A 144,179-nucleotide genomic window follows, 5' to 3' on the forward strand; every position below is an offset into this window, starting at 1 on the left:
ATGGCATGCAAGGTTTAAAGTACCCACACAGGGAACAGAAATGTGACAGAAGGCTCTTCAATCTAGCAGACACAGGTATAAACAAGATCCCATGGGTGGCAGTTGAAACTAGACAAATACAGACAAGTTAAGCACACTTTTCTCTTTTTAAAAAGCAGTAAGGGTAATTAACCACCGGAACAATATACCATGGATTTTAGTGGATTCTCCATCACTGGAAATTTTTCAATCATAACTGGACATTTTTCTAAAAGATATGCTCTAGTTCAACCATTGCTATTGGACTTGAAACAAAATTAATTTGGGAAGTCGTATGGCTTGATCACCATATTTGGGGTCAGAAAGGAATTTCCCCACGGTCAAATTGGCAGGGATACGGGGTTGTTGGATTTTTTTTTGTTTTTGCCTTCCTCTGCAGCATGGGGAACAGAGCACTTGCAGGTTTAAACTAGCGTAAATGGTGAATTCTATGTAACTTGAAGTCTTTAAACCATGATTTGAGGAGTTCAATAACTCAGCAAGAGGTTATGGGTCAATTGTAGGAGTGGGAGGCTGAGAGTCTGTGGCCTGCGAGGTGCAGGAGGTCAGATTAGATAACCATGCTGGTTCTTTCTGATCTTGAAGTCTATAGGAGAGGTGACCACAATGGCCTCTTCTGGCCCTATACTCTATTAATCTGAGAGCAAATTATCTACAGCCTGAAGCTTACAAACATTTACACATATGCTTACCTCTAAGCATGAGTAATCCAGTGATTTCAGTGGGACTACTCATGTGCTTAAAGTTAAGTATATGCTTAAATATTTGAAGTGCGATTTAGCTGCTTGTACCATGCCAATTTCCATGGTATCCAAATTAAAAGAGCAAACTGTATCTAGTTTTAGCTTGTGCAGCAACATAATTATCAACTAAATTCCAACTGCAAGTCCAAGTTCTGCCCTCAGTTACGCCCATACAGCTCCCTTTGAAGTCAATGAGTTTGCACAGGTGTAACTGATGGCAGTATGTGCCTGCAGAATTTTCAATACCAGGGAGTGGTGGGTGAAGGGGTGAGTCACAAGATGGAGGGGAAAGAAGAAAGCTATTCTCAGATCCTAAATTTGTATTTACAGTTCTGACATTTAGGGAATCACAAGTATTTTTGTTGGTTTTACTTGCTGTATCCAAGTAAATGTGTAACAACCCCACAGTGACATTGTTAGAGAGTCACTTTTAGGTCACCATACTCAATTCTAACCAAGATTGAGAATGGACAAAGAAATTGGCCCACATTTTTTTAGAAAAGCTTTTATAAAAAATTCTAAAACCAACAGACCATGTTCCTGCAATTAAAGAGATTCCAATCGCCACGCCCTCACAACCAAAAAAAAAAAAAAGCCACAGATTTTAAATAAAAGAACATACCCCTGCAGTGTTCGAAACTCAAATACCTCAGCACTAAGAACTGGAAATTAAAGCGTATTTCTTCCAAAATTTAACACACATCTATAGGTGCCCCTCCTGTAATTCTGGGCTCCTATCCTATATATTAAAAATTACAAAGAACTGGTAATAAAGATATCCTCCTGAACAGCCAGCCTTCAGAAAGACATTAATTTCCATTATCCAAGGCTGGGTCTTGACCCTGCAATCTGAACTCATACACATGGATTCCCATTTACGTCAACAGGCCCACACACAGATGTAAAGTCCTTGTGTGGATCAGATTGCATATTTGCATCTTACAATTTGAGTGTGTCCCCTTTACATGAGTTTTAATCACTTGGTAAGTGATGTGTGCTGGTACAGAAAAACCATTCTGAAAAACCTTCACTTTAAAAACAAACATCTTTATTTTGGATTCATGGTTACAATTTTAAGTCCACAGATACTTACAGTTAAATGGTTCTCAATTAGTAAATCTCATCTTGTCATGTAAACAGTGCATTCTCTATCAAACTGCTGTACAAGAACTTTATAAAATACAGATTAAGTGACATTTTAATCTGCACAATATTCTTGATTAGTGCACTATCATATCAATTAGAAAGGCAAATAGATCACCTTTCTAATTATGGATCAGTACAAAATGGCACAAAAAGGAAAAACATTGGAAAGCTGTAAGCCAAGCTTCTGAGCAAGTTGAGTCAGTTCAGCTGATTGGCATTTGGAAATAGAGATCTTAATCAGTCATGAACACCAAATTTAAATATAATCCTTCTCTCTGATTGTGTAAGAAACAAATACATTTTTTACAAACTGGGGTCTGTACTGTTCAAAGTATTTGTACCACAACAGCAGGTTCAGATCACTGGAGTTCAAGTGCAATTAGGAAACTACAAATTTTCTACTGTTCCCAATATCATACTTAAGAGTCCACAACTAAAATTAGACCCAGATGTTCAGTCAAACATGTTCCATTGTGCATAATCATTTTCAACACTTATTTTACGCATGAAAGTACGAGATTTGTATACATAAATTAGGTGCACGAATACCGACTAAAAATATGGCCCAAAGTCTCATTTCTAAATTTAAGAGCTTAATCAAAAAGCCTATATTAATAATTTATTGCCATCCATTCTACCTATAAAATAGGCTTTGCCTGGCACACAGATACCTACTGCCAGATAAAGACAAATGAAATCTATGAAAGATTTCCTAGTCAAACAGAAACTGAACACCTAATCCAAAGGCTTCAATAGTGAAGGATAGCTTTCTTACATCGTGATCTTTTATGTTATAATCTTGAATAATGCATAGGAGACAGCGAGTAGGAAGACCTATTCACCAGCTTAAAAATAATTTGTGACCATAAGTGTGTTGTCCCAATGAGAATAAGTTCAGGAAAGTCTGTTTTCATTTGGCAACACTTAGAAATATCAAAGCAGATTATGCCTCACTTTATCAAAAATTCTGATTAGCCCAAAATATTTAGAGGTGTTTATTTATTAAATTTACCATGAAAACTAAGTTTATAAAGCCGACTGATTGGCTATACTGGCAAGACAGCATTCTCAAATCCAAGAATGAAAGGAAGTTACACCAACTAGTGGTACAAACAGTCATTTTTCAGGTTTTTTTTTTTTTTTTTTTTTTAAAAGCAACAGTGATAAAGTACAGAACCATCATTTACTGAACAGCTTCAGAAGCAGACAAAAATGATTGTAGGAGTTTTCTTGCAGAATTTAAATAATGCTCTTTCCACAGTTTTATCTCGTAGATGCCCATATGATGAGTCCAAGAACCACTGCTCCAATGACAAGCACAAGAATGATGATGCACATTTTCTTTCGGGACTTGCGCTGTGAATACAAAAATATAATTGTTGTGCAGCGTTAAGAACTACTTAGCAACTGCTTCTGTGGTTCTGCTATTTACACAATCTAAATGAGCAGTGTACTTAAAAAGAAAGGACAATGAAGACAGTGAATGGTTAACAGGCAGAAGTCGTTCAGGAAACAAATAAAAATTATAACTTGACTCAGATTTCAAGGGTATTTGGAATTCACATTGGAAAAATTCATTACATTTCTTGTGAGATGCCAGGGAGAATGTATATATAGATTTTTTGTCAGTAAGGGGTGGAGGGGGAGGGACAGTGGAAAGAGTAGACTGGGACAGAGGCAGAGAGTATGGGTGGAGATAGGGGCTGTGAGCTGGTTGGGTGCAGGAGCCTGGGACAAGGAACCAAGGTGTGTTTTGGGAGGTGGGGAATTAGGACGAGGAGCCCAGGGAGGAAGACAGACTGGGACTGGAACCTGGACAAAGAAGCGGGGAGGGGAAAACTGGGATGAAGAACCAGGAGGTAGGTATCTCCTCCAAGTTCTAGTCTTCCACCCCTCCCCTCAGTAAAAAGTCAGTGTTCTCCCTGACACGCAGCCAGCTCCCAGACCCCCACCGCCAGTAACACACTTTCACTCAGTCTCCCAAGCTAACTCCCAGTCTCCTTGCCCAACCATTCTCTCCCATCTCCAGCTTCCAGTCTACTTACTGAGCCAGCCCGAGTTTCTCCCCCTGCACCCTTCCAATCGCAGTCTTGTTGGACTCCTTGTCCCAATCTACTCCTTTCCCATATGGCAATCTGGTTCCCTCCTCCCTCACTCCCTGCAGATGAATCTGATGGCTTCCTCCTCCATGCTGCCTGGGTAGCAGCAGGGAAGTCATTGTGAATGCAGGAGAGACAGGCTCTACATTCCAGGGCCTGAGTCCCAGAATAGCTGGGATCAGCCATTACAGGGAAGGTCTGGCTTCACCCTCACAGCCCTGAACTGGAGGAAGCATACTCCGTTGCTCTGTGGGGATGGCACATATGCAATATGCTCAGCACTAGGAGCTGCGAGAGGTTTGAGCATGCTCAGTGAGGACTGAATAATTATATTTTAGCTGCTAGATATCAAGTAAGTCTTTACTGAGTATGTATGAACTCTGTTTTTTTCCAAAGGCTTATAACTTGGCCAAATTTGGATGGATTTTCACAGGGATGTCAAAAGGCCCATCCTGACACAAAGGCCATTCCTCAGCCAAATTTCAAGTCCCTCTCCAAAATCCATGGGATGCTAAAACTTTTCAAATAAAAAGGTCACCAGAATTTTTTAGCGTGGACAAAAGTTGTGAATGTTCCGCTAGCCTCGTTCTTTGAAACAGATGAATCATTTAAGATACATTTTCCATTCCAGCGTCTGCCTGGCTGAAGTGTTCTGGAAAACTTCAGCCAAAATGATTAAAGTGTGGAAACTTATAAGCAACTGAAAACAGGGTCTTATAACGGGAACTGTTGGGCAATCTTAATAAGTGGTGCTACCAGCCCTGCCTATATTTTAGAAAAAAGCTGGCCACCTTATTTTGTCCCTTACAAGCCAGCAGACAAATACAGATTTAATAAAATTTTCCCCATTGATCTGTTTGCCTGGCTATAACTGCAACATGTGTAAGACTTTAAAATGAGAAGGCCAACTTGAGCAGAGAAGTGTTCAAGGAAAAGAATGTATTACTAATAAGATTATCTTTAACACAGGCCAAAATTTAAGGATCTCTAAACAGACTTAAAAAAAAAAAAGAAGCCTTTTACAGGTTTCTAAAACTTTTCTCTTTCATTTTATTTTTAAAGTCCGTGAACACTGCAAAAACTGGAAAGCAAAGTCTTCTATGTGCAGAAGAGATTTATGCAGCCTGACCAGCAGCAGCACAAAACCTCCCTACACTGCCCTACCAATGAACCCCGATCCTGACTTACGGAAATTACCAAGTAAAGGATAGGTTCATTCTCCAAGCACATTCAATCCTTCCCTCACTGTACTGGAAAGGAGAAGGTCAGTTATGATGGTTTTTTAGACTTTCAGAGGGCACTGACTTTTTGTTACTATCAGCCTGGGCTGAATTTGGAACAGTCACCCAGAGATCCTATCCTATGCCAGTCTTGGGCCTTTGAGTAAGTCTCCAAACCGTTAAAACAATTAACGAGGAAGAACTAATTTTTATTATAGAAGTTGTGGTTTAAGACAAACAACTGAAAGGGACAATTATTGATAGATGACTGGCAGTTTGCACAGATATTACCTGGTAGTCTGCTGCTCTTGACAGCTGCTGGTTTCCCTGCTGGACATGTACCTCAGCATTTTCTACATTGGCTTCTATGCTGTCTTTTAAAAAGAAAGAAAAAGTCAAATTTTCAATTAAAGCCTGATGCAGTAAAAGCCTCATGTGTTTGCCACCTGTTACTAATTCAATTACAGCTGCTGCAGTTCCGATCTTCCATATTCCCAGAGCAGACATTTACTCTCACAAAATTAAATCCCAACAAGCCTACCCCTAGAATTTCTATGTACAATTGCATCAGGTAAAGTACTTACTGCAAGACAAAACCACCACCCTCTGAATGATTAATGGCTAAAAAATCAACAACATGGTATAAACAGGACCTATAGGTAGTAGTTTACCATCACCTCATGGTATTTATTTTCATTTTAATCTCCTGAATAAAAAGTTAATAAGTTTGTATCCCTAAATAAATCAATCCCTAAAAAGCATTACAACTAACTTTGATAAACACAGTAAATAAAACACTCAAATACACATAGAGCAAAGTGCAAGAACAATCACTTTTGACTTGCATTTACCTTCACTAACACACAAACTTTATCCTACTGCATTACGGAACTTTCCTCATTTGTCATTTTTCCTGTGTGTACTGTAACAATGACCAGGCTAACTTCTGAAGCGCCCAGAGTATTTCAAGGTTGACTTCAGATGTAAGAACTTCCAAGTTCAGGTATTCTAGAAGCGGAGGGTTGGCTTGGGATGTGGACCAATAAGGATAGTTTCTCAGAAAGCTGGTGTTTGAGAACTGAAGAGTGCCTACAGCTCAGAGAAAGGTGTAGATATGAGAAGAAAGTGGTGACAGATGAAATGAGTGACCCAGAACTTCTTAAGAATACCACTTGGTATGAAATCCAATTGATGGAAGTTTTGTTTGAAAGATTTGGTGGATCAGTAATTATTGAGAAGGTTTTGTGGTCGTGCACGCATCTGTGCGCACACCCCATAGCCAGTCTGTGAATATTGCTTAGAAGAGTGTTATTTAGTTGTACTCTGACAAAATGGTGTGCATTTAAATTTGCATTTACTGAACTAACTAAGGGCTTACTCAAGGTAAATTTACTGGCATTATCAAACCAACATAATGACAACAGTGTAACTCCCTGTGTGGATGATCTTTTTTTGGAACAACAGTGTCTGTTGTGGGTTTAGCTTAGGGCAGGTCTACGCTACGGGGTTCAGTCGACCTAAGTTACGCGACTCCAGCTACATGAATAATGTAACCAGAGTCAATGTAATTTACGTCGACCTTTTGTGATGTCTCCACCATGCTGGGTTGATGAAAGAGTTTCTCCTGTCAACTTACCTTATGCTTCTTGTTCTGGTGGAGTATTGGAGAGCAATCAGCAGTCTATTTAGCAGATCTTCACTAGACCTGCTAAATCAACCCCCGGTGGATCAATCACCACACCCAGTAAGTGGAGACAAACCCTTAATTTGCTTTGCCCAACATAAAGAACCAAGGAAATAAACGTTGCTTTTTTTCCCCCTGAAGTTTCTTTATACTTTGCATTTTTTCCCCATTTTAGGTTGGTCATTCACTCAGAAATGGGGAGAAAGACATTTCACAAAAATAAGTGCAATTAAAACCTCACAAAAATTGGAAGCAAAACTCAAAACAAAGGAGTAGGACCTGAAACTACAGTTAAAGCCATTTTTCCAAGTGTACTGGATTTCCTGACTACTTTAAACAGATCACCCAACAATCTCTGCCAATATAGAACTCAAAAAAAGCTGCATCAAAAACATCAAATTTCATTTTGCTAGTTTCGGGAAAATCATGATTTTGTGGTTTAAAAATAAGATCCAAGCATTATTCATCATGATGAATAATTACATAAACCAGTGGGAAATTATCCTCTTTTCTCCCCCAATTTCTAAATTTCATGTAAATTTTCTAAAATATTTTATGATCTGTGCTTACCTATCACATCACCCTGTTCATGAATCATCATTCCTAAATCTTTAAATATTTCATTGATGTCCATAATATCTGCCTGCAAGAGAAATTTAAAAAAAAAAAACAAACAAACAAACAATTAGCAAATACCATGGGACACTCCTGTAGTTGGCTAAGCATTGCGCATTATTTCAGACAAGGCAGCTACGGTTTCCTGCGCCAAGAAGCTAATATAAATTCTTTTTCAAGCTCAAGTTTTAATTTGGATTAAAAGAATACTATCATGTTCATCTAAATACGCAAAATCAGTTGCACTGTGCATCCTATTAGTGCAAGAGGCCAATTTCTAAGGTCTTGTCGACACAGAAACTTGCAATGGCTTAACTAAAAGTGTTCTTAAACTAGCTTAGGGCTTGTCTATGCAGAGAATTAATGCGCAGCAAGTTGGGGTGGAAATCTAGTGCTTACTCTCTGCATAAACATGACCTTAGTTAAACTAGTGCAAAATTCAACGTAAACACACTTCTGTCAGTTTAAGTCTAGCTTATGTCAATATGCCTTAAATAATTTCTTTAGTGACTTAAACCAAACGGAAATAAGTCTTCCCATAAGGTTTTCCAGCAATTTAACTTTGTCTGTTAACTCAAACTTGTACAACTCTTATTGACCAGCCCTTAGTTACCAAAAATAGTTTAATCCAGTAGAGGGCAGTAACACATACACAATATTAACTATTACAATGTGGTTATGATAAAGTGACATGTCACCTTGTTGTTTTGCTTACATTTCCTATTTATCTAATTACCCATATCTCTTTGGTTTTTCACAAAAATAAGTTCTTAAACAATCAGTATTGCAAAGCCTATGAAGAAAAAGAGGACTGGATTTTATTTGTCTCATGCGTCACCAAAATTGCCTGTTTAAGGTCAAATTCCAGACTCTTAATTGTTGGTGGAGTTTGTTGGAGCTCAATATAATATCAGTCAGTCTGGAATCCATCATTCATTTCCACTGGTGTTTTAAAAGGGAGTTACTTTTTCAAAACCCACAACAGCCACAATGCCATTAATCCTTAAACTATATTTCCATTTCTGAGTCATTTAATATATTCATTAGTACTTATTTTGATTTAAAATATTGGAATTTCCCCTGCCTCTCCCATCCAAGTTTTTTGTTTTGCTATTGGTAGATGAATGCACAGACAGATGGATTGTCCTCAAGCATTTCTGTTCAGTCCCAGAAAAATTCAGTCATTACTGGAGTCAATATTTCCTGTGCCAAACTATTGGTACTTTATATGCATATATAGTATAAATAGGAGTTAAACATATTAAATGTAATAAAAATGGGTATCCTGCATTTCCAGACAATGATATTAAAGGCAATGGATACCAGGAAGAACTGAAAAATACCTACACCTGGAAAATTCTGTAGAGGGGACATTTTGCATCTTATTTAAAATTTGCCTTTGAAAAAAGATGGACTTAATGGAGGAACAAGCCATGGACAAGAACGAATGGCAATACTGGGCTACACTGCATGTCTGTAAAGATGCTTTAGGATGAGGAGAAGTCTTTGGGGGAAAAACAAAACAAAAACAAAAAAACACCACCCCATAGTTCTAGAGATATCTTCATGAAAACCCAAGTTCTATCTTATTGGTAGACATATGGGTGACTACTTATTCCTCAAGTGAAGTCAAGAGAGCTTAGTAGACCATGGCACTGCTTAATAGAACAGCGAAAAGTTGTTTTTGCGTAGGGAATTCCGTGTGCCGTTCTTTACTTACTGCGTAAAAGCAATTTCTGCATTAAAAAAATAATTTTCTAATTTTTAATGATGGATTCCTCCCAATAACGTTAATACCTGCTACATTAGGAAGTATTCTCAAGTTTGTTCTAATGCTGCACATAGCAGCGCTGCTTACCTCAAGCTGCCTGATGGAGGACTCTCTCTCCTCAATAAGACGGAGATCACCTTCTGTAATGTCTTCATCTTGCACTTGTGCTTGAGGTTGACTGTACAAAACCACAAAACAACCCCCAAAAAACCCCCGAAGAATATTCAGACCGGCTGAACTGCTCTTATACACAAAGTTGAAATACACTTCATGTTAAAAAGATTGAAGTACAGAGAATACACATTAAATTCACTATTAACGAGACATGATGTTTTTACCTTTGCAAAATCTAAGTACAGTTGATGTGAAAGGCCTGAATCCTCAGGCCCTCAATAAAGAAAGTTATACAAGCAAGCTATTAAACAGCTTTGACATATGAAACTCCTTAGAACAGGGGTGGGCATTTGTGGCCCAAGGTATAAAAACTGTATGGTGGGCCATGAATGCTCATGAAATCGGAGACTGGGGTACAGGAGGGGGTAAGGGCTCTGGCTGGGGGTGCAGGCTCTGAGATGGGGCCAGAAATGAGAAGTTCAGGGTGTGGGAGCGGGCTTTGGGCTGGGGGATGAGGGGTTTGAGGTGCAGGAGGGTGCTCTGAGCTGGGACTGAGGGGTGCGGGGGGGGAATCAGGGCTGGGGCACAGAGGTGCAGGGGGTGGCTCAGGAGTGGAGGCAGTGCTTATCTCAAGCACCTCACAGAAGCAGCAGCATGCCCCCCTATGGCTCCTATGCAGAGGTGCTGCCCCTGCAGCTCCCATTGGCTGCGGTTCCTGGGAAATGGGAGCTGCGGGGGGCAGGGGCAGGGGCAGCGTGCAGAGAGCCCCCTGGCTGCCCCTACACATAGGAGCTGGAGTGGGGAGATGCCGCGTGGCTCCTGGAAGCAGCGGTAAGCCGCCGAACCCGCTCCCCGGCTGGAGCGGGGCAAGCCCCTGATCCTGCTCCCCAGCTGGAGCTTGAGGGCCGGATTAAAAGGCCTGACAGGCTGGATGTGGCCCGTGGGCCACAGTTTGCCCACCATTGCCTTAAAACCTAGTGTTTTGGCTCAGCATTTTCTAACTAAGCATGCAGATATTAAACGCATCTTTTGCTTTGGATTCTGAAAGGAGTGTCATTTGGAGGCTGTACTCCATTTTGCCTTTCCTTGTTAGTGGAGTCTGATTTAGAAGCCACTTCAAGAAAATGCAGGTATTAATCCATAAAACTGAATAGTTAAACATCTTGATCCAAGTTTTAGAGGCCCAGCTGTCCTAATCTGGAAGGATAAAAGACAAAAGGCTGAACTGTTTTTATGTTGTCCTCTATAGGCATAGTTGGATGAAAGCTCCTTATCACATCTCCTTTCTTCAGAAGATCCTCACAAACTAGAGGAAGCACATTCCATTTTAATGTTTGTTAATTCATACAAATTTTAAAAAGGCTTTTGAAAATTTTTCTTATGCTTGTACATTTTTACTTAAGGTTATTAAACATTCATATGTCCACCCACTAGCCTGTTCCTCCCCCTTATCTTGCAGTTGGTGGTTTAGTCTCTGAAAATAATCAGGAACGCAGCAGGGTTAGCTAAATCTAACCTGAATGACTCAAACACGTAAAATCCTTAGCTCTGAGTCCATTACACATGGAGATAAAGATTCATTTGATGGCAGCAACTCTGGTGTGGTTTTTTTTCTTTTTTTTTTTTGGGGGGGGGGAGGGGAAGGGGTTAGGAGGAAGGAGAGTTTGGTACAATGCCTATCACAATTAGGCCCTTATCTTTGTTGAAGCTTCTGGGCTCTATTGTAATAGAACTGTATTACATTTTTCAGCAACTAATTTTAGTTTTCTATTTCCTTCTGCAGGGAGAGGGAGAGATCAAATTCCATTGTTTCAGTTAACAAACAGAACACATTAAAAGCCAGAAGACCCAGAAACTGAGTCTGACAGTGTTAAAGCAATAACTTTAAAAAAAAAATTAAAAAATAGAAAAAAGAATAAAGAAGATATTATTGAAATTGATATTTTCAGTTCTAATTTCAACTTCTGTAGAATACTAGCAGCTTGTGATCATTAGCTTTTAGAGGGGTACAAAAAAAAACAAAACAAAAGAAACATAGCATGCCTTAACAAATAGGTTATTTAAATGCACTGGATAAGTGATCTTAATGTTGTTTCACCACACAAGTTCTCTTAAAACCGGGGACTACAGTACACAGTGTATCTCAAGTAAGTCCCCATTATTGGAGTTAACCAATCAATTTACAAGACAAGTTATAAGGTTTATGCACAGCCATCCTACCTGTCCCAAGAGACAAGTGTTCCTTCTTTGTAACCATCTTCTGAAGGACCAGCCTGTAGGAAAAGCAAAAATTACCATTTTATTTGAGTGATAGGCACATAGTGAAGTGTTTGTCGACATTCCCATAATGAAACAAGATTAAAGGGGCTTTAACTTCGGTTAGCTCTAAAACAAAATGCCACTTATGTTCTCAGCGTGGGGCTAGTGTGTGCGCGCAAGAGAGAAAATTGAGCTTGGTAGCAGCCTGCAATATATTTTATGCCAATACACAGTGCTGTTGTATTAATGGAGTCAAAGGTCAGGATTGAGCCTATACTACAAAAAAATAAAATAAAATAAATAAATAAATAAAAATAAAAATCAGAGCATAATTTTGCATTCCCAAATGTCAAAAGTTTAGTTTTCTAAAATTAACTAAAGTTCAATTTAAAGACGGACATAAGTAAAGACACTATCATAGAATATCAGGGTTGGAAGGGACCTCAGGAGGTCATCTAGTCCAACCCCCTGCTCAAAGCAGGACCAATCCCCGATTAAATCATCCCAGCCAGGGCTTTGTCAAGCCTGACCTTACAAACTTCTAAGGAAGGAGATTCTACCACCTCCCTAGGTAACCCATTCCAGTGTTTCACCACCCTCCTAGTGAAAAAGTTTTTCCTAATATCCAATCTAAACCTCCCCCACTGCAACTTGAGACCATTACTCCTTGTCCTGTCATCTTCTACCACTGAGAATAGTCTAGAACCATCCTCTTTGAAACCACCTCTCAGGTAGTTGAAAGCAGCTATCAAATCCCCCCTCATTCTTCTCTTCTGCAGACTAAACAATCCCAGTTCCCTCAGCCTCTCCTCATAAGTCATGTGTTCCAGACCCCTAATCATTTTTGTTGCCCTTCGCTGGACTCTCTCCAATTTATCCACATCCTTCTTGTAGTGTGGGGCCCAAAAAACTGGACACAGTACTCCAGATGAGGCCTCACCAATGTCGAATAGAGGGGAACGATCACGTCCCTCGATCTGCTCGCTATGCCCCTACTTATACATCCCAAAATGCCATTGGCCTTCTTGGCAACAAGGGCACACTGCTGACTCATATCCAGCTTCTCGTCCACTGTAACCCCTAGGTCCTTTTCCGCAGAACTGCTGCCTAGCCATTCGGTCCCTAGTCTGTAGCTGTGCATTGGGTTCTTCCGTCCTAAGTGCAGGACTCTGCATTTATCCTTATTGAACCTCATCAGGTTTCTTTTGGCCCAATCCTCCAATTTGTCCAGGTCCCTCTGTATCCTATCTCTGCCCTCCAACGTATCTACCACTCCTCCCAGTTTAGTATCATCCGCAAATTTGCTAAGAGTGCAATCCACACCATCCTCCAGATCATTTATGAAGATATTGAACAAAACCGGCCCCAGGACCGACCCCTGGGGCACTCCACTTGATACCGGCTGCCAACTAGACATGGAGCCATTGATCACTACCCGTTGAGCCCAACAATCTAGCCAACTTTCTACCCACCTTATAGTACATTCATCCAGCCCGTACTACTTTAACTTGCTGACAAGAATACTGTGGGAGACAGTGTCAAAAGCTTTGCTAAAGTCAAGAAACAATACATCCACTGCTTTCCCTTTATCCACAGAATCAGTAATCTCATCATAGAAGGCGATTAGATTAGTCAGGCATGACCTTCCCTTGGTGAATCCATGCTGACTGTTCCTGATCACTTGACTCTCGTCTAAGTGCTTCAGGATTGATTCCTTGAGGACCTGCTCCATGATTTTTCCGGGGACTGAGGTGAGGCTGACCGGCCTGTAGTTCCCAAGATCCTCCTCCTTCCCTTTTTTTAAAGATTGGCACTACATTAGCCTTTTTCCAGTCATCCGGGACTTCCCCCGTTCGCCACGAGTTTTCAAAGATAATGGCCAATGGCTCTGCAATCACAGCCGCCAATTCCTTTAGCACTCTCGGATGCAACTTGTCCGGCCCCATGGACTTGTGCACGTCCAGCTTTTCTAAATAGTCCCTAACCACCTCTTCCTCCACAGAGGGCTGGCCATCTACTCCCCATGTTGCGATGCCCAGCGCAACAGTCTGGGAGCTGTCCTTGTTAGTGAAGACAGAGGCAAAAAAAGCATTGAGCACATTAGCTTTATCCACATCCTCTGTCACTAGGTTGCCTCCCTCATTCAGTAAGGGGCCCACGCTTTCCTTGGCTTTCTTCTTGTTGCCAACATACCTGAAGAAACCCTTCTTGTTACTCTTGACATCTCTTGCTAGCTGCAGCTCCAGGTGCGATTTGGCCCTCCTGATTTCATTCCTACATGCCCGAGCAATATTTTTATACTCTTCCCTGGTCATATGTCCAACCTTCCACTTCTTGTAAGCTTCTTTTTTATGTTTAAGATCCGCTAGGATTTCACCATTAAGCCAAGCTGGTCGCCTGCCATATTTACTATTCTTTTGACTCATCAGGATGGTTTGTCCCTGTAACCTCAACAGGGATTCCTTGAAATACAGCCAGCTCTCCTGGACTCCTTTCCCCTTCATGTTAGTCCCCCAGGGGATCTTACCCATCTGCTCCCTGAGGGAGTCAAAGTCTGCTTTCCTGAAGTCCAGGGTCCGTATCCTGCTGCTTACCTTTCTTCCCTGTGTCAGGATCCTGAACTCGACCATCTCATGGTCACTGCCTCCCAGATTCCCATCCACTCTAAATGAAAGCTACTACTTTACTCAATGTTTCCTGCTCCATAGCCCATTACAGCCTCAATCCTGCAAAGGGGTCTAGCAGATGGATCCTTATATCCAAAAAGAATCCCTATTGCTTTAGGGGACACTACAGACATACAAAGATCTACCTATATGATTCCCACAGCAAGATCAGGGAATATGCACTATGCAGAGCACCTATGAACACCTTTGTAAAACCATACGTAGGCACAAGGACAAAGTAAATCTTTTAAATCAGGAATTATTATGAAGCTATATTTTCCTTAATCAAACCATTAAACTGAAATGCAAGTTTTAAATTTAATATCTTGTGTTCAGAGGCAAAGTAAAAAAAACCCCACCACACAACTATGCAGGCATTGTGTGCACATTCTACATCTCCTGCAATACTGACAATTCCTGTAAGAATGCTGCTCTCAAGCTAATAAAGAGGCAGGTTTTATGTAAATAATGTTTGAGTATAATAATATATTTCTGGATACTTACAGATACCCTAGAGCTGGCTCTTACTCTGGCTACAAGATCTTTTTCTTTCTCAGCAGCTTGCCTTTGGACCCTCTGGAAGTTGGCTAGTGCAGTACTGAACTCCCCCACAAGACGATCTTTCTGTATTTTTCTTTGACGCTATTGGAGGAAATAGACAGATTTTTACAACAACATAAAACAAGCTGGCTCTTGTTCAAGGCTTTACAAATAAGTTATTTCAAGGGTCCCCCCCGCCGCCTTCTTCCTGTTAGTATGGGCCTCACACTTTAAATAGAGGGTATCATGGGCATGTTCCCTCCCATTTGAGACTGTATGGACTACCTCCCATTTGGGTTCACATAACAACCCTATCACTATTACAGCAGTTGTGAAAAAGTAGTATTAGGAATGCAATGTATTTTCAACTGTCTTATTGGTATTTAACAGCTGGAATTAAGGAGGATCCAGCATCAGATATCCAGACAGCTTTCAGTAAACCACTAGTGAGAACTTCTGTCTTATTTATTAACTATTAAGTAGGTGCACTGTACAATTGCTGAATATTTTGATATTGTAAAATTTAAACTGTGTAAACAACAGCCCAGAGCATCAGTGGGAGGAGGGGAAACTCACTGATTTATTTATAAGACAGAAGTGCTGAATGTATGCCCTGAACTGTACCTGAGAGGAGAAACGACCTTGTAATCATGTGTCACAAAAATATCAATTTCCAATATCTACTCCTATTGAGAGTGGACACTGGGAGGGCATGAGAGAATTTCCTCGAGATTTCCCCATCCACATAGATCACATTGCAAATTCAAAGGGAGGGTCAAAGAGCTACAACTTGCCCTTAGTCAATCACCTCCACTTTTCCATCTTGGAGTCAGGAGCAAGGGTGGGAGGGAACAGTCTGGTCAAACAACATGGTTGAGTTTCTTACCACAAACTTTCAGACTCCAGGGACAAGCAAAAGAGGCACTTCAATTTTTTTTTTGGGGGGGGGGGGGGGGGAAGGGGAAGGGGAGGTCCAGAGGTATTTATGTACCATGTGCAAAGTTTAAGCAGCAAACATGAATGAGAGAAGTGATTAAATAATTATAATCTGTTGACCATATTCACTCATTTTAAATCTCTTAATCCTACAGGTCACACCACCACACCATCAGCAGCAATAGTAATTACCCTGTGTGGTAGCAATTCTTGTCATAGTGCTTTAGTTCTGATACATGGTAGGAGCAATTGCTTACAGAAAGCTGTTGTGCATTTTACTGCAGTTGAGGCCTATTACGGGACTTCTACATAGCACTGAACATTCATTTTAAACACAGACCTCACTTGGATGTTGTCAACGTCTAGTATTCATATTATTGCTCTCATTACATAACTAAAGCCATTCAGATACTTTACATCAGCCAACATTATGTTCAAATGATCCATGTTCTTCATTTTTATACCTGTTCGCTTGTCGCAGGCAGAGCCCCAAACTCTTTAATGTTCTTGTCAGTTTCTTTGGCAAGCTGGTTTGCATGCTGCTGCTTCTGCTGCCTAAACCAAACACAGTCTATATTATAGCCACTGGATTATTTTGCTGGAACAATTTCACTGATGCTCAGGAGCAGTATTTTTAGAAGAAAGTTACCAAGTGTCTTACTAAAGATTTATTTATTGGCATTTCTATTAGTCACTATACTATCTGTGAACTGATCACTCAAAAGGGTGTTGGATGAGACACAGACCCTGAAAGAAATGATGTTAAATTAATGATCTAGCAGTGGAATCGGCCACAAGAGGGCCACTGGCTATTGTACAGAAAAAGTTACAAATACCAGAGCAATTTTGGGAAATATCTATAGGCAAAATTATTTGTAGAAAAATAAAAAGTAAGTTGCAACCTCAATGAAATGAATCAAGATGGTTTTGCGGTGGCCCCTGAACAATGAAGTATACATATAGCAGAGTTCAGACACGCTAAAAAAGAGAAGATCCGGAAAACCTGATTTATCTAAAAAGGAAACTTAGCAGTCAAACTTTCATTTTTTAAATTGTGGTCTTTGGCTCAGGTGTAAATTTAGGATCATGCCACCCACTCAATCTATAGCAAATTTCTTCCTGATGTCAATTGGAGATTTGTACCAATATAAGGGGAGGATGTGTTTTATGTGGTAACTAAACTTGTATTATTTGTTCAGTATCTTTTAGTGGAGAAACATACTCAGTGTTAGGAGCACAGCTATTTATGCCCTTTGTTACTCTGCCTTCCTCATCCTCCTTTCCTTCACTGCATTTTCCATGCCTCTGACGCTCCTTACTTTCCCTTTCTATTTCCTTCCCTTCCTCACCCCCAGGGGTTTAACTTCAATCACCTCCCCCATTTCATCTGCAAAATGATCAGCAATGAAAGGGTTAATTTGTGTGTGTTTGTTTTAATAAAAAAAACACACCAAAGTGTCCTCATTAAGCTTTAGAGGCAAAACATTTCAATGAGGTAATAGAGGCCAGGAGTTCCCACCTCTCAGGGTATGTCTTCACTGGCAATGTTAAAGTGCTGGCTGTGTAGTTGTGGCACCAGTGCCGGGAGAGAGCTCTCCCAGCACTGTAAAAAAACCACCCCCCGCGAGAGGAGCGGCTCCCAGCGCTGGTGCACTGCCTATACATTACAGCGCTGAAACTTGCATCGCTCAGGGATGGGTTTTTTCCACACTCCTGAGCAAGGAAGTTGCAGTGCTGTAAAATGGCAGCATAGACTGAAATTGTGACAGAGGCGTTGTCTATCTGGAGACTGAGGCAAACAGCACTGCTTAAGTCAACCATTCAAAAGTGACTGGAAAGTGACCTTCACAGTCTCAATTGTTTTTTTGTTTTTTTGTTTTTAAAGAAAGCTTAGATTCTGCAGAATGACTCAAACAGAAAAACATGAAGCATGCCAGACCCATCCCAAAGAACAGATATTTTAAACATCATTTTCCTGGACATTTAGAAGCAGCCAGGGACATAAATGTATTCCCAGATTGCAAATTTGTACAACAAAAGGCGCATGGCTTCCCCAGTTTCAGGGAGCAGAGCATCACTCCTCTGGTATACGTTCAATTTTCCCCCACACTGTACCAGAATAACTTTGGTTTTGTAGATGTAGTTGTAGCCAGTTTACCCTCAATCCAAAGAAAACATTACATAAGTCAGAGGTCCCCAAAGTGCGGGACATCCCACAGAGGAGTGTGGACGAATGTTCAGGGGAAGGGGGCACAGCTGGGGCCCAGGCCAGCTCTCACAGCCCCGCCTCCAGCTGGGGCCCCAGCCTCCGCCACCTAACTTCCCCTCCCTCCCAGGGATGCATCCCTGCTCCCGGCCCTGGCTCACGGGGCACGTACCGGAGGAGAGGGGGGCACGCGAGGTAAAGAGTTTGGGGACTACTGGCATATTCTGATCAAACCATACTAGCCAAGATCAGATTTTCAACTAATGTAGGTATGCAATTATGTCCTTAATTTTCAATATATAATCACTGCAATCATATGTGCAAATGGCTAAAAAACCAGGAAGCAGCACTAGAATGCCCAGCAGCATCCCCTCCCGCCCCCCATTTCCCGCTCCATGCTGAATGATGCCAAGTGCAACAGGAACTTTAGTAAACTCAAAGATTAGTTACTGTGTTAGAGTTTACTGCCAATCACTGTCATCAGTAGGAAATCCATTGTGGATCCAGGGTTGTATGTCACCAATTTTGTACTCCTAGCTCAGAGTAATTAGATGTCCTGCCCAGAATGAATGTATGTAACAGGCCTGGTCTAATGTACACGTCCCTCCTGCCATTCAATGGCTACCATGCTATATTAACAGCCACAGAGAAGTCTGCCAACTTTCTCACTCAAGGAGTTTGCACATGCAGCCCGTGCATGTGTGTGTTAGGATTAAAGAGTAAAAGTAGTAGAGTTTGGTCCAAGTCGAATGAGCCTCTGTATTGAGAAACAGAGCGGCTAGTAGTCTCCTTCAATGATACATGAATGAAAGCCCACATTCAGAGGCTGAACTGCAGTGTAACTTCTGACAACTGGCCTTATTTCACTTCTGCTTTTTCTAGTATTTTCGGCATATGTTCACCTTGTAATTTCACTAGATACTGTGGTTAGCATTGTTTAACAGTCTCACTTTGCCTTCTTTCAGTACCCCACAAAAGCATCCCCCTCTCCAGACTATGCCACACTGAGTGCTCTACAAAAAGAATGTTCTGGGGGTTTTTAAATCCCTAGAGCCAAATCAGTACCTTCCAGTGCTGTCAGTTTGTCTGTTTACATTTAAACACACATATGTTCAGCAGAAGTACTGAGAACTGCCAGTTAGGTAGGTTAGCATGGCAAGATCCTATAGGTTACAAGAATACCTCAGATTAATACTTCTGTTCTACTTCCACCATCCCACTCCCAACAAGGCTGGGCACTTTGCTAAAATCACTGTCACCTACTGAGGCAGTATTTACAATACAGTGAAATGAGAGATCTTCATGTAAAGTACTTACAGCTGTTGCCGCAATTCAGGCGTGTCTTGTGGTGTTCCAAGTTGATGCAGTATTCTTTGTATTTCTGCAGCTGTTGGTGAAGAGGAAGAGAGATTTTAATGATCCAATTAGATATATTTCCCACGTTAGTTTTATGCATTTTTGCTTGACAACTCTAAAACCATACACATTTTTGTCAACAAGCGTATGTACACCTGTGATGGGCCAAACAAAATGTGATTTTAATAAGCCTAAATTAAATCCTAGACTATATTACCAAGGAACACAACATGCTGAAATATCTAAGCAGCAAGTGGTGATGCAAGGATGAAGTTAGTTTAAGCCAGACTCCTTAACTCAAATTTATCTACAGTTATTTTAAGAGGCAATACAAACTGTGTACTGGTTTATTCATCCTGTGTGCGCCAGATCAGACAAACATCTGAAAGCCTGACAAAATACTGACGTGTATAAATATTCATAACTAGTACGTTAGTGAAACAGCAGCTCACAAAACATGCCTAAGCTTAAAAGTAGTACTGATACAAAATTAATATTGAGGGTTACATTTGAAGTTTGATTTATACATTTGGTTCAAATGCTTTAAAGAGTCATTTTCTTATGGGATACAATGAGAAAAAGACAGTTACCTTTTCCGTAACTGGTGTTCTTCGAGATGTGTTGCTCAGGTCTATTCCACAATAGGTATGCGTGCTCGCCACATGCACCGGAGCCGGAATTTTTTCCCCTAGCAGTACCTGTAGGGGGGAGTGCCCCTGCCCACCCTATGACCCCTGGAGCGGCACCTGCCTGGCATGGTATAAGGAGGGCTGCACTCCCCCCACCCTCAGTTCCTTCTTGCCAGACAACTCCAACAAAGGGGAAGGAGGGTGGGATGTGGAATAGACATGAACACCACATCTCGAAGAACACCAGTTACGGAAAAGACAATTGCCTTTTTTTCTTCGAGTGATTGCTCATGTGTATTCCACAATAGGTGATTCCAAGCTATATCTGTTGGAGGTGGGTAGGAGTTCACAAGTTCCCAGGACAGAGGACAGCCCTGCCGAAGTCGGTGTCATCCCTGGCCTGGGAGACTATTGCATAGTGCGAGGTGAACCGAAGACCACGTGGCGGCCCTACAAGCGTCCTGGATGGGGATGTGGGCCACGAAGGCAGCCGACGAGGCCTGTGCCCAAGTTGAGTGTGCCCTCACAATGGGTGGCAGGTGAACCCCCGCCAGCTCATAACAGGAACAGATGCATGAAGTGATCCACTTAGAAAGCCACTGAGTGGAAATCGACTGACCCTTCGCACACTCAGCCGAGGCAACGAACAGTTGTCAAGACTTTCTGAATGGCTTGGTCCGCTTGAGGTAGAAAGCCAGAGCTCGCCTAACGTCAAGCATGTGGAGATGGCGTTCCCCACTAGTCGCGTGAGGCTTGGGGCAGAGGACTGGCAGAAAAGCGTCCTGACCCATGTGGTAGGTGGAGACCACCTTCCGGAGGAATGTGGGCGGAGCGGGACCTTGTCCTTATGAAAAAACGTTGATGGCAGTTCGGAGGTTAAGGCCCTGAGCTCTGAGAGCTGCCTGGCTGACATGATAGCTACCAGGAAGGCCACCTTCCACAAGAGGTGAGACCAGGCATGTGGCCAGTGGTTCAAACAGGGCCCCTGTGAGATGAGCCAGCACCAGGTTTAGGTCCCACTGTAGAACCAGGGGCTTGGAATATGGGTAGATGCGGTCCAAACCCTTAAGGAACTTGCCGGTCATAGCATGGGAAAACACCGTGTGCCCTTGCACTGGGGGATGAAAGGCTGATATGGCCACCAAGTGTACCCTGACTGACGAGGGCGTCAGTCCCTGGGCCCTCAGGTGGAGGAGGTAATCAAGGATAAGCTGGATTGGGGCAGCCGTTGGGGAAACACCCTGGCCCGCCACCCACCTTGAAAACCAAGACCACTTTACCACATAGGAGCGGCGAGTGGAGGGCAGTCTACTTTCGAGTAGGACACGCTGAACCTGTTCTGAGCACATCCTTTCCTCGCCACCTAGCAGCCACACGATGAGGTGAAGTGTTGCTGGGTTGGGATGGAGGAGGCAGCCCTGGTCCTGAGAGTGCCACTGCCATGTGGAGCTACTGCCAGCCCTGAGAGGGTCCCGTACCAGTGCTGCCTGGGCCACACTGGGGCAATGAGGAGGACCCTGGCCTTGTCCGTCTTTATTTTCTCCAGGGCCCTGCTGATCAGAGACAATGGGGGAAAGGTATAGAGGAGGTGGCCTGACCAGGACAGGGTAAAGGCATCGGAGACAGTGCCCCTCCGTAGGCCCCCCAGGAGCAGAACAGGGGGCATCGTTGGTTCTGCCAGCTTGCAAATAGGTCCACCTGGAGAGTACCCCACCTTCGGAAGAGTTGGTGAGCCACTTCTGGGTGAAGAGACCACTCGTGCGGAGAGGAAAAATCCCTGTGCAAGTGATCCGCCCTCACATTCTGGGCGCCCGGCAGGTAGAAGGCTTTTAGATAATATTGTGGGCTACACAGAAGTCTCACAGACTGAGGGCTTCGTGGCAGAGGGCAGAGGATTGGGCCCCACCTTTCCTGTTGGTATAGAACATGGTGGCCCTGTTGTCTGTGAGGACATGGACTACCTTGCCCTCCAGGTGCAAGCAGAAGGCATACACGCCAGTTGCACCACCCCGAATTCCTTGATGTTTATATGAAGGGGTAGGTCTTGCAGAGACCACAGGCCTTCGGTCTGAAAGTTCCCCACATGGGCCCCCCAACCCAGGTCCGACACGTCAGACACCAGCTCTGATGACAGGGCCCTGTCCCTGAACGGGATCCCTTGGAGCATGTTGTTTGGGGCGGACCACCACCGCAGGGAAGTGATCACTGCGTTTGGCACTGTGAGGACTTTGTCCATTCTGTCCATGGCCTGGGAGAACTGCGAGGCCAGCCAGAGCTGGAAGGGCCTCATTCTGAGTCTGGCGTGATGGACCACATATGTGCACGCAGACATGTTACCCAGCAGTTGCAAGTAAGCCCTGGCTGTCATCACCGGGACCTTGAGACCGAGTCGATGAGCCCTTTCAGGGTCTCAAACCTGTCTGGTGGGAGAGAGGCCCTGGCCGACATTGCGTCCAGTAGCATCCCGATAAACTCTATGTGTTGGACTGGGACGAACGTGGACTTAACGTTGTTTATCAACAGGCCCAGTGCAGTACATGTGGAAAGGAGGAGCACCACATGATCCCTCACCTGCGACCGGGAGGTGTCTTTGGCTAGCCAGTCGTCCAGATATGGGAATATTTGGACCCCCTGGCATCTGAGGTAGGCCGCTACCACCGCCATACACTTTGTAAAGACCCTGGAGGCAGTGGACAAACCAAACGGTAGGACCATGAATTGATAGTGACTCTGTCCCACCACGAAACGGAGGAAGTGTCTGTGCCCCTCGAATATGTGGATGTGGAAGTACATGTACTGTAGATAGAGGGCAGTGTACCAGTCCCCGGGATCCAGGGAGGGGATGATGGAGGCCAGGGAAACCATGCAGAACTTGAGTTTCAGCATGTAGTGGTTCAGGCCTCACAGGCCCATGATGGACCTGAGCCCCTCTTTGGCCTTCGGGATAAGGAAATACCAGGAGTAATACCCCTTGCCCAGGAGCTCCTTGGGCACCACCTCGATAGCTCCTAGGTCCAGGAGCCAGCCCACCTCCTGCTTGAGCAGAGCCTCGTGAGAGGGGTTCCCCAGGAGGGACGGGGACGGGAGGGCAGGGAGGAGGTAAACTGAAGGGTATAACCTTGGGAGATGGTATTGAGGACCCTTCAGTCCGAGGTGTGCCGCGACCATTCCGGAAGGAAAGCACACACACACACACCCCTCTCTAACTGATTGGAGGAGTTTTATTGGGGGTAGGTCCCTGCTGAGTACTGGCGTGGTACCCCGAGTGTCCTGTCAAAAATGCTTTTTGCCTGCCTGCTTCACCTTAGAAGACCCAGACTCGGGGGCAGGCTGGGATTGCCGTTGCGGGCGCTTTCTATAGTCCTGCTGCTTTTTGTGGGTGGCCTCATACTTCGGGAGGGCGGCCTGGGTGGGAGCCTGCTGCAGCTTGAACTTGGGTTTTGCCAGAGGAGGGACATAGAGGCCCAAGGTCTGGAGGGTCGTGCGGGAGTCTTTCATGCCATGCAGCCTTGTGTCTGTTTCCTCAGCAAACAGCCTTCCCGTCGAAAGAGATCCTGTATTGACGACTGCGCTTCGCTGGAGAGCCCACAGAGCAGAAGCCATGACGCCTGTCTCATGGACACCGCTGAGGCCATGGGACCGTGCGGCCGTGTCCATTGCATCTGAAGCAGTCTGCAGGGATGCCCTTGCAGCCGCTGCCCCTTCCCCCACGAGCACCTTAAACTCCTTATGCTCCCAGAGTCAGTCCTCAAACTTGGGGAGGGACTCCCAGAGGTTAAACTTGTAGTGACCCAGGAGAGCCTGATGGTTTGCTACTCGTAGCTGAAAGCTTGACAACGAATAAACTTTTCTCCCAAAAGCATCTAGCCTCCGAGAGTCTTTGTCCTTGGGGGTCGGGGCTGATTGCCCTGCTGCTCCCTGTGGTTGACTGACTTGACCACCAAAGAGATGGGCGGTGGGTGGGTATACAGATATTCGTGTCCCTTCGTGGGTACAAAGTACTTGCGTGGTGCCTTTTTAGAGATGGGAGCCAACGAGGCTGGAGTTTGCCACAGAACATTCAAAATTCTTGCCACCATGGAGTGGCAAGGCCACCCAGCCCAGTGCTGAAGGGGACAGCACGTTGAACAGGGAGTTTGAGGGCTCTTCCATCTCCTCAGCCTGGAGGCAGAGGCTCGCTGCCACCCTTTTTAGGAGGAGGTCTTGGTGGGCCCTGTAGTCCTCCTGCGGGATGGAGGGGGGCAGGGCCACAATCAGCTCCTCCGGACGGGGCAAGGCCAGTGCGGTGCTTTGGGTGTCATTCAGCACCGCAGGATTCACCACCTGGTCGGACTCCGGGCACGATACAGAGGACACAGGTCCCACCGACCTTTTTTCTGGTGGTCTAAAGATGGAAGCACCAGCGATATCTAAGGCCCCAGCCACCGAGAGAGCCCCGATGGGGGATGCGCTGGAGGCCATGGTGCCCACTGGTGCCATTGCGCTTGCTGAGGCACTGGCAGAGCCAGCTGTTCGGGCTGGCTAGCTTGGCTCTTAGACTGGAGGCTGTGAGGGGAAGCCGGGCTGGCATATGATCTGCTGCCGCCTCTGGACTGGGAGCATCGGCAGTGCCGGGATATATGTTGGCCACAGGACCGCGATCTCGACGTGGAGGAGCGGCACCGACAGTACTAGCTGCTCCATGAATGTCCTCGATGGGCAGACCCGCGTCGGCAATCAACACCCGGGGCTACGATGCCTTGGAGGAGACTTGGAACAGGAGTCCTAGTGGGAATGGTGTCAACGATTGTGCCGCGACTGACTGAGGTATCTCCAGCGAGACGAGGACCATTGGCGACATCCACCACGGTCCTGTCAATATTCGTTACACGAAGATGAGCGGTGCCGGGAGTCCCAGTTGGACGGCACCCATCCAGACAGTCCGGCCGGCGTCGAGGGCGATCCACATTGACTGAGCCCTGAACGGTCGCTGGGTGGTGAGCGGTGTCAGGAACATTCCCTCGACTGAGGCCGGTACCGGGCTAGTGGCGACTGTGGTGATCCCAGCGGTGGCTTGCCTCTGGAGTGTGGGGCCGAAATGGGTGGAGCTCCGGGTACTGGCACGGACATGAGGTCCCTGGCTGCCTGGAGAGCTTCAGGCGTAGATGGCACCCGGGACATCTGGAGAGGCCTGCTCCGAAGGGGCCAGGCTACTCCGCTCAATGTGAGTCAGAGGCCTAGGGCCTGATGGGGATCGAGGACTACCTGACATGGGCCTAGCCTCTGTCCCAGTCTTCCCTCGGTGCCCTTGTGAAGAGGGAATCTTTCTGGTCTTCTTGGTGTGCCCTTGGTGTGCGGGGAGCAGTGCTGACTGGACGATGGTACCAGAGGGTCTCTGCGTACCTGTGCCACGGTGCTGGTATGCAGGAGTCAGGGCCAGCATGCAGGAGTCGGGGCCAGCACCAACTCCTTCAGGATGGCCCAGAGCCTAACGTCCCTTTCTTTTTTAGTCCGGGGCTTGAAAGACTTGCAGATCTTGCACTTTTTGCTGATATGGGTTTCTCCCAAGCAGCGCAGACAATCCGCATGCGGGTCGCTCCTTGGCACAGAACGCCTACAAGAGCCGCACGACTTAAAGGCTTGGGCGCAGGGCATGCCCCAGCCTGGGCTCAATGACTAAACTCAACTAAAACTAAAAACTGAATAAGCTCACTGACTACAGGTTACTACTGAACAAACGAAGAGTTCTGGGGACGAGCTGCAGCAAAGCTGGAGCAGAGCAGTTGCGATGCACCTTCACTGGTGGCAAGGAGGATCTGAGGGTGGGGGGAGCTTAGCCCCCCTTATATCGTGCCAGGCAGGTGCTGCTCCAGGGGTTGCGCTTCCCCCTGCAGGTACTGCTAGGGGAAAAACTTCTGGCACCGGTGCACATGGCGAAACCCCCCCCCCCATTGTGGAATATGAGCAATCACTCGAAGAAGAACGCAAAGCCCCATGCCAAGTTTTAAGCTTGTTACATAAAATGTATCTCAGCTCTGATTTAGCAAAATGAAGAGGCACCTAAACCCTCCTTTTAAGTTAATGTGTTTGGGGGAGGGGGAGAGAAGAGGAGGGATGAAATGTTACAATAGCATTTGCAACGTGATCACTAGTCTGATTCCAGTGGCACATTTTCAGAAGGCCAAGACAGGGAGAATATTTAATGGGGAGAATCTATATTTGCATACCCTCAGTCAGTTACTTGTCTCCCCAAAACATATTTATCCCCGTGCAGTCTGGGACAGCCATCTAGGCAGCAGAAAATATGATGAAGTCATCAAATCCAGACCTCTTCCTACATGATACATAATTTAGTGTGTTTTGAGGAACTAAAGAAAAATTGCAAAAAATTTAGCTAAAGTGAGTTTAAGAAAGATGCCTTCTTTTATGTTTCTTTTATTAGTGATTAAGAACTGGAAAAAATAAAGATTCAGGGCATTATACACTGAGTCTACCAGGCATTATGTAAACTAAACTAAACATTATAGCAAGGTGTTTATCTAATCACAAAAATATTTAAAAAAAATCACTCAACTGCTAATGCTTTTTAAAAATGTTTCAATAAGGGATTCTCACTTTAAGAGTCCTCAATTACTGAATCATTATATTGCATTTTATATGTTTAGTTTTGAATATATACATTCCAATATTCAGTATTGTTAAAGTGACTGATTTCTTTCTACCATCATAATATAGAAAGTAAATTCTTAAATGTTTTGGGAAAAACTGATTGTGCAAAGTTTTCTTATAAAAAAATCAAACTTTCTAACACACAAATAAGCTTTTGAGAAGTTTGAAAGTGAATTTAAACTACACAAAAATTTAAGTATATAAACTACTGATCTAAAAAAAGGACTTAATGGTTTTAAATCAAGTTAAACAGAACTTTCTCTACATCTGTTCAAAGAAAAAAAATCCTGAACCAACAGCATAATTTGTTAACAAATGCCACCTGCTGGCAAGTTTGAGAGAGACAGCTTTGGGGCTCAAAGTCACATTAAATATCCCCTTGAGAACATGGTGTCCTAAAACATATTAGACAAGGTTTATTGAAAATGAATGTTAACTCAAGAGTTGAATAATGAACTACTAAGCTGAAATATACTGTACTAGAAATCCTCTTTATTGGTAGTTAACCACAATAGTTATTTCTGAAGTCTTTTTGGGGGGGAGTGGGGGGGGGTCCTAATACACCTAAGTATTAAGTAATTACTTTAAACGTAAAATATCATTTAAATTGGTAACTCTTGCAAGTGACCCTGTGAAATTAATCAAGATGTTGGTTGATTGGCTGTTATAGACTATTTATAAGGTTTTACTGGGTACTAAACTCTCAAAGCAAACCAATTTCTGATATTCTACCTATAGAAAGATATCTTGGACATAAGAACCAAGGTGCTCATACATTTACTGATAATTTCATCTCCAGAGTGAAACACTTCTGCATGTATTTTGGACATATTAGCTTTTAAGCACTCTACTATACTACATCTATTTGACAGATGTTTGAAAGTTTACAAGTTTGGATTACCTTACTGCCATCTGGAGGATGAATTTTCTAACTGCAATATGACAGGTTTCAGAGTAGCAGTTGTGTTACTCTATATCCGCCAAAAGAAAAAGGAGTACCATCCGATGAAGTGAGCTGTAGCTCACGAAAGCTTATGACCAAATAAATTTGTTAGTCTAAGGTGCCACAATTACTCCTTTTCTTGTAACTGCAACAGAAGATTAAAAGTGAATGAAGGTTTAAGCAGAGGCCATCATATGTAAGTTACTCTGAACAAAGTCGGCACTTTCACTATATTTAGTTCCAAATGCCACAGGCATGACTTTCAAAGATATATATATTGTACCATAGTTTTAAAGCTTCCTCCTGAATATTTTGGTGATTGGAAGGGGGATAGAGAACATGAGGGGGCCGGGGAGGGAAAACTTAGTCTCTATAAAACAAGGGCTGTAGGTAAAAATTCCAGACAACCCCCATCTAGGGTCAAAATGGTTTGTTGCTCACAATTAGGAGCATGCACACACAAAAGAAAAAAACAAACAAAAAAAAAACAAAAAAGACCACACAATTAAAAAAAAAAAATCCATCTAGTCCATTATCGCAGTTCTGAAACTGATCACTACTGTACAATTCAGGGGATGTTTAAAAACCCTACCAGGCAACTGGTCAATAGTGTTACACTAAGTTAGAGAGGTAAATTTATTCTAGCTCTATCCTTAGCTAGCAGGATTTTTGTAAGTTACAATACACATGAACCCTGGATGGGTCAAGAGATTGGTATAGAAGTTCTTCTTGTAGTGTTCAGTCCAGTTTTCATAAATACAGCCAGAAGGTACCACTGTGATCATTTAGTCTGATATCCAAAGATTGAAATCTTTTTAGAAGCCTTTGGGAAGCAAGTTTAATTTCAGTCTAGTTTCCAGTGGGCAGATATTGACACCACAAACAATACTCTATTGAAAGGCAAGCGTGGAGTGGACATGTTTAGGCCCAACAAACAAAAACCTCTCTCCCAAGAACCGTGTTTTGACACAGTAAAGCAGAAAGGTGTTAATGCAGTGTGAAAAACTTCATTAAAAAAATGAACCCAAGGAAAAAAAAAAAAAACCCAAGAACTGAATGAATTACAGCTCTTTAGTACGCAGCCGGGGAAAGGTTTTACTACTACTGTCTTCATTATGTACGCTTTATGAAAAGAACACTTCAGTACCCAGAGCTGCCAATCCAGCAACATTATATGAGAGCAGGGTGGGCATGGAAAAGCATCCAACCCCCAAGTACATACGCAGGAAAAAACAAAGAATGGGTACATCTAATTGTAGGCCTACTATCTTGGCAGCATCCCTTTCAATACAATATGCCTATGTATAAGCCAAGAGCTCATATTTTTTATGTAAGATGAGAAAGTCAGCATACCAGGAAAGCCCACAAGATTCCATGCAATACAAAAAGGCCAAATGCTTCCTTGAGTTGTAATGGCAATGCCTGGGGTATAAGTTGTGTAAAATTTTCCTTTTAGCACTAACGAGGTTGACTATACACCATGTATCTGAAGATTTCTTGATTTAAATATAAGTTAATCAGGGATTTAACCCACAGTTAGTGAGGCAACTGCCCCCAGACTTTTTAAATCTTAACAGGTTTGTCAAGCTGCAGTGGTTTATAGCGGGTTTGGCACATACAGGAAAAAGTGTGATGAAATAAAATAAACTTATTTTCATTAGGGGAGTGGGAAGGTAACTACCCACACACTTCAGAGTAACATCCAATGAAGTGAGCTGTAGCTCACGAAAGCTCATGCTCAAATAAATTGGTTAGTCTCTAAGGTGCCACAAGTACTCCTTTTCTTTTTACCCACACACTGACACCTTAAAAAAAAAAAAAAAAAAAAAAGACTGAACTGGTTTTAAAACAAGAACTAGTTTAAATTTGTTAAACTACTCAAGATAAAGACAAACAAAACAATTCCCAATGGAACTTTAAGATGGTCTATTTCCTGGGAGAAGATGGACCTTAGCTTCTCTTCCCCAGGGGAACTGGTAGGAAAGCTACACAGAAACACCTGGTTTTGCTACTTACCACCTGCCTAGTTCAGGGGGAACTGGTGGTGAAAGACACAGGACAGCAACATCTTGGAAGTGTGCAAGGAGAAGAAGGAAGATAACAGCATTGGAAAGTCTGGGACCAGTTTTCGGGGGTGGGGTGGGGGGCACAAAGCTTCCTGATTTACAGCAGTTGTAATACTGCTGCCTTGGGCTGTTCTATAACATCTCCTCATCCCCCTCCGTCTCCCTGCCATGAATATTACGGGACAGTGAATAAAGTCATTTGGTGCTTTACTTAGGTATATTCAAGAAATCCAACACAGTCCTAGTAATTTCATCAATACGCTACATCCTGAATACGCTGATAATAAAAGCCAGAGGCCAATTAACACAGCATGATTTAGAGTGGTTTCTAGGTTGCCTCCAAATTTTTTCTGTCCTATATGTCAACTGAGGTTGGTACCCCCTTGCCCCCACCTAGTCAGGCTATGAAGAGAGACATTAATTCCAGCACTTTCATACCCATAAAATAAACCTTGCAGAAGCAAAGTCTCAGTCAGTCAATTTTAAAGACAAGAATACACACTTTTTATAATGAAAGTCATTTCCATGAACTCAGGGAGCAGGGCACTGTTTAGTGATGACAGGAAACAGGACAAGCTTGTCTGGTTTACAAAATGCATTTTTCCTAGTAATTGACATCTCGTGCAAAAAATTACCCAAGCCTCACCCTTTTTCCACCCCCAGTCATGAGTGCTGCATTAAGACAACCTAATGCAATTTTAGCAGTCGATTTCGGTTTCCCTTCCCAGCATCCATAGCCCTCAGTATCTTGCAGCACAAAGCTACTGGCTGATTAAAGCTACTCTCCATTAAAGATGTAACTGAAAACTAGTCTGACTTGTTTAACAGAATATGTGAGCCAAAAAGAGAATTGCAGAATTCAGTCTGGAATTTTGCTGATAAAGTTGGGAGAAAGTCTCCCCATAATTACATGGCCAAATACTGGTTCAGCTACAGTCAAACCAGGAGTTCCACCGCTGATGGCAAAGGGGATCAGAATGTGGCCCAACAGCTATGTGGATTTAGTCTACCATTATGGCTCACATCTACACAAAGTGCAACTGTTAGGAAGGCATCAAGCTCTACTCTGAATTTACTGTTCTCCAACTAATCCCATCATTCACCCTTCTTACTAAAATGGGCAGTGAGTATCTAGGTGAGAATGAGACATCAATATAGTTCCAGCCCCACCCGAAGCACAGATTATCTTGTGGGTCAGAAAGGTTTTAAATTCTAAATCACAGACTCTCCTGGTCATACAGCACATTATTTTGCATGGACTAGGAAAAAGTTTTAAAATATATTTTTGTAACAATTGCACAAATCTGCAGCACCAGTTAGAATACCACATTAAAACTATGCTGACGTAGTTGATAATAGTGCTTCTTGAACAAGGAAGGAAGTATTTAAAACTGCTTATGGAAACAGAAGTTTTACAGAATTAAAGAAAGGATCCAAGAAATCAACCAGGAGATAGTTTTCTGCCTTTAGAACAGAGGAATCTCCAGTTCAGACTTCAAGCAAGCATGACTGCTCTGCACAATCTGCAATGCAATAAGACATCTTGGATCAGATCCTGACCTGTGGCAGAGAAACACTTGGCAAAACTAAGACTATGGAGTGCAAAAGGTGACTTAAGCCACCTTTGTTCTCTGCCAAGACTGAGGATATCCATGCACTGCACTGATCCCCAGCAGAACAGTGGTCACCAACCCGTAGATGGCAATTGACTAGTCGATCCTGAAGCCTCCGACAGTCAATTGCAATCTCCGGTCACTAAAAGTCCGGTGGTGCAGCAGAACTAAGGCAGGCTCCCTACCTGCCCATGTCCTGTACTGCAACCCAGAAACCGTCAGCATGCCCCTGCAAGCTGGAGGGAGGGGGGGGGGGTGTCCATGCACTGCCCCTCCCTGCAAGCACCACCCCCGCAGCTCCCATTGGCTGAGAACGGGGAACTGTGGCCAATGGGAACTGCGGGGCATTGCCTGCAGGGAGGGGCAGCGCGCGGAGCCATGTATCCCCCCAGGGGCAGGATAGCTGCTTCTGGGAGCGAAGTAGGCAGGGAGCCTGCCTTAGCCTCACTGCACTGCTGCCCGGGAGACACAAGAGGTAAGTGCTGTATGGCAGGAGCTAGCACCCCATACCTCCTCCCGCACCCCAACCCCCTGCCCCAGGCTCAGCCCGGAGCCCCCACCCACACTCTGAACCACTTGGCCCCAGCCCAGAGCCTGCACCCCAACCCCTGCCCCAGCCCAGTGAAAGTGAGTGAGGATGGGGGAGAGTAAGTGACAGAGGCGGGGGGAATGGAGTGAGCGGGGCAGGGCCGTGGGGTAGATCCTGGGTTGCATGTAAATTCAAGAAGCGATCTTGTGCATAAAAAAGGTTGGAGACCACTGAGTTAAAAGAACCTGAGTGAATCTAAATTTATGCCAGCTGCCAATGGTCCAGCAGCGAAAGATCAGCTGGCTGTAAGAAAGTCTGGCCATACCTTTTCCTCCAGCTCTACCCCTCATGCCTGAGGCCGGCAATGGAGTGGAGTCAAATCATACTGGCTCTACGCCATCTGAGAGACTTCAGCACAGCTTTGCACATGGAGAATGATGGGAAACAGCCCAAATAAACCAGAGAATCTTTAAAAAGGCCCACAACATGTAAGTACATAAAAACAATGTGAGACCTTATTTCGGAGGACCATATTTATGACACATAGCTCATCTGTTATAATAATTACAACTATGTTTCTGTAGCCAGATGACTATGCTCAGCTGACACAGTTACAGAGTTCTGTCCGCAGATCAGCAGTTTCTACTTTGATTTTTTATAACATCACAAGCACACATCAGCCATGTTCTGAAAACCACACCAACCACATTGCCTAACTGCATCTATCCTACAATGCCTCAATGGGGAGACCGTGCCTAGTGGACATGCACACAACACCAGCAGTAGACGGAGCAACAAACACTGGGATGTCGTACTGCACAAAGACAGAGCAAAACAGGCAAAGGTGGGGATGGGGAGGTGGAGAGAAAAGAGATGTGTTGATATTACAAAACTACAGTGTTACGACCAAGTTACAGGAAGATAGCCCTATTGCAGCCTAGGCCACCGGCAAGGGTGACATGATTAGCGGTCACCATTACTAGTTGAGTATTAACCATGTTGAGTAGGGACCTAAGCCATGCTTGGCGCTAAGCATTTCCGTAACTGGTTCAAACGCAGTTAAAAATTAAAGTGTGTAGACAAGGCACTGATGCAAGTCCAAGATTTGCCATTCTAAACACAGCATAGGGCCAGTGAAATTAGTGTTAGAGATTTAAAATTGTCAATTTCAGTCACACTTTAGATCTTCAGCCCAAGAAGATTAAGTAGAAACTACAAAAATACTATAATTTTCCCTTTCATCTGCTTTAAGCAGGGTTTTCCCAAGACAAATCAGCAGTATATAAAATGCCACTGCATGTATCTTTCACAAATATTTAGACATTTTACTGGCACTGGTTGGGTAACAGTGTGTGAAAATACTTAACTTGTTCAACTGGAAGTAAGAATTTGAATAAATGGAATATCCAACTACAGATGAAGTTGAAATCTAATAATTTAGATTATTTAGAAGTCACTCGGGAGCAGTCTACTGAAAATACAGAATGATTCCTCAAGTTTCTCCCCTCCCCCACCACCACCTCCCAGGTTTATTTATTTGAATGGGGAAGGGGAGGGTGTTGGTTTGCTTTATTTGTATAAGATTCAAAACATTTTCCTCTATTCCCTAGACCAGAATACTTTATTAAATAGACAGCTAGATACAAGAATATATGCAAATCTACTGGATTAGTTTACAAGTCTCTCTTTAAACTGACAGGTTTCTTCTAGCCCCCGAAAGCTTATGCCCAAATAAATTTGTTAGTCTAAGGTGCCACAAGGACTCCTCCTCATTTTTTTAAACCGAGATATTTAGAGAAAGTTACATACCCGCAAAATTTAGTTAAATAGTGAATTTACATTAGAACATTCCCCTGAAGGATTTCAAAGCATCTCACACATGTTAAAGATTAGTTAAGCTCAACACTGCTGTGAGGTAGGTAGGCAGGCATCATTTCTGTTTTTAAGGTGGTGAAACTAAGACACAGAGGTTAAACAAATTGCTCAAGGTCACAGCGTGTCTGACAGAATTCAGATTTCCTCCTTTCTTCAGCTAAAATACCCTGGTAGATACCATGCATTTCTTGAAGAAACTGAGGTTGAGGAATAGGAAGAACTTGAAGTGAGAATAATATGGTTATACTAGCATGGGGGAAGAGAAGAAATGGGGGAAGAGAAGACAGGGAGGAAAAAAAAATTTGTACCTTACTCACGACCTTTTAAATTATTTCTTAATTCAGTATACTAGAAGCTTTAAATAAAAGAAAGCTATGTCCCAGTGTAATCAGCAAGATAGTTAGAAATATTAATTTTATTATAGCTAAGGATTTACATTTACGTAATTAAGCTTTTCAACAATTAATAAGACTTGAAAGCAAATTGCATTAATAATTTTATTAATTCCCCCAAATCCAGGACTTTCTGCACATTAATATCTTTAATTTACCATTAGTATTTAGTACTTTTATTATGTAGTGTACAAAACAGTTATACCCACACACGATAAGTGACGATGAAATAAGGCAACAGTTGCCTAGACTTCATAACAGCCAACCAAAGTAAGGGATGGCACAATCTCTCAGTCAATATGCCAATGCAGTAGACCTGTAAGTTTAAGGTCTGTGACTGAGGTAAGATATTTCTAAATATCCCTGGTAAGAGGGTAGTGGGCCCCTTAAATGGAATTGGGCCCAGCTCTCCTGTTCCAGTCCAGCTTCACCCTAGTTTGGTGTAACGTGGAGGATGGGGCTGCCTCTGGGAGTTACACAGGAGAGATCAGAACACAGAGTTTGGAGAGAGAATGACAGAGTTTGAAGAGCAGAGCTTCAAGGAAGTGATGCCCATGACAGAGGGGGCAGAAAGAGTTCCCTGGTAAGCAGTGGAGCAAGATCAGGCTGGTGAAAGCAGAAGGCAGTCTGGTGGAGGGAGGCCAGAGAGCCAAAGGCTGAGAGCAGCAGAGGGAGACGCCTACTGCCTCTTGAGCTGGAGAGCAGAAGCTGAGGAACGATGGAGGGGTGAGCCCACAGATGCTTCCAGGCAGGAGCAGGAACCATTTCTGGGAAGAAAATGGGGAAGAAAAGCATGCCAGCTAAAGGGTCTGGGACAAGAGATGCTGGAGTTGTACTGGAGTGCCAGACTGCAGAGACACGTTCAAGTTGTACTGGTGTGTACTGGACTGTCAGAATTTGAATGAATGTACTGTTTGGTTTGTGCTGCGGAATTCTAGATAATGGTTGTGGGACTTTTGTAACAAATTAACCCTGAAAAAAGAGTTATTTATACTTGGAAAGCTAGCATGGAGTTATTAGGGACTCCAGAACAAAAGGGGAAACAGACACATGCACTGGTAGTGCCATGGCCTGCTGCAGCACGGCAACCCAGGAAGGGGCCACCATATCGCACACCTCTTAAGGCTGTCAACAAAGATAAGTAACAATGATTTAATGTCACTTGAGTCTAGTTTCTGACCTGGATTCGTTCTGGGCCACCATAAAAAAGTTGACAGTCGGCAGAAAAAAAAAAGTCAGTAATAGAAGAACTGCAGCTACCAAGAAGATTTTATCTTCTCAGGTGAGACTTTGTAAAGATGCACTGACCCTCACAGCCAGGCACTTTTGTAAGGTAAGGCCTGATGCCCCCAGCAGGCTGTACATACAAAAAGAGTTTGCAGGACAGAAACTGGCTGCTTTTCAGCTTTGTTACAGAATGCCCCCAAATCTCATCCTACTTCCTGTTCTGTTGTAGATTTGCTTTACCAATACATGACACCCTTAGCTCATCAGGACTCTGAACTCTTGTTTTGCCTTGCTGTAGGATTTTTTTTTTTTTTTTTTTTTTGGACAGTGAACCATATGGGTCTGCTCAATCTCACTTGGCTTTGCTGGTCTGAAATGTTGCAAATGGAGTTACCTAAAGACACGCCGACTTTACACCTCTGTATAAGTATTCAGGAGCAGGCCATGGTGGTTTTTCAAAGGATCACAACTTTGGGCAGTAGGTCTTGGCAACTGGGACATAGACTCCTCCTCCACCACCACCCCATCCCACCTCTTCTTTAGGGCTTGGAAGGATTAGCTATTTTTATCATGAAATGTCAGTAAACTCCATTTCACCATACATGCACAAACTCACAAAAACATATTTCCATCAATAATGAAAGTTTACAGCTAGGCTGAAAAATTATATTTAAGAACAGAGTTAGATTTAAAGATATTTACTTTATATATTTTGACACGTGATGTTGACAATTGGTGTTTTAAGAATTATAAAGCTAACTTTTTGAATCTTGTCGTCATCTATAAGCACTAAATAATTGTCTGACCACCTCAATTTCCTGAAACTTGAAATTAAAAAGTGAAAAAAAAAAAGCCTAAAAATAGACAATGATATCCATCAAAATTACAAATAAATAAATAAATAAATCAATCAAAATCCAGTTTTGCCAAGCCTCGTTATGTGATGCTTATGGTAGGGTCCAAGGGTAATGCTCAGCACTTGCCTATGAATTAGAATTAGAATCAGCCCTCCCTCAAAGGCGGACAGGGCTGATCTGCAGAGATTCCCAGGCACTTCTGAGACTTGGTGGTGTTCTCCGAGTAGTAGTGTAACCAGTTTTTTTGAGCAAATAAAGGCCCTGGAATAAGGTGGGCTCTCAGGAGCTTTGGTTTAAATGGGTCAGTTATATCTTAGAAAAAATCTGAGCCTTTGGCAGTGGTGGGAGGACTGCGAGGACCCAGGATAGGCATAGCTATCTTCCTCCTCCTTTAATGCTATAGGACAAGCTGCCCCGCAGAATTTTCCTGTTTAGGTTACTCCATTTACATTTGCTCAATCCATAAAATTAGCAATGTTTGTCTGCTCTCATTGGTCCCCTTACTATTCACAGACAATACGGTGGCTCCATGTATATCACCTCAACAAATTTCCAAACCCAAAGGGCTCAGTTTACAAGTAACAGATGCTTTTTTCTGACTTGAGAGTAATGCTAAGCATGAAGGGCTGAAAAGTCAGACCAGGATTTCTTCTTCTTTCAGGCACCACCACCACCAAATCAGGAGCTATGTAGGTCAAATTAGGATCTCATTTACACCTATGAAATTATGCCTTTTGTGAATAAGATTTCCACAAATGCACTGGCATTTGTGTTTGTGATGCACATGATGGAATAGCATTCTCAGATCACTACCACAAAGCCAAAACACTGTTAAAAAGAAACAGGAATAAAAAGCAGAAGAGGTACATTTTTGCCACTAATGTGAACAGATAAGACTTTGAATTCACACAAGAAAAACATCCGTTACATATAGAGGTGTCATTTTTACACAGACACTTTTCAGAGCAGAACCACACTTTAAGAACAGTATGTAAATAATCTGTCACAGAAAAGCTGGGCTTTTCTCTAAGTCTAATTTTAAACACAGTTGTACAAAACTATAGATAAGATGGGGACAAAAGACAAGTAAACTGTTTTTTGTACAGGCTTGGACTTCAAAACATCAGTGAACTAAAGTACTTTTCACACGCATATTTGTATGCCCCTTAGCTAAGAGCAATTCTGCCTATATCACATGGACATCCCCAATTATATCATTGACCTTATTTATAGGATGGCAAAAGATGTTTCATAAGAAGCAGTCACTGCACCATTTAAAAACAACTAAAAAGACATCAGAAGTTTTCCATCTTCCAAGAACCAATCCATTTTTGTAACTTTACACTTGCCAGGACTGAAGTCATGTGGCAAATATAGTCCTGATTCAGCTCATTTTAATAACACTTAGCAAAAAAGCTTACTCCCAGCACACATGGAGTATAATAAAAATATCTGACAGACCTGACTTCACAGGACAGAAAAATTTAACATGCTAAAATTTACCTTCATGTGCATGCAATCTGTACTGATGGTTGTATTGCCTCAAAATCAACAGTAAGTGACTGGGGTAGGAGAACTCCTCCTTATGGGAAAAATTCAGTAATGCTTGTGAGACATCAGGGATTGACAGTCGTTTTTTCTTTTTACCCAGGTGAGGATTATGCCTGATTTTAATCAATTTTACAGTATCCAAAATGCATATGCTCCCCCAGCTACATTTCCTTTCGTAATGTATGCAACAAGGTCAAATACTGTATCAGTCACCTTGTGAGTACTGAACAAATTTAGTTGCAAAGACAAGTCAATAAGAACCATATGATTCATAATCTGCTATGGGTCAGAAGCATGACACAATCTTTTTAAATGGAAAAAAATACTGTTACACTCACAAGAATCAAGAAGTTAAAGTTACAGCTTCCACACCAACTCCAACTTAGCCACACCACAGATATTTTCTATTATTTTATAGTGCTACAAAGGGCTTTGCCCTGCACCTACAAGCTTTGGGCAGTATGTTATTGCCCTGCCCCTAAATCAAACCAGAAGGCTGAAGACTTAAGCCTGATCTACACTGAAAAAATTACATTGGCATAGTTGCGTCTCTCAATGGTGTGAAAAATCCACACTAAGAGATGTAGCTAACCTAACCCTCAGTGTAGCCAGCATTAGGTTGATGGAAGAATTCTTCCATCGACCTAGCTGTTGCCTCTTGGGGAGATGGATTAACTACAGTGACGTGAGGATCCTTCCCTTTGCTGTAGTGTCTACAGTGAAGTGCCAAAGCAGCATACCTGCAGTGCTGCAGCTGTGCTGGGGTACCCTGTGCAAATCCTCTACATGGTACAGTTTACTTCTCCCAGCACATCAACGTCGCTACACTAACCAGAGCTTTTCAGTTGGGTGATGGCAGCTCCACTCCCATTCTACCCTGTCCTGCCCTCTCCCACAAGGGTGGAAATACCCACCTCCCAACGAAGGCTGCTGTCCTTTCCGTGAGTTTACCACCATGCAAATTAGGCCACAGTCTGGCCATATGGTATTAGTGTTAATATTTTATAAAAGGAAACTAATGGAATGTAGTGGTCACACAGAAGAAAGCATCACTTAAAAGTTTAAACACAATATTTTAAAATAAAATGAAATAGTATACTTATAAAAAACAACAATATATTTAATGTCCAAAATGCTAGGTGCTTTACAGACATGTAAGAAGAATGGCCAAAAAGAGCTTGCAACTTAAATTAACAAAAATGTGGAACAGGGACAAGGGTAGTACAATGAGGAAGGGATGCTACACAGAACATTTTTAAAAGCTTTTCCCCTTTTGTGTGTGCATGCACGTACATACTCACAAGTTTGTTTTTTCAATCAGGGCATATTTAATAAGTGTCCATCTAGTTGCAGCCAAATTACAGCATTTTTCTATAATACTTTATACATCTGGAAGAGTTACAGTCGCTGTGAGAGGCAACACTATCAATTTGCATATAAGTGTCACTTATTTTGAAACCAAGAAAATAGAAGGATTGTATGGCACAGGGTTTGGTAATGAATATAAAACCTTTCCACTCTACATCATTGTTTGTTCATAACTAGCTATGTTGGTAGTTTACAAATAATAATGATTTTTAGGTGACAACTAATGGAGAGGCCAAGAGGTAAGCAAGCATGCAGACTGCATTACTTCCTCAAGCCTAGAGGTGGTTGCTGCAGGAGATGGGCAAAGTACAGTGGTGTCTCAGGGTGGTGAAGGCTTTCACTGCTGTTGGCTAGGATTACCAGTTCTGTGCTCAGACTGAACACTGGAGCACCCTGCACTGTCAATCCAACACCTGGCACTACCACTAATTTGTTATCATATGAGGTATCTGATTAAAAAAAAAAAAAAAAAGGTACCGGGTACTATGTATGTAACTTTTCTGCTTCTGTATACACCACCCCCTCCATAAAGGCCCGGATATTTTTTAACCTAAACGTTTTAAAACTATTTTCCTAGGGGTTGTTTTGGCTGGAGACTCCAGAAATGGAGTGGGAACTTTTTTCAGCCGCAACTGAAGAGACAGGGGTGTTATTTCTTTAACAGAAAATCTTTGATTTTATCTTGTTCTCACATTTGTCAGAAGTTTGAATTCAACAGATAAACAAGCAAGGAGTTTTAAACAGACAGACACTCTCAATTGCTCAGGTTTCAGTTTCTTGTGGTGTCATAATCCCTTTATTTCTTTAGTCCATCATAGAGGGTTCTTCTGCAAGAGTGAGAAAGTGAAGACCTAATATTCTTCTCTCAATGGACATACTGTACTTCTAATGTACAAAATGACCTTAGTGAAAATAAATACAAAATTAGAGAGACTCAAGCCCTTGTATGTGATAAAGCAGCAGACAGGTGAAGAATTTTTGCACATCTTGCTTTTGTGATTTATAATTCAGTTCTGTAAGAAAAATTCTCCCCACTCCTTTCAGTTACAATGTTATTTTTATAACTATTCTCCAAGTATTGAATTTTCCATATGACTAAATAGTGCCAAAGCCTCCCCTTCTAGCACCCAAAATAAGTCCACATGCACCCACACACAACACATTCAGGCTTACTCCCTATCCCGTCTGCTGCTCCCTATCTATTCCAACATCCCAAAATTTGGCTGAGGATAGTTTTGTGAAATGGTTCTTTAAATATGAGGCAAGGTGTTTTACAGTACAACAAAACGATTTTTGTTGCTCTCCAAACATATACAAGGAGGAATGAATAAGAAAGCTCATCATAATCAAAGAAGTTAATAAGAAAAACTTAAATCAACAGGGGATATTTTCTATCTTTGTATTCTGAATGCATTAAGAGATTTCAGTCTAGATTCATTAAAGCGGTCGTTCAATTAGCATGTAATTGAGCATGTGATCTCTGAAGCCACTGGTGTTTTAAAATGGCTGTTCCTTCAGTAAACACTGATTAATTAAAGTATCTTGATGCTGTGGACTTCTTTTGTTAGGCCGGTAAGCTAAAGACCTACATGTGGTTTGAGCGATTTAATTCACATAACTTTTTTTTTTTCTTTTTCTTTTAAAGAGAGTAGGAACAAATCTCAAACACTTTGGATTTAAAATTACCCAGCAGCATACTCACATACAAACAAAAGAGTCAAACAAAAAATGTTCCTCTGTCCAGAACTGGGCCATATACTACCATCCTTACTCATGGTGACTAGTATACGTAACCTCACTGAGATAGAGGTAAAATTCTGGCCCCACTGAAGTTAATGGAAAAAACTCCCATTGACTTCACTGGGGCCAGGATTTCACCCAGTGTCTCGACTCACAGTAAAGAGCTATTCAGTGTGAAGAGGAGCAGCAGAACCTGGTCTTGTGCACTTTCAGAAATATCTTGCCTATACAATTATTTGCATCAGACTGAACTATTCTTCTCCCTACACACCCAGAACTTCCCTCAAACACAATACTGAGGGAAGTTTGTGCTGGTATGGAAGAACAAATGGATTCCTCATAGCTACTTCCGCACAGATAGTTACTCCAGCACCAAAGCTGTTCTCACTTTTATTATTTTCCCACTCTCACTCTGACCACCAGGAATTTTAACTTACCATCAAATTCCTAGTTACAAGGCTAACCAAAAAACCAGGGCTTCATTTCCCTCGCATCCTCCCCACCCCCACAATGCAGGACACAATTCCCTGAAGTCACAATGAGAACCATAGGTGTATAGCACCTCAGGAAACAAACAAATCAAGCCACCTTTATTTAGGTGGTTAAGTATATCCCTAGGCAACTATAGTTGCAAGTTTTGGTCAGTGCTGCTAGTGCTTTAATTTCAACCATCAGCAGCAGCTTCACCAAGAGGGTTACTCTACAATAATATTTTTTGCTTTACAGAGGCTCTGAAGTGTTGGTTGCTGTGTGAGGAAGCACCTGAAAAACTGCTTGAGTTATTTATGGGAGTAAAACATGTTTTACAGATCTGTGGTTTATGAACAAAAGGAAGAATTTAATTTTTATATAAACAAGAAAAAGGAAGAAAGTCATCCGTATTAGATCATTGTCTGTATTACAATCTCACTCGTTACTGAAATTACAGTTACAACCCTTTAAGAATCTGTGAGCTAGAAACTGTTTCTAGGGGGATTATTTTATTCTGTTATAAAAAAATTAATTAAGTAAATAAATAAATGCAAGTTATAAGAGGGGAAGATAGCAATACAGAATTCTAATAGTAACTCAAAAGGCTACATTCACATAATTTTATGTTTAATATAAACTAGGCTGTTTACAAGAAAAAAAGCAAGGACAGAGGTGCTAATGATTTAAAGTTTTGTAACAATAATAGAGAGTGGGTGAAAAAGATCACTCCTCCTTTCTCTGCCACTTTTAGGTTGCCTGACACTCTAGAGTAGTTAAAAGGGGATGACCTACATGAAATGAGTTGGTGACCCTAGTGAGCGGCAGTGCTTATCACAAAAGCCACTATCACAAGCTAGTACTTTTGTTGGTCTCTTTCCCGAGACAAAAACTGAAACAGCAGACTCTTATTGAGTCAATATCAAGAGTTAGCGCATAAAGGCATTTTAAGAAGTGTGACACATACATCGCATGTGTGGTTTAATACCATTAGAAGAACCATGTCAGGTTAATTTTTTTTAATCCAAATACGGAGAGTACCCTTTAAATAGTATGCCCTCAACTTTTAAAATATGTAGCATCTTTCTTTTCCCCTGATGATACTTAGAGATCTTTCAGGAAGGGAGAAACAATGTACAATGAATTGCTCTCAGTATACACACAAAAAAAAGGGAACAAATGCCAATAATTTTAATAAGTGTTATGTACAAGCACAGAAGGTACAAAAAGTTATACAGAAATGGGATTCTCAAACTGACAGAAAAGGAGTACTTGTGACACCTTAGATAAATTTGTTAGTCTCTAAGGTGCCACAAGTCCTCCTTTTCTTTTTGCGGATACAGACTAACACGGCTGCTACTCTGAAACCTGTCAAACTGATAGCATTTCTTTAACATCAGCACAATTTTGTTGCATAGCTACAGGCCTGGAAGTATTTTCAATAGATTAGTTTAAAAGAACATGTATTAATTCATTCAACTTACTGCACTGGGTGATCTTCCGGATATTAGAAGTTATATGTTGAGCTAGCTGGGTTGGATCCCCATCAATGCCTGTACTGTTCGACATGGCTGAATAGACTGTCCACTAAGAAGATCAAAGGTGTGAGAAGGTCAGAATTTCATCAAGTGAAGGCACCTAAAAATAAAAAGGAAGTAGTTATACACTGGTAATTCTGCAAGTCCATAATGCATTTTATCAGGTTAGAGCACACACAGACTGAAAAACTCCACCATACAATCCTATTTGGCCTTTACCAAGTAAGTCTGTTTTGAAAAGGGCATTTTAGAGAATGATTTCTCAAACTAAAGTAAGGATGTGAAACCATTTCAGAGCCTGTTACATGATATAGGCCTGAGATTTTGTGACTATGACTGTCAATTAGAAGATCAGACTAGATGATCACAATGGTCATATCTGGGCTTGTAATCTATGAATCAGCAAATCACAGAAACAGCTTCCTATGAGAACAATTAGGTCAAATATGTCAAGTTTAATATAAGGTTTTTCCTACCCATACAAATAAGGAAACCCTCAAATTGGGAAAAAAAAAAAAACAAACAAACAAAAACCAGAAACTCTATCCAGAAAAACTACATTAGAAATTCAAGAAAATGAATACATTAGAAATATTCACACTTTACTCCCCGGGAAAACTGAAGTCTCTGTTGCAACTTTAACTATGGTCTTCTGACTACTTGTCCATAACATGCTTATTAAGGCGATGAACATTATTTTTTAGGCTTTTCTCTCAAGAGATTCTAATTCTTGTAGTCTTATCTGATTTTCCTTTTAGTGCTCGGACAGGCCATTTTACCCAGTGTAAATGACACTACTGCTCAAAATGGAGATGTTTTTGTGCAACCTAGGGATACTACTTGAATTTTTAGTTACAATAATTTTGAAAAAGTATCTCATCAAAACAAGCCTTACATGAATCTTTTACAAGACAATCTTCGCTACACAGCATAAACATACATAAAATCTTCTACGAGTGTAAACTGCTTTCCCTAGTGGCCTGATAACCTAGGTGACTGTACAGTGGCTTGTACAACAGGGTCCTAATTGCTGTTTGGAGCCCTTAAAGCATAACTGAAACTACAGAGAAACATTATATAGAGCACAGGTCCCTAAACTGTGGGATACACTCCCCTCTGCTCCTGGGCCCCCCCACAACATGCCTCCACACCACCCAGTTTGGGGACCTCAAGGAAATACTCAACAATTCAGTTTGTAAGACTACAAATACAGGTGAATTTTTCATTAGTGACAAGTAGGTTACTGAATGATAGGCTAAATGCATTTCTCACAGTGTACATACACACAATCATTCTGTTTTAAGAGCTTTTGGTCTCAGTTTTCAGAAATGGATGCCCAGTTGGAGACACATTGAAAATCAGATCTTTAAAAGTGGTGGCCCTGCTCAAACTTTGAGAGCAATGTCAGATGCTGGTAAGAACAGCTAATGAAAGTTTCTTCATCTTTACTCAATTTTGTAAGGCAGCAAGAGAAGCCTGATTACATTAGTATAAATAAAGGATACAGGTCAGCACAATGTGAGAACAGGTTAAATGGTTATTTTATTACAATGCACTTTTCATACAGACTGGCTCCCCATACACTTGTACATACGTTAAGAGAGATTAGCAGTGAAGGCAAGGAAGAAAAGCTAGGTTTCCAATCAAGATTGGAAATGTAATCGTAAATAAATGAGGTGGCAATATATGGGAATGACATCTTAGCTAAGTACGTGTGACTGAGAAGATTCTCACACCACCACCACTTAGATTGTGTAAGCTATTTGGGGCAGGCACCAGCTTTTGTGTGTGTTTACATTGTGCCTAGCACAATGATTGTGCTATCATAGCACCTAGTAGCCCCAAACACACACAACAGTGAGCATGCTTTTGATGGACAATTTAGAGGCGATATAAACAATATTTACCACATTGGGGAAGCATCTTAAATACAGTAATGCCCCAACTGCGTTAAGACCAACTGTTGCAAAAGTATTCTCCTCAGTAGACAAAGCTAGTAGATTCTGGCAGTTCTGCTCTAGACTGTCAGCTGAAACTGACAACCTTCAGAGGGCCATTCAAAAACTACCACCTCTCAGTCAATATCACAAATTCCTCAAGAAATACCCCAAAGGAGCATACGACAGAAACTGCAAGGCTGGATGAAAATGGAAGCTTTATGGCCTGTGCTTTAGTTTATAAGAAGCAAGAGAAAACAAAATGCTCTCCAGCCTTGTCTGAAAAGGAGGCTGCTGGACTATAATTAAATATAGACAAATACATTCCCCAGCAAACCCAAGTCTAATTCTTAGAGCTTGTGACTGATAAACAAGGACGAGAATAGATCCAGAAAAAGCCAACACCACAACCACCACCTCTAAGTGCTTCTCCATTCAGTACCATCTCAACTTGTTTAATCTGGGTTGCTCAAGTCTGCCTGCGAACACAATGCGTGAAATCCTGGCCCCACTAAAGTCAATGGGAATTTTGCTATTGACTTTGAGGCCAGTATTTCACCCGCTAACAAGAAGTCAAGAAATGTACCGGTTTAAAGTAACATTTACATACGTTCAAGTTGAAGTCTTATACCTTACCACTTTAATATCACAATACCAATACTCATTCAGATACCTCATCTCTACAGCAAACACCCTTTCACTTCCAATGTATGACCATCCACAATACTCCCCTCCCCGCAAAACTCTCTCTCACACACGTCCCTTAAATACAACTTCAGCAAGATCAAGCTGAAACTAAATATGTTTTGAACTTGTTGCCTGCATAACTTTTTGAAGTGAATAAAGAAAAGGAGTACTTGTGGGACCTTAGAGACTAACCAATTTATTTGAGCATAAGCTTTTGTGAGCTGCAGCTCATTTCATCAGATGCATACTGTGGAAAGTGTAGAGATCTTTTTATACACACAAAGCATGAAAAAAATACCTCCCCCCACCCCACTCTCCTGCTGGTAATAGCTTATCTAAAATGATCACTCTCGTTATAATGTGTATGATAATCAAGTTGGGCCATTCTCACCCCCCCCACACACACACACACAAACACACTCTCTATTACCAGCAGGAGAGTGGGTTTGTGTGTGGGGGGGGGGGTGAGAAAACCTGGATTTGTGCTGGAAATGGCCCAACTTGATCATCATACACATTATAACGAGAGTGATCATTTTACATAAGCTATTACCAGCAGGAGAGTGGGGTGGGGGGAGGTATTTTTTCATGCTTTGTGTGTATAAAAAGATCTCTACACTTTCCACAGTATGCATCCGATGAAGTGAGCTGTAGCTCACGAAAGCTTATGCTCAAATAAATTGGTTAGTCTCTAAGGCGCCACAAGTACTCCTTTTCTTTTTGCGAATACAGACTAACATGGCTGTTACTCTGAAGCGATTAAGTTAATGTGTTGTATATTGTTCTTTGAGAAGACAAGGTTGGAAAAGGGCACTTTCCATTCAAACCAGAATGTAGCAATGTTTGCAATAGTCCTTAGTTCTACACACTGGGGTCAGCACCTGAGAGAGATCTGTCTCCTCTGCCTACCAGCCTTATCTTCGGGATACATATTTTCGTACATTTACCCCTGTACTGAGTTCAATAACTTGTGTTTTACCAAAGCATACCTTCCCGAAAGGCATTCAGTCTTGATTTGAAGACATCAAGAGATGGAGAGACCCTACCACTTCCCTTGGTAGTTTGTTCCAATGGTTAACCACCATCCCTGTTAAAAAGGTGCACCTTATTTCTAACTTGAATTTGTCTGGCTTCAGCTTCCAGCCATTGGTTCTTGTTAGGACTTACATGCTAAAAAACTGCCTTGTGCCTGGACTTCCTTCCCTTACATGTTGCACAGGACTCCACATTTAAATAGAAAATATCCACATTTGAAAGCTCACTATGACAGGCACTGATGGGAGAAGCACAGATCAAGTTTTAGATTTCAGCTTTGACAACAAAAATATTTTCCCCCAAAAGCAAATCAGTTTCAATTATTGAGTCTCATGCCTTGTTTAGTGGTTTGCTACTTTCGACTATATAGCAGAAGGGTCTTCTTGAAAACTAGCCTATGTATGACAATCAGAACTATTTACCAAGGCCCTTACAGTTTAAGTGACAATTTAGGTCCTTGTCAACTGCTGGAAATGGCCCACCTTGATCATCACTACAAAACATTTGTCTCCCCTCCTGCTGGTAATAGCTCACCTTACCTGATCACTCTTGTTACAGTGTGTATAGTAACACCCATTGTTTCATGCTCTCTGTGTATATAAAAATCTCCCCACTGTATTTTCTACTGCATGCATCCGATGAAGTGAGCTGTAGCTCACAAAAGCTTATGCTCAGATAAATTTGTTAGTCTGTAAGGTGCAACAAGTACTCCTTTTCAATTTAGGTCCTGACCTTGCAAAAAATTTATCCGCATACAATTTTAAACATACGAGCAGTCATTGAATTCAATAGAAATAGTCACATGCTTAAAGTTAAGCATATCTGAGTCTTACAGGATCAGAGTTTTACTCAATAAGTAGCTCTAGAGAAGTCAGTGGGACTCCTTGCTGAGTAAGGTTCTACCACCTTTACACTGAATAGTATCAGCTCCACCACAAGCAATCTGACCATTTTTCAAAGAAATGTTATTTTTTTAAAGTTTCTTTAGCTGGAAAAAGTATTTTGCTCAACTTTCTTCAAATTTCCAAAACAAGTTCTCACTTTCAGTAACCATTTTTTAAACAGGTGCACAAAATATTTACAGGAAAATTTGGCTCAAAATGAAACCTGTTGCAATAGGGTTGCCAACCCTCCAGGCTCGGCCCAGAATCGGCATCAGCATCGATCTCCCAGTAACTACTGAAAGCAATCCAAGAGATTTTAATAGGATATTTTAAGAAAATTACATTACATCATGTTTTATTGGTTTGTTTGTTTGTTTTGGGGGGGGGGGGGGAGGAACCTCCCGGAATAGCTTCAGTCAGAGTTGGCAACCCTATGTTGCAACCTTAGCTGTAGAAAGACTATTGTCTTGCTATACTCACGGTAATTCAACAAAGTATTACTCAATCCTCCTCATTCATACAGGTTTCACTATTGTCTGTATAATATTTTGATATATTAAAATAAAAGGCAATCAAGAGGTTCTTGAATCTGCAGTGGTTTAAATGGGAACCATATCTATGAACCGACAGGTACATCCATACCAGCCCAGCACCTGTTACCGACTTTAGCGGTCACTTTGGAATAGGTTTTTTTTTTTGTTTGTTATTTTTTAAAAGAATACATAAATTCTTGTTAGGATGAGCCTAAAAAAAGTAAGTGAAGGGATGAGAGCAGTATACTACATCGTACTACAAAAACATTCCCTAGGTCTAGGAGTCAGACATCCTCACAATTGACTCCTAATATTTAGCAACAAGCAGTTATGAGTAAACATTTCACCTTATTAGAGATCAGTATTTTTTTCCAGTGGGGGAGTTCTCAACCCAGAGTATGTATGTAAACAAAATTGTTATTTTTTCCCCTTTAAAAGGTTAAAAACCAAACCCCTTTCTACAATCAGCTTTTGGATACAGAAGAACTAAGTTCTGAGACATCCGAGAAGAAAGTAAGTTTTAAAGATGCTGAAAACCTCACCTTTTGCCCATCATTATTGCAGCATGAGAGCAAAGTGAATAAAATAAGTCAGCCTGTTTAATTCTCCAATACATTCTCAAAATACTACAGCGTCAGTCATACATAAAAAGATGGCAATTATCCTACAGGCAGGTCCCTGAGATAGTCAATATCTGGGAACCCTTTGACCTTCTTCGCAAAGTCTAGAGATACTATTTTAGTGAAATAAATTGACCCAGTTATCAAGTTAACATGGTAGGAGAGTTTGCAATGTTTTTGTTTCCTTTCAATTCAAATTAAAATACACAAACAGGATATATGTTTTTAAAAGGTCCTAAGGATCAAGACACTCAGGTAATTCAATTTAAAGTTTATAAGATATACCAGACATACAAAGAAGAAAAAAAATGACACTCTTAACTTCAACACCCAACTGAATGTATGAAGATTTAAAAAGCTAAATTTGCTCGTTATCAGACTGTGCAATAGGTTAACTGATTTAGTAGGAGTCTTCTCCGGAATTAACTCTGTTTACATCAGGATGGAATTGGAATCAGTCACATGGGTCATGTAATATTTATTAAGTACTGGTGATTTTATTCATAAGCACTGTTCTTAACAAAAAATAAATACTGCGCTTATCATTATTTGATTTTCTTCCCCCACCCTTCCTTCCAACTTTTCTCTTCTTTTGATGTCACACAGAATGGAGGAGACATTTGACTGGGTTAGCATTTGCAAGCCTCACAGAACAACGGAGTCTTTAGGATAGATTTGAATAAAAAGAAACTGATTGGAGGCCTGGCTAAATAGGATCAGGAGATCAGAGAGAGCATGGAAAAAGGTACAAAAATGGAGTGGAAGAAGAAAACAAAGAGCCAGTAAAGCTGGTGAAGTGAGCTGTAGCTCATGAAAGCTCATGCTCAAATAAATTGGTTAGTCTCTAAGGTGCCACAAGTACTCCTTTTCTTTTTGCGAATAGAGACTAACACGGCTGTTACTTTGAAACCTGTCATAGTTGACAGTGAAGACCAAGAAAGGGTGGGGCAAAAATATGATGCAATAAGAACCTGCAGTTTATCTTGCAGTATCAGATTTCTTATCCTGTACTCATTTTGAGGCAGATAATGTCTGTACATATGTGTACACCATCTAGCGTAGTTGGGCCCTGATCACAATTAGGGCCTCTAAGAAATACTATAATAAAGTATAATAAGCTCTGTTTCTAAGAGCTCCTCCTCAGATTAAAAAGTTAGTTCTGCTAACATGTAAAACCCCACCTGTCCTCAATGTAAGTCATGGAAGTAACTGTTTATTGGAAATAGCTAAACATGTAAAACATGAGGGGAAACAAAATTTTTTATGGAAGGATATGGTTTCCATTTTGTGCATTTAGGGAAAGCCTCACTAAATTGTTTCAGACTAACTTACTTTCAGTTTTAGTTTAGGGTATTTAAGAATTGATTATTTTTACTAGCAGCATTTGTTTAGATAATACCAGGCTCAGAAACTTTGTTCTCCTTCAACAACTAATGCAATTGTGAATCGTGTCAGTAATCCTTGTCCAGATATATACATTGCAGCTCAATTGCTCAGTGTGTTGAATATTTTGCACTGTTTGTACACTTATCCTGGTAACTAATGAACATATCCATTTAATGAACATTTGCTCTGAGGTTTTCCCATAAAAAAACAAAACACAAAACAACACACACACTTTGAGTTTACTTATTTGCATTTCAGAGTGGACAATAAAACCAGTCACGTTTAACTTTTGTTTCTAGATACTGTCAATTTTTCTTTTCTCGTACTGTAGCAAAGAGGTGCGCAAATTTTTCAGCCAAGGTCATATTTGCACAGTCCTAATTAAGTAAAATAAGTTATAATTTTATGGGTATGTGTGTTTTAATTAGGACTCTAAGTTTGTCATGGAGGTCACGGATTCTGTGACATTCCATGACTTTTGCAGCCACCAGTGTGGCTGAACCTAGGGTCCCCCAAGCAGCTGGCTCTGGGGACAGCCACACCAGCTCCTGCTGGAGCAGCTCTGCAGCCTGTTGCCAGGTTTTCCAATAACGCCACTTGCACCGGCCGCTGCTGGAGCGGCCCTGGGGCCAGCTGCACCAGCCACTACTCAGAGAGTCCCCAGGACCAAGTGAGCAGGAGCCGGTGCGGCTTTTAATTTAATCAGGGGTATTTATAATGTAAGTCATGAACAGGTCACATGCCATGAATTTTTGTTTATTGTCCATGACCTGACCATGACTTTTACTAAAAATACCTGTGACTAAATTGTAGCCTTAATTATAATATTTCCATCTCCTTTAATATGTTTTACTCAGAAACAGCCCAGGACTGAAACAACAGGACTCATGCATGTAAGGAATTAGGCACTAACAAGGACCACTGAATATCATCTGTATTAAAATTCACCAAAAATTGTGCTAATTGTACAGCACCTAAAACAACTGGGCCCCCATGGGGCCTCTGGAAACTACTACAATATAAATAAAGAACAATTCAGCAGAAAACTGTCCCAAAAGTAAGCTATTTAAATAAAATGTGACACTAGCTTCTTCAAGAGGAAAGTTTATAAACTTTGGGGCAAACAACCCAAAGTAACAGAAGAACAAAACCATTACTTTGAAGACATAGTATTAAGGAAAGAGTATACCCTCAGCACACTTTATGACTCCATTTACAGAATTTAATCTATTTAGGTTGATAAAGAGTAGGTTAAGGGGTGACCTGGTTACAGTCTGTAAATACCTACATGGGGAAACAAGTATTTAATGATGGGCTCTTCAATCAAGCAAAGAAAACAACATGATCCAATGGAAGTTGAACCTAGACAAATTCAGACAGGAAATAAGGCATAGTTTTTTAACAGTGAGAGTAATTACCATTGAAACAGTTTACCAAGGGGCCATGGTGGATTTTTCATCACTGAAAATTTTAAAGTTAAGATTGGCTGTTTTTCTAATTTAAAAGATATGTTCTAGGAATTATTTGGGGGAAATTGTATGGCCTGTGTTTCTGTCTGGTTGAAAAACAACTGTGTGCTTCTGGCATTGGAATCTATGAATGTATTCGAGACCCACATCTCTCTGTAGGAACATAGCTACCTGCAACATGTCACATAGGATAATTTGTGATAACAGGCCAAGCAGACTTTGAGCACATTAGCTTATTTATACAAAAATATATATGGTTAACAACACAAATCTTGAATGTGATAATGAGCACAAGATGAAGGATTCTCTTCCTCAGGCTTTCACATGCTAACTTCCTCCACACAGAGAGTCCAGCAACTTCCCAAGAACACTACAATGCCTGCTTTTAAGAGGGTGAAGGGGAAGTAGGGGAAAAAGGGGAAAGGACTTTGCTTCAAAATAAGTGCAGATAACTGGGGTGTAAACCCACACCATGCTAGCTTACTGTGCACAATGTGGACCCTGCTGCTGCATACTAAAAACTCAGTTCTACACTTTGCTCTATCCCACTTTGAAATGGAAGCAGATTAAAGCACACAATGAACCCTTTCGTGCCCGCATAGGCAGTTGGTGCACAGTAGGCTACTGCAAGACAGCTTTATGCTCCAGCTTGCTGAAAACTGTTTGTGTAGGCAACCCCTAAAAAGGGATACCTACAAGGATGTGTGTGTTGGTTAAAACTATAGCAGGAAGCCAGGCAGCAGGAGAGCAGGGCAAGATTTAGGCAGAAGTTCCTCAGTCAAGCAGAGAAGTAGCAGCTTTGGGGTAGCACTGAACTCATATGAGATTCCAATGAAGCTCCTTGCGCAGGCAGAAGACAGGAACGCCCCAATTCTTTACCCTCGCAAGACAGAAGGGGCCGGGGGTGGGGTGCTTTGGCTTGGCATGCATCCGATGAAGTGAGCTGTAGCTCATGAAAGCTTATGTTCAAATAAACTGGTTAGTCTCTAAGGTGCCACAAGTACTCCTTTTCTTTTTGCATGTACTAAGCCTGTCTCTCTGGAAGTAGGAGGCACACCTGCGCACACAGGCGTCTGCACTTCACAAGCACTGCCCGCACCCGAACGCGTCGCTCGTCCAACACGCTCGGCGTGCACGGCGCGTTCCGGCCATGGGCCACTCCCGGCGCGCGGAAAATAGGCCAAGAGGTGGAGGGCTGGGGTTGTCCCGCTCCACGCTCCCGGGGCCGCCAGCAGAGGGAGGGCTGCCCGCTCTCCAGCCGGCTGCGGGGAGAGGCAGGGCGCACAGAACTGCAGCAACTGGGCTGAGGGCCCCGGGAATGCGGAACTAACCCCTTCCCGCGGGCGCCGCCTCAGCACGGCCCCTCCCTCTCCCGCGGGCAGTCCCGGGGGCTCGCCCGGCGGGCAGGGCGGCCCCGGCGGCCCCCCTTGCCGCAGAGCAGCTGGGAACAGGGCAGCGCCCACCCGAGACCCCCACAGGGAAAAGCGAGTCCCGCTGCGCCCGAGGCGCCTCTTACCAGGCCCCAGCGCCTCTGCCTCCCAGGGCCCCCCCCCAGCACAGCTGGGCTCCGGACCCCGCACTGCCGCCGCTGCCGCCTCTCAGCTGACCGGCCGCTCCCGCGGCTGCGGCAGAAGTCCCCGGGAAAAGAGGCGGGGCTGGGGACGCCGGCCCCGCCCCCTCTGCTTGGCCCGATCGCGAGGAGTGGCGACGAAAGCAGCTGCCTTCCGCCCCGTACCGGGCTGAGCTGTGGGTGCAGCTGCTGGAGCCTGTGGCCAGCGTAGGGCGGCTCCATAATGGGGAAGCAGGTGCCTCCCCGTCCCCACAGGCTGGAGCGGCAGGTTTGTGTAATTTTTGGTGGTGCCCAGAGCGGGTCCAAGTCCCTCCCCCCGACCACACCTGCCTAAGGCTCAGGGAGGAAGTTTGGGTGCTGGGTGCAAGCTCTGGGCTGGGGCAGGGGGTGCGGGCTCTGGGAGGGGGTTAGGGGTGCAGGAGGGGGTGCGGGCTCTGGGAGGGGGTTAGGGGTGCAGGAGGGGGTTAGGGGTGCAGGCTCTGGGTGGAAGTTTGACTGCGGGAGGGATGTGGGCTCTGGGAGGGAGTTTGGGTGCTGGGTGCAGGCTCTGGCCTGGGACAAGGGGTTGGGGTGCTGGGTGTGGGCTCTGGGAGGGGGGTTGGCTGCGGGCTCTGGGCTGGGATAGAGGTTTGGGGTGCAGGAGAGGGTGTGGGGCTGGGGATGAGGAGTCTGGGGTGCAGCAGGCAGGCTGCCCCGGGGCTGGGGACGGGGGCCAGACAGGAGGAATCCTCCCAGCCCTCTCCCTGCTGGCAGTAGTGAGCTCCGGGGGGAGGGCTCTCACTGCCCCCTCCTCCCCGGCACAACACTCACTCAAGCCCCCCCAGGCTGCTGGTCAGAATGTCCAGCCAGGATAAGCCCCCCACCTCCCTCAGAGTGGACTCAGAGTTGCCTGCCAGGGCGGGGGGCTGCTATGCGCCTCCTCCCTCCACAGGCGCAGCAGCCGCCTCAGCGTGCCCCCAGCGCTGCTCCCTTGTAGCTGGCAGCAGCTGGCAAGGGAGCGCAGTGTGGAGCTGCAAGGGGCAGCTGCCTGCTGCCCAGGCCTGGCAGGAATGCTCGGGGGAGGGGGCACACGTGGGTGCCAGGCAGGGCCAGGGGAGAGACCTGGCCCCGAACATTGGTGGAGCCGGGCCATGAATTTGCTGGAGCACCACAGGTCCATACAGCTCACCACCCCTGCCACAGATAGGCATCATCATAAGGGATCCTAGGAGGATTGGATCCTCATTGCTCGGGATCTCTTACCCCTTTAACTACTCAGCCATCTCTTTCTCAGCAGGGATGCTGCAGCTAAGAGTCTAGAGCACAGTCCTGCAGTACAGCCTGGGCTACATCTTCTACAGCAAAGTTCCTGGCTGTGGAGTGGAGCTGATTATCATCACCCTTGGGCTACTTTGTCCCAGTGCAAAGGATCCAGGGGTACAAGGTGATGTGGAGCAAGACTCCCCCAGCAGGATGGCACAGCGAGGCACAATGTCACAGATTAAGTAGCTGCCGAATGCACCACCCCCTTTCTGGGCTAGCTCTTCCACTTGGGTTTGAAGACCAGGTCTCAACAACAGGCCCACTTGTTGCTGCACACCCGCTAGGGTGGATGATGGCACCATAAATAAGGCTACCTTTTAGTCACGGCTATTTGTAGTAAAAGTCACGGACAGGCAGTAAACAAAAATTCACAGTCCATGACCTGTCCGTGACTTTTACTAAAAATACCCGTGACTAAAACTTGGGCAGGGGGCTGTGGGTGCTTTGGGGGGGTGCACTCTGGGGGTGTTGTAGGTGCTGGGGGAACTGGCCCAGGGCACCCCGCTGGGGGTGGGGGCCAGGCAGTGTGGCCCAGGACCCTCCCTGTTGCTGGGGGGAAAGGGTTGGCTGGGCTAGCAGGGGCTCCCTACCCGGCTCCACGTCCCTGCAGCTCCTAGGCAGCGGAGGGGTCAGGAGGCTCTCTGCGCTGCTCCTGCCACAAGCACCAGCTGCCGCAGCTCCCATTGGCTGCGAATCGCAGCCAATGGGAGCTGCGGGGGAGGGGCCCGCAGGCATGAGCAGCATGCAGCGTGGAGCCTTCCTCTGGCCCCTTCTCCGCCTAGGAGCTGCAGGGACGTGCCCCTTCCTCAACCCATTGGCCGTAGCCCCCTCCCACACACCCAAACTGCTGCTGCTGGCTCTGGGGCTGTCCGGTTCGGGCAGCCCCTGAGCCAGCAGCTGCAGAAATCATGGAGGTCACAGAAAGTCACGGAATCCATGACTTCTGTGACCTCTGTGAAAGAGTCATAGCCTTAACCATAAACAACATTAGCTTTCTGCCTGTTACCCACCCACACTGTCTGTGCATAACCTTGACCCCTAGGGTTTTATCTCTGAATCTGTTACAAATCTTGATTTCTTCAGTCATTACATTTTGAATAAATAATGAATAGAATCTGAGGATTTGAAGGAAAAAAATCATGAGTGCAAAACTCCAAGTCAGTCAACACTTAAGTCTTGAAAATAAACAGCAATATTTTCCATGAAAATACGTGACAACAAATTTGTAATCTTTGCTTGCTTATTTTAAAAATACAATGCCAGAAATGTTAGAGCTGGTAAAGATGCATTGGCAGAGCCATGGGAAACTAAAAGGTTTCATCTTGTGTGTTCTTTAAATCTATGCTAAAGTGTTAAAAGTTTCAAGGAGCCTTTTTGTGGTTGCACCTTCTGAGTTTCACACAGAGTTTAGAATTTGAATGAATACATGGAAATTCTCAGAGCTGAGCTTGGCTTGTACCACAGTGTTTAACACCTCCCACACCCAACCTACCCACTTTTTAGAGAACTTTTCTAATACACATGGGGAAGGAAATGGTTCTTTATGAAACTCCATCAAGGTTTATGAAAAACTTGTCCTCAGTTCTCTTATAAGTTTTGCAAACCTTATTGAAGGTTTCAGTGAACATACTTTGACTTTCAGATTATTAACGAAAGGTCTTGGGATATGACTACAAAGATACAGCTAACATGAACGGATTTTCAAATTGAAATATTGGGCCACTTCCCTTTGGAGAGGAGATAGCAAAGAACAGTTTTGGTGGAAAACAGATATAGAATCATAGGACTGGAAGGGACCTCGAGAGGTCTTCTAGTCCAGTCCCCTGCACTCAAGGCAGGGCTAAGTATTTCCCTGACAGGTGTTTGTCTAATCTGTTCTTAAAAACCTCCCATGATAGAGATTCCACAATGTCCCTAAGCAATTTATTCCAGTGCTTAACTAGATATGTGTATAGAAGGGTTTTCACAGGTAGGGTGAAGGGAACAGTGCCTTCATCCCAGCGCGCAGCATCAGAATTTGGGCCCCATTGTGCTGGGTACTGTACATATATAAAATAAAAGACCCTCTTTGCCCCAAATAGTTTACAATCTACTAGAAGCACATAGCATACTGTTCCAGCTGGCTTTCAGATGCTGACCAAATACACCCCGTTAGAGAGAGAAAATTGATAAACGTTTGAGGCTGCAGAGGTTCATGAGATTATTTGCAGGGTCTTGATTTCATGCTTGTGGCAGACCACAGTTCAATGGTGAAAAATGCATGATAATGCATACTGGAAGTAATAACTGGAACTAATCATGCACATTACCGGGTTCTAAGTTAATTTTATTCAGGAAAAAGACCAGGGTATACAAGTAGACAATGTAATGGAAACCTTTGCTCAATCAACAAGCAAACATAATGTTAGAATACATAAGGAATAGGATTAAAAATAATACTGAAAAAGTGATAATGCCTTTACATAAATCAATGTGATGCTCTTGCCTGGAGTTCTGTGTTCAGTTCTGTCACCTCATCTCCAAAAGGATATAGCAAAAGTACAGGGGGATTGGAGACGAGATATATTATTAGAGGTATGTGACGGGGTGCACTTGCCCCGCACTGGATGGGAAGGAGCTAATGCCACATTGTGGGCTGAGGAAACCACACCCCCTTCTCCCTACTGGGCATGCTCCAGCTGTACCAGTATAAAAGAGAGCAGCCCAGCTCGGTCAGGAGGAGATGCTTGGGGGGAAGTTTGTGTGCTAGGAGTGCCTGCTAAGGATGGCCTCTAGCCTGTGCCAGAGGGGAGTGGAGATGGGGACCCTCGCCTCAGACCCCAGCAGCCCATGGAGCCCCAGGGAGCGGCCAGTGCTGGGGAACTAAGAGGTCCCAAAGCCTCCTGGACTACAACGCCTGAGACTGTGGTAGGAAGTTACCTAGGGGCAGTGTCGCAGTGGTATCTCCCACCAAGATAAGCTCGGTGTGTTTTGGTGGGACTCCCTACTGAGCAGTTAGCTGGTTGTTCCACTGATACTAGGATCCTGGGTCAGGGCCCAGTGGAGTTGGGTGGGCCTGGGACCCCCTATCTGGGCCACCAGCCCTCCTGCCAGCGGCCCCCATGTACTCTGGCCATTGGACCACACTGCCCTGATAGTAGGGATGTTTCATGGACTCCAGCTGCTAGGCTGTACTACCCTGAATGAGCAGGGTGTGTGCATAGACTCTGACCATTGGGCCACTCTACCCCACAGCTAAGCCCAGATGTGCAGACTTGAGTTGGGGTAAATAGGCATGTGGGGCTCATGCACCTGCCCCTACTCCCCGAGGAAGGAATGCACACTTGCCCTGCACAGGATGGGGCCCACCTTAATTGTGTCACAAGATACCAAAAGGCTAACAAGATTGAGACTGTAGTTTAGAGAAGACTCCCCCCGCCCCAAGTCCGACCTGTACCTCATGGTGGTGGAGGGGGGTGTAACATCTGAAGTTGGGGGTTGCTTGTTGGAGCTATGCCATCAGTGATGAAGGCTTGTCCAAAATATCACGTTGGGTATTATGCGAAGGTGGACAGATCTAACATGAACCCTGAAAATGATGGCTAACACAGGTTGTGAAGATGCAGGCCACCTAGCTACCTGAGGTGAAGGAAGTCACTGAGAGACTCAACGGCTCAGGTCACACAGTGTGAAGCCAGTATTGGTAGACCAGGAAAAGGGTCATGTTACTGCGCCTCAGTCTCATCCCAGTGGGAGGAGGTATTTCCCTGGATAATCGTTCGCTCTTGTTTGTTGACCATGAATAATCTAGTACTCAGCACCAGGGTTAAAGCCCCTGCCTTATTTTCAGCTGTAGATGCCTTGTCGGTGCCATCTCCCCTCAGTGCAAACATGACAGGTTTGTGTCAAAGCCCCCCTGGGGACGTGCGTCCTCTGATGTCAGCAGGCTCGTCTGCAGTACATTGTGACAATGCATCCAATTGTATCTGGGATCTCTGGCAGTCCACCAAAATTGCAACTTGGAATGTTGGAACTCTTCACAAGCACGGTCATCAGGTCACTGTCTAACGTGAAATGGACCGTCTTGGTATATCAGTCGCAGGACTAAGAAGCAAGGCTGATAGATTACGGATGTCACGAGATGGAAGATTACGTCTGTATTCTGGCAGCCCCAATCATTTATATGGGGTAGCCCTGCGACTGCGAGGCGAGGCAAGGCCAAGTCCTCCCTGACAACTTGGACACCCATGTCTCCTCATTTACTTATGGCACATCTTAAACATCGGCACAGTAACATCACTTTCATACTAGTCTATGCGCCGACAGAGGAATCTGACTCAGTTAAAGATCATTTCTGTGATTAATTGGAACATCTAGTATGTACAGTCCCTCCATATGATAATCTCGTTATCCTGGGTGACCTAAATGTAGTTACTGGCTCCCTGCGAACTGGATTTGAATAGGTCATTGGTCATTATGGTTCAGGCACACTGAGTGATAACTCTCGCCACTTGCTTACATTCTGTGCCCCCCAGAATCTTTCCATTCTTGGGTCATGGTGCAAGCAGTGACACATACACCAGATGTCATGGATCTCTCGTGATGGCATCACTTGGAAGGAGTTGGACCACATCGTTGTAGGAGGCGAAGAGATGCCTATTGCGTGTCAAGTATATGGTGGTGTGGAATGCGTGGCAAACACAGGTCACCATCTAGTGGTCCCCCATATGATGATGCTCCAAAGAGCAGGTAAACCCTCTGCGATGATGAAGACGTTTGACATCGACACACTCTGTGTTACAGGGTTAGCCAACAGGTTTTGTACTGGCATCAGCAACAGATTCTCAGTTCTAACTAGTCTGCCAGATGACATGGAGGTTGCCTGGTCCCTGTTCACTTCTACCCTCAACCAGTCTGCTGAGCAGACGATTGCCTGTAGGCATCCAGCTTGCCGACCATGGCTATCGGAGGAGGCCTTCCAGATAATTAAATTGAAGGCTGCAGTCTATCAGCATGGTGATAAGCATAGTCATAATCAGCTGAAGAGAAAATTTAATATCCTGGCATTCCGCGATCGTGAGTCACAGTATAACCAAGTGTCGGATGATGTCGAATTTGACTTAGCCAGGGGCGACTTGAAGCCAGCATTTCACACCATTCACAACCTCAGTGGTCAAGAGGTAGTCAACTACAAACGGCATCCTGAATGACAGCCAAAGCCATCCATGTAAATTGGATACCGAGATTCTCTCACTGGCTGGAATGTTTAGTGTCCTGAACCATCCTTCAGCTGCCGCTTGTTCAGAGCTGGATGATCTGGCAGCCACTGCAGTTCCAGATCCAGACATTTGTATTGATGCACCAACATTGGATGAAGTGAAGTGTGCCATATTTAAACTGAAAAATGGGTGTGCAGCCGGTGCTGATCACATGCCCTCAGAGGTGCTAAAATGTGCTATTGATCCTGTAGCAGAATCACTTCTGGCCAGCTTTCGTCTGGTGTGGAGAACTGGAACCCTGCCAAATGCCTGGAAGGACAGCATTGTGATCTCACTCTATACAGGCAAGGGACCGCACAGTGAATGTAAGAGCTATAGGCTGATCACCTTGCTCTCCATTCCAGGGAAGGTGTTTGTGCATTGTTTTCCTTGTACGCCTGAAGCCTTTGCTACATTGGAAGCATCATCCCCAGCAGTCAGGCTTTATGAGGAACAGGTCCACATTAGATGCCATTTTGGCCCTTCACGTGTTGACGGAGATACACTACATGCAGGGGCTTCCTGAACTTGTGATGTATGTCGAACTTAAGGCTATATTTGATTCCATAGACCATATCACGTTATGAAAGTCCTTAAAGGGCATAGGCGTCTCTACCACTCTGCTGGACTGATTGGAGAGCTACATAATGGAACCACTGCCGTGTTTGTCTGTCTGGGGAACCAGATATCAGCGCCTTTTAAATCAGTATCTGGTATTAGGCAGGATTGCGTTCTGGCCCCTGCACTCTTTTTGTCGGGCAATGGATTTCATAATGCAGCATTCCGTCAGGTCCATAGGCATTGAGATTGGTAATCTCTCGCTCACCGACCTTGACTACGCTTATGACATTGTTCTTTTAGTACAGAGCTCCGACAGGTTTTGTGAGGCACTCCAGCATATGGAGGAGGAGTCAACTAAGATTGGCCTCCGTGTTTCATGGTCAAAGAAAAAACTGCAAAGTCTAGGACCAGGTCCATCTGTGACTCCAATCTCTTTGAACAATGAATCCATCCAATCAGTTTCCAGCTTTTGGTATCTGGGTTCTATACTTACCTGTTCCTCCAATTCTCACACGGAGTTTCTCCATCAGATTGGTATCGCAGCATCTGCCATGGGCTGTTTACAACTGATATGGAATCAACATCATCTTAGTATGACAACCAAGTTCAGGATTTATTTGAGCTGTACCCTTCCCATATTGGTGTACAGATGTGAAAAATGGACACTACACCACTCAGAATGGACAAAGCTGGAGGCTTTCCACACAATGTCAGCATCATATATTGGGCATAAAGCGGAATGACTTCATCTATAATGCAGATGTTTATGGTCACTTGGGTCTACAGAATACTGGGGCCTTTGTCTGCAGGCAGTGCCTTACATTTTTCAGACATGTCACAAGGGCGCCACAAGATGTTCCAGCAAATGTCATTCTCTGGGTGGCTTGTAACATCCGGGATAAAATTCCACCAACCAAGGGGTGAAGACGACCCAGAGGCAGAATCCCTATTACATGGGTTCATCAAGTCTGTTCCGATGTTGAACTCTCAGGCCATCAAGCCTTCGCTGTTGTACAGGAACGGACCAAATGGTGAATGATTGCTACATCAGACTGTCTAGATAAGCATTGAAGAAGTTTAGGGAAGAGACACATATGAGGGGTCATGACAGAGGTATACAAAATAATGAACAGTATATCGTGCACTTCTGTTTATCCTTTCTCATAAGAGCAAAGGAACTCTTCAGAAAAATTGAAAGGCAGATAATTTTTTTTTCAGTTTTAAATTATTTTTTACATAAATATAACTGACCTGTGGAACTTACTGCCACAAGATATCACCTGTAGGATTCAAAAAAGAATGTGAATATCATTTAAATTAAATTTTTAAAAATGGAAGTTTATAAACTTTTTGTGCTTTAAGGCATAAGACAACCACTAGGTGACAGGTGTTAGGAAGTGTTATAGACCAAGGTGGGGCAGCCAGGCCAAGTGGTCTGAGCACTAGTTCTCAAGGCTAGTGATCAAAGGTGGAGCCAGAGGCCAGGAACAGCACTGATGGCCAGTGCCAGAGTCAGGAATCAGTCAGAGCCGAGGGTCAGAGAGAGTTGGGAACCAGGAGCCAGAGCTCAGGGTCAGAGCCAGACACAGGAATTGTGGAGTGGAGTGGACTGGAGCAGGGCAGGAGTGAGGCTGGGAACAAGGTCTGTGCCTGCCTTGCTTCAGTCCTGCTCAGGAGCAATCATACCTGCAGGTGTAACACTGAGCAGGCACTAGGTTGGTGCTGCTGTTTGGGCTTTAATTGTCAGCCCTATGCACCAGGACTATTTTAATTGCAGTTAACTTATATGATTTAACTCAAAAAATTAATCGCACTGTTAAACAATAGAATACCAACTGAAATTTATTAAATATTTTTAGATGTTTTTCTACATTTTCAAATATATTGATTTCAATTACAACACAGAATACAAAGTGCTCATTTTATATTACAGTGCTCATTTATAGTACAGTGCTCATTTTATTTTAATTTTGATTACGAATATTTGTGCTGTAAAAATGATAAACAAAATAGTATTTTTCAATTCCTTCATACTAGTACTGTAGTGCAATCTCTTTATTGTGAAAGTGCAATTTACAAATGTAGATTTTGTTTTGTTTGTTTGTTACACAATTGCACTATTAAAAAAACAACAACAACAAAAATGCAAAACTTTAGAGCCTACAAGTCCACTCAGTCTTATTTCTTCTGCAGCCAATCACTAAGACAAACAAGTTTGTTTATATTTTTGGGAGATAATGCTGCCCACATCTTATTTACAATGTCACCAGAAAGTGAGAACAGGCATTTGCATGGGACTTTTGTAGCCAGCATTGCAAGGTATCTAAGTGCCAGATATGCTAAACATTCATAAGCCCTTTCATGCTTTGGCCACCATTCCAGAGGACATGCTTCCATGCTGATGATGCTCGTTTAAAAAAGACTGAACTCCTTGGGGGAGTATTATGTCTCCAGTTCTGTTTTACCTGCATTCTGCCGTATATTTTATGTTCTAGTAGTCTCAGAAGATGACTCATCGCGCTGTTCATTTTAAGAACACTTTCACCGCAGGTCTGACAAAGCGTAAAGGAGGTACCAATGTGAGATTTCTAAAGATAGCTATAGAACTCGACCCAAGGTTTAAGAATCTGAAGTGCTTTCCAAAATTTGAGAGGGATGAGGTGTGGAGCATCCTTTCAGACGTCTTAAAAGAGCAACACTCCGATGCAGAAACTACAGATCCCAAAGAAGATTGTGGGTTTAATATTTAATTTTGATTAGCCATTATTTTAATGCTGCAATTTGTATTGCTTTCTGTGTCTTACAGTTGAAATGTTCAGAATAACCCAGTATTATCCACTAGATGGCATAACTGAAGATCTTGGGCTTGATTTTGATCTCACATAGGTTTTACACTTTATAACTCTACTGATTTCAGTACAGTCACTCCTGATTGACAGAGACTCAGCTGAGATGAGAAACCCTTCTCCCAAAGCAATATACCTACCAGTATTTTGTTTTGCATTTGTATTTATGATCAAAAATGTCCTTTTCAGAGGACATTTTGTCTGGAACTTGGGGGACAATTTACTTTGATTCACAGCATATGGACAGCTCTGTCTACTTTTCATGTCTTCTGATGGTAGTGTGTGATGCCTGTGCTCTAAAGCAGAGGTTCCCAAACTGTGGTTTGCAGGCTGTCCGTGGAACCATGGAGATCTTCCCAGTGAGCACATGGTGCTGACTTCTCCTCATTTCCAGCAGCTATTTTACATTACAAGGCAGATAAAAATACATTGAATATTTATCTAATATTGTTCCTTGTAGGCAATTGTTGTTGTTGCCCCAAGGATGTTACAGGATGGCAAGAGAGGTAGATCACAAAACAAACTCAGTTGCCCCAAGGGGTGGGGGAAGAAATACTTCTGAACAATAGTCTGTCTCAGACTCTCCTCAATTTGTTTCTAGAGCCTCCCTGCTTGTAGCATTTGGGTGCTGAGTTCAGGGTTAAATAACTGTCTGATTATGTACCATCTTCTCTGCTCCTCTGGAAGCAAAATCATGTTTCATGTGCCCATATTAGGTAGAGGAAAACTAAGGGGAATGAGAGGAAAAACGGGGGGGGGGTGCTATTTTCAGAGCTACTAGTCCCCAAAATTCTTTTTGAAGTCCATGGAAGGTGTGGGTACTTAGCACCTCTGAAATTCAGACCCGCCCCCTAGTCATTCTGTATTCCTCCTTATTGTGGGAAAGGCTGCATGGAGAGCTGTCTTTCCCAGCACCCAAAATGGGGATGAGTATTCCGTATGGTGTTCTGGAAGTGAACTGAAAGATTAATGTGTTTTTTGAACTGATCAGACCCTGGTGCGTGGGTTGGTCGTGTAAAGTTTCATTTAGCATTCTGCAGTATAAAACTCTGTCAAGTGCTTGTTAGAGGTCTCAAGATTGATCAGTCGCAGCCCTCTTCTCCAAGGAGGGCTGCCATTGGCCCATGAGTACTGCAGTATCATACAAGGGTGTGTGGCCAATCCGCTTCCACCTCCCCCCATTCTACAGTCTCTTCTTTTATCTTCAGTTTTGAACAATAAAACTAATGATAAATACGTAGATGATAAACCATATAGCAGATGTGTCCAAGGCAGTTTTTATAAGTGTGGCTCATCATAATGAATAACAATAATGTATTATTATATGCATTTATTTATTTGTGTTAAAGTAGTGCCTAATGAAATCTCAGCCCTACTGTGCTAGGCTCTGTACAAACATATGGTAGAAGATGGTCCATGGCCCAAACAGTTTAGAAGCTAATTACATGTATTGCTTAAACCACTTAAACAAATTTACAGTCCATAGTGTTTTTCATATTATTTAGAGTGGGACTTAATCTTCAACAGGAGCAGAGTTAGGCCAGTGCTGGGTGCTTTCGAAAATCCCACACTACATTCTTAAGTCTGTGCTCAAGTATCCTTCTATCTCCCTACCTTGCGCATGCTCTTGTTTGTCTCATCCATCTGTTATATCTTATCTTTTAAAACACAAGTTCTTTGGGGGGGGGGGCTTGGGCTGTCACTTATTGTTTTGACTGTATAGTACCTAGCACAATGCAGCCGCACTCTGTCTGAGACTTCTTTTTTTTCTTAATCATGCTACAAAATCACTGTGACTTTATATTTCACATTACTTCACCTGAAAAAAAGAAACTACAAAGGTTTAGAAAAAATGAAGAGTAGAAAGGTGCCCCAGGGTTCACTGACAGAAGGATTTATATGTTGTTCAAACACAGCCTCTAGAGAGATTTTCAGTCTGAAATTCAGCTTTGAACAATCACCAGTTATTTAAATTTTAGGACTTTTTTGCACTGCATCTTAAGCAAAGATAAAAGCTGGCATAAATCAGAGTTGACAGAGAACTTATGATTAACAAAATTATCAGCCCACAAGAATCAGCAGGACTGTCAGATCAAGAAAAAAACATCTATTATGTTAAAAAAATGGTGATCAGAACCCCAGAAAAGCTCCTTTGAATACTAACAGAGCTTTACTTTTCTCTCCTTTCACTATTACCTGCTGTGTTTTGTGTGATGATGACTGGGTTTTGCTTGTTTTACTTCGGTTAATTCAAGTCTGTTGTTCAGCTAGCACAAACACTTTGAAATAAGGGAATAGCCAGTGGATCCTGCCACTGTGGCTGCATGGATATTTCCCTGAGCTCTGGGCTTCTCCAGTATTTGTCTCAGAATGTGCCATACTTTGCAAACACTGGATCTTGCGAGATTTACCTCTGGCGTTGCAGAAAAGTGGTGTTCTGCAAGGTCCAGGGGTAGGAACCAGTGAAGAGGCTACAGGTGGCTGCTTCTGAAGGAGGCAGGATGAAGTGGGCTACCTGCCTATCCCAGTCAAAAGGCTGTGCCATGAGAAGCGGGAGTAGACAGATACTCTACTTCGAAGTAGAGGCACTATTTTATATGATATTTGATTAATATTAAGATGTTGTTTATTCAACTGAAAGTCAGTTGTCGTCCTATTGCTATGTATAGCCAAGTACGTTTTCTTGCAGAGGCGGTGAGCGACTGAAGTTGGTTTAAAGCCTTGGGTCAGTTGGACATTTATAAAATGTGTCTCATGCTCTCATTAATGATTTGGATATAAGCAAGAGGCACAGTTTTTTCTGTTGTGAAGATGCTAATTTATATCTGCTGACTCCATGTCACTGCTTTGTGGCTTGTTAACTCCACTCTGGGGGTGAAGGAAGTAAGAGTGGCTCCTTAGGCAGAGGGATGTATGGCTTGGGACAGAGAATTCCTACATGGAGAGCCCTGAGAACTGCCAAGCCTGGGGAGAAGGTTTGGACTGAAATTTATTATTATTTTCTTTTTAATAACCTCAGAAAGAAGGAGAGTTTCATGCTATGCAGTTTGAAGCAGGCAGGGAATACTTGCCACTCAAATTGTACTTTAAAGAAAATTTATTTTTGGAATTTGTAAATTAAGCTTTTAGAAGCTTTTATGAACACAGTCTAAATTAGTTTTTGTGATACACAGCTAACTTACCAGCTACAGTAAAGTCAGTGGCATGCTCCTACTTAACTTACAATTTAGCAAACCAGATAATAAGCGGGTATTGTTGTAATACGACAATATTGCAAACTAACAAATCTTTCTCATTCACAACTGGCATGTCCAGGGCTTCTGTAGCAAGTGTTTGAAATCTAGATCCCTTGCTGCCAGTAAGAAATATCTGAGGGCTTGTCCGTATGGGAAATTTTCTGGAATTGATATTGTAGAATAGCTAGCTATTGCACTTTAAATTCACACCTTACTTTAAACCAAAATAACTTTCAAGGATAGACAAGCCCTTAGAATGTTGCTGTGACACAGAAGACTATTCTGTGATTGGATTTTCTCCTGTAATGGAAAGGACAGTTTTCTCTCAAAACAGCAGGTGTAAAATCTTGGTCCTGTTGATGTCAAGGGCAGTTTTACCATTGAATTCACTGGCATCCGGATTTCACCTCCGTTTATTGTTTTCTTTTAGTGACTGTTATTATTAGAACCCTCCCAGTGCACAAGGATTCTTCACACATGAAAGTGTCTTATTTCTACTCAATCCTTCCCTGAGAGAAAGGTTGGCCTTGTGGTTAAGGCGCAGAGCTGGACATTTCCTGTGTGAATATGGGCAAGTCAGTTCCAGCTTATTCTTGCTCCTATTACAAGTCAATGGGAGTTTTGCCACCAATTTAAAAAGTAGCAGGATTGGGTCATTGATCTCTTTGGGTTTTTCAAAGGAGCCTAAGGGAGTTAAATGTCCATCTCCCTTTGAAATTCAATTTTCTTATCCATTAAATGAGGATAATAATATCCATTCCGTATGTAGGGGGACTTAATTCACTAGTATAAGTAAAGAATTTGAACATAGGCTGACAGTAATATATAAGTATAAAATATTAATGTTTACTACTGATTTGGTAAAATATACTATCTAGGTTTTAAAGGTATGGAAAAACATTTGTTTCTCAGTATTGTTATCACTTCCTAACAAACAGATGAATTGCACTGAAACCAATTTTTTATATTTTTTTTTTTGCCTTTGTTTAATTCTGGATGGCCTTTCTGTCTTCTCAGTCACACAATTAGAACAGTGGACATTGCTCTATTATTATTTCATAGCATAATATAGTATTAACAGTATCTGTAAATAAATTGTCTTGATATCATGTGATAAACCAGTTTTTCACAATGATAAAAAGTTTTACAAAGTATAAAAGCAAGATGACAGTATTTCATCCAGCAAAAGAAATACACAGCTAGATTTTATGAAAAGGACAATGACTGTGAAATGTGAGTTGAGTAGCTTTGTGCAGGAGCGGATAGGTTTTCATTCTGGAAACAAATTCATTGTTGAACAGTCAAGCCGGAGCATTTTACAGCTCAGAATCACTTTCATTGCTTTTCGAAACCAAGGATAAAAGACAGAGTAAATCAAAGGATTAATGGCAGAGCTGGAATAAGTGAACCAAACCACGATGTCAAAGAGAAGGGGTGAAGTTATGAAGTTAAGGAAAGCATCAATTATTACAGTTATAAAAAAGGGTGACCAACATACCAAAAAAGCAATCACAGCTATACCCAGGGTTTTAGCAGCTTTCCTCTCTCTTCTGCTAACTCTGTCACTGTAGTTATCAGGTGACTGGGTGTTGTTGCTTCTCTCTATCATTCTAGCTTGGCGTTTAGCCACAGCAAAGATTTTGCTGTAAAGTGCTATCATTGTAAAGAAAGGTATGAAATAAAGGAGAGAGGTTACAACCACCCATGTTTTGTTGAAGACAAGTTGACAGCTTCCTACACAAGAGAGGGCATTTATTAATTCTTGTATCCCTTTGTCATTAGCCCCAGTGAAGACAACAGAAAAACTGTATACTAAGGAAAATGTCCACGTAACAGCTATGCACATGACTGAAACTGTCACTGTGAACTTGAGAGGGTAAATTAAAGGATCAGTAACGGCAACGTAACGATCAACAGAGATGAAAAACAAGTGAAATATTGATGAATAACAAAAAGATGCATCTAAACAACTGTGGAATCTACAGAATGTTTCCCCAAAATACCAGCATGTTTCGACAGATCTTATACTGCTGAAGGGCAGCACCGTCAGACCCAAACAAAAATCAGCACATGCCAAGGAGGCGAGTAAAATATTCGTAGGAGAGTGAAGCTGTTTGAAATAAGCAATTGTAATAATTACCATTAGGTTTCCACCTAGTGTAAGAACTGTCAGAAAACTAAGCACAACATACAAAGTTACGCGGATTCCAGAAGACCACGATGTTTTATAGCAAGATCCATTAATATTCTCAAAGCAATATTGTGTTTCTTCATTCTGAAGAAGTGCTGAAGTCATGTTGTGCTTTTTAACTACTCTAAACTTTTTTGTGTTTGCATTTGTATACTAACACTGATGGCGTGGCACTTGTTGATCAAGCTCTTCAGTTTTTAAGTCTTTCTGAAAAAGAGAATTAAAGTTGACATGAGTGAGAGTACAATCATTCCACTGCGTTCTTTTTCCATAAATATACTAAAAATGTGTATGTAAATACAAAGTAAATAGAACATAGCAAAATATTTGTAACTACAGCTTTCAATGGCATTTTGAAATAAATAAGTAGCAAAAATACTTTATAATTGAAAAGTTTCTCCTGTGCTATAATGTAGAATTTATTTTTACCTATTCATATTTATTTAAATTTCCTCAGTGCCTGATCTTTCTATTTAAGTCAATTGCAAAACTCCCATTGACCTCAGAGTAGTTGGAGGGACTCCTAATGCCTTACCTTTTGAGAAGCTTTTCTTCAGATAAAACCCTAGATTAAAATGTGAATAGAAGGCAGGAAGAGACACCTGTTTTCAGTAGTGTTTCATCCTTGGAGTTGTTTTAGCAAAGTTAATGAGAAAGTACTGGCATGCTGTCATCTCAAAAATGAGGGATGGGGTGAGGGGAAAAAACAGCAAACACAAGGGAAATTTAGTGATTATCCCATAAAATGAAATCCCTCTGGTAAAGGGTGTAAACACTGACATACTTAGAGTCTTGAAAAAAAAAAAAAAACCTTCATTAAGGAATCTACTGTGATTTATCACAAGACAGTCCTCTAATTAAGCATATACTGTCATACATATGTTTGAAGTAAGTCTCATTGTAAGATCCTTCCTTTATTTTTTGAAGGCAAATTTAACTGGCTCCCACAGCAACCAGGTGTTATCTCAGTATTCGTATTCCTGTCAAAACAATTTACAGTAATGACTAAGGAATCTAAGGTCATAGAGAATGGTACCTGTGTTAAAGAAAATCTGTCCCACCTTTATTGATCTTGCAGTGGGGTATTTTTATTTCTCTCCGGCTCATATTTTTGGCCATTTTTCTACACTCTGGGCTAAACTCATTCTAGTGCTAAGAATGGAGGAATGATTGAAGCAGATTGTGTCTTCTGTAGTTCAGAGCAGCCCCCAATGCAAATTTGGGCAGCCCTAAATTGCACTCTAGTTGCCATGGCTTCTATGGCTTTGGAATAGCCAGGGTGCGGAAGTTCCCTGAGTACACCTGGCCAGGCTGCCAATATATCCCCTCCCTCCTCTGGCCTAACCACAGAAGTTCCCCTGCCCCATGGGTTTCTGCAAGTGTATAGTTGGTGGAACAAGTTCTGATCTTCCCTGGAGGCCACTTGCTAAGGGACTGTGCAAATGCTGGGCTGGTGAGGGCAAAGGAGTTGTGGGCCAGATATGATTTAGGTCCTGTCTTCCTCAATGAGATTGAGTAGGTGTAGAAGTATGTCGAGATGGAGCTTCCATTCCCGAACCTTCCATTCTCCATGGCTTATAGGTTCCTCAGAAATGCAGGTCGATCCTTTAGTGGTATTCAGGTCCTTAGACCTGGTCTATATTATAAACTTATGTCGGTATAACTACATCGCTCAGAGAGATGAAAATCCACACCCCTGGGCTCCACCGCAGTTAAAGAGATCTCACACCCACTGTGGCCAGTAGTAGGTTGATGGGAAATTTCTCCGATCAACCTAGTTACTCTAGCTTGGGGAGGTGGATTACCTACACAGGAGAACCCCGCTCGTCTACGTAGGTAGTGTCTTTTCTGAAGCTTTTCTTTCACTCCTCCGCCGGCCCACCCGCCCCCCGCCAACAGGAGGACATGCTGTTTTTACACACACACACACACACACACACACACACACACACACACACACACTGCCCCCCAGAGTGGGACAAACCGGGGTCGGTAGGGAGTTTAGCTGCTGCTGAATCCTGGCCTGGAGTGTCAGCTGCTGTATCTGGAGCCCAAACTGGGCTTTGTTCAGAGTTATGAACATTTCAGAATTACGGACAGCCTCCATTCCTGAGTTGTCCGTAACTCTGAGGTTGTTCTGTACTACCACCTCGCCAGGGATTCTGCATTTGTTAGTTGTGCATTTGATTTTTTCCTTCCTAAGTGAAGTACTTTGCACTTGTCTTTATTGAATTTCATCTTACTGAATTCAGACCAATTCTCCAATTTGTTAGTCATTTTGAATTTTAATACTGTCCTTCAAAGTGCATAAAATCTCTCCCAGATTGGTGTCACCAGCCAATTTTATAAGAATAACCTCCACTCCCTTTTCTAAGGTATTAATGAAAATGTTGACTAATACTGAACCGAGGCCTAACCCTTGCAGGACCCCACTAGATATACCCTCCCAGTCTGACAGCAAACCATTGATAACTACTCTTTGAGTAGGGACTTTTAACCAGTTGTTGACCCACAGTATAATAATTTAATGTAGACCACATTTCCCTAATTTGTTTAAGACACTCATGTGGGATTGTGTCTAAAGTCTTACCAAAATTAAGTAAAAAGAAAAGGAGTACTTATGGCACCTTAGAGACTAATCAATTTATTTGAGCATAAGCTTTCGTGAGCTACAGCTCACTTCATCGGATGCATACTGTGGAAAGCTTATGCTCAAATAAATTGGTTAGTCTCTAAGGTGCCACAAGTACTCCTTTTCTTTTTGTGAATACAGACTAACATGGCTGTTACTCTGAAACCTGTCAAAATTAAGTATATCATGTCCACTGCTTCCCCCTTATCCACTAGGCCAAAGAAGGAAATTAGGTTGGCTTGCCATGCTTTGTTCTTGACAAATCCATTTTGCCTATTCTTTACCACCTTATTATCCTCTTGGAGCTTATAAATTGATTGTTGAATAATTTGTATCAATATCTTTCCAGGTATCGGAGTTGGACTGACTGGTCTATAATTCCCTGGGTCCTCTTTGTTCCTCACTTTAAAGAAAGGTACTATGTTTGCCCTTCTCCAGTGTTCTGGGACCTCACTCATCTTCCAGGAGTTCTCAAAGATAATTGCGAACGGTTCTGAGATTGCTTCAGCTACTTCCTAAATACCTAAGATGAACTTGAATACATCTAACTTATCTAAATATTCTTTAACCTGTTGTTTCCCTACTTTGGCTTGTGTTCCTTCCCTATTGTTGTTAGCTTTTATTGAGCTGAGTATCTGGTCACAATTAACCTGTTTAGTGACGTCTGAAGCAAAATAGGCATTGAATACCTCAGTTTTCTGGATTTCATCAGTTATTATCTCTCCTTCCCTGCTAAGTAGAAAACCAACACTTTCCTTTCTCTTTCTCCTAATGTATTTAAAGACCCTGTTTTGTTCCTTGCTAGGTGTAACTCACTTTGTGCCATAGTCCTTCTGATTATGTCCCTACATGCTTGTACAGTTCTTTCCTCCTTAGCAATTCATCCATGGTTCTCCTTTTTTTAGGATTTTTTTTTTTAATTTCAGGTCACTAAAGAGCTCCTAATGGCTCTAATGCCCAGGAGGAAAGGAAAAGAAGAGCCAGCCCCCAGCTATTTTAGAGACCCTTGCAAGCCGATCCAAAACCCAGGAGAACAGGCAGAGAAGATTCAACTCCTTTCCCCTCCGAATGACAATTGCCAATATTATAGATCTCAGCTGGAAGCAGGTAGATGAGCCTGTCTGCATGCCCTCCGAAGGACCCTCCAGAATAGGAGGGGCCTCAGCCTAAGAGAGCTCAGCTTCTACACACATACATTCTCTTTCCCAAAGGGTGAGCAGATTAACCTAGTCTCCAGTTGGGGGATCTTTCTGTACAGCTGGACTCTGTTCCCCCAGAAAGCAAACGAAAGCATGTGCAGTATGCACGGTTCCAGCCTTGCACTCCTCTTCCTTACTGTGGAGTTGTGACTGCAGAGCATGAGCCTGGAAACCCTGCAAGACCAGTACTGGAGCCTAGTAGTCCTGTGTCTTCAATATTTAATGACAGTTGTTTCCACTTACTGCCTTCTCTTCCTAGGCTTCTAGGCAGTTCTACAATTTTATTATTGTTTCCTAGTGGGGATATCAAGACCCTTAATCTCATCACTGCCTTTTTAATTTTTAGAATAGTTAAAGTGTTCATTCACAGTCTGAAATTAGAGTCTAATGTCCACTGTATCTTAAAAAAAAAGGAGGGGAAAGAAAATAAAAGAGAAAAACCCTTCAATATATATGTTATGCTTATGTAAATACAGCAGGGTGACATAGATGTTACTTAACCTGTGAGTTCTTCAGGGCAGAGACTGTTTTTTGTTATGTGTTTGTGCCTAGCATGGTGGAGACTTGATCCCTGCTTGGAGCCCTTAGGTGCTGCCATGATAGAATACTGTATACTCAATACAATACAGAACACAATACAATGCACAACACAAGTGCAAGTACATAAAAGGTTGTTAAAAGGAGGAGGGAGAAAAATTGTTCTTCTTAACCTCCAAGTATAGGACAAAAAACAATGGGCTTAAATTGCAGCTACGGCGGATTAGAATGGATATTAGGAAAAATGTCCAAATCTCAGGGTGGTTAAGCACTGCAATAAATTGCCTAGGGAGGTTGTGGAATCTCCATCATTGGAGATTTTTAAGAGCAGGTTGGAGAAACACCTGTCAGGGATGGTCTAGATAATACTTAGTCCTGCCTTTAGTCCAGCCCCTGCACTTGATGACCTCTTGAGGTCCCTTCCAGTTCTATGATCCTATGAATAATAATAAGAGGAAATTCAAAAAGAAAAACCCAAAGAAATGAAAAAACATTAGCTGAAGTTCTGATATCAATACTCATTCCACATCACTCTTCCATCTCGTTGACTGTTTCAGACCCGGTGCCCTCTCCAATTAATTTGAACAATGTGATAGCATTTAGTCATATTTATTAAAGCATGCCAGAGAGGAGTCATCCCAGAGGTGGAACAAAGTAGATTGGCAGGGCTAAGGTGAGGTCTTTATGCCAGCTATTTGGAATTTAGATGAGCAGGGATAGGTGATTTTTGATATTTTTTTTTCATAAAAAGTAACAAAAATGGCAGTCCCTTGCATCTGTGCTATCATACGCTACATAAATTGTGTATGCATGCTGATTGTGGATTTAATATTTCATTTTGATTAGCAATTATTTTAATGCTGCTATTTGTATTGTTTTTCTGACAGTTGAAATATTCAGGATAACCCAGTATTATCCACTAGATGGCATAACAGTGACATTATACTGCTCTCCTCTGCTAGCTGAAGATCTTGGGCTTGATTTTGATCTCACATTGGTTTTACACCAAAAAAACTCTACTGATTTCAGTACATTCACTCCTGATTTACAGAGACTCCTCTAAGATCAGAATCAACCCCTTCTCTCAAAGCAATATACCTACCAGTATTTTTGGGGGGGATTTGTCCTTTTCGGAGAAGACTCTCTGTCTTGAAGTTGGGGGACAGTTTACTTTGATTCACAGCATATGGACAGCTCTGTCTACATTTCAGGTCTTCTGCTTTCACAGGCATCACACACTACCATTAGAGGTTCCCAAACTGTGGTTTGCAGGCTGTCAGTGGCCCATGGAGATCTTCCCGGTGGGCACATGGTGCTGACTTCTTCTCCTTATCTTCAGCAGCTATTTTACATTACAAGACAGATAAAAATACATTAAATATTTACCTAATATTATTATTCCTTGTAAGCAATTTTTGTTGTTGCTACAAGGATGTTACAGGATGGGAAGAGAGGGAGATCACAAAACAGCCCAATTGCCCCAAGAGAGGGGAAAAAGAAATTCTTCTGAGCAATATTATCTCTCAGACTGTCTCATCTATTTATTTCTAGATTTCCATCCTTATAGCATTAGGGTGCTGAGTTGAGGGTTAAATAACTGTCTGATTATGAACCATCTTCTCTGCTCCTCTTGAGGCAAAATCGTGTTACATGTGCCCATATTAGGAAGAGGAAAAACAAGGGGCGGGGGGCTGATTTTCAGAGGTATTGGTCCCCAAAATTCTTTTTGAAGTGAATGGAAGGTGTGGGTACTCAGCATCTCTGCAATTCAGACCACCCAGCCATTCTGTATTACTCCTTATTGAGGGAAAGGCTGCATGAAGAGGTGTCTTTCCCAGCGCCCAAAACGAGGATGAGTGTTCCATACAGTGTACGGTGTTCTGAAAGAGAACTGGAAAGAGAGTAATGTGCTTTTTGAACTGATCAGACCCTGCTGCGTGGGTTGGTCGTGTAAAGTTTCATTGAACGTTCTGCACTACAAAACTCTGTTGAGTGCTTGTTAGAGGTTTCAGGATTGATCAGTCGCAGCCCTCTTCTCCAAGGAGGGCTGCCATTGGCCCATGAGTACTGCAGTATCATACAAAGGTGTGTGGCCCATCCCCTTCCACCTCCCCCATTCTGCAGTCTCCTGCCAGCCAGGAAGGCTGGCAGCCTTTTGTGTAGTACAGATGGCTCACAGCCGTCTGCCCACACTCTTAGTGAACACCTTCTCTATAGAGCTTAAGTGGTACAGAGGGCCTTGTGTACCAGGGTGAATTTTATCCTCTAATATCAAACATTTGATTTACGCTTCTTTTATCTTCAGTTTTGAACAATAAAACTAATGATAAATGTATGAAATGATAGCAGATGTATAGCAGATGTTTCCAAGGCAATTTTTATTAGTGTGGCTCATCAGAATGAATAACAATTATTTATTTATTTATTTATTTATATTAAAGTAGTGCTTAATGAAACCTCAGCCCTAGTGTGCTAGGCTCTGTATAAACATATGGTGGAAGACTGTCCCTGGCCCAAACAGTTTAGAAGCTAAATACATGTATTGCAAAACCACTTAAAGAAATTTACACTCCATAGTTTTCAGAGTAGCAGCCGTGTTAATCTGTATGCGCAAAAAGAAAAGGAGTACTTGTGGCACCTTAGAGACTAACCAATCAAGCTTATGCTCAAATAAATTGGTTAGTCTCTAAGGTGCCACAAGTACTCCTTTTCTTTTTACGCTCCATAGTGTTTTTCATATTATTTAGAGTGGGACTTAATCTTCAACAGGAGCAGAGTTAGGCTAGTGCTGGGTGCTTTCGAAAATCCCACACTACATTCTTAAGTCTGTGTTCAAGTATTCTTCAGTCTCCCTACCCTGCCCATCCTCTACTTTGTCTCATCCATCTGTTATATCTTATCTACTAAAACATAAGTTCATTGGGAGGCAGGAACTGTCACTTACTGCTTGACTGTATAGTTCCTAGCACAACGCAGCCCCACTCTGTCTCTTAATCATGCTACAAAATTAATTGATCTTTAAATATCCATGGTACATAGGCTCGATGGGATGTTAGATGGGGTGGGATCTGAGTTACTACAGAGAATTCTTTCCTGGGTATCTGGCTGGTGAATCTTGCCCATATGCTCAGGGTTCAGCTGATCGCCATATTTGGGGTCAGGAAGGAATTTTCCTCCAGGGCAGACTGGAAGAGGCCCTGGGGTTTTTCGCCTTCCTCTGTAGCATGGGGCACGGGTCAGTTGCTGGAGTATTCTCTGCACCTTGAAGTCTTTAAACCATGATCTGAGGACTTCAATAGCTCAGACATAGGTGAGAGGTTTATCGCAGGAGTGGGTGGGTGAGATTCTGTGGCCTGCATTGTGCAGGAGGTCAGACTAGATGATCATAATGGTCCCTTCTGACCTTAATATCTATGAAAATTACTACCATTTTATATTTCACATTTTACTTTATTTCACCTGAAAAAAAGGAAAAAAGTACACACAGTTTTAGAAAAAATGAAGAGTATAAAGGTGCCCCCAGGGTAACTGGCAGACAAGGATTTAGATGTTGTGCAAACACAGCATCTAGGCAGATTTTCAGTCTGAAATAAATTCAGTTTTCAACAATAATCAGTTATTTAAATTTTAGGACTTATTTGTACTGCATCTTAACCAAAGATAAATGCTGGCATAAATCACAGGGTTGACAGAGAATTTATAATTAATAAAATTACCTGCCCACTTGCATCAGCAGGATTATCAGATCAAGAAAAAACATCTATGATGTTAAAAAATGGTGATCAAAACTCCAGAAGTGCTCCCCCTGGCTACTAACAGAGTTTTACCTTTCTCCTTTTGCTATAACCTGTTGTGGTTTTTGTGATGGTGACTGGGTTTTGCTTGCTATACTTCTGTTCGTTCAAATCTGTTGTTCAGCTAGCACAAACATTTTGGAATAAAAGACTAGCCAGTGGATCCTGCCATGCATGGATGTTTCCCTGAGCTCTGGGCTTCCCTAGTATTTATGTCTCAGAATGGAGCATACTCTTCAAACACTGGATCTTGCAAGATTTGCCTGGGGAGTTGCAGAAAAGCGGTGTTCTTTGGGGTACAAGGGTATGAACCAGGGAAGAGGCTGCAGGTGGCTGCTTCCAAAAGGGGCAGGATGAAGTGGGCTACCTGCCTATCCCAGTCAAAAGGCTCTGCCATGAGAAGAGGGAGTGAACAGCTACTCTATTTCCAACAGAGGCATTATTTTATATGATATTTGATAAATATTAAGATAAAACATTATTTATTCAGCTGAATACTAAAAGTCAGTCGTCATCCTATTGCTATGTGTCGCCAAGTACATTTTCTTGAAGAGGCTGTAAGCCACTGATGAAGTTGGTTAAAGCCTTGAGTCAGTTGGACATTTATAAAATCATGTCTCATGCTCTCATTAATGATTTGGATATAAGCAGGAGGCACAGTTTTTCTGTTGTGAAGATGCTAATTTATCTCTGCCGACTCCATGTCACTGCTGTGTGTGGCTTGTTAACTCCACTCTGGGGCTAAAGGAACAGCTCTTTAGGCAGAGGGATGTATGGCTTGGGACAGAGAATTCCTACAAGGAGAGCCCTGAGAACTGCCAAGCCTTGGGAGAACGTTTGGACTGCAATTTATTATTAATTTCTTATTAATAACCACAAGCCTCAGGAAGAGGGAGAATTTCACTCTATACAGACTAAAGCAGGCAGGGGAGAACTGCCACCGAAATTGTATTAAAAAAACCAAACAGTTATTTTTGGAATTTGTAAATTAAACTTTTAGAAGTTTATGTTATACTCAGTTAATTTACGTGCTACAGTAAAGTCAATGGCATGCTCCTATTTCACTTACAATTTAGCAAACCAGATAATAAGCAGTTCCTGTTTATTATACAGGAATATTGAAAACTAACAAATATTTCTCATTCACAACTTGACTGTCCAGGGCATCTGTAGCAAGTGTGTGAAATCCAGATCCCTTGCTGCAAGTATAAAATATCTTAGAGCTTGTCTACATGGGAAATTTACTGGAATTGATATTGCAGAATGGCTAGCTATTGTGCTTTAAATTCATATCTTACTTTATACTAAAATAATTTTCAAGTATAGACAACCCCTTAGAATGTTGCTGTGACACAGAAGACAGTTCTGTGATTGGATTTTCTCCTGTAATGGAAAGGACAGTTTTCTCTCAAAACGGCAGGTGTAAAATCTTCGTCCTGTTGATGTCCTGTTGATGTCAAGGGCTGTTTTACCATAGAATTCACTGGCATCTGGATTTCACCTTTGTTTACAATCCTCCCTTGTGTGAGGAACCCTTGTGTACATGAAAGAGTCTTATTTCTACTCAATATTTCCCCGAGAGAAAGGTTGGCCTTGTGGTTAAGGCACAGAGCTGGACATTTCCTGTGTGAATATGGGTAACTCAGTGCTGGCTTGTTCTTGCTCCCATTAAAAGTCAATGGGAGTTTTCCCACCAGTTTAAAAAGTAGCATGATTGGGTCCTTAATCTCTTTGGTTGTGTTTTTCAAAGGAGCTTACGGGAGTTAAATGTCCATCTCCCTTTGAAATTCAATTTTCTTATCCATTCCATATGGATGTAGGAGGTCTTAATTCAATAGTATAAGTAAAGAATTTGAACATGCATAGGCTGACAGTAGTATAAAATATTAATATTTACTTTATTGATTTGGTAAATAATGATACCATATAGCTTTTAAAGGGATACAAAAACACTTCTGTTTCCAGTATTGTTAGTTCTTACTAACAAAGAGAGATGAATTTCATTGAAAAACTAGTTTTTGATCTTTCTTTTTTTGCCTTTGTTTAATTGTGGAGGGCCATTTTATCTTCTCATTCACAAAATTACAACCAATGGACATTGCTCTCTTGTTTCATAGCATAATCTAGTATTAAATTAACAGTATCTGTAAATAAATTGTCTTGATATCATGTGATAAACCAGTTTTTCACAATGAAAGAAAGTTTTACAAAGTATAAAATCAAGATGACAATATTTCATCCAGAAAAAGAAATACACAGCCAGATTTTATGAAAAGGGGAAATGTGAGATGAGTAGCTCTATGCAGGATCAGATAGGTTTTCAGTTTGGAAATAAATTAATTGTTGAACAATCAAGCCAGAGAATTTTACAGCTCAGAATCACTTCCATTGCTTTTCGAAACCAAGGATAAAAGACAGAGTAAATCAAAGGATTAACAGCAGAGTTGGAATAAGTGAACCAAACCACAATGTCAACGAGAAGGGGTGGTGTTATGAAGTTAAAAAAAGAATCAGCTACTACAGTTATAGATTTCAGAGTAGCAGCCATGTTAGTCTGTATCTGCAAAAAGAAAAGGAGTCCTTCTGGCACCTTAGAGACTAAAAAATTTATTTGAGCATAAGCTTTCCTGAGGTAAAGCTCACTTCATCGAATGCATCCGATGAAGTGAGCTGTAGCTCACAAAAGCTTATGCTCAAATAAATTTGTTAGTTTCTAAGGTGCCACAAGGACTCCTTTTTCTCGTTTCTTTTTACAGTTATAGAATAAGGTAACCAGAATAGCACAAAAGCAATCACAGCAATACCAACGGTTTTAGCAGCTTTCCTCTCTCTTCTGCTAACTCTGTCACTGTAAGTATCAGACGACTGGGTGTTGTTGCTCTTCATCTCTATCATTCTAGCTTGTCATTTAGCCACAGCAAAGATTTTGCTGTAAACTCCTATTGTAAAAAAAGGTATGAAATAAAGAAGAGAGGTTACAACCACCCATGTTTTGTTGAAGAGAATCTGACAGCTCCCTACACAGGAGAGGGCATTTACTAATTCTTGTATCCCTTTGTCATTAGCCCCAGTGAAGACAACCGAAAAACTGAATACTACTGAAAATATCCAGGCAACAGTTATGAACATGCCTGAAACTGGCACTGTGAACTTGAGAGGGTAAATTAAAGGATCAGTAACAGCAATGTAGCGATCAACAGAGATGAAACACAAGTGAAATATTGATGAATAACAACAAGATAATTCAAAAGAACTATGGAATCTACAGAATGTTTCCCCAAAATACCAGCATGTTTCGACAGATCTTATACTGCTGAAGGGCAGCACAGTCAGACCCAAACAAAAATCAGTACAATGCCAAGGAGGCGAGCAAAATATTTGTAGGAGAGTGAAGCTGTTTGAAATAAGCAATTGTAATCATTACCATTAGGTTTCCACCTAATGTAAGAATTGTCAGAAAACTAAGCACAACGTACAAAGTTATGCGGATTCCAGAAGACCACGATGTTTTATAGCAAGATCCATTAATATTCTCAAAGCAATATTGTGTTTCTTCATTCTGAAAAAGTGCTGAAGTCATGTTGTGCTCTTAACTACTCTAAACTTTTTTGTGTTTGCATTTGTATACTAACACTGATGGCGTGAAACTTGTTGGTCAAGCTCTTCAGTTTTTAAATCTTTCTGAAAAAGAGAATTAAAGTTGTTATGAGTGAGAGTACAATCATTCCACTGCGTTCTTTTTCCATAAGTATACTAAAAATGTGTATGTAAATACAAAGTAAATAGAACATAGCAAAATATTTGTAACTACAGCTTTCAATGGCATTTTGAAATAAATAAGTAGCAAAAATACTTTATAATTGAAAAGTTTCTCCTGTGCTATAATATAGAATTTATTTTTACCTATTCATATTTATTTAAATTTCCTCAATGCCTGATCTTTCTATTTAAGTCAATTGCAAAACTCCCATTGACCTTACAGTAGTTGGAGGGACTCCTAATGTCTTACCTTTTGAGAAGCTTTTCTTCAGATATAACCCTGGATTAAAATGTGAATAGAAGGCAGGAAGAACACCTGTTTTCAGTAGTGTTTCATCCTTGGAGTTGTTTTAGCAAAGTTAATGAGAAAGTACTGGCATGCTGTCCTCTCAAAAATGAGGGATGGGGTGAGGGGAAAAACAGCAAACACAAGGGAAATTTAGTGATTATCCCATAAAATGAAATCCCTCTGGTAAAGGGACATACTTAGAGTCTTGAAAAAAAAAACCATCATTAAGGAATCTACTGTGATTTATCACAAGACAGTCCTCTAATTAAGCATATACTGTCATGCATATGTTTGAAGTAAGTCTCATTATAAGATCCTTCCTTTATTTTTTGAAGGCAAATTTTACTGGCTCCCACAGCAACCAGGTGTTATCTCAGTATTCGTATTCCTGACAAAGCAATTTACAGTAATGACTAGGGAATCTGAGGTCATAGAGAATGGTACCTGTGTTAAAGAAAATCTATCCCACTTTTATTGATCTTGCAGTGGGGTATTTTTATTTCTCTCCCTCTCATATTTTTGGCCATTTTTCTACACTCTGGGCTAAACTCATTCTAGTGCTAAGAATGGAGGAATGATTGAAGCAGATTGTGTCTTCTGTAGTCCAGAGCAGCCCCCAATGCAAATTTGGGCAGCCCTAAATTGCACTCTAGTTGCCATGGCTTCTATGGCTTTGGAATAGCCAGGGTGCGGAAGTTCCCTGAGTACACCTGGCCAGGCTGCCAATATATCCCCTCCCTCCTCTGGCCTAACCACAGAAGTTCCCCTGCCCCATGGGTTTCTGCAAGTGTAAAGTTTGTGGAAGAAGCTCTGATCTTCCCTGGAGGCCACTTGCTAAGGGACTGTGCAAATGCTGGGCTGGTGAGGGCAAAGGAGCTGTGGACCACATATGATTTAGGTCCTGTCTTTCTCAATGAGATTGAGTAGGTGTAGAAGTATGGTCGAGATGGCGCTTCCATTCCAAACCTATATTCTCCATGGCTTATAGGTTCCTCAGAAATGCAGGTCGATTCTTTAGTGGTGTTCAGGCTCTTAGGCCTGGTCTACATTATGAACTTATGTCGGTAGAATTACATCACTCAGGGATACGAAAATCCACACCCCTGGGCTCCACTGCAGTTAAAGCAATTTCACACCCACTGTGGTCAGCAGTAGGCCGATGGGAAATTTCTCCGATCAACCTAGCTACTGCCTCTCGGGGAGGTGGATTACCTACACAGGAGAACCCCTCTTGTCTTCGTAGGTAGCGTCTTTTCTGAAGCTTTTCTTTCACCCACCCGCCCCCCGCCAGCAGGGGGACATGCTGTTTTTACCCCCTCTTCCCTCTGCCAGGAGGGGGACGCACTGTTTTTATTCCACCCACACACACCCACACCCACACACACCCCTCTGCCCCCAGAGTGGGACAAAGTTGTAAACTCATGCCAGGGTTCAGTAAAGAGCTTAGCTGCTGCTGAATCCTGTCCTGGAATGTCAGCTGCTGTATCTGGAGCCCAAACTGCACTTTGTTCAGAGTTGCGAACATTTTAGAATTACGGACAGCCTCCATTCCTGAGGTGTCCGTAACTCTGAGGTTGTTCTGTACTAGCCAGTGATTCTGCATTTTGTAGTTGTGCATTTTGATTTTTCCTTCCTAAGTGAAGTACTTTCCACTTATCTATACTGAATTTCATCTTGTTGAATTCAGACCAATTCTCCAATTTGTCAGTCATATTGTATTTTAACACTGTCCTCCCAAAGTGCTTTAAATTCCTCCTAGGTTGGTGTCATCAACAAATTTTATTAAAAATACCCTCCACTCCCTTTTCAAAGTCATTAATGAAAATGTTAATGTTAATGAACCGCGGCCCAACCCTTGCAGGACCCCACTAGATATACCCTCCCAGTCTGACAGCAAAGCATTGATAACTACTCTTTGAGAAGGCCTTTCAACCAGTTGTTCACCCACTGTACAGTAATTTCATATAGACCACATTTCCCTAATTTCTTTAAGAAACTGTCAGGGACTTTGTCAGAAGTCTTACTAAAATCAAGATATGTCATGTACACTGCTTCCCCCTTATTCACTAGGCCAAATAAGGAAATTAGGCTGGTTTTGCATGGTTTGTTCTTGAGAAATCCATTTAGCCTATTCCTTATCACCTTATTATCCTCTAGGAGCTTCCAAAATGATTGTTTACTAATTTGTACTATAGCTGTCAAGCAATTTAAAAAGTTATTCTCAATTAATTGCGCAATTATTAGCACCATTAAACAATAATAGAATACCATTTATTTAAATGTGTGGATGTTTTCTACATTTTCAAATATATTTATTTCAATTACAACACAGAATACAAAGTGTACAGTGCTCAATTTATATTTATTTTTATTACAAATATTTCCATTGTAAAAATGATAAAAGAAATAGTATTTTTCAATTCCTCTCATACAAGTACTATAGTGCAATCTCTTTATCATGAAAGTTGAACTTACAAATGTAGAATTATGTACAAAAATATAACTGCATTAAAAAATAAAACAATGTAAAACTTTAGAGCCTACAAGTCCACTCAGTGCTATGTCACCCAATCGGTCAGAGAAACTAGTTTGGTTACAATTTGCAGGAGATAATCCTGTCCGCTTCTTGTTTACAATGTTACCTGAAAATGAGAACAGGTGTTCTCATGGCACTGTTGTAACCAGCACTGCAAGATATTTACATGCCAGATGTGCTAAATATTCATATGTCCCTTCATCTTCAATCACCATTCCATAGGATATGCGTCCATGCTGATGATGGGTTTTGCTCGGTAACGATCCAAAGCAGAGCAGACCTATGCATGTTCATTTTCATCATCTGAGTCAGATGCCACCGGTAGAAAGCTGATGGTGGTTCGGGTTCTATAGTTTCCACATCTGAGTGTTGCCCTTTTAAGACTTATGAAAGCATACTCATCACCTCATCTCTCTCCGATTTTGGAAGGCACTTCAGATTCTTAAACCTTGGGTCGGGTGCTGTAGCTATTTTTAGAAATCTCACATTGGTACCTTCTTTGTGTTTTGTCAAATCTTCTGTGAAAGTGTTCTTAAAACGAACATGTGCTGGGTCATCATCTGAGACTGTTATAGCATGAATATATGGCAGAATGCAAATAAAAAAGGGAAGAAGGAGGATCTGGAGAACTACAGGCCAGACAGCTTCACCTCAGGCCCTGGAAAAATCATGGAGCAGGCCCTCAAGGAATCAATTCTGAAGCACTTTGAGGAGAGGAAAGTGATCAGGAACAGTCAGCATGGATTCACCAAGGACAAGTCATGCTTGACTAACCTAATTGCTTTCTATGATGAGATTACTGGCTGTGTGGATGAGGAGACAACAGTGGATGTGTTATTCCTTGACTTTAGCAAAGTTTTTGATACGGTCTCTCACAGTATTCTTGCCAGCAAGTTAAAGAAGTATGGACTGGATGAATGGACTATAAGGTGGATAGAAAGCTTGCTAGATCATCAGGCTCAAAGGGTAGTGATCAATGGCTCCATCTCCAGTTGGCAGCCAATGTCAAGTGGAGTGCCCCAAGGGTCGGTCCTGGGGCTGGTTTTCTTCAATATCTTTATTAATGATCTGGAGGATGGCATGGATTGCACCCTCAGCAAGTCTGCAGATGACACTAAATTGGGAGGAGTGGTAGATATGCTGGAGGGTAGGGATAGGTTACAGAGGGCCCTAGACAAATTAGAGGATTGGGCCAAAAGAAATCTGATGAGGTTCAACAAAGACAAGTGCAGAGTCCTGCACTTAGGACAGAAGAATCCCGTGCACTGCTGCAGACTATGGACCAAATGGCTAGGCAGCAGTTCTGCAAGAAAGAACCTACGGGTTACAGTGGATGAGAAGCTGGATATGAGTCAACAGTGTGTCCTTGTTGCCAAGAAGGCTAACAGCATTTTGGGCTGTATTAAGTAGGAGCATTGCCAGCAGATCAAGGGACATGATCGTTCTCCTCTATTCGGCATTGGTGAGGCCTCATCTTTAGTACTTTGTCCAGTTTTGGGCCCCACACTACAAGAAGGATGTGAAAAAATTGGAAAGAGTCCAGCGGAGGGCAACAAAAATGATTAGGAGGCTGGAGCACATGACTTATGAGGAGAGGCTGAGGAAACTGGGATTATTTAGTCTGCAGAAGAGAAGAATGAGGGGGGATTTGATAGCTGCTTTCAACTACCTGAAAGGGGGTTCCAAAGAGGATGGATCTAGACTTTCTCATTGGTAGAAGATGACAGAACAAGGAGTAATGGTCTCAAGTTGCAGTGGGGGAGGTCTAGGTTGGATATTAGGAAAAACTTTTTCACTAGGAGGGTGGTGAAGCACTGGAGTGGGTTACTTAGGAAAGTGGTGGAATCTCCTTCCTTTGAGGTTTTTAAAGTCAGGCTTGACAATGCCCTGGCTGGGACGATTTAACTGGGGATTGGTCCTGCTTTGAGGAGGGGGTTGGACTAGATGACCTCCTGAGGTCCCTTCCAACCCTGATATTCTATGATTCTATGAAAACTGAAGAGGAGATATAGAATTCTCCCCCAAGGAGTTCAGTCACAAATCTAATTAACACATTATTTTTTAACGAGCGTCATCAGCATGGAAGCATGTCTTCTGGAATGGTGGGCGAAGCATGAAGGGGCATACGAATGTTTAGCATATCTGGCATGTAAATACCTTGCAACACCAGCTACAAAAGTGCCATGCAAACACCTGTTCTCACTTTCAGGTGACGTAAGTAAGAACCAGGCAGAAGAATCTCCCATAAATGTAAACAAACTTCTTTGTCTTAGCGATTGGCTGAACAAGAAGTAGGACTGAGTGGATTTGTAGGCTCTAAAATTTTACATTGGTTTGTTTTTTAGTGCAATTATGTAACAAAAAAAAATCTACATTTGTAAGTTACACTTTCAAGATAAAGAGATTGCACTACAGTATTTGTATGAGTTGAATTGAAAAATACTATTTCTTTTGTTTATCATTTTACAGTGCAAATATTTGTAATAAAAATAATAATATAAATTGAGCACTTGTACGCTTTGTATTCTGTGTTGAAATAGAAGTCAATATATTTGAAAATGTAGAAAAACATCCAAAATATTTAATTAATTTTAACTGGTATTTTATTAACAGTGTGATTAATCAAGGTTAACTTTTTAAGCACGATTAATTTTTTTGAGTTAATCACGTGAGTTAGCTGTGATTAATTGACAGCCCTAATTTGTTCTAATATCTTTCCAGGTATCAGACTTAAACTTACTGGTCCATAATTCCCTGGGTCCTCTTTGTTCCCCATTTTAAAGATAGATACTATGTTTGCCCTTCTCCAGTTTCCTGGGACCTCACTCATCTTCCAGGGGTTCTCACAGATAATAGCGAGTGGTTCTGAGATTGCTTCAGCTACTTCCATAAGTACCTAAGATGAACTTGAATACATCTAATTTATCTAAATATTCTTTAACCTGTTCATTCCCTACTTTGGCTCGTATTCCTTCCCTCTTGTTGTTAATATTAATTGAGTTGAGTATGTGGTCCCTATTAACCTTTTTAGTGAAGCAAAATAAGCATTAAATGCCTCAGTTTTCTGGAGGTCATCAGTTATTATCTCTCCTTCCTGCTAAGTAGAAGACCAACACTTTCCTTTCTCTTTCTCTTTCTCTTTCTCCTAATGTATTTAAAGAATGCTTAATCTGTTTGGTTGCATTTTTCAAAGGAGCCTAAGGGAGTTAAATGTCCATCTCCCTTTGAAATTCAATTTTCTTATCCATTAAATGAGGATAATAATATCCATTCCATATGGGTGTAGGAAGACTTAATTCAATAGTATAAGTAAAGAATTTGAACAAGCATAGGCTGACAGCAATATATAAGTAAAAAACTTAATATTTATATTATTGATTTGGTAAATAATGATATCATATAGGTTTTAAAGGGATGGAAAAACATTTCTGTTTCCAGTATTGTTCATACTTCGTAACAAATAGAGATGAATTTCACTGAAAAACTAATTTCTGATCTTTCTTTTTTTGCCCTTGTTTAATTCTGGAGGGCCATTTTATCTTCTCAGTCACAAAATTACAACCAATGGACATTGCTCTATTATTGTTTTATAGCATAATATAGTATCAAATTAACAGTATCTGTTCCATCAGAAAACACAAGAAAGCAGGTGGAGTATTCACAGTTCCAGCCTTGCACTCTTCCTTACTGTGGAGCTGTGACTGCAGAGCATGAGCCTGGAAACCCTGCAGGACCAGTCCTGGAGCCTGGTAGTCCTGTCTTTTCAATATTTAATGACAGTTGTTTCCACCCACTGTCTTCTCTTCGTAGGCGTCCTAGGCTTCTAGGCAGTTCTACAATTTTATTATTGTTTCCTAGTGAGGATACCAAGAACCATAATATTCTCATCACTGCCTTTTTAATTTTTAGAATAGTTAAAGTGTTCATTCAGTCTGCAATTAGAGTCTAATGGCCGTTGTATAAAAAAAGAAAAAGGAAAAAAAAGAGAAATACCCTTCCGTATATATGTTATGCTTATGTAAATATGACAGAGTGACATAGATGTTACTTAACCGGTGAGTTCTTCAGAGCAGAGACTGTTTTATGTGTTTGTGCCTAGCATCGTGAAGCCTTGATCCCTGCTTGGCGCCCTTAGGTTCTACCACAAGCCAATACTGTATACACAGTACAATACATAACACAATTTCAAGTACATAAAAGGTTGTTACAAGGAAGAGGAAGAAAAATTGTACTTCTTAACCTCTGAGGATAGGACAAGAAGCAATGGGCTTAAATTGCAGCAAGGGTGGTTTAGGTTGGACATTAGGAAAAATTCCTAATTGTCAGAGTGGTTAAGCACTGGAATAAATTGCCTAGGGAGGTTGTGGAATCTCCATCATTGGGGATTTTTAAGAGCAGGTTGGACAAACTCCTGTCAGGGATGGTCGAGATAATACTTAGTCCTGCAGTGAGTGCAGGGGACTGGACTAGATGACCTCTCGAGGTCCCTTCCTGTTCTATGATTCTACGAATAATACTAAGAGAAAGTTGAAAAAGTTAGAAGAATAACCCAAACAAACGAAAAAAACATTAGCTGAATTTCTGATATCAATACTCATTCCACATCATAGAATCATAGAATCATAAAATATTAGGGTTGGAAGGGACCTCAGGAGGTCACCTAGTCCAACCCCCTCCTCAAAGCAGGACCAATCCCCAACTAAATCATCCCAGCCAGGGCTTTGTCAAGCCTGACTTTAAAAACTTCTAAGGAAGGAGATTCCACCATCTCCCTAGGTAACGCATTCCAGTGCTTCACCACCCTCCTAGTGAAAAAGTTTTTCCTAATATCCAACCTAAACCTCCCCCACTGCAACTTGAGACCATTACTCCTCATTCTGTCATCTGCTACCACTGAGAACAGTCTAGATCCATCCTCTTTGGAACCCCCTTTCAGGTAGTTGAAAGCAGCTATCAAGTCCCCCCTCATTCTTCTCTTCTGCAGACTAAACAATCCCAGTTCCCTCAGCCTCTCCTCATAAGTCATGTGTTCTAGTCCCCTAATCATTTTTGTTGCCCTCCGCTGGACTCTTTCCAATTTTTTCACATCCTTCTTGTAGTGTGGGGCCCAAAACTGGACAAAGTACTAAAGATGAGGCCTCACCAATGCCGAATAGAGGAGAACGATCATGTCCCTTGATCTGCTGGCAATGCTCCTACTTAATACAGCCCAAAATGCTGTTAGCCTTCTTGGCAACAAGGACACACTGTTGACTCATATCCAGCTTCTCATCCACTGTAACCCGTAGGTTCTTTCTTGCAGAACTGCTGCCTAGCCATTTGGTCCGTAGTCTGAAGCGGTGCATGGGATTCTTCCATCCTAAGTGCAGGACTCTGCACTTGTCCTTGTTGAACCTCATCAGATTTCTTTTGGCCCAATCCTCTAATTTGTCTAGGGCTCTCTGTATCCTATCCCTACCCTCCAGCATATCTACCACTCCTCCCAATTTAGTGTCATCTGCAGACTTGCTGAGGATGCAATCCACACCATCCTCCAGATCATTAATGAAGATATTGAAGAAAACCGGCCCCAGGACTGACCCTTGGGGCACTCCGCTTGATACCGGCTGCCAACTAGACATGGAGCCATTGATCACTACCTGTTGAGCCTGACAATCTAGCCAAATTTCTATCCACCTTATAGTCCATTCATCCAGCCCATACTTCTTTAACTTGCTGGCAAGAATACTATGGGAGGCTGTGTCAAAAGCTTTGCTAAAGTCAAGGAACAACACGTCCACTGCTTTCTCTTCATCCACAGAGCCAGTTATCTCGTCATAGAAGGCAATTAGATTAGTCAGGCATGACTTGCCCTTGGTGAATCCATGCTGAGTGTTCCTGATCACTTTCCTCTCGTCTAAGTGCTTCAGAATTGATTCCTTGAGGACCTGCTCCATGATTTTTCCAGGAACTGAGGTGAGGCTGACTGGCCTGTAGTTCCTAGGATCCATCTTCTTCCCTTTTTTAAAGATGGGCACTACATTAGCCTTTTTCGAGTCGTCCGGGACCTCCCCCGATCACCATGAGTTTTCAAAGATAATGGCCAATGGCTCTGCAATCTCATTCTCCAATTCCTTTAGCACTCCCAGATGCAGCGCATCCGGCCCCATGGACTTGTTCTTGTCCAGCTTTTCTAAATAGTCCCGAACCACTTCTTTCTCCACAGAGGGCTGGTCACCTTCTCCCCATGCTGTGCTTCCCCGTGCTGTAGTCTGGGAGCTGAAGACAGAGGCAAAAAAAGCATTGAGTACATTAGCTTTTTCCACATCCTCTGTCACTAGGTTGCCTCCCTCATTCAGTAAGGGGCCCACACTTTCCTTGACTTTCTTCTTGTTGCTAACATACCTGAAGAAACCCTTCTTGTTACTCTTAACATCTCTTGCTAGCTGCAACTCCAGGTGTGATTTGGCCTTCCTGATTTCACTCCTGCATGCCCAAGAAATATTTTTATACACTTCCCTGGTCATTTGTCCAATCTTCCACTTCTTGTAAGCTTTGTTTTGTGTTTAAGATCAGTAAGGATTTCACTGTTAAGCCAAGCTGGTCGCCTGCCATATTTACTATTCTTTCTACACATCGGGATGGTTTGTCCCTGTAACCTCAATAAGGATTCTTTAAAATACAGCCAACTCACTTTAAAATACAGAAAAAAGAAAAGGAATGACTAGTGGCACCTTAGAGACTAACCAATTTATTTGAGCATAAGCTTTCGTGAGCTACAGCTCACTTCATCGGATGCATCTGATGAAGTGAGCTGTAGCTCACGAAAGCTTATGCTCAGATAAATTGGTTAGTCTCTAAGGTGCCACTAGTACTCCTTTTCTTTTTGTGAATACAGACTAACACAGCTGCTACTCTGAAACCTTTAAAATACAGATCACTCTTCCATCTCGTTGATTGTTTCAGACCCAGAGCCCACTCTTCAATTAATTTAAACAATGTGATAGCGTTTAGTGATATTTATTAAAGCATGCCAGAGAGGAGTTATCCCAGAGGTGGAACAAAGTAGTTTGGCAGGGCTTAGGTGAGGTCTTTACGCCAGGTATTTGGAATTCAGTTGAGCAGGAATAGGTGATTTTTGATTTTTTTTTCATAAAAAGTAATAAAAATGGCAGTCCCATGTTTCTGTGCTATCATACGCTACATAAATTCTGTATGCACGCTGATTGTGAATTTAATATTTCATTTTGATAAGCTATTATTTTAATGTCGCTATTTGTATTGTTTTCTTTTTCTTACAGTTAAAATATTCAGGATAACCCAGTATTATCCACTAGATGGCATAACAGTGACATTATAATGCTCTCCTCTGCTAGCTGAAGATCTTGGGCTTGATTTTGATCTCACATTGGTTTTACACCAATATAACTCTACTGATTTCAGTACAGTCCCTCCTGATTTATAGAGAGACTCAGCTGAGATCAGAATCAACCCTTTTTCTCAAAGCAATATATCTACCAGTATTTTGGGGGGCATTTGTTCTTTTCGGAGAAGACTCTTTGTCTGGAAGTTGGGGGACAGTTTACTTTGATTCACAGCATATGGACAGCTCTGTCTACATTTTAGGTCTTCTGATGGTAGTGTGTGATGCTTATGAAAGCAGAGGTTTCCAAACTGTGGTATGCAAGCTATCAGTGGCCCATGGAGATCTTCCCAGAGGACACATGGTGCTGACTTCTCCTCCTTATCTTCAGCAGCTATTTTACATTACAAGACTGATAAAAATATATTAAATATTTACCTAATATCATTATTCCTTGTAAGCAATTGTTATTGTTGCCACAAGGATGTTATAGGATGGGAGGAGAGGTAGATCACAAAAAACCCAGTTGCCCCAAGAGAGGGGAAAAAGAAATGCTTCTGAGCAGTATTATCTCTCAGACTGTCTCATCTATTTATTTTTAGAGCTTCCATCCCTGTAGCATTAGGGTGCTGAGTTAGGGTTAAACAACTGTCTGATTATGAACCATCTTCTCTGCTCCTCTTGAGGCAAAATCATGTTTCATGTGCCCATATTAGGCAGAGGAAAAACAAGGGGGTGGGGGCTGATTTTCAGAGGTACTGGTCCCCAAAATTCTTTTTGAAGTCAGTGGAAGGTGTGGGTACTCAGCATCTCTGAAATTCAGACCACCCAGCCATTCTGTATTACTCCTTATTGAGGGAAAGGCTGCATGAAGAGGTGTGTCTTTCCCAGCGCCCAGAACAAGGATGAGTATTCCATACAGTGTACGGTGTTCTGAAAGTGAACTGGAAAGAGAGTAATGTGCTTTTGAACTGATCAGACCTTGTTGTGCAGGCTGGTCGTGTAAAGTTTCATTTAGCATTCTGCAGTATAAAACTCTGTAGAGTGCTTGTTAGAGGTCTCAGGATTGATCAGTTGCAGCCCTCTTCTCCAAGGATGGCCGCCATTGGCCCATGAGTACTGCAGTATCATACAAGGATGTAAAAAGAAAAGGAGAACTTGTGGCACCTTAGAGACTAACCAATTTATTTGAGCATAAGTTTTCGTGAGCTACAGCTCACTTCATCTGATGCATACTGGGGAAAATACAGAAGATACTTGTTTTTATACACACAAATCATGAAAAAATGGGTGTTTATCACTACAAAAGGTTTTCTCTTCCCCCACCCCACTCTCCTGCTGGTTATAGATTATGTAAAGTGATCACTCTCCTTACAATGTGTATGATAATCAAGGTGGGCCATTTCTAGCACAAATCCAGGGTTTAACAAGAACGTCTGAGGAGGGTGGGGGGTGAGGAAAACAAGGGGAAATAGGTTACCTTGCATAATGACTTAGCTACTCCCAGACTCTATTCAAGCCTGTGTGGTGTGGTCCAGTCCACACAAGAGATCCACTTCCTGGACACTACAGTGCTAATAAACGATGGTTACATAAACACCACCCTATACCGGAAACCTACTGACCGCTATTCCTACCTACATGCCTCCAGATTTCACCCTGACCACACCACACAATCCATTGTCTACAGCCAAGCTCTGCGATACAACTGCATTTGCTCCAACCCCTCAGACAGAGACAAACACCTACAAGATCTCTATCAAGCATTCTTACAACTACAATACCCACCTGCGGAAGTGAAGAAACAAATTGAGAGAGCCAGAAGAGTTCCCAGAACTCACCTACTACAGGACAGGCCTAACAAAGAAAATAACAGAATGCCACTAGCCGTCACCTTCAGCCCCCAACTAAACCCCTCCAACGCATTATCAAGGATCTACAACCTATCCTGAAGGATGACCCAACACTCTCACAAATCTTGGGAGACAGGCCAGTCCTTGCCTACAGACAGCCCCCCAACCTGAAGCGAATACTCACCAGCAACCACATACCACACAACAGAACCACTAACCCAGGAACCTATCATTGCAACAAAGCCCGTTGCCAACTATGCCCCATATCTATTCAGGGGACACCATCACAGGGCCTAATAACATCAGCCACACTATCAGAGGCTCATTCACCTGCACATCTACCAATGTGATATTTGCCATCATGTGCCAGCAATGCCCCTCTGCCATGTACATTGGCCAAACAGGACAGTCTCTACGTAAAAGAATAAATGGACACAAATCAGATGTCAAGAATTATAACATTCATAAACCAGTCGGAGAACACTTCAATCTCTCTGGTCACGCGATTACAGACATGAAAGTTGTGATATTACAACAGAAAAACTTCCAATCCAGACTGCAGCGAGAGACTGCTGAATTGGAATTCATTTACAAATTGGATACAATTAACTTAGGCTTGAATAGAGACTGGGAGTGGCTAAGTCATTATGCAAGGTAACCTATTTCCCCCTGTTTTTTCCTACCCCCCCCCACAGACGTTCTTGTTAAACCCTGGATTTGTGCTGGAAATGGCCCACCTTGATTATTATACACATTGTAAGGAGAGTGATCACTTTAGATAAGCTATTACCAACAGGAGAGTGGGTTTGTGTGTGTGTGGGGGGGGAGAAAACCTGGATTTGTGCTGGAAATGGCCCACCTTGATTATCATACACATTGTAAGGAGAGTGATCACTTTACATAAGCTATTACCAGCAGGAGAGTGGGGTGGGGGGAGAGAAAACCTTTTGTAGTGATAAACACCCATTTTTTCATGATTTGTGTGTATAAAAACAAACATCTTCTGTATTTTCCACAGAATGCATCCGATGAAGTGAGCTGTAGCTCATGAAAGCTTACGCTCAGATACATTGGTTAGTCTCTAAGGTGCCATAAGGACTCCTTTTCTTTTTGCGAATACAGACTAACACGGCTGTTACTCTGAAACCTATACAAGGATGTGTAGTCTATCCCCTTCTACCTCCCCTCATTCTACGGTTTCCTGCCAGCCAGGAAGGCTGGCAGCCCTTTTTGTAGTAAAAATGGCTCACAGCTGTCTGCCCACATTCTTAGTGAACACCTTATTTATAGAGTTTAAGTGGTACAGAGGGCCTTGTGTACCGGGGTGAATTTTATCCTCTAATATCAAACATTTGATTTACGCTTCTTTTATCTTCAGTTTTGAACAATAAAACTAATGATAAATGCATGAAATATAAACTGTATAGCAGATGTTTCCAAAGCAGTTTTTATTCGTGTGGCTCATCAGAATGAATTACAATAATTTATTATTATATGTATTTTTTATTTATTTATTTAAATTAAAGTAAGGCCTAATGAAATCTCAGCCCTAGAGTGCTAAGCTCTGTACAAACATATGGTGGAAGTCGGTCTCTGGCCCAAACAGTTTACAAGCTAAATACATGTATTGCAAAACCACTTAAACAAATTTACACTCCATAGTGTTTTTCATATTATTTAGAGTGGGACTTAATCTTCAACAGAAGCAGAGTTAGGCCAGTGCTGGGTGCTTTCGAAAATCCCACACTACATTCTTAAGTCTGTGCTCAAGTATCCTTCAATCTCCCTACCTTGCCCATGCTCTAGTTTGTCTCATCCATTTGTTATATCTTATCTTTTAAAAAAACAAGTTCTTTGGGTGCGCAGGGACTGTCACTTACTGTTTGACTGTATAGTGCCTAGCACAATGCAGCCCCACTCTGTCTGAGACTTCTGTTTTTTCTTAATCATGCTACCAAATCACTGTGACTTTATATTTCACATTTCACTTTATTTTACCTGAAAAAAAGAAAAACTACACACAGTTTTAGAATGACAAAAAGCAGAAAGGTGCCCCCAGGGTAACTGGCAGACAAGGATTTAGATGTTGTGCAAACACAGCATCAAGACAGATTTTCAGTCTGAAATAAATTCAGTTTTGAACAACCACCAGTTATTTAAATTTTAAGACTTTTTTGTACTGCATCTTAAGCAAAGATAAAAGCTGCCATAAATCACACAGTTGACAGAGAATTTATAATTAACAAAATTGCGAGCCCACAAGCATCAGCTGGACTGTCAGATCAAGAAAAAACATCTATTATGTTAAAAAATGGTGATCCATCCCCAGAAAAGCTCCCTCTGGGTACTAACAGAGTTTTACCTTTCTCTCCTTTTGCTATTACCCATTGTGTTTTTTGTGATGATGACTGGGTTTTGCTTGTTATATATCTGTTAAATCAAGTCTGTTGTTCAGCTAGCACAAACATTTTGAAATAAGGGAATAGCCAGTGGATCTTGCCACTGTGGCTGCATGGATGTTTCTCTGAGCTCTGGGCTTTCCCAGTATTTATGTCTCAGAATGGACCATACTTTTCAAACACTGCATATTGCAAGATTTACCAGGGGAGTAATAGAAAAGTGTTCTGTGAGTTACAGGGGCAGGAACCAGTGAAGAGGCTACAGGTGGCTGCTTCCAAAAGGGGCAGGATGAAGTGGGCTACCTGCCTATCCCAGTCAAAAGGCTCTGCCATGAGAAAGGGGAGTGGACAGCTACTCTATTTCCAACAGAGGCATTATTTTATATGATATGTGATTAATATTAAGATAAAACATTATTTATTCAACTGAATACTAAAAGTCAGTCGTCATCCTATTCCTATGTGTCGCCAAATATGTTTTCTCGCAGAGGCTGTAAGCCACTGATGAAGTTGGTTAAAGCCTTGGGTCAGTTGGACATTTATAAAATCATGTCTCATGCTCTCATTAACGATTTCAAAATAAGCAGGAGGCACAGTTTTTCTGTTGTGAAGATGCTAATTTATCTCTGCCGACTCCATGTCACTGCTGTGTGGCTTGTTAACTCCACTCTGGGGCTAAAGGAACAGCTCTTTAGGCAGAGGGATGTATGGCTTGGGACAGAGAATTCCTACAGGAAGAGACCTGAGAAGTGCGAAGCCTGGGGAGAATGTTTGGACTGAAATTTATTATTTTTTTTTGGTAATAAACTCAACCCTCAGGAGGATGGAGAGTTTGACCCTATGCAGACTGAAGCAGGCAGGGAAGAACTGCCATGCAAATTGAATTTTTACAAAAAGTTATTTTTGGAATTTGTAAATTAAACTTTTAGAAGTTTATCCCAGTTCGTTCATGTGATAGTTATCTTGCCTGCCAGAGTAAAGTCAATGGCATGCTCCTTCTTCACTTACAGTTTAGCAAACCAGATAATAAGCATTTACTGTTATTATACAGGAATATTGAAAACTAACAAATCTTTCTCATTCACAACTGGCCTGTCCAGAGCTTCTGTAGTGTTTGTAATCCAGCTCCCTTACTGCCAGTGGGAAATATTTTCAGGCTTGTCCACTCTGGAAATTTACTGGAATTGATATTGCAGAATAGGCAGCTTTAAATTCACACCTTACTATAAACCAAAATAAGTTTCAAATATAGACAAGCCCTTAGAAAGTTGCTGTGACACAGTTAAGCCAGATTTTCACAATCATAAAAAGTTATACAAAGTATAAAATCAAGATGACAATATTTTATACAGAAAATGAGATACACAGCCAGATTTTATGAAAAGGGGAATGACTGTGAAATGTGAGATGAGTAGCTCTACCCAGGATCGGATAGGTTTTCAGTTTGAAAACAAATTCATTGTTGAACAATCAAGCCGGAGCATTTTACAGCTCACAATCACTTTCATTGCTTTTCGAAACCAAGGATAAAAGACAGAGTAAATCAAAGGATTAACGGCAGAGTTGGAATAAGTGAACCAAAGCAGAATATCAAAGATAAGGGGTGGTGTTATGAAGTTAAAAAAAGCATCAATTATTACAATTATAGAATAAGGTGACCAGAATACCACAAAAGCAATCACAGCAATACCAATGGTTTTAGCAGCTTTCCTCTCTCTTCTGCTAACTCTGTCACTGTAAGTTTCAGACAACTGGGTGTTGTTGCTCATCATCTCTATCATTCTAGCTTGTCGTTTAGCCACAGCAAAGATCTTGCTGTAAAGTGCTATTGTTGTAAAAAAAGGTATTAGATAAAGGAGAGAGGTTACAACCACCCACGTTTTGTTGAAAAGAAGTTGACAGCTCCCGACACAGGAGAGAACGTTTACTAATTCTTGTATCCCTTTCTCATTAGCCCCAGTGAAGACAACCGAAAAACTGAATACTAATGAAAATATCCAGGCAACAGCTATGCACATGCCTGAAACTGGCACTGTGAACTTGAAAGGGTAAATTAACGGATCAGTAACAGCAATGTAGCGATCAACAGAGATGAAACACAAGTGAAATATTGATGAAAAACAAAAAGTTACTTCTAAAGAACTATGGAATCTACAGAATGTTTCCCCAAAATACCAGCATGTTTCGACAGATCTTATACTGCTGAAGGGCAGCACAGTCAGACCCAAACAAAAATCAGCACATGCCAAGGAGGCGAGCAAAATATTTGTAGGAGAGTGAAGCTGTTTGAAATAAGCAATTGAAATCATTACCATTAGGTTACCACCTAGTGTAAGAATTGTCAGAAAACTAAGCACAACGTACAAAGTTATGCGGATTCCAGAAGACCACGATGTTTTATAGCAGGATCCATTAATACTCTCAAAGCAATATTGTGTTTCTTCATTCTGAAGAAGCGCTGAAGTCATGTTGTGCTTTTGTTGTTAACTACTCTGAACTTTTTAGTGTTTGCGTTTGTATACCAATGGTGATGGTGTGGCACTGGTTGGTCAAGCTCTTCACTTTTTAAATCTTTCTGAAAAAGAGAATTAAAGTCAACATGAGTGAGAGTACAATAATTCCAAAGTGTTGCATTATGTCCATCAGTAGACCAAAAATGTGTACGTAACTAGGAAGTAAATAATAGAACATATCAAAATATCTGTTGTAACTACAGCTTTCAATGGCATTTTGAAATAGGTAAACTAGGAGCAAAAATACTTTATAATTGAAAAGTTTCTCCTGTGCTATAATATAGAATTTATTTTTACCTATTCATATTTATTTAAATTTCCTCGATGCCTGATCTTTCTGTTTAAGTCAATTGCAAAACTCCCATTGACCTCAGTGTAGCTGGATGGGTTTCAGAGTAACAGCCGTGTTAGTCAGTATCCTTCTTGTAGTTGGATGGACTGCTAATGCCTTACCTTTTGAGAAGCTTTTCTTCAGATAGAATCCTGGATTAAAATAGAATGAATAGAAGGCAGGAAGAGACACATGTTTTCAGTAGTGCTTTATCCTCAGAGTTCTCTTAGCAAAGCTAATGAGAAAGTGCTGGCATGCTGTCCTCTCAAAAATGAGGGGTGGGGTTAGGGGGAAAACAGAAAGCACAAGGGAAATTTTGTGATCATCCCATAAAATGAAATCCCTCTGGTAAAGGGTGTAAACACTGATAGATGTGTAGAGTCCGGAAAAAACCCATCATAAAGGAATCTACTTTGATTTATCACAAGACAGTCCTTTAACTAAGTATATACTGTGATGAACCTAAGTCTCATTGTAAGATCCTTCCTTTATTTTTTGAAGGCAAATTTAACTGTCTCCCATAGCAACCAGGTGTTATCTCCATACTATTACTGTAAATTGCTTTGTCAGGAATAGTGACTAAGGAAACTGAGGTCATAGACAATGGTATGTGTGTTAAAGAAAATCTATCCCACCTTTATTAATCTTGCAGTGGGATATTTTTATTTCTCTCTCTCTCTCTCTTTCTTTCTCTCATATTTTGGACATTTTCCCACACTCTGTGCCAAACTCGTTCCAGTGCTAAGAATGGAGTAAGGGTTGAGGCAGCTTATGTCATCCCAATGTGTCTGCTGTGGTCCAGTCCAGCCCCCAGTGCAAATTAGGGGGGCCTAAATTGTACTCTAGTTACCATGGCTTCTATGGGCTTCTGGCTTTGGAATAGCCAGGGTGCAGAACTTAATTACACCTGGCCAGGCTGCCAGAATCCTCCCTCCCTCCTTTGGCCTATCCCCAGCCTGCCCCAGAAGTTCCCCTGCCCCATTGGTTTTGGAAGTGTAATGTTCGTGGAACAAGCTCTGATCTGCCCTGGAGGCCACATGCTAAGGGACTGTGCAGCTGCTGGGCTGGTGATGGCAAAGGAGCTGTGGGTCACATATCATTTAGGTCCTGTCTTCCTCAATGAGTTTGAGTAGGTGTAGAAGTATGGTCGAGATGGCGCTTCCTTTCCAAACCTATATTCTCCATGGCTTATAGGTTCCTCAGAAATGCAGATTGATTCTTTAGTGGTGTTCAGGTCCTTAGGCCTGGTCTATATTATGAACTTATGTTGATGTAACTACATCGCTCCGGGGTATGAAAAATCCACACCCCTGGGCTCCACTGCAGTTAAAGTGATCTCACCCCCAGTGTGGCTAGCAGTAGGTCTATGGGAAAATTCTCCCATCAACCTAGCTACCACCTCTCGGGGAACTGGATTACCTACACCAACAGGAGAACCCCTCCCATCTGCGAAGGTAGAATCTTCTCTGAAGCCTTTCTTTCAACCCTTGCCCCCCCCACCCACCAGCAGGAGGACATGCTGTTTTTACCCCCCTCCTCCAGCCAGGGGGGGGACACACTGTTTTAACTGCACTCCACCCCGCTGGGAGGCAGACAAGCTGTTTTCACACACAGCCACTTATTCTGCATTTCTTAGTTGTGCATTTGATTTTTCCTTCCTAAGTGAAGTGCTTTACACTTGTCTTTATTGAATTTCATCTTGTTGAATTCAGACCAATTCTCCAATTTGTTAGTCATTTTGAATTTTAATACTGTCCTCCAAAGTGCATAAAATCTCTCCCAGCTTGGTCACCAGCCAATTTTATAAGAATACCGTCCACTCCCTTTTCTAAGTTATTAATGAAAATGTTGACTAATACTGAACCGAGGCCTAACCCTTGCAGGACCCCACTAGATATACCCTCCCAGTCTGACAGCAAACCATTGATAACTACTCTTTGAGTAGGGACTTTTAACCAGTTGTTGACCCACAGTATAATAATTTAATGTAGACCACATTTCCCTAATTTGTTTAAGACACTGTCATGTGGGATTGTGTCTAAAGTCTTACTAAATTTAAGTATATCATGTCCACTGCTTCCCCCTTATCCACTAGGCCAAAGAAAGAAACTAGGTTGGTTTGGCTTGCTGTGATCTTGACAAATCCATTTTGCCTATTCTTTACCCCCTATTATCCTCTCGGAGCTTATAAATTGATTGTTGAATAATTTGTATCAATATCTTTCCAGGTATCGGAGTTGGACTGACTGGTCTATAATTCCCTGGGTCCTCTTTGTTCCCCACTTTAAAGAAAGGTACTATGTTTGCCCTTCTCCAGTGTTCTGGGACCTCACTCATCTTCCAGGAGTTCTCAAAGATAATTGCAAACGGTTCTGAGATTGCTTCAGCTACTTCCTAAATACCTAAGATGAACTTGAATACATCTAACTTATCTAAATATTCTTTAACCTGTTGTTTCCCTACTTTGGCTTGTGTTCCTTCCCTATTGTTGTTAGCTTTTATTGAGCTGAGTATCTGGTCACAATTAACCTGTTTAGTGACGTCTGAAGCAAAATAGGCATTGAATACCTCAGTTTTCTGGATTTCATCAGTTATTATCTCTCCTTCCCTGCTAAGTAGAAAACCAACACTTTCCTTTCTCTTTCTCCTAATGTATTTAAAGACCCTGTTTTGTATGTTCCTTGCTAGGTGTAACTCACTTTGTGCCATAGTCCTTCTGATTTTGTCCCTACATGCTTGTACAGTTCTTTCCTCCTTAGCAATTCATCCATGGTTCTCCTTTTTTTAGGCTTTTCTTTTTTAATTTTAGGTCATTAAAGAGCTCCTAATGGCTCTAATGCCTAGGAGGAAAGGAAAAGAAGAGCCAGCCCCCAGCTATTTTAGAGACCCTTGCAAGCAGATCCAAACCCCAGGAGAACAGGCAGAGAAGATTCAACTCCTTTCCCCTCTGAATGACAATTGCCAATATTATAGATCTCAACTGGAAGCAGGCAGAGGAGCCTGTCCACATGTATTATTGTTTCCTAGTGAGGATATCAATGACCTTAATATTCTTATCACTGCCTTTTTAATTTTTAGAATATTTAAAGTGTTCATTCACAGTCTGAAGTTAGAGTCTAATATCTGCTATATATATAAAAAGAAAAATAAGAAAACCCTTCCAAATATATGTTATGCTTATGCAAATATGACAGAGTGACATAGATGTTACTTAACCTGTGAGCTCTTCAGGGCAGAGACTATTTTTTGTTATGTGTTTGTGCCTAGCACTGTGGAGTCCTTGATCCCTGCTTGGAGCCCTTAGGTGCTACCACAATACCATCATACTAAGAAGTTGTTCAAAAACTTAGAAGAAGAAAAACCCAAACAAACGAAAAAATATTAGCTGAAGTTCTGATATCAATACTCATTCCACATCACTCTTCCAGCTCGATGACTGTTTCAGACCCTGTGCCCTCTCTTCAATTAATTTAAACAATTTGATAGGGTTTAGTCATAGTTATTAAAGCATGCCAGAGAGGAGTCATCCCAGAGGTGGAACAAAGTAGATTGGCAGGGCTTAGGTGAAGTCTTTATGCCAGCTATTTGGAATTCTGTTGAGCAGGGATAGGTGCTTTTTGATATTTTTTTACATAAAAATAATACAAATGGCCCTCCCATTTATGCGTGCTATCATCCACTACATAAATTGTGTATGCATGCTGACTGTGGGTTTAATATTTCATTTTGATTAGCAATTATTTTAATGCTGCTATTTGTATTGTTTTCTTTTTCTTACAGTTGAAATATTCAGGATAACCCAATAGATGGCACAACAGTGATGTTATCCTGCTCTCCTCCGTTAGCTGAAGATCTTGGGCTTGATTTTGATCTCACATTGGTATTACACCAATATAACTCTACTGATTTCAGTACAGTCACTCCTGATTGACAGAGACTCAGCTGAGATCAGAATCAACCTACCAGTATTTTTTTTTGCATTTGTATTTGTGATCAAAAATGTCCTTTTCAGAGAAGACACTTTGTCTTGAACCTGGGCGACAGTTTACTTTGATTCACAGCATATGGACAACTCTGTCTACATTTCATGTCTTCTGATGGTAGTGTGTGATGCCTATGAAAGCAGGAGTTCCCAAACTGTGGTTTGCCGGCTATCAGTGGTCCATGCAGATCTTCCCAGTGGGCACATGGTGCTGGCTTCTCCTCCTTATCTTCAGCAGCTATTTTACATTACAAGATAGATAAAAATATATTAAATATTTACCTAATATTATTATTCCTTGTAAGCAATTGTTGCTGTTGCCACAAGGATGTTACAGGATGGGGAGAGAGGGAGATCACAAAACAGACCAAATTGCCCCGAGAGGGGAAAAAGAAATGCTTCTGTGCAATATTATCTGTCAGACTGTCTCATCTATTTATTTCTAGAGCTTCCATCCTTGTAACATTAGGGTGCTCAGTTCAGGGTTATGTAACCATCATATTCTGAACCATCTTCTCTACTCCTCTTGAGGCAAAATCATGTTTCATGTGCCCATATTAGGCAGAGGAAAACTAAGGGGAATGAGAGGAAAAACAAGGAGGGGGGGACTGATTTTTCAGAGGTACTGGTCCCCAAAATTCTTTTTGAAGTCAATGGAATTTATGGGTACTCAGCAACTCTGAAATTCAGACCCCCGGCCGTTCTGTATTCCTCCTTATTTTGGGAAAGGCTTCACGAAGAGATGTGTCTTTCCCCGCCCCTGAAAAGAGAATGAGTGTTCCATACAGTGTTCAGTGTTCTGAAAGTGAACTGGAAAGAGAGGAATGTCCTTTTGAACTGATCAGACCTTGTTGTGCAGGCTGGTCGTGTAAAGTTTCACTGAACATTCTGCAGTATAAAACTTTGTTGAGTGCCTGTTACAGGTCTTAGGATTGATCAGTCGCAGCCCTCTTCTCCAAGGAGGGCTGCCATTGGCCCATGAGCACTGCAGTATCATACAAAGGCGTGTGGCCCATCTCCTTGCACCTCCCCCCATTCCACAGTCTCCTGCCAGCTGTAAGGTAGTACATATGGTTCACAGCCATCTGCACACATTCTTATTGAACACCTTCTTTATAGAGCTTAAATGGTATAGAGAGCCTTGTGTATTTTATCCTCTAATATCAAACATTTGATTTACACTTCTTTTATCTTCAGTTCTGAACAATAAAACTAATGATAAATGCATGAAATGACAAACTGTATAGCAGATGTTTCCAAGGCAGTTTTTATTCGTGCGGTTCATCTGAATGAATAACAATATTTTATTATTATATGCATTTATTTATTTATTTGTTTGTTTGTGTTAAAGTAGTGCCTAATGAAAACTCAGCCCTCAGTGTGCTAGGGTCTGTATAAACATATGGTGGAAGATGGTCCCTGGACTACACAGTTTACAAGCTACAGTAATTACATGTATTGCAAAACCACTTAAACAAATTTACACTCCATAGTGTTTTGCCTACTATTTGGAGTGGGACTTAATATTCAACAGGGGCAGAATTAGGCCAGTGCTGGGTGCTTTCAAAAATCCCACACTACATTATCAAGTCCGTGCACAAGTATCCTTCATCCTCTGCATCTTGCCCATCCTTTGGTTTGTTGAATTAAAAAAAGTTATTTTTGAAATTTGTAAATTAAACTGTTAGATTTTATTAACAAAATCCAGTTAGTTCATGTGATACATAGATAACTTGCCTACTACAGTAACGTCAATGGCATGCTCCTACTTCACTTACAATTTAGCAAACAAGATAATAAGCACTTTACTGTTATTATACGACAATATTACAAATTAACAAATCTTTTTCATTCACAACAGGCCTGTCCAAGGCTTCTGTAGCCAGTGTTTGAAATCCAGATCCCTTGCTGCCAATGGGAAATATCTTAGGGCTTGGCTACATGGGAAATTAACTGGAATTGATAAGGCAGAGTAACTAGCTATTGCGCTTTAAATTCACACCTTACTTTAAACCGAAATAACTTTCAAGTATAGAATGTTGCTGTGACACAGAAGACTGTTGTGACTGGATTGTCTCCTGTAATGGAAAGGACAGTTTTCTCTCAAAACAGCAGGGGTAAAATCTTGGTCCTGTTGACCTCAAGGGGAGTTTTATCCTTGACTTCACTGGTATCTGGATTTCACCTTTGTTTATCGTGTTCTTTTAGTTTCTTTTATTACTTTGTTTTTATTACTTTATTACTCCCTTGTGTGAGGAACCTTTGTGCACATGAAAGAGTCTTATTTCAACTCAATACTTCCCAGAGAGAAAGACTGGTCTTGTGGTTAAAGCACAGAGCTGGACATTTCCTATGTGAATATGGTCAAGTCAGTTCCAGCTTATTCTTGCTCCCGTTAAAAGTCAAGGGAGTTTGGCCACCAATTTAAAAAGTAGCAGGATTGGATCCTTGATATCTTTGGTTGGGGTTTTCAAAGGAGACTAAGGGAGTTAAACTTCCATCTCCCTCTGAAATTCAATGTTCTTATTCATTAAATGAGGATAATAATATCTATTACATATGCGTGTTGGGGGACTTTATTCATTAGTAAAGAATTTGAACACCCATAGGCTGACAGTAATATATATGTATAAAGTATTAGTATTTATACTATTTATTTGGTAAAAGAAAGATGTCATATAGGTTTTAAAGGGATGGGAAATCATTTCTGTTTCTCACTATTGTTAGTACTTCCTAACGAACAGAGATGAATTTCACTGAAAAACTAATTTTTGACCTTTCTTTTTTTGCCTTTGTTTAATTCTGAAGGGCCATTCGATGAAGTGAGCTGTAGCTGACAAAAGCTTATGCTCAAATAAATTTGTTAGTCTCTAAGGTGCCACAAGTCCTCCTTTTCTTTTATCTTTTCAGTTTCACAATTCCAACCAATGGACATTGCTCTATTATTGTTTCATACCATAATCTAGTATTAAATTAACAGTATCTGTAAATAAATTGTCTTGATATCATGTGATAAATCAGTTTTTCACAATGATAAAAGTTATACAAAGTATAAATTCAAGATGACAATATTTTATTCAGAAAAAGAAATACACAGCCAGATTTTATGAAGAGGGGAATGCCTGTGAAATGTGAAGTGAGTAGCTGTATGCAGAATCGGACAGGTTTTCAGTTTGGAAATAAATTCATTGTTGAACAGTCAAGCCGGAGCATTTTACAGCTCACAATCACTTTCATTGCTTTTCGAAACCAAGGATAAAAGACAGAGTAAATCAAAGGATTAACGGCAGAGTTGGAATAAGTGAACCAAACCACAATGTCAAAGAGAAGGGGTGGTGTTATGAAGTTAAAAAAAGCATCAGTTATTACAGTTATAGAATAAGGTAACCAAAATACCACAAAAGCAATCACAGCAATACCAATGGTTTTAGCAGCTTTCCTCTCTCTTCTGCTAACTCTGTCACTGTAAGTTTCAGACGACTGGGTGTTGTTGCTCTTCATCTCTATCATTCTAGCTTGTCGTTTAGCCACAGCAAAGATCTTGCTGTAAAGTACTATTGTTGTAAAAAAGGGTATTAGATAAAGGAGAGGTTACAACCACCCATGTTTTGTTAAAGAGAATCTGACAGCTCCCTACACAGGAGAGGGCATTTATTAACTCTTGTATCCCTTTGTCATTAGCCCCAGTGAAGACAACCGAAAAACTGAATACTAACGAAAATGTCCAGGCAACAGCTATGAATATGCCTGAAACTGTCACTGTGAACTTGAGAGGGTAAATTAAAGGATCAGTAACAGCAATGTAACGATCAACAGAGATGAAACATAAGTGAAATATTGATGAATAACAAAAAGTTACTTCTAAAGAACTATGGAATCTACAGAATGTTTCCCCAAAATACCAGCATGTTTCGACAGATCCTATACTGCTGAAGGGCAGCACAGTCAGACCCAAACAAAAATCAGCACATGCCAAGGAGGCGAGCAAAATATTTGTAGGAGAGTGAAGCTGTTTGAAATAAGCAATTGAAATCATTACCATTAGGTTACCACCTAGTGTAAGAATTGTCAGAAAACTAAGCACAACGTACAAAGTTATGCGGATTCCAGAAGACCACGATGTTTTATAGCAGGATCCATTAATACTCTCAAAGCAATATTGTGTTTCTTCATTTTGAAGAAGCGCTGAAGTCATGTTGTGCTTTTGTTGTTAACTACTCTGAACTTTTTAGTAAAAAGAAAAGGAGTACTTGTGGCACCTTAGAGACTAACCAATTTATTTGAGCATGAGCTTTCGTGAGCTACAGCTCACTTCATCGGATGCATACTGTGGAAGCTGTATGCATCCGATGAAGTGAGCTGTAGCTCACGAGAGCTCATGCTCAAATAAATTGGTTAGTCTCTAAGGTGCCTCAAGTACTCCTTTTCTTTTTGCGAATACAGACTAACACTGCTGTTACTCTGGAACTTTTTAGTGTTTGCGTTTGTATACCAATGGTGATGGTGTGGCACTGGTTGGTCAAGCTCTTCACTTTTTAAATCTTTCTGAAAAAGAGAATTAAAGTCAACATGAGTGAGAGTACAATAATTCCAAAGTGTTGCATTATGTCCATCAGTGGACTAAAAATGTGTACGTAACTAGGAAGTAAATAATAGAACATAGCAAAATATCTTTTGTAACTACAGCTTTCAATGGCATTTTGAAATATGTAACAAGTAGCAAAAATATTTTATAATTGAAAATATTCTCCTCTGCTATAGTATAGAATTTATTTTTACCTATTCATATTTATTCATTTAAATTTCCTCGATGCCTGATCTTTCTGTTTAAGTCAATTGCAAAACTCCCATTGACTTCATTGTAGTTGGATGGATTCTTAATTCCTTACCTTCTGAGAAGCTTTTCTTCAAATATAGCCATAGATTAAAATGTGAATAGAAGGCAGGAAGAGATGCTTGTGTTCAGTAGTGCTTTATCCTCTTAGTTGTCTTAGCAAAGTTAATGACACAGTACATGCACGCTGTCCTCTCAAAACTAAGGGGTGTGGTAAGGGGAAAAACAGAAAACACAAGGGAAATTTATTTATCATCCCATAAAGTGAAATCCCTCTGGTAAAGGGTGTAAACACTGACAGATGTGTAGAGTCTGAAAAAACATCATTAAGCAATCTACTTTGATTCATCACAAGACAGTCCTTCAGCTAAGTATATACTGTCATGCATATGTTTGACCTAAGTCTCATGATAAAATCCTTCCTTTATTTTTTGAATGCAAATTTAACTGTCTCCCACAGCAACCAGGTGTTATCTCAGTATTATTACTGAATTGCTTTTTCAGGAATATTGATGGAGGAAACTGAGGTCATAGGTAATGGTATGTGTGTTAACGAAAATCAATCCGACCTTTATTAATCTTGCTGTGGGGTATTTCTCTCTCTCTCTCTCTCTCTCATTTTGGCCATTTTTCTACTACTCTCGAGGCCAAACTCATTCCACTGCTAAGACTGGAGCAAGGATTGAAGCAGCTTGTATCATCCTGATGCGTCTGTTGTGCTCCAGTGCAGCTCCCAGTGCAGACTAGGGCAGCCCTAAATTGCACTCTAGCTCGTATGGCTTCTATGGCCCTCTGACTTTTGAATAATCAGGGTGCAGAACTACCCTAACTACACTGGCCAGAGTGCCAATATACCCCCTCACTCCTCTGGCCTACCCCCGACCTGCCCCAGATGTTCCCCTGCCCCATGGTTTTCTGCATGTGAAAAGTTGATGGAACAAGCTCTGAACGTGGCAGGGTTCGTCTGCCCTGGAGGTCACTTGCTGGGGAACTGTGTGTCTGTCATGCTGGTGAGGGCAAAGTAGCTGTGGGCCATATATGATTTAGGTCCTTTCTTCCTCAATGAGTTTGAGTAGGTGTAGAAGTATGGTCGAGATGGCGCTTCCATTCCAAAGCTATATTTTCCATGGCTTATAGGTTCCTCAGAAATGCAGGTCGATCCTTTAGTGGTGTTCAGGCCCTTAGGCCTGGTCTATATTATGAATTTATGTCGGTATAATTACATCGCTCAGGGGTATGAAAAACCACACCCCTGAGCGCCACAGTTAATGCGATCTCTCCCCCAGTGTGGACAGCAGTAGGTCGATGGGAGAATTCTTTCATCAACCTAGCTATTGCCTCTCCGGGAGGTGGATTATCTACGCTGATGGCATAGGTAGCATCTTCTCTGAAGTGCTACAGGGCGCCACTGTGGCAGTTTATATGTAGGCAAACCCTTATAAACCTTATTCAAGTGGCATAAGTTAAAGCAGCTGAGGGAGCAGGATTGGCACAGGCTCAGAAAGCCACAATCACCTCCCTGAGAACATGTAATGATTTGGGGAATTGTCTGTACTGTCACCAAGGCAACTGTAACCCGTATCCCACCTCTGTGGTTCCTCAAGGGCATCCAATCTAGGCTCCCAGTGTCTCAGCCACCACCTAGCCTGGGAAGAGACCTGCATCTCTCTTCCTCCTGATCAGGGTGTTTCCAGGCTGCACATTTCCCCGCTTACACTATGATATCCCCAGCAAGCCAGGCTGCCTAAATAGACCAGCATCTGTGCTTTGCTGTCTCTCTGAAGGCTCTGAACAGCTGTAAATGCCAGCTGTTACAAGTTACCACACACGAATTTATAAACAAGCACTTTATTCTTAAGGTGGAAGTATTACCAAGAAAACATATTAAAAACAGTGAAAGTTTACCAGAGATAATGCATACTAAAAAGCTTCCTAGAGGACACTCCAACTCCATCCTTGGGATTAGTCCTTCAAAACCCACAACTAGGGTTTTCCATGTGCCTACTAGTTCATAACAGTCTCAGATTCAGAACCAGAACAACCATGAATAGTTCAGTCTTTCCTTCATATAGTTTTGGTCTTTGATCTTGACCATATGTGATCAGCAGTCAATGGCTTACTCCTCAGGGCATAGCTTCAAAAGGCTGGGTTGTTGCATAACCAGAGGCGGGGAATTTGCATACACCTCTCCTGTATATCCCAGTAAGTTCACTTCACACATATTGTCCCCAAAGTCCATTTTTGTCATGCACATTGTCCAACATAGTCTTTTGATCATCTAGACATCTCCCAGCTAGAGAGGTTACATATGACCCTGGCCCAAAATTATACATAAACTGTTAATTTAATACAATGGATCTCAAAGATACTTAAACTTAATTCAGTAAGGTTTTTCAATGATTTTGCAGGAAATTGTATCTCTAACATGTAAAATTTATGAATTCTGTGTGAGATGATGAGATCTCTGAATGTATCCTTACTACGCTGCAAACTGCATTTTGAAGGTGAGAATTGGTTTGTCAGGGGAGAGATTGCCTGATAACAAAGTTACTTGGTAGGACCCTAAGGTCATCTGTTAAGATTGACCAGGGAGTCACATGTCTGAGGGATTGGAAGGTTATAAAAGGGCAGAAGCTGCTCTGTTTGGGATTTGTTGGCCATTTTCACAAACTCAGGATGAGGGAAACTACTTCAAGAGCCTGTGAAGGGGTTGTGTGTGTGGGGATGAACTCTGTCTACCTGAATACTGGTCCCCTAAGGACTTCCAAAGGAAGGGTGAGCTAGAGTGAGGGGCAGTATTTAGGATGTTTGTTGTGTTCTATATGATCTGTAATCTGTATTTTCTGTGCTTAAATAAAGAGAAATAATGTATTAGAATTCTGTGAAAGGTGTTTTTGTGTTTTATGCTATACCTACCATGTGGCCCTTTAAGGAGGTAACCCATAAGGCCAACGCTTTTGAGTGGAGTTCTGAGAGAGGGTTTGTTTTAAGCTACAGAGGAACCTGAGGAGTCAGCACAAAGCTCGGGTGCTTGGCAGCTGGGCCATGTGGTCACAGTTCTCAGGGGGGGATGCTAAACAGACAGCTGCCATGGCTTCCCAAGAGTCTGCACCCCAAGAGCATGCCTAGAGACCCCAAGACAGGGGCAGTGACTAGACCCTGTTCAGACTCTGAGGGGCTTAAAATACCTGGAGGCCAGTGGCTGGGTCACCTCACAGCTGGCTGAGCCACCAGCAGGTGAAGCCAATCAGATCTGTGCCTGGGCCCTCTTCTGTTCCTGTGCCCATGCTCCTCATTGTTATTATTCATATGCATATGTATTTATAAGTTTGGGGCCTATGCTTCAGTGTTCCAGGTAGGGATAGGTTTGTTTGAAATGACTGAGACAAAACTCAGTATTTCGGAAAGTCATTCCAAACTGTTACAAGTCCAAGCCAAAGGCTTATGTGCTGAGAATAAACATTGTTAAAGAAAAAAATGGTCTTGAGTTAGGATCTGTACCTACTCGTGTCACCACTGCATGAATTTCCTTTACATTAGTAAACTACATAAGAATGGCCATACTGGGTCAGACCCACGGTCCATCTAGCCCAGTATCCTGTCTTCTGACAGTAGCTAATGCCAGATGCTTCAGAGGGAATGAGCAGAACAGGGCACTTATTGAGTGATCCATCCTCTGTTCTCTAGTCCCAGCTTCTGGCAGTCAAATGCTCAAGGACACCCAGAGTATTGGGTTGCATCCCTGACCATCTTGGCTAATAGCCATTGATGGACCTATCCTCCATGAACTTATTTAGTTCTTTTTTTAACATAGTTATACTTTTGACCTTTACAACATTCTCTGAGAAGAAGTTCCACAGGTTGACTATGTGTTGTGTGAAGAAGTACTTCCTTTTGTTTGTTTTAAACCAGCTGCCTATTAATTTTTAAGGTAATCCCTGGTTCTTGTGTTATATGAACGAATAAATAACATGCTCCTATTCACTTTTTCCACACTAGTTATGATTTTAAGGACTTCTCTCATATCCCCCCTTAGTTGTCTCCTTTCTAAACTGAATGGTCCCACTCTTTTCAATCATTCCTCATATGGAAGCTGTTCCATATACCTAATCATTTTTGTTGCCTTTCTCTGTACATTTTCCAATTCTAATATATCTTTTTTGAGATAGGGTGACTTGAACTGCACACATTATTCAAGATGCGGGTGTACCATGGATTTATATAGTGCCATTATGATATTTTCTATTATTATCTATCCCTTTCCTAGCATTCTGTTAGATTTTTTGACTGCTGCTGCACATTGAGCAGATGTTCTCAGAGAACTATCCAGGATGACTCCAAGATCTCTTTCTTGGCTGGTAACAGCTAATATAGAGCCATCATTTTATATGTACTGTTGGGATTGTTTTCCAATGTGCATTACTTTGCATTTATCAATACTGAATTTAATCTGCCATTTTCTTGCTCAGTTACTCAGTGCTGTGAGATTCCTTTGTATGTCTTCACAGTCAGCTTTGGACTTAACTATCTTGAGTAATTTTGTATTATCTGCAAACTTTGCCACCTCACTGGTTAACTTTTTTTCCAGATAATTTATGAATATGGTGAACACCACTGATTCCAGTACAGATCTTTGGGGGACCCCATTACTTACCTCTGTCCATTGTGAAAACTGAACATTTATTCTTACCTTTTGTTTCCTATCTTTTAACCATTTACTGATACAAGAGAGGACCTTTCCTTTTATCCCATGAATGCTTATTTTGCTTAAGAGCCTTTAGTGTGGGACCTTGTCAAAGGCTTTCTGAACATCCAAGTACACTATATTCAATGGATCAACTTGTCCACATGTTTGCTGATCCCCCTCAAAGAATTCCAATACATTGGTGAGGCATGATTTCCCTTTACAAAAGCCATGTTGACTCTTCCCCAGAAAATCGTGGTCATCTATGTGTCTGATAATTCTGTTCTTTATTATAGTTTCAACCAATTTGCCTGGTATTGAAGTTAGACTTACAGGCCTTTAATTGCCAGGATTGCCTCTGGAGCCTTTTTAAAAAATTGGCGTCACGTTAGCTATCCTCCAGTTATCTGGTACAGACCCTGATTTAAATGATAGGTTACATGCTACAGTTAGTAGCTTTGCAATTTCATATTTGTGTTCCTTCAGAATTCTTGGGTTGCCGTCTGGTTCTGGCAACTTATTACGGTTTAATTTATCAATTTGTTCCAAAACCTCCTCTACTGACACCTCAATCTGTGAGAATTCCTCAAATTTGTCACCTAAAAAGAATGGCTCCAGTGTGGGAATCTCCCTCACATCCTCCACAGTGAAAACGGATACAAAGAATTCATGTAGCTTCTCGGCAACGGCCTCGTCTTCCCAGAGTGCTCCTTTAGCACCTTGATTGTCCAGCGGCCCCACTGATTGTTTGGAATGCTTCCTGCTTCTGATGTACTTAAGAAAAATTGTGGTTAGTTTTGTGTCTTTTGCTAGTTGCTCTTCAAATTCTTTTTGGCCTGATTAATTATAATTTTACACCTGACTTGCTAGAGTTTACACTCCTTTCTCTTTTCCTCAGTACAACAGTACTGAAATTCATATTGTTTGTCCACTCTGACAAAAACCATGAGCGAATTGTTACAAAACAGATAAAAACTGGGACTAGTAATTGGAATGCCAAAAACTTATCAAAGGCAATTAAGCAAGCATTGTCACTCACATAGGAACTAGTGTATTTTAGTCATATTTCATACATAATCTTAGTTTGTGAAGTCTGTTAATTTGGATAGGAAATGTGATCTCATATATGTATTTTTGACAACAGGGAGAAACAAAAACAATGAAAGTATTTTCTTCTGAGCAGGTGAAATAACCCTCTGTCCAGAAGGCTAGCATATAAGGCCCATGTACTATTTAAAGGCCACTTTATACCCTATTTTGAGAACAGAAGCGGTTCATAGGCCTTTTGCTGTCCTATACACATTTTGCTCAGATTGGGAGAAAGGCTTAAAGTATAGTGTTTGGCATAAATGGTGCCTATATGGTAAATACATTTTATTGATAATGTGCACAAAACCCTACTTATCTATCTTTGACTACTCCAGCTTGTATTCTATTTGGCATGCCTGTGGCCTTGAGTTTGCAGAGAACTTAGCATTTTATAGCACTTTATTTGTTCAGACCAGAGCTCTCATTGAAGACAACCACTGTTGTGTTTTATTAGCACTACTGCAAATCAGATTTGAGTCTCTCAAGTTGGGCACCCAGAAAAGAGAGACCACACAGTTAAAGTTGTGGAAAGTTCGGTGTAAGTGCCCAATATAACATCGGAACTCTAAGACTCAGAGTTCCAATGTTATATTGGGCACTTACACCAAACTTTTGAATATGGTAGAGGCAGGAATAGAATCTTCTTCTCTAGTCAGGTACCTTCCTTTCCACTTCTCCTCTTTGCTGTCTAGGCACCAGCATGGGGACCATTGAGAATACATGAAAGAAAGTTTCCCTGCTCTCAGTTCCTATGTCTTGTACCACAGCTGCCTCTAGCTGCTGTGAGGAACAATTTCTGGGGAAGTGCTTCTGAGCCCTTGCAGCACTAAGCTGGAGCATGCTCGATCATTCTTTGGGAATGTCACAAATAAAGTCTGGTCAGCAAATAGCCCGGTGCCGATGGAATCTTCAGAAGTTAACTGCCAAACTAACAAGTCTCTACTGAATATGCGTGAACTGAGATTTTCAGAGGCTTGTAACGTGGCCAAATGTGGGTGGATTTTCATGGAGATGGCAAAAGGCAATCCCCCAACCCACTGTCAGATTTTAAGTTCCTGCTCAAATCATGAAGGTGCTAGAATTTCTCCAATTAAACAGTTGAATTTTTTTTTAACATGGACAAAACATATTTTCCCCAACTTACTTCTGAAAAACAGCAGAACCATTTTTGCTGAAATTTTTCAATCAGATCAATCAATCGATCAATTTAAGCCGGAAGCATGGAAAATTTCAGTCCAAACTGTTATTTTAGCAAAATTATAAGCAACTGTAAAGGGGTCTTATAATGGGAAGCATCAGGCAATGTTAACTAGAGATGTCACTACCTGCACCACCTATAATAAAGTAAATTACACTTAGAATATACCCAGATTTTGCATCCTGATTCCTCATCGACTGGGAAGCTATTTGGCCAAGAGTTGTTGATGTTGTTGGAAGAATGTGCCGCAATATTGTGTTGATATGTTAACAATAAAAAACTTCATTTGAACATTGTAACACGTGCCTGAAAAAAATCCAGGCTCTTGAGTGTACCCCAGTATTTTGAATATAGTGCCTTCCAGAACAAGCTCCCTTCCAGAACAAGTCTTTCATGTTTGTGGGGCTGGAGCAAGAGAAACTTGATTATAGGAAAGCTAAAGAAACTCCTTGCTGTGGTAACAGTGAAAATAAAGTTGTAAAGATTCAGATAGATCAGATGCCACCTAATCACTCACATATCTGGAGAGACAGAAGTAACAGGGTCTGGTTGAGAAGTTCCAAAAATTACTGGTAATGACACATATGAGAATCTAAGGGCCTGATTCTCCACATTGTCACACCAATTTTATTCAATGGCATTACACGGATGACTGGCATAAAACTGGTGTAAGGGAGCGGAGGATATAGCCCTAAATGTTGTTACTAAAAAAGGCCATGAGAGTTTACTGGGCTTGTAGATAGTAGGAATGTTAAACTCAGTGGGGCTACTTACGTAAGAAAAGCTTCATATATATGTAAGTGTTTGCAGGATGAGGGCTGAAGACTGGCATGAGACGGAGGGCTTGTCTATACTTAAAGCACTACAGAGGCATAGCTCTTAGGTGTAAACACTACCTACATCGATGGAAGGGGTGCTCGCATCAGCGTAGGACAGGGGGTAGATAGGCCAGTGGAAGAATTCTTCTGTCACCCTAGTGCTAAGGCTAGTGCTAACCATAGGGTTTTAGGTCCGATTAACTATGCTGCTCAGGGGTGTGGATTTTTTACACCTCTGAGCAACGTACTTATGCTGACCTAATTTTCCAGTGTAGACCAGTCCTGCGTTAAATATGGGTGGAAATGAAATTTCCTGTTTTCTGCCAGATATTCTAGAGATACTGGAAAGTGTGACAGTAAATCTTTGTTTTGCTACACAAACAATTTAACAACATTTTTTACACCTCATTTTCAATTTAGGGTTCCCATCCTCCATCACAGTGGCTTCATTATTTGGAAAGATCCGTGAGTCTGATGCAGATTTATTGTTTTTGCTTTGGGAGAAGAGTGAACAGGCTTTGTCATTAACTCTGACACAAGAGCTCAGGGGAGAAAACACTCATATAAATTGCAAGCCTTTTCTAGTGTTCTCTTCATACCTCAGTTCAAATCAATTTATGAAAGGGAGTTTCTCAGAAGATGAGGCATTGGCAGGCAGAAATCAAGTAAGAATGACTCCTACTATTAAATCCAAACACAATAACCACAATCATTTCTTTTTTCTTATTTTAAATTACTAGGGAAAATCTGCTGCTACTGAGATCTTACATTTTTACAATTTTTTTAACTTTCTGAATTCATCTTAATTTCTGTGTTCAAAGTAAGTTTGTGGAGTTATTCTATTAACATCCCTATTCATTTTTTTCAGGAGAAGTAGGAAACAGGAGCATATTCTCCCTTTCCTGGATCATAAACGTCAGTTCAGTAATTCAAAAATAAGACTTGGAGGAAATAATGAACTCAACTTTTTTTGATAAGGAAGATTTGCAATACTGCTTTGAAAACATGAATGAATCTTGCTATAAAATGCCATTGTCTTCTGGACTCCGAGTAACCTTGTATATTGTGCTTGGTTTGCTGACAATTCTCATTGTGGGTGGAAATCTACTGGTAATTATTTCAATTGCTTATTTCAAGCAGCTTCACTCTCCTACACATTTTTTGATTGCTTCCTTGGCATGTGCTGACTTTGGTTTGGGTCTGACTGTGCTGCCCTTTAGCACTGTAAGATCTGTTGAAACATGCTGGTATTTTGGGGAAATATTCTGTAGATTTCACTCTTGTTTAGATGTATCTTTGTGCCAAGCATCAATATTTCACTTGTGTTTCATCTCTGTTGATCGATATGTTGCTGTCAACAACCCTTTAATTTATCCAGTTAGGTTCACAGTGCCTGTTTCAGGCGCATTCATAGCTGTTGCCTGGACATTTTCATTAGTATACAGTGTTTATGCTGTCTTCACTGGGTCTAACGACAAAGAGATGCAAGAATTAGTAAATGGCCTCTCCTGTGCAGGGAGTTGTCAGATTATCTTAAATAAAACGTGTATTGTTGTATCCTCTCTCCTTTATTTCATACCTTTCTCTGCAATGATAGTGCTTTACAGCAGGATCTTTGCTGTGGCTAAACGACAAGCTAGAATGATAGAGATTATGAACAACAAAACCCAGTCGTCTGATAATTTCAATGACAGAGTTGGCAGAAGAGAGAGGAAAGCAGCTAAAACCCTGGGTATAGCTGTGATCGCTTTTTTGGTATTCTGGTCACCTTATTTTGTAACTGTAATAATTGATGCTTTCCTCAACTTCATAACTCCACCCCTTATCTTTGACATTGTGGCTTGGTTTGCTTATTCCAACTCTGCCATTAATCCTTTGATTTACTCTGTCTTTTATCCTTGGTTTCGAAAAGCAATGAAAGTGATTGTGAGCTGTAAAATCTTCCACCTTGATTGCTCAACAATGAGTTTGTTTTCTGAATGAAAATGTATCTTGTACTGCTAAGTTCTGATTCCAGGTCACGGTCTTCCTCTGTCTGTTTTGTTGTTTTTCCTTTAAAATAATCTCCCAGGCTTTTATAGCTGTATACTTTGCATCCTAATGAAAATCATGTTGAGTTATTTTTAGTAAAGTCCATTTATTTTTTAAAAAATGTTCTGATTTAAAGTGTAAGTGCATATCTTTTTTTTTAATGAGGCTGAATAAAAAAGTAAAATTTTTCTTAATTGACTCTTCTCTGTATTATATAGCATTATTTTTGTTAAATATAACATTGTTATATAGAATTTCTGACAAAATTACAATATATTGCACTATAAACATTGGATATATTTAGCTCTGATTGTATAATTTTATTTTGTATTTTTCTGTATCACTGGTTGACTTAGAAACTCTCTAGACCCTAGAATAGGCCACTGTGAACAATAGGAAACATACAGAGCCCATGAAAAACCTACCTAGCAGAGATGGGGATAGGAATGGGGGCTGAGGGAAATAGGCATCTTATGCAACTTGCAAATCAGATGCAGATAGGACAGAACAGTTGTTGCAGGGAAAATTCAAGTCATAATGGCAACTTCAATAAGACCATAATTCCAACCCACACTGCTTTCCACAAAGCTACTGGACCAAAAATAATGTAGATAGACATACAGTACATGCACAGAAATGAAGGTCTAATTAGATTCCATCTAGGGTTAATACCAAAAGTCCTATTGATTTAATGGTAGTCAGACCATTTCCTTATTCAGCAATGGTGATTAAAATATCAAAGTATTATGATGCTGTATGCCCTCCATGACGTTCTGAGTGACTGAATGGGGTATACAGGTCATTTAAAGCTTTTGAGACAACTCATATAGACCAACTCTGTACCAGTCCCGGGTCACCTTTAAAATACCTGAATGACAGGTGATTACTGAGAAGTAGGTGATCTCAAGGAAGCAGGCTGGCATTTATAAAGAAGCCCATTCTGATCATTCTGTTTTTAGAACACAAAGCTCCATTCTGTGAGCCGGGTAGATTAGAGGTCCTCTCCATGCCAGCCACTTTTTCTCTCACAGAACCAGAAGAATACAACAGGGGAGGGCATGTAGTGATGATGGCAGAAATAACTGCTCCTAATCTGGGAGAAGGCATGCTGAGAAACAAAAGGTCTATATAAGCCCCCACCTCTTTCCACAATCAAGGAGAGAACCACAAGGAAGAAGGCCTGCTAATGGGCAAATTGTTGAGGCTGATTAAAATGTTGTCTTATAATTCCCTTTTAAAGAATAAGCTGCAGTGAACTCCATGTAAGTTACCTTTTCTCCTGTGTGGCTTTAAGTAGCTCTAGTGCTGTTGGTATGAGTGTGATAGCCTGAAATTTTATGATCCCTCCCCAAAGAACTCTGAACTTTTCCTGCAGTTTTTTGTATTTGTAATAGCAGCAAAAGGATTTTAATAATATATGTTAAACCAATCCTCTCTCCAACCAAATGACTGGGTATCTTGATTTTTGGAGGAAATAGTTTCCTGCACTTCTAGTATCATGCTGAATTACAGTAGTCTGTTCTAATACGATGGAAGTTCCCAGACAACAGTGGAGAAACGATGAATGGTGAATAAAGGAAGTGATATTGAATGTCACTCTGCATGCAAGTGCTGAGTATCACAGAGACTGGGAACAGCACTCTGGAATTCCCAGGTTTCATATGATTCCTGATAAATGCCCCAAACATCCAGCAATGTGTTCTAGGCTCCTCTCAGCCTACTTGTGAAGTTTTAAACCCTCCTTAGGCATACTTCCCTCTCTTTTCTATCTCTGTCTCTGATAAACTCCTGGTATGCTGACAACTCACAACACTATCAGCAGACTCCCAACGAGCTCCCTTCGGCTCTTGGATTCTCCTGTTTCCTGCTTCCCTGGCTTCTAGCAGTTCCAGGCTGTTCATGAGCTCCTGATACATGCTCCTTGCTTTCTGCAACTCTTCTGCATTCTTCATGGCCCCTTTACAAACAAGCCTTTGAATGTCTTTCTGCTTTTCTTTACCATGACACTTCCTTCTGTGTCTCACCCCTTCAGGACCTTCACTGATTTCACCAACAAAATGAGGTCAGAAACAGTCACTCAAGGCCTAACAGTTGCTTCCTCAGCAAAGGGTGAGGTCTAGTTCTTCTATCTGAATATTTAAAGGGCATTAGGCTGGTGTTATAGCTGGTCCTATTCTTTCTGAATGTGTTCACTCATTCCATGGCAGAAGATGGGGGGGTAATGGTATACTCACTGTTCTAAGGGGTGAAAATCTTTCTTTCTATGGTCTTCTAGGCCCAGGATTTAGATAGGGTTCCAAAGGGTGTGGAAGGAAAGAGGTTCTGTGTTCTATATATCTCCAGTTTAGCTTTCTGCAACATTTTATATCCCCCTTGGGATATGGAAGATTTAGGTTTGATTTCCTTCTTCTGCCTGCCGTAGAAATGGATTTGCACTTGGGTCTCCTACATTGCAGGAGAGTGGTCTAGCCACTGCACTGTAGAATATTCTGGTACAGGTCTCTCAGTCTATCCTGCTGAAACTATTCCACTATGTCTAAAATAGTTATTGGAGCAGGGACTTGGGTCTCCCACATTCTAGGTGAATGCCTTTACCACCAGGCTGTAGAGTCACTCTTTTGCTCTTTGGCCCAAATACTATTCATTGTCATTAGGACTGACTATGACTGACAATGAATAGTCATTGGGCCAGGGGATGAAAGTGAAAATGACTCTACAGCCTGCTTGGCTCACACATCCTGGAGAACTGGGCAGTCTCCTGGGTTTCCCATTTCTTTCTCTTATTAAGGGGGAGGGGTGGGAAAAGTCCCCTCCCTTCTTCCACTTACTTCATGTGCATTTTCACAGACAGCCTGTAGCTGCTGTGAGTGACAACAGCCTTCTATTTCCATCCTCCCCTTTGCTAACTGAGGTAGTGGAATAGCGTTCTTGCTCAGACCCATGGGCGGCGGCTACCATAGGCTGGGGGAGGCTGTGCCTTGTCAAACAGCTAGGCCTGGCCCCACCCATGCTCTGCCATCAGGCGCCCTTCTTTTGCTTCCCACTCTGCTTGCGGCTCCAGTCCCCCAATGCGGTTGCCCTGGCTCAGGCTGGGGCTGTGCTGCCTGCCCTCCCAGTGCTCCGGGGCTGGTGGGGGCTACTTCCAGTGGGCGGAGCTGGGGCCATGTGCAAGCCCTCACAGTGCTAGGAGGGCTGGGTAAGCACTGCACACCCTCCCTGTGCTCCGGGGCTGGGGGGGGCTAGCCTGAGAGGGCAGTAGAGATGCTCTGGGCTCTGGTGGAGGGGGGGCAGAAGGGTCGGGGCCTCAGGCAAAAGGGGCTGGACTGGAAGCTAGCCTCCCCCAGCCAGCAGTTCACACTTTGCTCGTGCTCAAGCCTGTTACATCATTTCCCCAGAAAAACATCAGATGGAATATCCTCTATCATCCCCGCCACCACCAGCATCCCTGCACCCACCTGCTTCTTTAATAGGACCTAGGCTAAAGGCAGAGCAAATGGCTTTATCCTTGAACTTTTACCCACTTATGTCTTCCCCCCAGCACCTAGTGTGGTTTCACTACATGCGGTGAGACTAGGATGTGGGCTATGCCTGTGGCCCTCTGTGCCTGGAATTTATTCCCATTAACTTCCACTGTCTGCCCCCTTGGGGATCCATTGTTTCTGTTCCCATTTGGGTACAGCAGGACTAATGTACCAGGGTTTTAGGAGTTAACTCCTAAGCACATACACTGTATGCCCCAGATGAGCTGGTTGGGCAACTCCCTCCCTCCAGAGGCTGAGTCACACAGTTAACTCCTTAAGTTTGAGATATAGGCTGTCACTCTAGGACCAGACTTATCCCTAATGGATGAAATGGGCAATTCCAGATGATATGATCCAGTTTATTACAGACATGACATTGCTTCTCCCCATGGTCTCCGGTGTTCCTCAGAGCTGGCTTCCCTCCCAGCTCTGTTCAATATACAACTCCAAAAAATCAGCCTCGTTTAGAGGGAAATAAACCTGGTTCAGAGGGAATTCAAAGAAGCTAGGAATTGTAGAAAACTGATAAGGGAAACAAAGGGATACAAGGAGAACTCTATGACCAGCAGAGTTAAGGACAATAAGGAGGAGGTTTTTTAAAGTATATTAGGAACCAAAAATATCCTAACAATGTTATTGGTCCATTTCTAGGTGAAAATGGTAGAATTATCAATAGTGATGTAGAAAGGAGAGAAATGTTCAATAAATATTTCTGTTCTGTATCTTGGGGAAAAAACACAACAGATGATGTAGTCATATTAGATGGTGATACTCTTTCCATTCTACTACTATCCCGGGAGGATGTTAAACAGCAGCTGCTGAAGTTAAACATTTTTAAAACAGCAAGTCCAGATAACTTGCATCCAAAGGTTTTAAAAGAGCCGACTAATGAGCTCATTAGATCATTAATGTTGATTTTCAATAAGTTTTGGAACACTGGGGAACTTCTAGAAGATTGGACGAAAGCTAGTGATTTGCCAATATTTATAAAAGATAAATGGGTTGACCCAGGTAATTATAAACCCACCAGTCTGACATCTATCCCAGGCAAGATAAAAGAGTGGCTGAAATGGAACTCAATTAATAAAGAAATAAAGGAGGGTAATATAATTAATGACCATCAATATGGGTTTATGGAAAATAGATCCTCTCAAACTACCTTGATATCTTTACCAACCAAATGTTTAATCTCATCAAAAAATAAAGGTAATAGATCTAATATACTTAGACTTCTGCAAGACATTTGACTTGATGCTACACAACATTAAAATTGATTAAAATTAGAAATATATAAAATTAACATGGCACATATTAAATGGATTAAAAACTGGCTAACTGATAGGTCTCAAAATGTAATTGTAAACAGGGAATTGTCATCAAGTGGGTGTTTCTAGTGAGGACAGTTCTTAGTCCTACATTATTTAACATTTTTATCAATGACCTAGAAGAAAATATAAAATCACCACTGATAAAGTTTGCACATGACACAAATATTTGGGAAGTGGTAAATAAAGAAGACAGGTCAGTGATACAGATATATCTGGATCGCTTGGTAAGCTGGGTTCAAGAAAACAATATGCATTTTAATATGACTAAATATAAATATACATTTAAGAACAAAGAATATAGGCCATCCTTACATGATGGAGGACTCTATCCTGGGAAATAGTGTCTGAAAAAGATTTGGGGTCATGGTGGATAATCAGATGAACATGAGCTCCCAGTGTGACTCTGTAGCCAAAAGGGTGAATGAAATCCTTGGATGCATCAACAAGGGAGTCTAGTGTAGGAATAGAGAGGTTATTGTACTTCTGTATTTGGCACAAGTGCAACTGCTGCTGGAATTCTTTTCTGGTGTCCAAAATTCAGTAAAGTGGTTGTGGAATTGGAGAGGGTCGAGAGAAGAGCCACAAGAAAAATCAAAGGTTTAGAAAACATGCCTTATAACAGTGACCAGCAATCAGGGATACACGTACCCCTGGGGGTATGCAGAGATCTTCCAGGGGATACATCAACTCATCTAATGACAGGTTTCAGAGTAACAGCCGTGTTAGTCTGTATTCATAAAAAGAAAAAAGAAAAGGATTACTTGTGGCACCTTAGAGACTAACCAGTTTATTTGAGCATGAGCTTTCGTGAGCTACAGCTCACTTCATCGGATGCATAGCATCCACGATATGCTATGCATCCGATGAAGTGAGCTGTAGCTCACGAAAGCTCATGCTCAAATAAACTGGTTAGTCTCTAAGGTGCCACAAGTACTCCTTTTCTTTTTTCTTTTTATCAACTCATCTAGATATTTGCCTAGTTTTACAACAGGCTACATAAAAAGCACTAGCAAGGTCAGTACAAACTAAAATTTCATACAGACAATGACTTGTTTATACTGTTCTATATACTATACATTGAAATGTAAGTACAATATTTATATTCCAGTTGATCTATTTTATAATTATATGGTAAAAATGAGAAAGTCAGCAATTTTTCAGTAATAGTGTTCTGTGATATTTTTATATCTGATTTTGTAAGCAAGCGGTTTTTAAGTGAAGTGAAACTTGCGGGTACACAAGACATATCAGACTCCTAAAAGGGGTACAGTAGTCAGGAAAGGTTGAGAGCCACTGCCTTATAGTGGCAATTTAAATAATTCAATCTATTTAGCTTACCAAACAGAAGGTTAAGGGGTGACTTGATCAGAGGTTATTAGTACCTGCATGGAAAACAATATTTGATAATAGCCTCTTCAATCTAGCAGAGAAAGGTATAAAACGATCCAAAGGCCGGACATTGAAAATCTACAAATTCAGACTGGAAACAAGGTGTAAATTTTTAACAATTAGAATAATTAAATATTGGAACAATTTACCAAGGATCACGATGGATTCTCCATTACTGGCAATTTTTAAATCAAGATTAGATTTTTTTCTACAAGATCTGCTCTAGGAATTATTTTGGGGAAGTTCTATGGACTGTGTTATAGAGGAGGTTAGACAAGATGATCACAATGGTCCCTTCTCACCTGGGAATCTATGCATCTTTGCCTCATTTGCAGAGATAATCCCTCAGCTGAGTTGGGGGTGGGGTGGAGGAAGCTTGCTGTGAATGGGGTGGGGACAGAGGGATAGGAGGGGGATCGAGGGGAGTTACTGAGGCTCTTTGGAGGGGGGTGCTGGCACAGGTTCTGGTTGCGCAGTGCAGACCAGTAAGGGGTTTTGTCACCACTTGCACTACAACCCTGGCTGCCTTACAATGCTTTGCTTCTGTAGCTCCCAGCTTGGGACACTCACAGCCAGCTCACAATCATGCAATCACCACCTGAGTGTCAGTGTGCTAGACAGCCCTGGTTCAGCAGCTCTGACTTCAGCAGCCGGTCTACAGCCTCACAGCCCCACTATGGCTTCCACCAGCCTTCATGGCAACCAGCAGGGTGGCCCCAACACATTCCCAGTCCTCAATTTCCCCAAAACTCTGTGCCCTGAAGCATGCAGCCCTCTCCTGGACAGCTCAGAGAAATAAAAAGGTTCACACACACATCACAGCATGTTAACTGGGGTAAGTACACCCTTCCTTGCGAACACAGCACTGAGTTGATTTATAGTAAAAACAAAACAAACCTATTAACAATAGGACATAGGTTACGTGATGCCAGGTAAAGGAAATAAAAGTGGAGATGGTTACAAGCAAATAAAAATGAAGACACAAATCCAAAAGTCCAAAACTTAATCTAGCAAGGTACAGGCTTTGTTCAAGATGTTTTCTCACACCAATCTTCCTTCTTCCCAGCCATGGCTGGCTTTCCCTCACTTAGAACCTTCCACAGAAGTACCAGGTACTGTCTTCCCTTGTTTTCCTGTGTAAGATTTTTGCCTAAGCAGATTTTTCAGCTATATTCACTTTGCAGAGACTTCAACCCCCATCTTATTTGAAGGACCCATATTTCTCAACTTGCAAGAGTTCTGTTCCCTTGGATCTGTCTAGTGATGGATGCCAAGGATGGCTTCTGTCTTTGCTTATATTTTCCAAAGTTCAATGACCTTGTTTCAAGAGGCAGGGTGATCTCACGCTGTTTTTCCTTTCTGTGGGCTTCCCATCCACCTGTACATAAATGGGACTTCCCGCTGTTTTGATCCCGCCATGCTTAATTTACATAGGAGACAGGTAAATAGCTGTGACATTCCCTCCTGTCTGGGAGAGACCTGTGTCTCCTTTTGTTTGGGCACAGGCTGTAAAGCCTAATTTCAATGAGTATCTGTAATTCCTTCTAGAGTGTTAATACATATATTTCATCATGATATTAATCACCTGTGTGTCATAGCCTTTCATAAAACATCTCACTCGATAAACTTTTAGAATACCCTAATATGGTACACAATCAGTTGATTCAATTGCTTCTCACTTGAGGTTCAGCCCACTGTCTTTAAAGCCAAGATAATATTTCACTTCCTTGCTCAAAGCTGTTTCCTCCCACATTTGTTAGCTTGTCAGCTCTGTTTACCTAAATGAAGATCCTTTTACATATGTCTCTGCCTGCTCTTCAGGCTGGTTAGAAAACAAATGCACATTCCTTTGCCTAGGACGGACCAGTTTATCAACTCCCCCTGACGTGCCTGCTTAAACTCATTTTAGCCATCATTCCAGCTTATATCCAAAACTCTAAATGTACACCACATACATACATCACTCAAGAATATTAATGATCAGTGAGTTATTAGTTTTCCAATGACATATTACAGGTCAACTTTTAGAAAAATATCATGACACTAGTGTGTGAGGTGTAGTGAGTATGTCAGGCCTGACAAAAGTTGCTGACAGAGTAGTGAACCACAAATGGGCCTCTGTGGCCGTGGTGCCCTGTGCTTCCCTGCCCCGCAGTGACTGGTGGCCTGTGCACAATGTTCCCTTGCTGCCCACCCAGGTGCTGGTGCCCTGTCCCGCACCTCACCCTGGATAGCCCACGTGCTTCAAGTCCTGCCCCTCTCCTGGATGTTCTCCACCTGCTCCCCTGCAGCCAATTTAATCTCTTGTGCTGCTGTGGCTGCTTCAGGCCCTCCTCTGGGTCCTCCTTTTGCCTCTCCCTCTGCCTTATGGGCTGCGGGTGAAGCTTCCCCTTGGGGAGGCTAGCCCCCTGCCTGCCTCTTACGGCCGAGAGGCCACACCCCCACTCGCTGCTCTCAGTCCCCCCATAGCCATGGCCAGGGCAGGGCAGGGGGGGCTGAGAGCTTGGCACCTCCCCCCATGGCCCTGGCTACGGTGGGGGGTGGGAGGGGTTGAGAGCTCGGCCTTGGTTGGGGTCAAGCTCCCGGCTCTGGCTAGAGCTCTGAGCTCGGAGCCCCTCCCCCAGTCCACCCCTTTCACCTGAGGCCCCTCCCATGGCCCCACCCCATTCTGCCCCTTCCCCTGCAACCTCACCCCTGTTCCACCACTTCTCCCATGGCCCTGCCCCCGTTCCACCCACTGCCCCATCCCTGTTCCACCCCTTCCCCTGTGGCCATGCCCCTGTTCCACGCCCTTCTTCCCCCGCCCGAGGCCCTGCCCCCTCCATGGCCCCGAGACTGGAAAAGCTCTGGGGCTGTGGTAGGGGTAGATTTTTCCAGGGACCCCAAATCCACCACTGCCCCACCCCAGCAGCATGAGGTTTGGGGAGGCTTAGCCTCCCCCAGCCTCCATTATGCACCACCTATACTCTTTCCCCCAGCCCTCCACAGGCCATGCACATGCGCAAGGGGAGAAACATAGATGGGTCCCACTCTCACCTCTGTGAGATAATGTGTGGGCTGAAAATATCAGGAGGGTGGAAATATAGATCCACTCCCCCAATATTTCCATTGCAGGGGCTCTAGCTCCCCTCACTCCCACCACCCCGAAAAGTTACCTGAGTTACCACCTCCATAAAAGTCATCCATACAGGCAAGGTTATCCTTTTGGACTCCCCTCCCTGCAATACAAACAAACAAACAAAACCCCCTTTTCCCTGTGTCTCTCTGCAGTCAGTACAAATCTGAGGAGTAAAGCTGCTTTCAGTTGTTTGTAGTCCCCACAGCCTGTCCCAAACATTGGACTGTAAGCATCTATGGCTTTACCTCCCAAAGAAGGACAACAGAAAATGGAGTCAATCTGCAGAGGGAACCCATTTTAAATCACAAGCCTTCTCAAAAGCAGTGAAATAGACATCAATATATCATCCTCCTTAAACTGGGGAAACAATTAACCATCATAATCCCTGTGGAATTGATACAGTGTTCTGTCCGCATTTACTGAATCACCAGGTCCCTGGTTCTTCAGTCGCTTTCTCTCACTCTCACTCTGATTATCATACTCCCTGTCAGTGAACAGTTTCTCATTCAGGAACAGCTTCCTCTTCTCCAGCTGTAGCTTCCTTCATTCCAGGTCCTACTAATTTGGGAAACATGGTCTGGATGGGACAGAATTACTCCCCCAGTTGTTGCATACACTCCAAACATCTTCCTCCATGTCACTGTCCTCAGACTTTCCCAGTCCTGCTAGTTTATTCTGGCCTCTGTTTTTCCTCAAACTCTCCTGGCAGACTGCGTCCTTCCCACAAGTTCACGCAGTTCTGAACTGTGATTCCTTTTCCTGTAAAAAGACGTGGTCTAGTAGGGACTCAAAGAAGATTTCAGTTCAAGTTCCTCATCTGCCACACAGATTTTCTGGATAACCACTTGATCTCTGTGGTTCAGTTCCTTGTCGGTAACAGGTGGATCATCATTCTTCCCTACCTCACTGGGATGTGGTAATAAATATGCTGAAACAAATTAAATCACCTGAGCATCATCTGATAATGAGTGTAGCACTTTTCTTTCCGAATGAAAATGCATTCCTTAAAAATATATAGGCATGGAACAGTTAAAGGAACTTGGTTACATGGGAAAGTAAAAAAGAAAAAAAAAATCCTTGGTCTGTGTGACCTGGGTCACTCTTGGGCTCAGGACAAACAACTACCAACAGCTTGGTCAGGTGTAACAAAACAAAGTGGGTTTATTTGGCTGTCACTTACCCCACCGTAAGAAGCACAGCACTGGCAGCAAACACTAATCTTCAGGTTTCAGAGTAACAGCCGTGTTAGTCTGTATTCGCAAAAAGAAAAGGAGTACTTGTGGCACCTTAGAGACTAACCAGTTTATTTGAGCATGAGCTTTCGTGAGCTACAGCTCACTTCATCGGATGCATCTGATGAAGTGAGCTGTAGCTCACGAAAGCTCATGCTCAAATAAATTGGTTAGTCTCTAAGGTGCCACAAGTACTCCTTTTCTTTTTACTAATCTTCAGGGAGGCTCTGGCAGGTAGCAGTCTCTCAAGAAATCCCTGTCCAAGCCCCTCTCACAGAGGTCAGCCCCAACTGACCTACATTCTCCAATTTCAGACCCTCCTTCCAAGCCTGACACTTACTGCAGGTGCAGCAGAGCAGGACGGACTGAGCCCACAGCAGCCTGTTAACCCTTTCCTCACCAGGGGGGATTTGCATACCTCATCACAGTCTGTTAACATATTTTGTAGAAATAAATGTACAAAGACTCATAAGAATCAGCATCTGCAGAGTCAAAAGAGACAGGATCTGGCTAAGAAGTTCCATACCTCACTTTTGATATTACTTATGAAAATCTCAGGCCCTGATCCTCACTCCCTCATAACAATTTGACACCATGGAATTACATGGCATAAAACTGACATAAAAGAATGGAAACTGTGGCCCTACATTTTGTTACGGAAAAAAGTTGTATGATTTTCAGGTCTTATTTTGCAGCAGAACTTAATAATGATTTTTATAGCTTATTGTCATCTCCGTTTTCCCACACTTTACCACAGGGACTTTATTTAGGAAAATCAGTGAGTATGCCTCAGACTTTATTTTTTCTTTGGGAGAGGAGAGAACAGGCTTTGTCTTTAACCTGAACGTCAGAACCCAGGGGAGGACACATTACTATAAATTGAAGCCTGTTCCAACATTCTCTTCACACCTTAGTTCACACTGATTTGTGAAAAGGAATTTGTCAGATGGGTGAGGCATTGGAAGACTCAAAACAAGTAAGAACGAACCCTTAACTCCAGATACAATAAATTAAAATAATTTCTTTTTCCAGTTATTTCACTTATTTTAAATCACCGGGGAAAAGTGGCTGCTACAGAAATCTTCCATTGTTGTAATATTTAAAGTTGTGAATGAATCTTAATGTCTGCGTTCAAGATCATATTGTGGAGTTATTATATTAACACCCATATTTACTTTTTTTTCCAGGAGAAGTTGGAAATAGGCGCATGTATTTCCTTTACTAGATCATAACCATCAGTTCAGGAATTCAATTTGTTGGAAATAATGAACTCAACTTTTGTTGATAACGAAGATTTGCAATACTGCTTTGAGAACATGAATGAATCTTGCTATAAAACACCATTGTCTTCTGGACTCCGAGTATCTTTGTATATTGTGCTTGGTTTGCTGGTGATTTTTACAGTAGGTGGAAATCTAATGGTAGTTGTTTCCATTGTTTATTTTAAGCAGCTTCACTCACCTACACATTTTTTGATTGCCTCCTTGGCATGTGCTGACTTTGGTTTGGGTCTGACTGTGTTACCCTTTAGCACTGTAAGATCTGTTGAAACATGCTGGTATTTTGGGGAAATATTCTGTAGATTTCACTCTTGTTTAGATGTATCTTTGTGCCAAGCATCAATATTTCACTTGTGTTTCATCTCTGTTGATCGATATGTTGCTGTCAACAACCCTTTAATTTATCCCATCAAGTTCACAGTGCCAGTTTCAGGAATGTTCATAGCTGTTGCCTGGATATTTTCATTAGTATTCAATTTTTCTGTTGTCTTCACTGGGTCTAATGACAAAGAGATGCAAGAATTAGTAAATGGCCTCTCCTGTGCAGGGAGTTGTCAGATTATCTTAAATAAAATGTGGGTGGTTGTATCCTCTCTCCTTTATTTCATACCTTTCTCTGCAATGATAGTGCTTTACGGCAGGATCTTTGCTGTGGCTAAACAACAAGTTAGAATGATAGAGATGATGAGCAACAACACCCAGTCATCTAATAATTACAGTGATAGAGTTGGCAGAAGAGAGAGGAAAGCTGCTAAAACCCTGGGTATACCTGTGATTGCTTTCTTGGTATTCTGGTCACCTTATTTGATAATTGCAACAATTGATGCTTTCCTCAACTTCATAATTCCACCCCTTATCTTTGACATTGCGATTTGGTTTGCTTATTCCAATTCTGCCATTAATCCTTTGATTTACTCTGTCTTTTATCCTTGGTTTCGAAAAGCAATGAAAGTGATTGTGAGCTGTAAAATCTTCCACCTTGATTGCTCAACAATGAGTTTGTTTTCTGAATGAAAATGTATCTTGTACTGCTAAGTTCTGATTCCAGGTCACGGTCTTCCTCTGTCTGTTTTGTTGTTTTTCCTTTAAAATAATCTCCCAGGCTTTTATAGCTGTATACTTTGAATCCTAATGAAAATCATGTTGAGTTATTTTTAATAAAGTCCGTTTTTTTCAAATGTTCTGATTTAAAGTGTAAGTGCATATCTTTTTTTTCTTAATAAGGCTGAATAAAAAATAAAATGTTTGCTTAATTGACTCTTCTCTGTGTGTTATATAGCATTATTTTTGTAAAATATAACATTGTTATATAGAATTTCTGACAAAATTACAATACATTGCACTATAAACATTGGATATATTTAGCTCTGATTGGATAATTTTATTTTGTATTTTTCTATATCACTGGTTGACTTAGAAACTCTCTAGGCTCTAGAATAGGCCGCTGCAGCTGCCATGGCTGCCCCGTTCTCTCCAAGAGCCATTGCCTTAAAAAAACCAGACACTGTCACTGACATGTCCACCAACATCTTGCAGACATTCTGTCTGTGTCCTGCAATAAGCTGCAAGCAGGAATAGCTCTTCAACTCGTGCAGGATCCATGGCTTGTCTCTGGCTGGAATGGATGAAACAGGGAATGCACAGAAAGGAAGAACCTTGTCTGGATGTGTTGGTGGGCTGAGAACACATCTGTACAGAGCCATGGGTCAGACAGACAAGTTCTCCCACATACACTGCATACCAGCTCCAGCTGAGAAGGTGCTAAGAACCCTAGGATGCACTCCCAGAGATCCCAATGTCAGACACATGTCTGTGCAGTGCCAGTGTGGATGTGGCTATATGCGCATGAGGTGTGCATCCACTGCAGTTTAGATGTTAGCAAGCATGCTTGGCAAACACTGGTTCGCAGGTGCAGGTGCCTGGACATGGGTACAAAATGCAATGTAGACATACCCCAAGTGTTCACTAAAGGGAGGCTTAACTTGAGCCATTCTTTTTCCTTCCTGCTTGTTTTTCCAAACAGCTGCTTTCCTTCCTGCTTGTTTTACCCTGTATTAAACTAAACCAATATATTAATACACTAAGCATCCCAATAGCCAAAAGTAATATAAATTATTCATAAATTATTACACAGTACTTCTATATCTAGCCCAGTTGTTTCCATGGAAATTTACAAACACTGGAATTTTTCTTTTTTCAGAATCTCTTTTGAAACTCTGGGTTATTTAGAACAGTAGGTGTTTTTATGGGTATTAGATGATTCAGAAGATTGGTAATAGGATCATGTCTATTTAGGATTTTTCTAATGTGCTGGCCATCATGGTATCTGGGAACCAAATGCACAAGCTATGCATTGTTTCAAATTATGCAAAGTCTCCTCAATTGTAAAATGAGATTGTACAAAAAGACAGTGCAGTAATTAAGACACTCTAGTGGGGCTCGAGAAGATTGGGTTCAGTTCTTCCTCTGTACACAGACTTCATTTCTGCGGGTTTCGTTCCCCTGTCAGTAAATATAGGGATAACGTTACTTCCCTATCTCTTTGAAACATGGCAATAAATGTGCCTGTCCCAGGGGTCTCCAGAGTTGTGAGGCATCTCACCTCTATCAGTCCTTAGCATGAGGAAGTCTTCTCTGTATCTGCTGTGGGCCCACTCCCTGACTCCAGCAGCCTCTGGCAATACAAGCACTACCTTCCAGGCTTTTGCAGGCCACACGCTCTCTACACAGGCTAGCAATAAGCACATACCAACCCCGTCCTTTGGGCATCTCTCTGGGGTGTCCAGCCTCTGGTTCACTAAACGCTCACAGAGCTCTCAGATTCTCTACTTCCCAAGGGATAGTACACACCACAGCTTACTAGTCCACTGAGAATGCCCCTCTGCTTAAAACACAGCACTTTGATTTGTTCATAGAGAAAGCAAGTATAAGTTTATTTAACAAGGAACAGAGAGTCATATGACAACAAGCAGAAATGCTGAAAAAAAAGGGTTACATATCAAACAAAATCATAGGCTTTTTATGGCCTAAACTGAGCAAACAAATTACCCTTCAGTCTAAAGAAGTTCTTCCCAGCATTTTCAGACAAGCCTAGCTGAGATCTTTTTCATGAAGCAAATCCAATGCCAGTTTAATTCCTTGGGGAAGGATCCCAGGGTGTCATTTTTTCACCCCCAGAACAGACCTTTGATCTTCACCTGAAAACAGGGTTCCTTCCCCCTCCACTGCTGTTTACCTCTTCCTGTTAATTTTCTTTTGACTTCCGTGCAAACTCTTTATTAGCATTTGATTTAGTATGCTGTTACACAACATGGTCCTTTACCCCAGGATGTTCCCTCTCCAGAGGTTTATCTTGGAGTTCCTCTGTCTTTGTAAATCCTCAGATCTCTGCCTGATCCAGACAGCAAATATAGCCTGTCACCGAGTATGTCCATTGTTTTTTCGCTTATTGAATTAGCCTGGAGGCATGCATACACAATGGTCTGCTAGAGAGATAAGTGTTTACTACCCCCTTCCTGCCTAGAATCTGCTTATCACCTTCTGGTGACCTGCCATAACTTACCTGCTTTAAGAACATAGTTTTCAGGATATCTACATAAATATATGTGCAGGTAATGTGTAAAGTTAACAATGATTAAGATGACCATCGTAACACATGCTTTCAGTAGAGACCTTACTGTAGAGACCCTAAGAGACCTTCAGTAGAGTCCTTTTGATGAACCCAGGGCATCCCTGAACTCTATCTACCTCTGTGCGCCCTGTCAGTTGGCATCAAGAGGTTTCTGGGTCAGCCTAACCAAGTGCAAAAACAATGAGGAGTCCTTGTGGCACCTTAGAGACTAACAAATTTATTTGGGCATAAGCTTTCATGGGCTATAACTCACTTCATCAGATGCATGGAGTGAAAATACAGTAGGCAGGTATAAATATACAGCACATGAAAAGATGGGAGTTGCCTTACCAAGTTGGGGGTCAGTGCTAATGAGGCCAATTCAGTTAAGGTGGATGTGGCCTATTCCCAACAGTTGACAAGAAAGGGTGAATATCAACAGAGGGGAAATTACTTTTTGTAGTGCTAATGAGGCCAATTCAATCAGCGTGGATGTGGCCATTTCCCAGCAGTTGACAAGATGGTGTGAGTATCAACAGGGGGAAAATTACTTTTTGTAGTGACCCAGCCACTTCCATTTATTCAGGCCTAATTTGATGGTGTCCAGTTGTTAGCCGATGGCCAGGGATGTTTGGTGAGGTGCCAGCTATGCCCGTTTATACCATCCGTGACTTTAACCGCTAGGACACACTGTCCCTTCGCGGCGGGCAGCCCGGGCTAGGCTGACGGATGCCCCAAGGTCCTAACCACCCGTGACTTTAACTGCTAGAGCTCAGAGCTCCTTCGCAGCGGGCAGTCAACACTGACTGACAGGTGCCCCAATGGCAGCACTAAGAGCCTCTCCACACCCGTGACTTTAACTGCTAGAGCTCAGAGCTCCTTCGCAGCGGGCAGTCAGGATTGACTGACAGGTGCCCCAAGAGTTTGCCCCGTGGAGGCGGCACAACTCAACGCTAGGCTCTTAGTACTCTCACCTAATGGCCAGGCTTTATAGCCAAAACTGCTGAGGTTCTTTAATTGTGTTGGCTGCTTCACAGTAAACCAGAGAAACAAGTCAGGCTTATGCATAAATGGTTACCAAAATTTATTAAACTAGATTCTAATCATGTGGTTACAAAATTGCTAGTGCCTACTTATTTAAGTGTAGAGATGTTACACACACAAACAAGTTACAAAACTGAAGCTACAATCCCAAAGAAAGAAAACAAAGTATAGAGCTCTATTTCAAAATATGTGTACACTAAAGATAGGAGATCAGGTGTGGGTGCTTCTTACCCTCCTTGCATCTCTCGATTCCAGCGGTGCCAAGCCAGGATCGGTCACTCAATTCCGCGGAAAGACGAATAAGGGACAAGGCTTAGGGACCCTCTTAGCTGCAGAAGCCTTGGGAGGCTGTCACTTATCTGACCAGCAGATAGATAGTGAAAAGCACTCAAAAATCATGGTGCTGTAGGTCCCCTACTTATACCTCTGTACTCCTTTATTCTCTTTCTCCTTTCTATGCTAAATTGGGGCTGGTCTGTCGGGGTGACGCCAGCTCTCGCAAGAGTAGTTCACACTTGCAAGGGAGAAACAATAAGTTTCGACTACTGGACACTTCTTTTATCAGGGTAAATATTTTCCCACCTAGGATGTTGGTGTGTGTGCATCATGCTGTTTTAGTAGGGGCTAAGAGCCATGTCTGTCACAGCGCCTCTGCCTGCTGTGAGCCCAATTGTTGTATACGTTCCCAGAGGCACATTGTCGCAGCACACCTGTGCTTCTCACAGCTTCAAAGGCTGTGCTGGAGTGCCCTGGTGTTTTGGCTCCCGTGTGTTTCCAGCAATGCTGGTCTGAGAGGGGGGGCTGCCTGTCTGGCTACACCAGTTTGCAAATTAATTCCAGTTCTGCAGTTTCTCGTTGAAGTCTTTTTTTGAAGTTTTTTTGTTGAAGAATGGCCACTTTTAAGTCTTAAGTCTGTTATTGAGTGTCCAGGGAGATTGAAGTGCTCTCTTACTGGTTTTTGAAGGTTACAATTCTTGATGTCTTATTTGTGTCCATTTATTCTTTTGCGTAGAGACTGTCCGGTTGACCAATGTACATGGCAGAGGGGCACTGCTGGCACATGATGGCATATATCATATTGGTAGATATGCAGGTGAATGAGCCCCTGATGGAGTGGCTGATGTGGTTAGGTCCTATGATAGTGTCCCTTGAATAAATATGTGGACAGAGTTGGCAACCGGGTTTGTTGCAGGGATTGGTTCCTGGGTTAGTGTTTTTGTTGTGTGGTGTGTAGTTGCTGGTGAGTATTTGCTTCAGGTTGCGGGGCTGTCTGTAAGTGAGGACTGGCCTGTCTCCCAAGGTCTGTGAGAGTGAGGGATCGTCCTTCAGGATAAGTTGTAGATCCTTGATGATGCGCTGGAGAGGTTTTAGTTGGGGGCTGTAGGTGATGGCTAGTGGCGTTCTGTTACTTTCTTTGTTGGGCCTGTCCTAGTAGGTGACTTCTGGGTACCCTTCTGGCTCTGTCAATCTGTTTCTTCACTTCCCCAGGTGGGAATTGTAGTTGTAAGAATGCTTGATAGAGATCCTGTAGGTGTTTGTCTCTGTCTGAGGGATTGGAGCAAATGCAGTTGTATCTTAGGGCTTGGCTGTAGACAATGGATCGTGTGATGGGTGCCACAAGGACTCCTCATTGTTTTTGTGGATACAGACTAACACAGCTACCCCTCTGAAACCTGTAGCCAAATGCAATCACCCAAGCATTAGCTGATAACAAGCATAGTGTTTTTCTTTCCAAAAGAAGATGCATTCTTTGAAGAACATTGGGGTAGAATAGCAAAAGGAGCTTGATTCCAAGGAAAAGTGAAAAACAAGCAAACAAAAATTCTTGGCCTGTGTGATCTGGGTCACTCCTGCTACCAAGACCTTAGTCAGGTGTAACAAAGGAGGTTTATTTGGCTGTCACAGCCTTATCCCACAGCAGCAAGCAAGACATAGTAGCAAACACTAATCTCTCATCAGCCTCCTTCAGGGAGGCTCTGGCAGGAGGCAGTCTCTCAAGCAGTTCCTGGCTCCAACCAGGCTTGTCTCAGACATAGGTGCTTGAACTAGGGGTGCTGGGGGTGCAGTAGCACCCCCTGGCTTGAAGTAGTTTCCATCATATCCAGGATTTGCAGGTTGGTTCAATGGCTCTCAGCACCCCCACTATACAAATTGTTCCAGCACCCCTGGTCTCAGAGGTCAGCCCTCCAACTGACTGTGCTCTCCTCTCCCAACTCCTCCCCTCAAGCCCAACACCTGGAGGACAGGTACAGTGGAGTAGGGCTGTATTAACCCTTTCCTGACCAGAGTGGAGCCCTATCATGGTGTGTTAATATATTTTGTGGAAATATATGTGTAAAGACTCATAAGAATGAGAATCTGAAAAGTAAAAATAAAAATAAAATAAAATAAAAATGACAGAAGACCAAGAAGTTTCAAGCCTTTCTTTTGCTGTTACTATTGAATATCTCAGGTTCTGATCCTCACTCCACAGCAGTTTTATACCATAGAGTTACATGGCAGAAAACTGGTGCAAATGACTGTGGCCCTAAATTTTGTTACGGAAAAAAATCGTACAATATTCAGGTCTGACATGATAGTAAATCGTTGTTTTGCAGCACATACAAGTTAATAATGACTTTACACCTTGCTGTCATCTTAGTGTCCCCATCCTTCACCATGGGGACTTTTTTACTTAGAAAGATCGGTGAGCCTGCTTCAGACTTTGGGCTTGTCTACACTAGAAACTTGCATAGGCACAACTGCACCAATGATATAAACGGATTTTTTGTTCATAATTTTTCCCAGATGTATTTCAGTTTGATTCAGTTCTATGCTTCATTGTGGCCCACTGTATACCACTCCGATCACTCGGACACTGTGTCCAATGCATTCTTTTGCTTATTTGAAGTTTTGCCTGCTTGCTAAGTTTGATGCTCACATTATAGGCAATCTCCAGGTGTGTGATGGGGGTAATGTTTTTACTTTCTAGTGACGGATGGAGTGGACAGGAGGATGAGGATAGAATGTTTGGTTTCTGCTCAAGGCAACAGAAAGACTCAATGTAGCACGGCAGCTTGCCTAATGTACTTGGGTTTGATATACTATCAGTACTTCTTCCGGTGGGGAATCCAGAGAAGTTGATGTCACCTCCCAGATGACCCCATCATGTGATTTTTCTCTCTCTCCCGTTACTGGGGTAAAAGTGTAAGATTTATTCAATCCCCTCTCAAACCAGTTAATTGTGATTTTGATGGTTGGAGGAAATAATTCCTGCACTTTTAAGTTTTTCTTTTTTTCCTGGAATTAGAGTGGCTTGTTCTAATACTACAGCAGTTTCCAAAATAAAACTGAGGGAACAACAGATGGTGAATGAATGAAATGAGGTTGAATGTCACTCTTGATAGAAGTAGTGAGTATCATAGATGCACTGATTGAGAAAAACACTTACACACATTCTTAAGTGCATCTCTATTCAGGACAGCCCATAAACATGTGCTTTAGGGCTCTCTTGAATATGGCTGTTTTTCTGAATTGGGGACAGAGATTGAGGACTTCTTAGATTAATGAAAAAGGCATGCATTGTGAAATATTCAAATGCTGGGAATGTACTTACTGCTACAGCCCAATGACATACCTCATTTGTACCTGAATTGGAAAGTTCATTAAACATAGTGTATTCTTGTCATGGAAAAAGTTTCCTAATATGAAACTCTGTTGAGGGCAAAACATTATGTTATTTGGCTTTGTTTTGTTAAATATGCTGATTATAGTATTCAATCAGCTAAGTCATTCAGTTCATACAAGCCCTCATTTGTTAAGTCAATGAAAAGCTTCCTATTGACTTCAGTGGGTTTTGGATCAGGCTCACACAGATTATTTTACTGTTAGCTATACACAATCTGTTATTTAACAGTAACTATACAATCATACACCACACTTCGTACTTTATCTTGTTTGTGACGCAAAAACATATGTACAATCTGACTATGACATGAAGTGATTTTTAAAAAAGCACTCTGATACAGACCAGTTTTCATACCTAACAATTCGTTTATATACAAATAAATAAACAATAGAAAAAAAGTAGAAAAAATACTTAAGTAATTATTGAGTTGCTCATTTATTTTATAAAGAGATTTTACTATATGTGGAAGTTTTTAAAAAAGGACATTTTCTGGAAAGCACATTCATAGGAGACTAGAGATGTGGCAAGATAATTCCCATAGGTCTGGTTAGAAAGGTGTATTGCAGAATTTGCAGCAGACCAGATCTTTCAACTTTTTCTGACCCTTTTATTAACATTTACATTGTAAAAGCATATAATCAGAGCCAGAAAGAAACCGAGAGTATAGACTGAGACCACATTCAGCAAGATACTTAAGCATACACCTAACTTTAAGCATGTAAACAGTCTCATTGACTTCTTTGGGATTAATCATGTGCTTAAAATTGGGAATGTGCTCAAGTACCTTGCTAAATCAGGGCCTAAAATTTTGCTTAAGAAAATGACAATTATGTGTGATTACAAGGTAAGCTGTACACGATCATGTTTTTTTAACATATTGCTGATTTTATATCACATACCACACAGAAAAATAATGATTAACTTGGTGATGAGAGAAGAGGAAACAATTTACCTTTGCTTTTAATCAAACAACATTTTTCTCATTCATGAACATGGGAGAAGGAGGGATGCAAAAACCATTCTATTTCAGAACCAGACTGGTATCCTTACAGTAGAGTGGTTATGTTATTCTGCACAAACTGATAATATTAGTGCTTTAAAAGTTTACTAACACCATAAAACAAACAAAAGGCATTGACAATTTATATGCAGATATGATTGTTCTGGAAGGTAAGTGACAAGTATGTCTAGTATGTGAAACCCAAGTTAGAGTCTGCCCGATCTAGCTGCTTTGAGAAAGATGGACATTGAGTTGAATAATGCCAGCTCACTGAATGTTCCAAAAAGCATTATGAGAACTGCTTTGATGATTTGTAGTTCAGTATTTTTCTGTTGTCTTTCAGGATTTCGGTTCAGATTTTCAAAACTGCCTAAATAAAATTGACAGGAATTGGGTCTCCCGACTCTGTTGGTTGCTTTGAAAACCTCATCTTTCCACTGGGCAGAAATAATCTGTCAATATCATTTCCCAGAGTTTTTATTTCTTATCATGTTCTCAGTATTGCTTCTCATTACTTACCACTTTAATAAATAACTAAAAGGAAAGGGTCTCCTCCTTGGGGCCATGTTTATGGTTGTGAGCTATTTTCACAGACAGTGTTATCTAAAAGCTCTGGTCATTGCTCGTACAAGTCTACTGTAGATATCCCGGAACCAATGATGTTGCGAGTTAAAATTAGTTTCACTGCCTTCCTGAACCAACGGTAGGAAAACACGTAAATCAAGGGATTGCAGGCTGAATTAAAGTAAGCAAACCAGATTAGGACATCAAAAAGAACTGGTGGGGTAATGAAATTTAGAAGACAGTCTACCATGGTGTCTATAGTAAAGGGCAGCCAGCACAGGAGGTAGATTCCTACAGCTATACCAAGAGTTTTAGCTGCCTTTCTTTCCCTCTTTGATGCTCCTAAGTGTAGCCCAAATCCAGCACTCTTGTTCATGCTGCTTATCCGTCTAGCTTGTCTGTTTGCCACAATAAATATTTTCACATACAAAGTTATCATTATGAGGCAGGGGAAGAAGAACAGAGGGAAGTTGAACCAGCCCCAGAGTTTGTTGAACAGTAGCTGACATCTACCAATACAGGGCATGTCTTGTAAGAAATGGCCCAACCCTTCCTCAATTGCATTGGTATAGAGCAAGACAAAAGTATAAATCATGGGGACCCCCCACCCAATCGCTATATATACACAAGCCACTCTTACGGTAAACTTAGTGGGGTAGAGCAAAGGATCACAGATAGCATAGTGACGATCAATGGAAATAAAACACAGATGAAATATAGAGGTCAAACAAAGGACAGTGTCCAGAAAGGTATGCAGCCTACAAAAGTCATCTCCAAAATACCAGCAGCTCTCCACAGTTCGGATAGTGCTGAAGGGCAGCACCGTTAACCCCAGGAGGAGATCTGCGAGGGCCAGGGAGAGTAGTAAGAAGTTGGTGGGAGTATGTAGAGTTTTGAATTGGGAGACTGCAATCATCACCATCAGGTTCCCCAGTACTGTGAGCAGCATGCCCATGGCACAGGCCATGTAGATGGCCAGCTGGACGCCAAAGGAGTGAAGCGTTCTGGAGCAGGAACCATTCACTTCATAGCACAATGTAGTGGACACCATTTCATAAGCACTGGGCTTCTGGACAGAGCTCATTTCTTCCTTATCAGCTGTCCACACCTTCTCCAGCTCTTCCACACTTTCAATAAATGACTCGGCTTTTAATGGGGATCCAGACATTTTATCTTCTATGTGAAAAACAATAAAAAATAAGGTAGGAGGGAAAGAAAACCACATGTTCATGAATACATTGGAGAGTGTCTATCTTTCAAATGAAAAAGGCCAGTTTCTTGATGAATTTGCCTCTAACTTTTCAAGGCATAGTTTTTCATATATATTTTTCCTTTACTCTCTCAGTCAGAAATATTTATTTATGCAACCACTTGGAATAAATGAAGGAAATATAGCAAAGGGAGAAAGGGAGATTGAGTTAACATTCTGTCATAGAAGTATATTGAGTACAAGTCTCTGGAAGCTGGGGTGTGTGAACGGGTCTTTATAGCTGACCCTATATAATAATGAATTAGTTCTTGTGAATTTCCACTGGCATTAGTTCTTGTGAATTTCCTTTAATTAGTTTTTGAGAGGTTTTCAATCAGTAATGAAAATAATTATTTTTTATTGTAAGACTGACTAGAAACTGTGTTTGCTTCTTATGGAAAAATGATCTTTTCTTACAAAAAAAGCCATGTCATATTGCAAATAGAAAATCCAAAAGGGCAAATTGCTCGTTTTTGTATACTTCCAGTTACACAGATGAATGCAGAAAACCATTATAAGACTGAATATTCCACATTCAACTAATCAATTGTAATGACTAACAGACTTCCTAAAACTGTATCACTACTTTTCTCCTATGTCATTACTATGTAACTCCTTATTCAACAGGAACATTAACCATAATATATATAGATATGCACATGAGAATTTTCAATGAGTATTTTTAATGAATCAGATAAATAACCAATGTGATTTTAAACACACATTAGTTATGTTCCTTGAAAGTTACATTTAGACAGATGTACTTAAATATATATTTTCCTTTATTTTATTTCATTTTTTAATAATCACTAGGGTTGCAGCCAGAATTAGTGAAGGAAGTTAATTTCTGAACAAACACACACACAATGATGCTGGATCTCTCTTAACTGAAATAAAATACAATTATAAAACAATGTTTATAAATCATGGTACTTACAGTAAAACAGAATCACCTATTGTTGTCTTATGTGATCTGTATTACAGTGAGTGGATCCCCCTTCTAACGATGTATCCATTGGCATACCTGGGAGATGTGTGATTAATCAACGCTTTATATAATCCAGATGGAGAGATGGGTCCCTCAGATGAATAACATGCCTGAGGGAGTGCACAAAGCATTATTTGTACAACATCACATCACTTGTTTTAAAGAACAAGGAGTCTTAAACACGCTCATGCTCACATAGAATCTATCGACCCCTTTCAGAGGATGCCTATGAACCTCCTTGCCTATGACTTTCACTTGGAAGGGTTCTAGTAGCTCATGGCCATGTCTTCTTGTAACATCCCTCCATCCCCACTCGTTCCTGCAGATTCTAGCCCTCCTTTTACTTTTCCTCCACCACGCGCTAATAGGCTCCCAATGTCCATCCCTTTTACCTCAAAAACCAAGCAAGAAATCACAACACCCATGATCTTCCATATTTCCTTGTGAGAGCCTGTCCTGCCCTCAATCTCACAAGAAGTTCCTGACCAACTAAGATTTTCTCATCACCCAGAACAGGCGATTATTACAACCTTTCCTCCCAATAGACTTGCTGTGAATTTTAAAACAGGCTCCTGGCTCCCTTCATATCCACAAATCCCTCCCTCCTTTTTTGATCTAAAATTCATGACCCTCTGACTACCCACAAATCTGTCACAGACTCCCTGAAAAATATCCTTTCTCATCTGGACTCTCCTCACGATATCTGCTGCCTTGACCTGCAGCTCTAAGTTCTTTAGGTGCTCCCTAAGCAAGATCTTTGCCCTTTGCCACTCTTCCTCCCTACTTCTGGTCCCCTCATTAATGCACCTTCAATTGCCCATGGCCTTTCCTCACCAGAACCCATTGTGACCGAGGTCCCAGGGGAGCCAACTGAGGTCACTCAATTAGTGTGAACTGCAAATAATGGGGCAGACAATCCCCAAAGCTGGTGGATATTCCAATACTCATATTTATGAAGCCAGCACAAAACGGCCTCTATAATACCTCACTGATTATCCAGAAGCCAACAACACAGTTCCCTTAAAGCAACCCAGCCTCAGGCCTCCACCCAGACACCCAAGTCAAATATGATGAGGATCACTGAAAATCTTATTCATCGTATAAAAAATTTCTACCAATCCCAAAGGATCAAACATATTACCTCCCAGGTTAAATGAATATTCCAGATCTTACCCAAATACACACTTACAGCCAACTCTTATTAACTAAGTTAAAATTGATTAAAAAAGAAACGAGAGAGAGTATTGGTTAAAAGATCAGTATATATACAGACATGAGTACAATTCTTGAGATTCAGATTCATAGCATAGATGCTGAGCTTTGTAGATTCAAAGAGTTCTTTCATAGGTTGCATAAAAGTGGAAAATGCAGTGAGGATGTTTTTATACACACAGACCATGAAAAAATGGGTGTTTATCACTTCAAAAGGTTTTCTCCCCTCACCCCACTCTCCTGCTGGTAATAGCTTATCTAAAGTGACCACTCTCCTTACAATGTGTATGATAATCAAGGTGGGCCATTTCCAGCACAAATCCAGGGTTTAACAAGAACGTCTGAGAAGGGGGGGGGGGGGTGTTAGGAAAAAACAAGGGGAAATAGGTTACCTTGCATAATGACTTAGCCACTCCCAGTCTCTATTCAAGCCTAAGTCAAGAATTATAACATTCAATTCATAAACCAGTCAGAGAACACTTCAATCTCTCTGGTCACACGATTACAGACATGAAAGTTGTGATATTACAACAGAAAAACTTCAAAACCAGAGTCCAGCGAGAGACTGCTGAATTGGAATTCATTTGCAAATTGGATACAATTAACTTGGGCTTGAATAGAGACTGGGAGTGGCTAAGTCATTATGCAAGGTAACCTATTTCTCCTTGTTTTTTCCTACCCCCTTCCCCGCCCCGCCCCCCCCTCCCCCCCGTTCCTCAGACATTCTTGTTAAACCCTGGATTTGTGCTGGAAATGGCCCACCTTGATTATCATACACATTGTAAGGAGAGTCATCACTTTGGATAAGCTATTACCAGCAGGAGAGTAGGGTGGGGGGAGAGAAAACCTTTTGTAGTGATAAACACCCATTTTTTCACGGTTTGTGTGTATAGAAACATCTTCTGTATTTTCCACAGTATGCATCCGATGAAGTGAGCTGTAGCTCACGAAAGCTTATGCTCAAATAAATTGGTTAGTCTCTAAGGTGCCACAAGTACTCCTTTTCTTTTTGCGAATACAGACTAACACGGCTGCTACTCTGAAACCTGTCAAGGGGTAATAAAGCCTTTTAACAGGCATTTGCCAGCCCCCAGATATATACTGTCAGTTTCTGAATTTATTGACAAAAACAGTTGTGCATTACTGTAATATTTACTCAGAACATGTCAGTCTACAGGACCTTAGTTTAAAATTTGCTTTAAAAATACTTCATTAGTGAGTTGGTGAAGATTATAAAATCACATCTCTAAAAAATCCTTGCATAGATTTTTAGATGCACAATCATCTTTAGCCTTAAATGCTTGGATCTTCAGACATATCATTTTTTAAATAAATCCTTTAAAAGACTACACTTATCTAAAATACACATTTTAATTACTATAGTAAAAGAAACTTGCTTCCAAAGTCTTCCTGTCCTTTCTGTCCATCCCTTTCTCCCTTCACCCCCCCTTCCCCCACCCTCCCACTGAAGAGAGCCCTTAAAGGGACAACACCCCTTTCCTTCCAGATAGCTGGACAAAGAGTTTCCCTTTCTTTACTTCTGACTATCTGATTAACTACTTTTAAGAAAACCTTCCAGTAAAATCAGTACCTTACTAAGATATAAAATCCTTTGTTATGCCTAAAATCTTTGGAAACATATTTTTTAAAGTTGGTGAAATTTCATAAACATGTCTATTGTTATGGAGCTCACACAAAGTAAATTAGAGTTCCCTTTTTCTAAAAGCAATAAACATTGTTATGAACACACTAAACCTCTGTGACTGATTAATTTAAAATAATGTCTTTGTTTCAGTGAGTTAAATATGTAGTAATCTGGAATGATTACTTTATGGAGGCTTAAGAGTACATTTAAAATATAAAATCAGCTTAGAAATACAGGTTAAGAAAATGTAAAACAGAGAAGGGCTGCATCATGTATTCCATAATATTTAATGTTCTATTCAGCAAGACAGCCGACTCACCCGTACTTCAAAGTTTTTGCAAATAAACGTCTGACAAACTTCAGGGCATATCAAAAAACCTGTGACTGACATTTTGTATTCCCAAGTTTAGTGCTTTTAATTAGGTACCTTCTGCATGTCCATTCTGCGTGAGGGAGAGGATACATGGGTCTCTGCGGGGAACTGTGACTCTCTGCCGCCATGAGGCAGGCCGAGCGGCTTGGTATCCTTTGCTGCCTCGTCCCTCCCCACCTGGGCTGTGAGCCCGGGCTGCCGTCGGGCATAGGGACACCAGTTTAATAGTACCGCGGAGGGCCCTATAAATCCTAAGGGTGGCCCTGTCCAAATGCACTGTGTAGCAGAGCAAACAAAAATGGGAAAGGAAGTGTGGAGGTCCCATAGAGAGGTTGCCATGGCAAAAGTGGGAGGCACACCTTTTATATGGATCTTTAAAAGGGGATTATGTTAAAGTTGGAGCCAGTTCTTATCTTTCTAAGCTGGTACACATTCCATGGCAGATCTCAAGAAATGATACTAGGTCCTCTACCCTGAGTGGAAAAAAAACTTCCCCAAAACTTTCTGCATAAAGACTATAAGGGCAAGGCCTTGGACAATTTTTCCAATGGCATTTGAAGTTTTCCGGTTGTGTTTTTGCAATATAATGAAAATTTCTGTCCTATATAAAAAATTCATAGTGAAAAAATGGTGAATTTTGCATAACTTTACAAACTGCCAGAGAAAAAGGTTGCTGCCATGTCAGTTCCAAACACTGGACATATATACAGAGAGCGAGAAAGAGAGAAAAAGAGATAGAGACAGAGATTATGTTTAGAATATCAAAGGTGTTTATGGGCATTGAATAGCTCATCAGATTACTAATAT

The 144,179-nt window shown here is 41.7% G+C and overlaps 6 protein-coding genes and 2 pseudogenes across 7 annotated transcripts; 2 read left to right on the top strand and 6 right to left on the bottom strand.

Moving 5' to 3' along the window:
• Positions 1-1,819: 1,819 nt before the first annotated feature.
• STX7 (syntaxin 7) lies at positions 1,820-53,061 on the bottom strand. Of its 2 annotated transcripts, none has more exons than XM_074948448.1 (10): positions 52,906-53,061; positions 42,785-42,938; positions 19,356-19,425; positions 16,297-16,387; positions 14,861-14,998; positions 11,652-11,704; positions 9,405-9,495; positions 7,502-7,574; positions 5,539-5,621; positions 1,820-3,284 (listed from the first exon to the last, which is right to left on the bottom strand). In XM_074948448.1, exons 2-10 carry the CDS (start codon positions 42,867-42,869, stop codon positions 3,192-3,194), a joined length of 777 nt encoding a protein of 258 aa, XP_074804549.1. In that variant the 5' UTR covers positions 42,870-42,938; positions 52,906-53,061; the 3' UTR covers positions 1,820-3,191. The 2 variants fall into 2 exon arrangements, with proteins under 2 accessions (XP_074804549.1, XP_074804550.1); XM_074948449.1 differs by lacking the exon at positions 52,906-53,061 and adding an exon at positions 51,209-51,258.
• Positions 53,062-67,411: 14,350 nt separating this feature from the next.
• On the bottom strand, positions 67,412-68,437 carry LOC141984911 (trace amine-associated receptor 7a-like). The gene has a single exon (XM_074948447.1). The coding sequence runs from the start codon at positions 68,435-68,437 to the stop codon at positions 67,412-67,414; it is 1,026 nt and encodes a 341-aa protein (XP_074804548.1).
• A 10,377-nt stretch (positions 68,438-78,814) lies between these two features.
• Positions 78,815-80,074, bottom strand: LOC141984912 (trace amine-associated receptor 7a-like; annotated as a pseudogene).
• A 16,037-nt stretch (positions 80,075-96,111) lies between these two features.
• On the bottom strand, positions 96,112-97,140 carry LOC141983997 (trace amine-associated receptor 7a-like). The gene has a single exon (XM_074946944.1). The coding sequence runs from the start codon at positions 97,138-97,140 to the stop codon at positions 96,112-96,114; it is 1,029 nt and encodes a 342-aa protein (XP_074803045.1).
• Positions 97,141-104,666: 7,526 nt separating this feature from the next.
• LOC141983998 (trace amine-associated receptor 7a-like) lies at positions 104,667-105,693 on the bottom strand (annotated as a pseudogene).
• Positions 105,694-114,744: 9,051 nt separating this feature from the next.
• On the top strand, positions 114,745-116,104 carry LOC141983999 (trace amine-associated receptor 9-like). Its single transcript, XM_074946945.1, has 2 exons — positions 114,745-114,786; positions 114,990-116,104. Exon 2 carries the CDS (start codon positions 115,076-115,078, stop codon positions 116,102-116,104), a length of 1,029 nt encoding a protein of 342 aa, XP_074803046.1. The 5' UTR covers positions 114,745-114,786; positions 114,990-115,075.
• Positions 116,105-128,005: 11,901 nt separating this feature from the next.
• Positions 128,006-129,034, top strand: LOC141984000 (trace amine-associated receptor 9-like). Its single transcript, XM_074946947.1, has one exon. It carries the CDS (start codon positions 128,006-128,008, stop codon positions 129,032-129,034), a length of 1,029 nt encoding a protein of 342 aa, XP_074803048.1.
• Positions 129,035-137,957: 8,923 nt separating this feature from the next.
• Positions 137,958-138,989, bottom strand: TAAR5 (trace amine associated receptor 5). The gene has a single exon (XM_074946948.1). The coding sequence runs from the start codon at positions 138,987-138,989 to the stop codon at positions 137,958-137,960; it is 1,032 nt and encodes a 343-aa protein (XP_074803049.1).
• Between the last annotated feature and the right edge of the window lie 5,190 nt (positions 138,990-144,179).

The sequence above is a fragment of the Natator depressus genome, chromosome 3 (genome assembly GCF_965152275.1).
Source record: "Natator depressus isolate rNatDep1 chromosome 3, rNatDep2.hap1, whole genome shotgun sequence".
NCBI classification, from domain to species: Eukaryota; Metazoa; Chordata; order Testudines; family Cheloniidae; genus Natator; species Natator depressus.

Bases quoted from the DNA above. Each gene is read 5' to 3' on its own strand.
- TAAR5 (XM_074946948.1), bottom strand. From the start codon at position 138,989: ATGAGCTCTGTCCAGAAGCCCAGTGCTTATGAAATGGTGTCCACTACA.
- STX7 (XM_074948448.1), bottom strand. From the start codon at position 42,869: ATGTCGAACAGTACAGGCATTGATGGGGATCCAACCCAGCTAGCTCAA. The intron at 19,426-42,784 runs GTAAGTTGAATG...CTTCACCAACAG, and splicing joins CCGGAAGATCACCCAGTGCA to CTGCAGAAATACAAAGAATA. The intron at 14,999-16,296 runs GTATAAAAATGA...TTCCTCCAATAG, and splicing joins TGCCTGCGACAAGCGAACAG to CGTCAAAGAAAAATACAGAA.
- LOC141984911 (XM_074948447.1), bottom strand. From the start codon at position 68,437: ATGACTTCAGCACTTCTTCAGAATGAAGAAACACAATATTGCTTTGAG.
- LOC141984000 (XM_074946947.1), top strand. From the start codon at position 128,006: ATGAACTCAACTTTTGTTGATAACGAAGATTTGCAATACTGCTTTGAG.
- LOC141983999 (XM_074946945.1), top strand. From the start codon at position 115,076: ATGAACTCAACTTTTTTTGATAAGGAAGATTTGCAATACTGCTTTGAA.
- LOC141983997 (XM_074946944.1), bottom strand. From the start codon at position 97,140: ATGACTTCAGCGCTTCTTCAGAATGAAGAAACACAATATTGCTTTGAG.